Source organism: Sander vitreus, chromosome 7 (assembly GCF_031162955.1).
Source record: "Sander vitreus isolate 19-12246 chromosome 7, sanVit1, whole genome shotgun sequence".
NCBI classification, from domain to species: domain Eukaryota; kingdom Metazoa; phylum Chordata; class Actinopteri; order Perciformes; family Percidae; genus Sander; species Sander vitreus.
In genome coordinates this window covers 28,614,422-28,758,600 of record NC_135861.1, presented here as the reverse complement: position 1 = coordinate 28,758,600, position 144,179 = coordinate 28,614,422, and the positions used below count along the sequence as shown (strand labels likewise).

Genomic DNA, 144,179 nt, shown 5'->3' with positions numbered 1-144,179 from the left:
TGTCTCAATTTATCATTAGCATTTAAAGGTTTTTTTCAGTTACAAGGCTGTTGTTTAGTAAATCTATCACTGACAACGCTGTACTGTTATTGTTTATGTACACTTTTTCTACCGAAAATGATTAGCGCTGGTCAGGGGGTACTTGGCTTAAAGAAACAATTCAAAAGGGGTACATTATTGAAACAAGTTTGAGAACCACTGGTGTATAGTATAGTGATGAGGTAGGGTTTGTAGGATAAAGGCAACAAGTCCTCCAAACCATACGACAATATAGGTTGTTTATTCCTACCATCTAATACGACCCACAGGAGCGTTTCATAAATTAGTGCCCCTACAGGAACTACGACCCAAAGTTCAGTAAAAAAACAACAACTCATAAATCACCTTTTATAATCATTTTCAAACGTTTGTTTTAACTCATCCACCAACCCAACCAGCCTCCTTACGCGGCGCTCTTTATACTTTGTCACCTTACTTTCTGCTTTGCTCCCGTCAAATAAGTATGGCCAGTAGAGGGCGCCACCATTAGAAACATGAATATAAGTCGTAAATGCTGCTTGAAAAAAACAACTTAGTGTACGTGGCCGTTTTCTGGGGAGGACAGTCTCGATGAACCTGAAGTAATTGTTTAAGTTAGGCTATCTGATATCTGATTGACACTGGGTAGATATTTGGGTTGTCCATAATAGCATTGGGATAGTTTTTTGTGAGTCAATATAGTGAATATATGATAAATATAGAGTTATATGTTTCAGTTACGGAGAAGGGGTATGACCATGTGTCTATAGCCTACTTAAGAGATAAAATATTTGTTTTTTTATTTGTTACATGTTTGAAACCAAAAAATAAAAATCAAAAAATAAAAATTAAAAGTGAAATTATCTTTAAAGAGAAAAGCACTACTACACAATTGTCCACTGATTAATTCGTATTGTACTCAACAAGCTGCGATGAGAGCATTACAGCACAGGTCTTGGTCTTTTTTGTGAGTGTTTCTGCCAAGCAGGATGGGAGTTGGGCTGTCATTCAGAGTGGATGGCAGAGTACAACCTGCTCATGCTGCAGATGGCAGCTTGATTGTGTTCTGGCACATTACCTGCCACCTTCTATATAAAACGTATAGGCTATTTTGACTGCCACTAAAAAGGTGAACAAATTACAAATGGTAAATAAGAGAGCCTGAGTTGTGAAGCGAGGAAGTTGTCAAAAGTGTGGTGAAAATGTCATTCCTGTTAGAGCACTTCACTTTTAGTGAACATTACATGTTTTATCCAACTCTCTACATTTGCTTTTCCTATTGTTCTATACTAATTTTTAATATATAGTTTTAATTTGGGCCTTTTCTTTTCATAATATGACATTTGACTGCCATCATGAGAGTCTATCAGGAGATGATATAATCTGATGTTTCAGACCATAGCTTTGTTAGTTAGGAAAAGTCTTTGATTTAGATTTTTTTCTTTGTAATGGTTTTGGAAGGCACAGACAACCTGCTGACCAGATCAGATCAGAAAATGATATGTCGTTCTGGAAGGCAGTTATGCATTGGGAGGACTTGTCAAACAAATACAAATACAAATACTTCAGAACAACATATTTGAACACATTCACCTTGAATGCGGTCTCAAAATGGGCAAATTATGTTTGCAGTTAAAAAAACAGGTAAATGAAAAAAAAAAAAATATATATATACTTTTCTGCCCTCCAGTGATTTAAAGTCTTTGGTTGCTGTAGTAATGTAGAGGTCAAGTCAGGGTGTTAAATAAGGCTTTTCATACTGGTCTAAAGTTACTGTAGTCTGTCATCAACAAATGAGCATATTCATACTGTATATTGCAGAAGAAGAACAGTGAGTTCTTACAAAAAAAAAAGAAATTTCCTCTGGAGCCGAAACTGCTAAACCACTTAACATTCAGCAAGAACAGAACTAAAGCGTGAGTTTGGAAATAATTAGTTTCAGAGTTTAAAGGTGTCCTGCCACACATATTTCATTACTTTGTGGTAATGTCTGACGTTCTACCATGGACATATATATAATGGATCAACAGATCCCGTTGCTCTGCACGGAGACCAGTGAAGGATATTAGAAACACTTTTCCGGTGAGCGCCGAGCGTTACTGCGCAGCCTCCAACTGAGAGAGACGACATAAATGTGACGTGAGCAAACTGTCTGAAAGTTGTAAATCTTCTGGTAGCTGTGCCAAGAGAAATCTCAATTATTCCCAATCTTGCAGAGACGGAGAACATAGGTATATGTAAGGAGATAACATAGGCACAGGCTAATTATTGCTAACTAAAATGCTAGTTAACATTAGTAATTAAACTTAAACAGCTAATGTAAGTCGAAACTGCCTGCAAGCTTCTCCTGACTATACGGTAATTCCTCTACTATGCGACAGTAAGTCACGTGGTTATGACACAATCGTTAGCCTATTTTTACAAAAACCTCTGCTACGGGGCCATAACGTGAGATACAAGGTAATGGAACCTTTTATACATTGTTGTGTTTCTTTAGAAATAAACAATGGACAAATAGAGTCTTTAAACGCTTCAGATGTAAGGTTATTCGCTGTCAAAGTGGCGCCAAAATGAATGGCAGTCAATGGGATGCTAAAGGGAGGTGATGGCTTGGTAGCATCAAAATGGTGCCATAGGAGCTACGCGGTCCGAGGAGAAGCTTACCTCCTTGCCATGGACTAACATTTTTTGTGGAAAAAATGCCTTGGTTACCTTGTTTCAAGCCATTCTAGCATGGTATAGAAAGCCTGCAGGAAGACTCAGCTTGATTTGTGCCAGTTCTCATTAATATTCAACAGGCTAAGCTGCTTGACTCTGATTGGCTAACAGCTAGCCAATGAGAGCCTGGCTATCAGCATCCTTTACCCAGCGCAATTGGGTGAGCTAATGAATAGTAATGAGCTCAGGCACCACCACGTCAGACTGACCAGCTTTTATAATTGGCCTGATTTCTCCGCTTATTTATTTTCAGTGGCTAGAGCTGACAGAGGAGGTAGCAGTTCATTTTCACATTCACGACATAACACAAACACATATGGACCTAACATATTTCAAAAAATGCATGGAAAAACGGTTTTGTGTGGTAGGGCACCTTTGGCTGACATGACACAGTGAGAATATGAATAAATGTCTTGCAGCGCTCCGACGGTTGCTGACAGAACATAATAATATCAATGCTTCACATAAAACAAAGTAGACAACACAGTTGGCATGGTAATCACATCCACATATCTTCCGCTTTAGTATGGACTTCACATGGCTTGAAACCAAAAATAGCACACGGTCTTGGTCTAGCTTAGTGTTTTAGTCAAGATGATGATGCTGCAGCTGAATAATAATGCTTTCTGTGTTATGTTGTTGCCATGCACAAAATATCTCCTTTGCTCCCTGCCTCCTCTCCAGAGACTGTGTATCCAGACTGACCTGCATGACTTCACCCTTAATTCCCTTAGCAGGCTAATCTTAGCACTTAGATTGCTGTTAAAGCACACAATGCCATTAGCAGGCTGATACACAGACTGAGATTTCAGATCTGCTTCTACTGTTTATGTCAATATTGTTTCCCAGAGTTTAATGATTGTCTCATGAGTGATTAGAGGGTAGGAAAAAACAACCTATATCGCCGTATGGAGTGGAGGACTTATTGTGTAGGCCTAGTGTATTACATGTCATTTAGCTGACGCTTTTATCCAAAGCGACATACAATTGCTATATATGTCAGAGGTTGCACGCCACTGGAGCAACTAGGGGTTAATGTCTTGTTCAGAGACACATTGGTTGATGTATCGCAGTGGGAATCAAACCCAGGTCTCCCACACCGAAGGTGTGTCATATCCACTGCGCCATCACCACCCACTGTAATAGACATTTTGACTTATCTTACAGTAGCAGGGAAAGCACAGGTGGTACGATTACATTAACGATGGCTCTGTTCCATTATGTGCCCCTGGAGGCCTCTCCGGTGAGCCAGCATGTGCAATACCAAAACCTGGAACTGGCTCAGCCAAATGAAACACAGCCAGCATGTTGTTAACTACAACTGTGCTTAACCTGCTTTGACATGTCAAAATATTTGCAGTGAAAACTCTCTAGTAGAAATAGTGACTAGCAAGTCAAACTTGAATTAGTTCTTTAGACGGTATAATATATAATGATACATCTAAAATTGAATCGGGTGAAAACGATGAATTCAAAGGTTCAAAAAGCTTTGTCTATCGCATAATGATAGGAAATTGTCTTCAGTTAGGGGCTCACTGAAGTGTATGTTTTTTTAAAACATACACCCATGAAACATGATGACTCACATGCAATTATATTCAAAGCAAATAACTACACCAATTCCATAAATAAATAAGAGCAGGTGTGCAGACTGCATTAAAAACTGTTGACGGTCTATTTCGTCTTGTTTAAAATGGATATCGCAGTGGGAATGAAGGAGTTCTTGTTAGGTCTCTATTTGGCCAGAAGTGCTCTGAAGTGTCTTTTTGTCGGCCATGGAGGTTGGTTTGGGAGATTAAAGAAGTCCAGGTTGTCGCTTTTTTTGGCGTTTGGCACTTTTTCCGACATTCTGGGCCTTTTTTTCCAACGCTTTTGTTCGACCTTTGTGACACTTTTTACGACGTTTTTGACGCTTTTTACTAACCGAGCAGGTTTGAATGAGAGAATTTTATACAGTTCTAACAGAAAATGTTCTGTATTTTAACTGTTGGTACCAGGGACTGAAGTTAACTTTTTGGCCACCAGCCACTGTGGCAGGTGGATTTTAAAATCCACTAGCCATACAGGCTTTTTACCAGCCATTTTTTTTGCCTTATAAAAAGGTGAAATACAGGAAATGCACAAGCATCGTTCTTGAACTTGTTAAGAATACACATTTAAGTGCTGTCAAGTTATTAACGAAGTCAATATAATTAATGACTCTTATCAAACATATTTTTAATCTTTTTATTTAATGATTTCCCCTGTCAGAGATAGTTATCATATACCGACTGCTACTCTGAGTCCACAAAAAAGGAGCAGACACACTCCTCTTCCTCCACCTCTTTCTCTGAGAAACGACCGTCACAGCAGTATATTTGTTCTGTACTGCTGTTGTAAATCAGCACCTCATGAACCTTGCCGTTGTCGCCAACTTGGTAATAAAACGTCTTCTTTTACTTTTCTTTGAATCATCCTCATCTTTCTGTTGGTTGCTTGTTTCAGCCGGCCTCTTCACCCCAGTAATGCACCATCACATTTAAGCTCAAATCCAAGCAAATGGCGGACTTGGTTGAAATGTGAAAGAACAATGGCAAAAAAACCAAAAACAAAAAACCCTGAATCACTCAATTCTCATTGGCTGCCAAGGTGGCAGGTAGATTGACAGTTTTACCTGCCAATGGCAAAATTCACCCGCATTTGGCGCGTGGTCGGGTGTTAATTTCAGGCCCTGGTAGGTACACTCAAAATTGCCGTTTTGTAATTACGGGGAAAAGTCCGGTTAATGAGCTGCCAGACCCTTTTCTGAAATTTTTCAGATTTCAGAAAAGGAGAGTGCAGGAGTTACTCTTAATCCTTACGGTCGATCGGGACAGCACTGTCAATTTGTCATATGCATCCACTAAAAATGAGGGCTAAACCTTTCTTCACTTACCCATTTTAAACCTCCGATTCAACGCTGCACACATTTATCGTCATGTTCAGGTACTTTTTGCTGCCACCTAAGCGCAACAAGTTCTTGCTACATCATTTTCCAGTCTCCCGAACAACTGTCTGCTCTCACAAGCCTATCCAGCTGACACACGGGTGGATGGCATCTGACTAATTATCCTTCTCCTCAGGAAAGTGTATGCAGGTACAAATCACATGTTATGGGTGAGTGGTTAGCTTGACTTGTTCCTTCACAGCAAAACAGTTCCTGATGTGATTGTCCTTTGGGGCTGGGCACTGTATTTTGACGCAGGGGCTCTTGCCATCCCCCCCTTGCCTGCCTGATGCAGCGGTCACACCATAAAGTGACATTGGCTCACACGTGAAATAGGTGGGGGTTAGAAGCTTGGTGACATTGGCTACTCCAAACAATTGATCTTTTTGTGGAACAGTTTTTACTCTGACAAAGGGGGTTAAATGAAAGTAAATGACCAGCGACACAACACACCTAATAGGCCTAAACTAGGTAGCTTCCAATGTTCTGGACTCTCTGGTGCAACGTTTGCCCAGGATAATATTGCTTCCTCGAACGGATCCCCTGATTGTGTCACTATATATTTGTGTCCAGGCCTTCACAATTGAAGCCATCTTTCAATCTCACCATCTTTCACCATAACTGAGCAGATTTTTTTTTGTGTGGAGCATGTTTATGCCTTTATTTTGGACAGGAAAGCTTAGACATGAAAGGGGGAATGACATGCAGCAAAGGGCCGCAGGTCAGAACCGAACCCCCGGCCGCTGCGTCGAGGACTGAGCCTCTGTCTCAGGGGGCACGCTCTACCAGGTGAAATACCCAGGCTGTGACTGCTAGAGACAGTCGCAGTACAGTATAATTATGCTCTCTGACACTTGGGATACATTCACCTAACATTTTTTTGAGCAAGCTAAACGCAGAAATAAAAAATGGAGATTAAAGAGCTCACATCCAGTGGAAAATGAAAAGCACAAAAATCTTCACTGTGTCTGCTGTCAGCATGAATAACTGTACCAGTTATTCTGTTTAACTGGACATAAGTAATTTAATGTTCTCTACTACACATTGACTATTTGTGAAATGAGAAGTTTACACTGATAATACATCTTTAAATCCTTATTTATGCTTTATCACTATCATGTAAACAATGAAGTAAAGTAATTCATCTTAAGAAATCTTGGTAACACTTTACTTGAAGGGATCTACATAAGAATGACATAACACAGTCATTACACATGAACTCTAACCATAACTTATGACAAAAACTGAATGACACTTACTGACAGAAGCGTTATGTCATAAATGTTTATGACTTGTTTATAATCTTTATGACACGTTCATGACAATGTCATGTCACTCTTATGTAGATACCTTCAAGTAAAGTGTAACTGAAATCTTAGAGCTTAATCTGCCTGTCAAACGTTGGCCGTTCTTCATTCATTATTTCTCAAGAAAAAATTGCTTTAGCCTAAGAAAGTGAGGATTCCAACTGTGCAGCCAGCTCCTAAGGCTCTCGCCGTGTTGCCGGTGAGCAGCTGATGGCCTTTGGCTTCGCAGAGAGCAGCAGGACTCATCCCCGTGGAAACGGTGTCATTTGATCACTGGGGGAGTTGTGAAAATGAGTAACATACACTGTACATTCTCTTGAAAATGGCATGATGGGTCACTCTGGTGCCAAGGTCAGTGTAAAAAATTATCTGAGAAGTTCTTTTGAAGATCCAGCAAAGACACACTTGACACTTGGCTTGGACCCAAAATGCAGAGACGAGGCAGCAAGAAGGTTTTGAAGGTTTATTAAAATGGCTTACAACAAAAAGTGTCCTTATGAAGTGTCCAGGTGAAAACTTGCAACGGAGATCCAAACAAAAACCAATACACTGGAAACACTGAAAACTAAGTAAAGCAATAAAACACAAGGAAGCAACTAGACAGAGAGAGACGCAGGGAATGACAACGATGGAACAACACACAAAGAAAGCACAAGTCTAAACACACCAGGTAATGAGGGTTCTGTACCGTTCCCTATCACAGAAATAGTCTACTATATAGTGTGTTCGCCATTTTGTAGTGGTGTTCAAATTCTCCGCAGATAATTTCATTCACTATATAGTCCACTATAAAATACCCACAATGCACTGCTAATTCAAGTGAACATACGATGTACCCTACACACATACATACATATATATATATATATATATATATATACATACATATATATATACACACATATATATACACACACACATATATATATATATATATATGTGTGTATATATATATGTGTGTGTATATGTATATGTGTGTGTATATATATACATATATATATATACACACACATATACATGTGTACACACACACACACACACACACACACACATATTAGGGCTGTCAAAATAACGCGTTAATTTCGATTAATTAATCTGAGAAAAAAGAACGCGTTAAAAAAAAATTAACGCAGATTAATCCATTCCATATTGACATTTGCATACAGACGAAAAATCTGGTGCCACTGATATGTCTCTGCTGCTCTGAAACAGACGTTACAGGAAACACAAACCCCGCTGCACGTGACGCTAGTTAACACTATACTCAACAGCAGCTAACGTTAGCCTACCGCTAGCTAGTAGCTGGATTAAACACGGTTAAAATGCTGACAGCTAACGCTAAACGGTGTAAAGTTTGACTGTTTTACTGTAGAGGATTCAACACCGGGATGTAACAATCTGCAGCTGCTGTTGGAGAAACAACACAGACGGTGCGTTCAATGAAACTGGTAAACTAAAGCCTCGTGGTGCATTTGAAGTTATTGTAAATGTCCTATTCCTATCTGGTTGTTGTTTTTGTCGTTCAACAGCAATTTACTAGTGAAATAAGTTATTGTTATACATTATTATTAAATCATTTAATTTTGACCATATGGCCTTAGCAATAAACAAGCCGTTCTTTAATGTCACCAACTGTTGTTTAGTACCCTTCTTTTTTTTTTTTTTTACTTTCTTAAAAAGTATCGGTTCAGGCACCGTTAATTATGTATGCGATTAATTAATCACAGAGTATGTAATTAATTAGATGAATTTTTTTAATTGATTGACAGCCCAAATTATTTTTTATAATATATATATATATATATATATATATATATATATATATATATATATATATATATATATATATATATATATATATATATATATATATATACACACACACACACACACACACACAGACCTTTTGCTCTCCTCCTGAGTGCTGGGTTTGTTTCAGGGACGTATTAGAAGTACTTTTGTTTCGGTTTGTTTACATGAGGCTGGGCGCGCCCGCCTCCGTCATACAAATAACTGGCGCATCTACTGACGCAATGATATTTTCAGTGTAGTGTCAGAAAACTCGTTTGGTCGTTCCCTATATAGTTCCCTATTTAATATACACTACATTGGGAATAGTGAGTGAGTGCATAAGGGAACAGTTTCGAACACAGCTAATCACAAAGGCGGGAAAATACACAAGGCAGGAAGTAAAATAAGACATGACACAGGAGAAACAGAGACTACAAAATAAAACAGGAAACCAATTGACATGACAGGGCCAAGACAACGAGGACTGATAACACAAGACAAGCTGACAGGAGTAGACAAACAGGTGTACAAAGAAAGGCATGCAGGGCAGGGCAACAGGGACACATGAGGTACACACAAGCACAAATAACTCAAAAACAACAACAACAAAAAACGTGAGGATTTATTTGATGTAATTATGTAAATATTACTTCATTTGCGTGATACATGGAGGGCCATAGCAATTTGTGACTGTATTAGAGCACTGATTTCCAGGGCTCTGAGCCCCCGCTGACCTTTATCCAAGCCATCTAATCACGGAGCATTTTACACCCAGGATGCAAGGCGGATATAATTAAGGCGTAGGAGAGAAAAAAACAACTGCATGCTGAATCCCGAGGATCAGAGCCGAAGACCACGGGGTTAAAAGGAGTTTGATTTGTTCAGGCTCTTGAGATTTAATGTGTCTCTGTGCAGGAATGATTGCAAGCAACAACAATCAGGTGCATAGCGCAGCCCTGTGTCAATCTACCTCATTATTGTGAATTTCTTTTCAAGAATGAACTTTCAATCCCAGTCCAAATCCTTAAACAGGCCAGCCAACTACGCTGTGGTGACAAACCGCTGGCTGGGTTATGTTCAGAGGCAACCATGTTGTGCGTACAAAGCACACAACTTTGACACCAGGGCCCAGGGTTATCCTGACTCACATGTGTGCTTAGGTTTAGGCAACAAAAGCACTTTGGGAAAGATTGTGGCTTTGGTTAAATGTAAAAAAAAACAATGTCTAAAGTCAACGCTACAGCGGCATAGGGCCGTTGTAGGTATAAAGAAATAAAAAATAAAAATGTTACGAGAAAAATGGCTTTTGGTCATGGAACCACATAGCTTCACTTTGCGATATCCATTGCATTATAGTTCCTGAAGCACAAAAGCTATCACCTCATCCATGTTGTTTTCTTCTGTATAGGCCCAATTCACAGGAATGTCTCTTCAAAGTCCAGATGCTTATAATAATATTGTGATTCTGAGCTAAAATCAAGAGTGTTTCCTTATTGCTGAATACAATTGCAGTATTGAGTATAATTTGATAAGGTCATCCACTGCCATATATGGTAAGCAGCGGCATCTGTGGTGTGATGACAAACGTTTCTCGTACATTTGTGAGTTTTATCTCGTAAATTTACCACTTTAATGTGTGAAAGTCAGATTTCTTTCTCTAAATATTACCTCTCTCTCCCATGGCTCTGTAATTGTTAAGGCTGCCCCCTCTCAGTCAACTAATCAGTCGTTTTGGTCTTGGTCAAATAAAATTTCTTTAGTCAATTAGTCATTTTGTTATGCTGAATAACTTATTTAAAAAAAAAAAAATAACGTATGTGCACATCTCTGGTAAAACAAGATTTAAAGTGGTGCTTTTGCATGATTCTTTGTTTTAGAGATCTGTCGATTAAATCAACTAATCCATTAGTCGACAAAATAATATGAGTGTTAGTCGTCTAAGAATTTCTTTAGTCGAGGACAGCCCTAGTCATTTAGACTAGTCACCTAGACAGCCGTTTCTTTTTGCCTATAATGGCCCTAATACGGTCCTGTATTATTGTTCTTTTTTTAATGGTGCAAAACAAAACAGTAGTGAATTTATAGATATAACAATGATAGATTTACAGAAACAGATAAAGTACACAAGGGCAGTCAAAGAAACAGGCTGACCTATGAAAACTTAACATAATAGGCACACAAAACCTACAAGGATGAAAGTATAGTCGTAATAATTATGACATCGTACAGTTATCGTGATTTAAATTAAGTGTAATAGCAGATTGTTTTGAGAAAAATCTGTTAAATATGAACACACTTTAATTTAGCAATTAAGGAGCCTGATATTTCTCTCAGGAGTTGGTGGAGACCAAAAACAGGACTAGTATAATTACTGGATGTACGTTCGTCAAAATGGATGCTAATGTTGCTCTGTAACTGCTGCATGCTAGCGAGTTTCCTATATCGACTAAATATGTGACAATATGTCAGTGTTGTTTTCACAACTTGGTCCTCACATCTGAGCAGTGGTGAAAGAAGTATTCAGATCCTTTAACTATGTTAAAGTACTAATACCACAGTGTACTCTGTTACAAGTAAAAGTCCTGCATTGAAAATGTTTCATAAGTAAAAGCATCAACAGGAAAATGTATTTAAAGTATTAAAAGTAAAAGTACTCAATGCAGAAAAATCCTCACATTTTAGAAAGTGGAAAGGATCCAAACAGTTGTGTGTTTAATGGTCTAATCATTTCAGCTGGACTTGATATTGTTGTGTACTTTAATTCATAATAAAACATCAGATTTGATAAACTACATGTGTTTTGTGTGCAAAAATCTTAATTTGTAAAGTAACTAAAGCTGTCAGGTGAATGTAGGGGAGTAAAAATGTACAATATTTCTCTCTGAAATGTAGCGGAGTAGAAGTAGAAAGTGGCTCAAGTAATGTACAAGTACCTCAACAGTACTTGAGTAAATGTACTTCGTTACATTCCACCACTGCAACCGAGGAAGACTGAGGGCGATACGAACAAAAGCTCCACAACAGCTACCTTGTGGTGAGATTATTCTGTTTCCAAGGTTCAGAATGAACTTGGCAACGTGTCACAGAAGCACACGTGTCAAGAAAAACCCTCAGTTGGAAATCCTTTTAATATGATGGCGATACAATTAGAACAGAACATCATGAGGCAGCTCCTCAAAAAGGCAAACACAGAATTACCCATTCCTTTTTAAAGGTTTCTTTTTTTTCCCCCCACCAAAGATATAAATATCCTTTGTTTTAAGTTTGATTCCGTTACTATGGATACCACTTTGTTGCCATGTGACGGAGTTGAAACGTGAGCTGGAGACTGTATGTGGCATGTGTAGGTATGTGATGCATGTACATTTTGTATGTATTCATGACAGAAGAAAAAGATATTTCAGACGTTTCAGTATTTGTCATTGCTAACAAGTAATTTTAGTAATATGTTAGAGACTAAATGCAAATCCTTCTGCTCCTTTCTGCAAATACTCACCTCAATCTGATTTAATTATACTGAGGTCAATTAAGTAGTAAGAGGATTAACCATACCTTTTAGGCTGAACACTGAATATGGCTGGTTTTATCAAAGGCCTTGGATTAACCCAATACCCAATTAGTCAGGGCTCATTATTTCAGTAGAGCTAGTTTCTGCTTCCCTCTTGTTTTTCATTCCTACTTGGAGCCTCTTTGTTTTTGATATTAGGCTCCACAGAAACACAAAGTGATATAAGTGAGTCATATAAATATGCCAAAAAGTGTTTTTCCTCACTCTTTTTGCTTTCTTTCCTTCTGTTCCGCCTCTCTGTAGTCTGTAAAGTTTATTTTCGAGTGTGAGAAGTCAACGTCTGCTGTCAGTGTTAAGGAGATGTCAGTTCATAACTCCGCGGGTCTGTTGATCACTATGGTTTTGATTATAGCTGTGCAAAATAACAGCTCCCCTCTCCTTGCAATCTGTGCAGGCCTTCCTCTCCGCTGCATGCCATTTAATGGGCTCCTTTTGTTTCCTTGATGTGTTTCTGTGATAATAGTTATCATCAGCAATGTATTACTCATATAACAATGTTCTTTCTTCATGTTGGCTGGTTGGTAATTATACCTCAAAGATTTATTAATAAAAATGTATGCTTTCTCTATCAGTGTTCAAACTAATTCTTCAATCCATGCTTTCATTGTGGAAATATGGGACCTAGCACCTGGTGATAGATGATCACCATTTCAAAAAACAAGACCATGCTCCCTGAAATACAAGGTTACGGGGGCCATATGTCATTATTAAGGCTGCGTTTTTATCAGTGTTTCAACATGCCCTCGTTCACTTCCCCTAAGCACTTGCCCTCGGGGGAATCCCCGCTTCCATCTTATGTGTCGTTCCATTTGTCTGAAAAACTGAAGTGAACTTGGGGAGATCAACCCTCGGAAAGCTGAGGGAGCGAGTGAACAACAATGGGCACTCCAGAGGTGAATATCACCCACAATGAATTGCAGTAATGCATTTGGGTCAAGAAAATACATCCATGGTTAGGTGGCGGTGATGTACAACCTCTAAAACTCCTGTTGCTGACCACCAAAGAAGGAGAAGATGAATACATTGAATTAATCCATTTCCATTTTTTTGTTTCATCATTGTTAGCTTGATATTTGACTAAAACATGTAGGCTAATATAACTAATGACAGTATTTACTTTATATGTTTTCTTTACTAGATATTGAATGTATGATTAATTTATTTCCAACATAAGAAGAAATTCTATTTTTGCGAGATATAGCCTAAGCATTAATATAATGAACCATGGTACAGATCACAAACTTTCCAAATGCAGCTGATTACCAAGCCTCATTGAAATGAGTCTGCAGGTATTTATGATGTGTAAAAAGCAGTAATAATGTGATGTATGCTCTTACGTCATACCAAGGGCTGAGGGGAAGTGAAGGAGGGCATGTTGAAACACTAATGAAACGCAGCTTTAGTCATTTAAATTGATTCTAAATTTGAACGCTAAACTACATGTTGTGCATCAGTTCTGCTTTGGTGCTTGTTATCTGTCCAGCCAAGGTCTCTCATGGGACGTTGGCACAAGCTATTTGATTTCTTTCCAAACTCTGAGCTTCTGCCGTCTTTAAAATGTGTTACTTCTTCATGTACAACTACAAGGTTACTCACACTATTTGGACTCAGATTCATGCTATCAGATGCAGTCTCTGCTGGATGTAAATTCGGTCTTGGACTCAATGTATAAGTTAAATGAAGGAACAGGAGGCCTTTGGTGTCTTTTCGCAACTCGGCAGATGGATTCCCCCACCCACATCCCCCTTTCTTAGTCCTTGACAATATGGACAGCTAACATGGGCAGTTGCATTCATTATAAGAAAAAGGCCAAAAAATGACTAACTCAAGATTACTAAAATGATACACAAATACTGAAAGTCTATTTCAGGACTGTACTGTTCAAAAGTTATGTCACAGACTGTTACAGCAGCACCAGTTTGAAGGTCAGTCAAAATATTTTGTTATCGTCAATTAGACTTTTTCATCTCTGCCAAGTTTAGTTAGTAGTTTAGTTGAAGGTTTCCTATTTTATGAGATTCAGATAACTTTAGCGCAGGAGAAGAAGACTAAAAAAAGACTAATGGCCCTATCTTGCACCCAGCGCAACGCGGCGCAAAGCCCGACGCAAAGCCCGACGCAAATGTCTTTGCTATTTTAAGACCGTCCAGCGCCCACGTGGTTTAAGTAGCAAATGCACCTGCACCCATCTTTGCGCCCATGGGTGTGCTGGTCTTACAGTGAGGTGTGTCCAGGTGAATTCTTGGCGTATTGCTATCTTGAGGCAGCGGGAAGTGATTGCGCCATGGACTAACAAAAACCTGGTCTAAAGTCAATAGTGCAGCATTTCATTGTTATTTTAACAGCCCAGTAGTGAAATGCGCCTCTAGGCTCGTGCACAGCACGCGGTAGTCGCGGTAGGCTATTTAAACAGACACGTCAGGTTGAAGGTGTCTCTGAACAGACAAAGGTTAACATAACAGACAAAGATGGAAATACTCAATCATGTAAGTTGGACAAAACATCACTAGTTGAATGCCGTCAGTTAAATGTCTGTGCATTTGATCATTTATTCCTGATTCACACAGCTACATGGAATACCTCTTGGGACAGAGGATTGTGAGAAGACGGAGGCAAAGAATACACCGGCCTAGGACAACATACATGAGCCTCAGTGAAGAGGAGTGCTGCCTGAAGTTGTGCCTAACCCACCAGGCTGCCAGGCAGATCTGCCATCTCCTGGCAGAAGACCTGGAGACAATGCACCCAGCCCATATACACTCCCTATTGCTGTCAAAGTTACTGCTGCGCTACATTTTTTTGCGAGTGAGTCATTTCAGCATCCAGAGTTCTATTGGAGGGATATCCCAATCTGCTGTAAGTTCGGCCATACGGCTTAGGCCGACATACACATGTTTACATTAAATTCCCCTTGACATCTGCCCGTCAAGAGCGGGTTAAACAGTTCTTGACGAGGTTTGGGTTTCCTGGGGTCTTGGGTGCGATAGATTGCACACATGTGCAACTACGTGCCCCATCAGAGAACGTTCTGGTGTATGTGAACCGTAAGGGAACCCATTCAATCAATATCCAGGTGATTTGCGATGCAACGTGTAAGGTTATGCATGTATTCGCCAATTATCCTGGATCAAGCCATGACTCAACTCTGACTCAACTCTGTTATTCCTGCAGTCTTATAGGGGGACCCACCCCTGGAGGGGTGGCTATTAGGAGACAATGGCTCTCCATTGAAGACATGGCTGACAGCTAGCTAGACTATCTGTCCAATCTGAGTTTTCTGTTGCACGACTAAAACTACTTTTGAACGTACACGTACGTTCCACCAAAAGAAGTTCCTTCCCGAGGCTATTTTGCAGCGGCAACGTTGCTCCATCTGGCGCTTAGCGCCGCCCAAGACGGTTGTGATAGGTTTAAAGAAATGCCAATAAACCAGAGCATGTTTTTCTCCCATCCTGAAGTGCTGTGTGGACCAGCTAGACCCTCCTCCGCAGCGCTGCAGAGGAAGGTCTGGCAATGTGAGACTACCGTCAGGTGATGCTCGTGACAGTTAAGTTTAGGCACCAAAACGACTAGTTAAGATTAGAAAAGAAGTTTGTAGTGATTACAATTTATCCTAAGGGGAACATGAATGTCTGCACCAAATTCAGCAATCCACGCAATAGCTGTGAAGACATCTCACTCAAAAATACAAATGTCAACCTCATGGTGGCGCTAGAGGAAAAGTCGGGGATCACCAAAATCAGTGGGATTCATCCCCTGGGGACCATGAATGTCTGGATCAAAGTGGACCATCGACTGACCACCAGCCATCCCTAGAGCCATGGCACTAGCATGGTAAAAAAAAAAAACAACTTTATTTTCAACATGATTTTTGTCTGTTTGAAGGAAACTGAAAACCCAAAAGAATTTATAAGGATGATGGATAGGAATATGGCAGATTTTCATTGTGTGTGTGTGTGTGTGTGTGTGTGTGTGTGTGTGTGTGTGTGTGTGTGTGTGTGTGTGCGCAGAGGGAGATAAGGAACATTGTTTGTCTGCGGATCAGAGGAAAGTACTTGGTAAATTATTGGATTTCTGAGATGAAACCACTGATGCCACTTTCATGCTCCTCTGAGACATCCCTACAGCTGAGTGCTCGTGAAATGTGAGAGGCAGACAGAGAGCCATGTCATTCGACTTACAAGCAGCACTTCATACTGGACCACCAAAAAACTCTCCCTCAATGGCAACAATTAAGATGTGACATGAGATTTAAACATATTGTGAGCAAACGCCTTCACACCATCAATATGATACTGCTTCTACTTAGACAAATAATGCATCATACTAGCAAAATATGATTGAATCAACAGTGAGATATTCTCAGGCAGAAGATTTGAATCTACATAAATGCCTGGCATTGAAACCAAACTTTGATTAATATTGTATAAAAAACGTCAAATTTAACCACCACTGATTCACAAAAGATGGAATTATTTTTTTGTTTGTTTTGACATATTGAAACAATGTTACATTGATTAAGTACAAACGATGTTTCATGACATTTTCTGCATTTATACAACATAATATTGTTCTTAACATGGAGAGGGAGAGAGAAAGAGAAATAGCCTGAGACTTTCCCAATGATAGACAGAGATCAACTAGGCTTTAACAAGGTTAGCTAGCGCGCGAGAGAGAGAGAGAGAGAGAGAGAGAGAGAGAGAGAATTATGTAATGTACTCAGATTGGAGTTGTTTTGGATTGACATTAAATGTACAATGTGTGCTTGTGGACAAAATAACTTTTAAAAGTACCAACAACCATGGCCTCAAAAATGACCATAGAGCCAATTTTAACCTATTAACTAACTACTTGCCAAAATATCTCCTGAGTGCAGCCAGGTCGAAAATAGGTGACTTGAGTATGGGGCCAAGTCACGCCCATTATGTGATATGTAATTGGCAAAGGAATTTTAAGCAGCACCCAATAATATTTTGTATCTAAAATTAAGTCAGTCAGGAGCAAGTTGTGTTGTTGGCTCCCACCAGTCTCAAAGAAGGTGTCAGCACACAGTGACATTACTCCTGAAAAAGGAACCCACAGAAAGTTTACCTTTAACAGAAAGACTAAAATGTTTTGAAGAATTTCGTTTTTCTTAAAGGACTTGAAGTCAATATAAATCGTGAATGGGTAAAGACTGGGCAGGTTGGTGTTAAAATTCAGCGGATTAAAGCTAGTGCCTAGTTTCTGCCTCCCCCATGAGAAATTCTAAGTAATGACATCAAAACTGTCGGCGCGTCCACGTGATACAGCCTTCCGTGATCGCGCACGCGCCCCCACCCCCACACGCAGTTGCTAGTAGCCAAGGAGGACATGGAAGATTAAAAAAAACATGACTCATGGACATGGACTCTTCAGAAGAGGTAATTATCTTCACTCGAGCTTCTGCGTGGGAAAGTCACCGGACGACACAATCTTCTAAACATAGTCATACTGAGACAATTGCACGGGAACGGGGGTGCTGTGGGTGCTGCAGCAAGTGACGTGACTCGCTGAGAAGCAAGCAGGCTGAGGCTAGTTGACTGGAATGTCAGTTGTAGAGAAGAATATGTCGCAGAAAAGGATACAAGATTTTTTATTCCGGCATAGTAATGTGGCTAAAATTCCGTTCCCTGTGAGGGCAATGCCTGTAAGTACGATTGTTTTCATTGCATACATGTTTTGTGTAACAGAAACCGCTGTGACGTAGTTAGGATACATTTGCTGTGGAGAAGGCACAAGTTAGGGTATTCAGAAATTGTTGGCAAGGTCATTGCAGCCTGATTATTAGCATATATTTTCAAGCCAAACATCTCTGGTGTGGTTTTGTCGATCAGAAAAGTAATTTAGCTTAGCTATATACTGAAACAGGCTAATGATGTCAAGTGAGCTTCTGCAGGGTTAGGGTGCGCGCAGTGGAGTCGGAGTGGCGAGAGCTGTCGCATAATTGTGTAACAGTGGAATTTGTGGCTGCCCAGGACTTTTCTAGAACTTCTCACTCTCACCCATACACTGCGCTAAAATGACGTATTTAGCTGTCAAAATCCGAAACATTTCCTGGGGGGAAGAGAATGTAAATAATATCAAAAAGGTACGCACTAAAGCACCCATATTATGCTCATTTTCAGGTTCATAATTGTATTTTAAGGTTGTACCAGAATAGGTTTACATGGTTTAATTTTCAGAAAACACCCTATTTTTGTTGTACTTCACTGCTCTCTCTCACTGCTGCAGATGCTCTTTTCACCTGGTCTCTGTTTTAGCTACAGAGTGAGACCTCTTTTCTTCTTCTGTACTATCTTTGATTACACTCGCACATGCAGCAGCTCAGATGTAGATCATGTCAGCTAGCTAGCTCCATAGACAGTAAAAGAAAGGCCGTTTCTACAACTTCGGTCAGTTACAAGGCAGGATTAGCTGGGAGACTTCTAAATGAGGGCGCACATGGAAGTAGTTCTTTTGTAGCTTATGGTGAACTTGTGTGTGTTGTAGCAGTGCTTTGCTATTGAGAATGAGGTAGCATGCTAGCGTTAGCATGCTAACTCTACGAGCTAATGGTTGCGGTTAGCCAGCTCGTTTCGGCTTGTGACGTCACAAGCCGTGCCGATTTTGAACAGCTCACCCGGAGACTGAAGGCAGGACACATTCAGAAACCGTATCTCACTCAAAACAGCATGGATGTGTTTTTTTCAAAGTTTGTATGCGTGTGGAAGCACCAGAGACACAAAAGAACACCCCAAATCCCGGAAAAAGTGCTTTTTTCATAATATGGGCACTTTAAAAAAAATGTGGGCCGATACCCAGGTTTTTTTGTAGTGAGGCCTAGGACCTCTTTAAAATTAAAATGGGATAAAGCATTAAAAGCCAGGTTCTTTTTATTGGTTTTGACTCCCATTCCTTTTAAACTTCACTGGTTTTTAGGATGCTGGGCAGAGGAGGCCAGCCAAGACGCACAAACCCCTTGTTTTAGCTTTGTCGTTTTTACTTTATTGCCGCATTGTTTTAATAGATATAGATTTGTTTTAGCCGTGTTTCGACTGTCTGGACTTGAGTATTGGTACTGCTGCTGCTGCTGTCTCTGCTGCTTGTGTCTCTCTGCTTTGTGTTCCTCGTGTTCCCTCTGTCCAGTCACATACACACCGGATGACAGGCCGCTGGCCTGAGAGGGGAACGTTCTGCTGGCAGCCTGCGGTCTCCAGGGTGTGGTCCAAACCGAGCCTCACTCTCCCCATTCCCTGTGGGATCTGTCACGGTTCACCCCAAGGTACACCCTGTAGTAAGGCTGTGCCGAGGCTTCGAAGCGTGTGTCGAGGAATCCCGGAAGTTTTCTGTGAAGCACGTATCGAGGCTTGTATCGTTTTAGACAAATTATGTCATTGATGACATCCGATCCTCGTTGCCCGTCCGTACTACGTGACTGGTTTATGAAATGGTTCGAATCCACACGGTTTTACTATACATTCATGATCTACACAAGCACATTAACTGCCCTCTGCCCAGTTATTCTGCCACTTTCCAGTTTTAGAATACTAATATTGCCCCTCCTGCTATTATTTTATGACCAAAATGATTAATTTGCACACGTTTGATAGCCATTCCTCTCAAGGAAATCCGTTTATTATACAGTTATGTTGATTATATTATACTAAATGAAAACGCACACTATATTGATATAAATGGATTATGTGGAAATTGTTTTTTTTCCCCATCGATATTTCAAAGTCTTTACTGGTGCAAAATACAGTCAAAAACCATCTGATAGGCCTACAGTGTATCACAGATCACATAGATCGTCTGTAATATATCTGCTTGTTTTACACACTCTGACCAACAGGTGGTATTGTGAGCAAATGAAGCCTCGAGAAATTAACCCTTTTGCGAACGAATTTGCTGAAAAGCTTCAATGCTCCATGATTCTTCTACAGTGGCCGTGACAGTTCAACACAAAAACAATAGCTACAACACAAATGCAAAAGCTAAAACACAAATGCAAAAGCTACACCACAAAAGCTACAACACAAACGCAAAAGATACAAGTCAACAACACGCTCACTTTCATTGTCACTCACTTCCGTTTTTCGCTTATGTATTTGTTTTGTAGCTTTTGCGTTTGTGTTGTAGCTTTTGTATTTGTGTTGAACCGTCTCGGCCACCGTAGGCTTCATCTCGCCATCACTAACGCCCTGGGAGGTAGGCTCACACTCACCTACACAGCAGGCGGCATCTCTTTGCTCCCCAGTCCCATCGTCCCCTCACGCCACCGTCTCGGTTTGCCGTCCTCTCGTATTCCTCTGTTCAGTCACACATTCTTTCCTTGTTCTCTCTGATTGCCACCTAAATTGTCTTTTCACGCCGCCACAGGTGGCTCACATTAGTCTTAAATAGGCACAGGGGCAAAACAGGGTCAAGTTAAGGTCAACTACACAAATCAAACACTACAAAATAAAAGCATGCAAATCAAACTTATAAAAAGGACAGGCTCTGAAAGGTCTCCCATGGAAATTCTACGTGAAGATTAATCAAGAGTTTTTATGTTTATTCAAATAGCCTACACGACAATACGTTTCGCATTTGGAATGTGTCCTAATTAAGCAAGCCTAATTCACCTGTTGCTCAGTGACCATGAGTCGCTCCCCTTGAAGAGATGCAGTCCCTGTAATTGGTGGTTTATCATTTTCCAACAGCCTGTAGCACTGCTCTGGCACGACTCTAGAGAAGATAACAAAACCAGCAACCACCATCTGTCTTCATTTTCCAGCCCCGACAAAGAAGAAAAGCTCCCTAATGTTGTCTTCTTAAAGGTCCCATATTATGCTCTTTTTATGTTTCTCATTTTTGTATTTTGGATTTCAACTACAACATGTTTACATGCTTTAATGTAAAAAAAAACAACATTTTTCTCATACTCTCTGTCTGAATATACCTATATTCACCATCTGTCTAAAACGCTCCGTTTTAGCACATGTCTCTTTAAGCCCCCCCTCTCCCTTAAAACCCATTCTACTCTGAATCGTCAACATTTCCTGGTCTTCCATATCTGCACTCTTGGAGTCTGTGCACCGTCATTGCAGCCGGGGAATGACTGTAACAGCACTGTAGTGACACTTTTTACCTATATGCTGTATAGTATAGTCACAACTGTACAGATGTCCCGGCTCGTTTAAATGCACAGTTTCTAAATAAGTGCATTTCTCTGTGGATTGAGCGTTTTGATACTTTCACAGTATTTAGATACTGTAGCACCTCGACCTGCTTAATGATAAAAAAAAAAAGACATGAACATCTCACTTTTTACAATATGGGACCTTTGATAACCACTGCTTGCTCCAGATTTTCTTCCGATATTTCTTGTGTTTGAAGATGTCTTGCCACTTTCAAACACAATAGTACAAGGAGTGTCTCTAAATTACAGTGGATGTCCTCCTCACTCTCCATTTAAAGGTGATTTGTGAACTGTTCGACCTGTTTTGTAAGGATTTGTTTGATCAGCGTACCATTGGCAGTTAGTTAGTTTCAGTTCGTTTTAAATACATTCTAAGACAACTGCCAACATAATAATATTCCCTGTTGTTGGATGTTTGATTGGTGTGCCATGGTGCTTTAAACAGAGAAATCTATCATAGAACAAGCAGAGACACTCATTTCTCCATCAACAATGCAATGTGACTGTAAGATACGGTATGTTTTGTGTGAGGGGTGAGGCTGTCATGATACGCATGGCACAATGTTCACAGACTAGTCGACTACCTTGCTTGCACCCACGCATACACCCACCTTTGATTAAAGGCAACAAGCGCACACCCGCTGGTAATGTAGCTACTGAAAGTCTTTGTGGGAAACAGGAAATTACAGAAGGTACAAAGTGAAGTAGCATTATGAGGTATGTTTAGGGGAACTGTGTGCGGCAGAAGAGAAACTAAATAACTCCTATAGAGTTATCTACTCTAGTAGATGTATATATCTGATCACATCAGCATCACACTGGGCTCTATTTGCAAAAATCTGCTAATGCAGCATCTTTACAAATTTCGTATTCACCTTTATTGACAAACCGATGAGGTCTATTTGAAATGATGCCTTTATATAAATCCAGAGATTTTCTGTGAATATCGTCCCAATTACTACCATGCCAAGACTGGACTGCTGTGAAAGGGAACCATTATATAAACGCAGGAACTCTGACACTAAAGAAATGATCTATGGAGCAGCGTGCTGCTTGTGTTGTTGGTGGTGGGCGGCAGCTGTATTTACCACCGAAGCCTGTTGTTTCCTGACTTAATGAGCATCAGGGCCACTTCAGAGCTGATGGCACCGTTCAATTCAGAGCAAGAGTGGGATTTCACCAACTGGTTATAATAATAATAATAATAATAACAATAATAATAAACCATTAGAACAGTTTGCACGGCTCTCTGCACTCTCTCTGGTTTTGTTATGTCACTGTGAAATGTAAATGTGCTCTGAATGAGGACATTTTATCATTTGAGTCTGGAATACTAATACAGAATTGAAGCTGCAATTGTGACATGTTGTGCGTTGATATGGGAATGTCAATTCAATTATTATTATGTTTCTAAACGACTGTATTATTGCTGTATTTTCAATTACTATTTATATTATTGGTTCTGTCTTGTGTGTTATCTGTATCCTAATGTGGCATTCCTCCAGAAAAAGGGAAAGGCTACAGAAATTGACTAACCAATATATATGTATGTGTATCTATATATATTATGTATATATGTAAGGGTTAATGCCCGACGACGGGTCCATTTTCAAGAATTAATGGACAACGGAGGAGGCCAGAACCGTCTGACGCACAGCAAATAGATTTTCTTTTTCCTTTATGTAGCGCATTCATTTAGAACGGTAAACAGTTACCGGTTTCACCAGAACTCTGTTAATGGACTGAGGATGGGAGTAGAATTTGGTATTCGGTTTCGGATTCGGCAGAATCTTAACCAGTGGATTTGGTATTCGGCCGAACCCCAAAAATCTGAATCCCTAGAACCAACATGATTCATAGGGGGAGTGCAGAACTTAAAGGGGCCATATGTAACTTTCAGTTTGGGTTGATTCTAGCAGCCAAACTACTGCTTTTGGACAAAAGTGGTAGTGTTTTTACCACACCTGCTGTCGTGAAGGTCTTTTCTTTACGGTGCTGTATTGCCCACTGTAGATTACTGAGTTAGCGTTACCGAGAGGTCATATAGTCGCGATGAATCAGAAAATCATTCATTTACAAATCCATGGACTGAAATAAAACTTCCCTCTAGCCGAGAAAAGCGATTGAAAAACATGTGACGTCCCCGCAATGTAAAGTCTATATAATTCAACCAGGGCACTACCAGCTGGAGATGAAGAGGCTTTACAATGTTTGCCAAATCTGTTTTTGGGCCTTTGTCTGCTCCTTTATATGTATAATCCCCATGCTTCTTCCTAATCCAAAAGAAACTCTGCCATAATTCAGGCTTTTCTTTTTAATGTCCTCATAAATCGCACTGAATGTGTCTGCCTTTACGTGCAGAATGTCATTATAAAATGTTAAATACGCTACCGTTGTTGATATGCTAAAATGCCTTCGGAAAAGCTAAATAAAGCACACAGCTGTTTTGTCAAAGACTCTTTTGTAAGCTGCTGACATGGGCTTCATTACATTCAATTTGCAATTCTAAAGTGACTGAATTTTCCAGTTCCGTGGTAAAAATACACAGTGTATTCCCGTTACTCCACAGAAGAAGCCCTTCTGTATAATGCACCTCAGTTAGTGTTGTCTCTTGATTCCAGTGTACTGCTGCTAAACAGCTTCTGCTGCTTCTGAATCCCATTTACAAGTTCTTGTCTCCCCCTGCAGGGCGTTAGCAAAGCTCACCTCTTATTTTTAGTTTCCTCTTGTAACACTAGCTGTCACTGTAACACAGGGTATGAACATACAGTCATATTGTACATAGAGAAAAAAATAAAAAATAAAAATAAGATTAAGAAACAGGTTGCATATTATTTTTTTTACGTGGAAAGGAACACAGCAGAATAACAATAACACCATTCATCCCAAAGATTGACATTTGGATGCAAATTCTCTCCATCTGTGCTCCATAAATTCAAAAACATACTTTGGCATTCAGAAGGGAATTTACACACCTGAAGCCTAGGAAACTGACTCATGTCTCTGAGAAAAGGATGTGGAGTTTGTGTCATCTTTATTCCACACAAACAACCCTTCGATACTGTTGCTCTGCAGGTCACCCTGTCACTTTTTCATTTTGTATTCCTGTTCTCACGCCATATCAAGACACATGAGTGGAGGAATTAAAGGTCGCTATAATGAGTAATACAGGACATGATTATTTCAAATCTGAACTAACGTGCAGGACAAAAAGGTTACGTTGTTAATGTTGTGGCCGGCTTTGTGTCGGAATGAGCTCAGACTTTTTTTTTTTTTTTTTTTTTTCTCACAGAAGCGAGTTGAATGAAATGCCAAGCTCATCATGTATTTCATTCTTGTTCGATTTCAAACTCATCACACCATCCGGGGGTAAAGGGCGCGCGTGAGTCATGGTGGCATTCGGTATCTGTACGAGTGGGCTGTGAGAAACGGCTCATGCACTGAGGCCCACGTGCTGCTTTTTCGCCCGTGGTGATGTCATCACCAGAGACTTCCTAAACACAAGGTTCATTCACAGAGCCCTCCTCCCTGACAAGGGGACCAAGCACCAAACAAGCTGTCTCCATAGCAACTGCAGCCTCCAGGCATTGCGAGTCCCCTTGTCGTTGTTATTTGTTATTTAAGGGAGGACTGATGGGGTTTGAAACTGTGTTTGTACTGTGAACGGACACGTGCGCCTGTGTAAATAGCACATCCTTCTAACTGGGTTAAACTTAAAAGTCTGACTTTTTTTTTTTTGGTAAATGCTATAAATGATAAACAAACATGTCGAGTCTCCTGTGAGTCTGTCTGCTCAGGACAGGAGGGGAGCATTTGATGAGTCACTGTCTACTGTGGGTCTACTCATTTTCAATTTCCCTCTCATAATAGGAAGCATAGAGAGTAAAGAGACACCTTTGAGCTGTCTTTGGGGGAGACAGGGGCAATTGTAACATCTTGAATTGCACCAATCAGAAACGAGACAGAACCATGGAACTATGCACGTGCTCTGTGGTGATCCCTCTCTGCCTGCGAATGGACAAACCGATGTCTCACACACGTCCAAATGTTTCTGCCAAGACTTGTAAATTATACAACTAATTATACAGTTTTAAATAAACTCGAGTAAAATTCTTCAAAGGATATTTGATTGTTTTAACTGTCTATAATATTCTTGTAGTTGCTCAAATCCAGCAATCTAATTGGTTCATAACCGTGATATAATAACCATAATACAACGGCTATGATTCAAATTCCATCGCACAATAAGTGTTACTCTGCACACACACTGCCATGACACAGAGCTGGTTTAAAATCAGCAAATATCCCATTAAGTGTACGCTGCATTCAGAAAATGTTCAACGCTTTACCTTGCTGTCAGACAACTGAAGCTGTTATCTATGCTCTCTTCATAGATGCCAGACAGCAATTTTACCACACAGAAAACGGGAGTTGCTGTTCTACCGCTGTCTCGATCGGTTAGTTAGTTATTGTGTTATCGTGTGCCTCCGCTTTGCGTCGAGCCGAACAACGCCCCTTAGCTGTGAGTTAATCACAACATACCGGCCTGTCGTGAGCTTTTGCTTATTACCTGTGATGTTACAATCGCCCTAGTCTATATCGACAACGTTCCACTTCTGGGATTGTTCAGGTGCTGCCAGAAATTTTGCCGGATCTCCCTCTCTTTAGGCCAGATGTCCCACACCTATCCCCTTCTTTTGTGTTGGCATTCTAAACTCCGGTGGATTTCTGAGGACTATGTTTAACTGCTCCTCAGATCTCTGCAGGGTAAATCCAGACAGCTAGCTAGACTATCTGTCCAATCTGAGTTTTCTGTTGCACGACTAAAACAATCTTTGAACGTACACACGTTCCATCAAAACAAGTTCCTTCCCGAGTCTATTTTGCAGCGGCACCGTCATTGTGTCCGGGGCTTAGCGCCGCCCAAGATGATTTTGATTGGTAGAAAAGCCAATAAACCAGAGCATGTTTTTCTCCCATCCTGTAATGCTGTGTGGACTAGCCAGACCCTCCTTCGCAGCACAGTGGATGAAGGTCTGGCAATGCGAGACTGTAGTTGCTGTTCTAACGCTGTCTCGATCGGTTAGTTTGCTTGTGTCATGGGTGCCTCCGCTTTGGTCGGGCTGAACAACGCCCCTTAGCAAGTATTACGTGTGTTGTTACAATCACCCCTGCACGTGGGGGCTGATGTAACGTTTGACTTCTAGCGTTTAAATCAATATTGTTGCTTGTAAAAACATTTGATGACTGTTGACAAGTAGAACCAACAACCATACCATATCGTTCGTTTATTCCTACCCTCTCTTACGACCCATAGGAGCATTTTATAAATCAGCACCCCCTAGTGGTGGCAGGTAATGCGACTCACAGGGGCGTTTTATACTCATTGTACATAGGACTTATAAAGTTGTTTTTCGGGGAGGACTTTCTCAGTAGAACACAGATATAAGTTACCCAGATAAAAATGTAATCCAAATAGTTCAAGAGGTTTTTGAGTAATGACATTAAAACCAAAAATTGTTATAACTTCCCCCCGGTCTTCCCTTACTGCACACACTACTATCGGACAACCTAAAGTCCCTGACACACCAATCCGATAATCGGCCGTCGGACAGTCTGGCGAGGTCGGTAACTCGAGTCTGTTTAGTGTGTTCCGTGCCGCCATCCGTCAGAGGAGCCATCGGCCTTCATTTTGGCCGACCTGACTTGCTGGGTCAGAGGGTGGGCAGTCGGACTCAATGACCAATCTGATTCGCTAACCCGAAAATGACGAGCAGGATGAGCGACGGACGCCTCTCAAAATCTGACGAAAATCTTTTTAACTGACCTTTGTCGGTCTGAAATGAAGACACATTCAGCAACTGCATGGCCTATTTATCACATAAAATGTTTTCAGAAAACGTTTCAGTGAACTATTTTCGTAAAATACGAGATCGTATTTCGAACAAGTCGAAAATTACCATTGTATTGCATACTACAATTACTATTTTCTGCCAACGGTCGGCTGTCGGGTTGGTGTGTCAGGACCTTTAAATGTTCTGGGATCAGGACCTTCAATGCATGAGAAATATTCATTAATTCATTCATGAGAGAAACTGGAGAGGAATGATACATTAAAACAAGAACAACAATGATGTATATGGTTATTATTTATTACTTTTAAGGATACAAAAAATAGCACGAGACAGAGACTTTTTAGGGAGGCACAAAGTCTAGTAGACTCAAAATGAAACAAATACATGACAACTATCCACACAGAAAATAAAATAAGAAAGCATTAATGACATTTTCATTACCAATGATTTCTTTAAGGATTGTAAAATAATAACAAATGCATAAACAAAAATTGAACATATTAAAAGGGAGACTTAAAAGTTTTAGGCAATGTGTCATAATTCACTATAGAAAAAAAACCCAAAGTTTTACATTGTAGTAAAACAGATACAAGATATGATGATAAGTATAACATTGCGTATATTATAAACACATGTAAAAGATACTTGACAGAGAACAGATTGTTTCCATTTTAGTCTACTCAAACCTTATCGTAGCACATGGACAATAACACTTTGTATCTAATATTTACAGAAAAGGGGAACATGATTTTATGTAGATTACATTCAAGAAATGTCAAATGCATTGGCTCAATGAGAAATATCATCAATACATCAATATTAGCTTTGCTCATTTACAAAATCACCATTTCTATGAAATAGGTCCATATCAAATATTAAAAAAAGATTTAAGAGTCTTACATTTTAACTTCTATTGTGTTTTTACAACTTTACTTCATTTGCAACATGTTTTCCTCTTTGCAATCATACAAATGGCACTTTTAATGTACTCCAATTCACTCAGTGAAATATTTTTTTAAAAGTATTGTTTTAATAACTACAGCTTTTTCTTCATCAAAGCAAACTGTTTTAGCACATATACACACTGTGTTTCCCTACTGTGCTTACAGTGTGTATACATTACAATGACAATTACAGGAAATAAAATGTATGCTCTTTACATCAGCAAGCATTAAGCTTCTGCATGGGCAGGCATGGAGCTCTGAGTATACTGATTGTCATTCTGGATAAATTCAACTATACACATCACAATACGCACAGTATAAGCTTTGGAATATTTGGTTGGAGACTATGAAAGCAGTCCCCGATGTTATTACAATCATCTTGAAGAGAAATACAAATAAAATAGACAAACATATTTGATTAAAAAAAGAGAAAACCATTTTAAAAATCTGAGAGTACAAAATCTCTTACTTCAGCTTGCACGAGCCAGACTTAAGATACATTTCTAAATCATTTTCAATGCAAGATTGAAAGAAAAAAAACTTGGGCATAGGGGGCATTTTAAAAATGTAGCATGACAGGCCCCTGTGAAGCCACTTCGGCATTATAACCTGAATATAATGCAATATTTTTTTTTAAAATAGAAAATGGTACATTATTCACATGACTCAAATATTATATATATATATATATATATATAAAAAAAAAAGTAATAACATTGACCCCCCTGTTATTGAAAACAGTGCATATTAGGAGGCATCACAATAGTTCATTTGTGTACGGTTAAGGCAGGGTGCACTTCACTTCCATTAGAAAACTGCACTTAAAATGAGATGATCAGCATTAAAGCTTAGGGCAATCTTTTCATGTAGAACAGAGAGTGTACTTACACACAGAGTGTAGTACACACTTTATGCAAGAAGAATGAAACAAAAAGATGGCAAGCTGTTGGCCACAAGACACATGTGATGTATTGTAATTGAGCTGAATCTTTGGTAGGAAATAGAAGCTGTTGACCAACCAGTTTACTTCAAAATGATGCTACATAACGGTCATTCACCGGTATTAGGCACATGTGGGAGGCAAACAGGTGTGAGCTTTATTGCCTGACAGAATGGCTAATGCTTTATTTTGTTTCATCTTTGTAAAATTAAAATCTAAAACTTAAGGCACATTTACCTGTTGTTTCTCATTGGTTGGTTGGAAACCTGCTGCTGGGTGTTGGTGACAGACGTTATGGGTCAAATGAATTCTTCTGTTTGTCAAATGAGACGGTTTATTGCAGGAAAGCATCCAAAGCAAACACAGCAGCCAGGAGTTGATATTTCTATTTCTGTGGCTAAAGAAAACGAGGAAGAGAAGGTCTGATTTTTGGTGGATTTGCGTCACCAGTGGAAGGTTGAAGACTGTCTGTGTGTGTATCATGTGTGTGTGTGTGTGTGTGTGTGTGTGTGTGTGTGTGTCGGGAGGGGGGTGGCGGTGGGGGTGTTGTCGGCATTTTCCTGCTCTATGTCTGCCCTCTGGCCTGAACGCCCGTCAGATCCTTTCTTATGATCTCATTCACTGAAAAACAAAGAAAGAGAGGGATGTTAAGACAGCAACACAATCAATTGATGATAATAATAATAATAATAATAATAATAATAATAATAATAATAATAATAATAATAATAATAGGGTTAAAACAGCCAACATTAAAACGTGAAATTGATTATATTCCTAAAATACTGTTGACAGAGAGGGTCTGATTTTTTTGACATCTGTGTGCAGGGCGTGGATGGAAGTCAGACAAAGGCTGCATTAATGTTGAGTAACGACTAGAAGCAGAGCAATGCAAGAGCTCGTGAGCAATGACTCCCTGTTGCTCGCATGATTGAAAATGTGTGTGTACACATCAACAGAAGAGGATGGGGGTTGTAATGGAAACTGTCTGTGTCATTGTTTTAAAAATATAACCACGATGTGCTTGGGGGGGGGCATGAAACCTGTGTAAAGCATTCAAAATAAATTTTTAATTAAATATTGAGATTCTTTACATTTTGCCAACATGTACTGTAAGTATTTCAAGCTTTGTTGTGTATGTGCTGATAAAATAACCACTGACATCCAAGAGGTAACGTGAAGAGGAAGTGTAACTACCTCTAACGGCTCACCTCTGTTGAAACACAGACATAACGTCACATTTATAGTAACAGGTAGTTTTAAAAGAAGTATTCAGTTCCTCCGAATGCGAATGAACGGACTCCATAGAAGGAAATGTCACTTATATGAGGCTCCTTTTTCAACTACAAGTTCAATATTGTTTTTCACTAACGACAAAACAACGAATTATCCGTGCATTTATAAAACTAAACTAAAAACTAAACTAAGCTTTAGGAGCTTTCCACCTTTACTCTCCTCCCTGTTACACTGCATTCGGAGATCGACACTTTTTGACTGGCGAGTGGAAAAAACTGCTAAAGTGAGTCATTCAAAACCTTTTTTAGTAAACTCTGGGTACACAAACAATGTTCTCAATGCTGTTCATGTGTAGAGCCCCTGGTCATACTTGGAGCAAAGTCTCATGTTGTGTCGAGCCTTCTTAGTGTTTTAAAAATAGTGATTTTGATGCGATCATAGTAGTGCCCCTAGCACTCCCATTCAAAAGGCCATTTGACCGAAAACGAAAATACGGTAAATCTAAAACGTGGCACTTCCGTCCTAATTATGCTTTTAAACGAAAGTTTGACTGGGGTGCATTCACAAAAAGACCCTTGGTTGCATTTTGGCGAGAGTTACGCTTTAAGTGAAAGTATGTAAGTATCATCAGGAAAATAAACATAACGTATTAAAAGTAAAAGTACTCAATGCAGGAAGGAATAACGAGTATGTGTGACTGACATGGCATTTCTGCAGATATGCCACAGCGTCTGTGTGGAGCTCTGGTGTTTATCTGGGAGTCCAGGCCTGGAAGCCTGCTGCGCGGCTGGCTGTACACTGAAAGTAGGAGACATTGTAGGCCGGTGCCACTACTTCCACTGTGCATCGGGGAACCCATTAGGGTCGATGAGTAATATAAGTATTTCACACTGGGCCAAAAAAGCTTTTTGCCTGTAACCAAGCCACTACAGAGCATATCGTGTCTGTGATTTTGTAACCATGGCAACAGGCTACACTATGGTAAATTGAAATATCAGCATTGATCAGCATTTAGCAGTTTGTCAAAAAGTTATTGGCATACAAGCTACTATGGCTTTAAACTAAGCTGAGCTAATTGGCTGCTGGCTGTAGCCTCATAATCAACAAACTTAGGATAATAAACTATTCCTTTAAACTCAACAGGAACTTTTAAAACATGTAAAATGAAACCAGACACCATCTTACCCACAGCCCACATATTTAAGCAGATGAGAGATTGTGAAGGACAGAACAGATCGCCCCAAAACTAGCTCAAAAAGTTGCAAGATGATGGCAAATTCTTATTTAGGACTAGCAGTTAGGAGGTGTAAATAAAAACACAAGGACCAATGGATAGAAAATTATTATTTCTAATTGAAATGACGAAGTAGCACCAACAACTGCAGCGAAGTGCTATGCAATCTAATTAAGCAATGGGACAGACATCCTCTTCTATCCAATGAGCCGATCTTTGTCCGTCTCTCTTTTCTACTTTGTCCGTCTCTCTTTTCTATCTGATCATTTGCAGATGTGAGAGAGAAACTGCCCGTTACAGCAGCTCAACACTGAGCACATTTTATTGCCAGAGCAGCATCTGAGGGTTGCAAAAACTGCAGGAGCAGCCAAACCGGGTGCTCTGCTGTCGTCACAACATCAGCATCCCTGTTTATTTTAGTCTGTAGTGGAATTCCCTCTGACACCTAATGCCTTAAAGAAACTTTCATCTCCCCAACGGTGCCACAGGATTTTTTCCTGAGCATAAAACAAGCTTAGAGAAGCAGCAGGAGCGCCGCAGTGGGGCAACATACAGTGGGGCTTTACTGAATCTAATGAAGGGTTGGCACGGATCGGCTGTTTGAGGCTGGCCTGGGGAACACTCAGGCTAGTCTCTTCAATAGGTGAGTGTCTGGCTCCTGAGTTCTGCACCAATGAGCTGCACTGTTTACCAAGTGACTGGGAGAGGAGAGAGAGAGAGAGAGAGAGAGAGAGAGAGAGAGAGAGAGAGAGAGAGAGAGAGAGACCCTGTACAGTAGCTAACTCAGTCGCTGCACACTGCCTGCTGCGACCTGGAATATGTGTGTGCGTTTGTGTCTGCAAGTATTTGCATGTTAATACAGTATACGCGTTTGTGTGCAGAAGAGTGTGTAGTATGCTCATGGCTGACGAGGGATTGTAATGACAGCATGAAGCTGAAAAGCGAAGAGAAAAAAAGAGAAAGTAGAGAGAGTGGACTCACAACTAACCACCAATCTCACCACAGATCTGGTGTGTAAGTGCTCCGGTTTGTCTTCAGATAATGCGCACATGCAAAGTGAAAGAGTCACTATTCACAGTTATTGTTCCTTCTCTCTACACTGGCTGTGAAGAGCTTTCTTTCTTGTATGATTCTAAAGGAAGATTCCTTTGTCACTCTGCATACATGTATTCCAACGTGCAAATGAAGCTGCTATGAGGAGTCACAGTTAGTTGAAACAAATGTTACTGTCTTTTTTAGTACAACGTTCCCTCTTTGTTTTATTATCCCTCCAACAAAGTTCAGCAACACTGTCTATGGAAACAGAGAGAAGGGATTTCACACTAAGAAAACTAACTTTGGAAGATACCCACTTCGTTTGATTAACCCAGATGAGCTGACGAATACATTTTACCCATTCTAGTGGCATAACTCCAGGGATGGCAAAATCTTGTTTGGTTGGTTGGTTGGTTGGTTAATTCACCACTTTGGACTAAAAATATCTCAACAATTACTTGATGGATTGCCATGAAATGTGTACAGACATTCATGGTGCCCAGAAGATAAATTCAAATAACTTTGGTGATCCTGTAACTTTTCCATTCCATTTGTTGTTTTGAGGAAAATGTCTCAACAACTCTTTAATGGATTGTTGTAATATTTGGTACACACATTGATGTTACCCTCAGGATGAATTGTAATAACAATGGTGATAACCTCACTTTTTTGCTAGCGCCACCAACAGGTCAGAGTTTCAATCTGTCCAATACTTTGGTCTATGACCAAATACCTGCAAATCTAATGGCATTCCCATCAGCTGTACTTTCTGTTTGGAGCTTATTAGCTAATGTTAGATAGTGAATATGGTACGGTGAATATTACACCAGCTTATTATCAGCATGTTAGCGTCTTGCTGTAAAGAAACTATGGACTTTTGCCTCCCTGTCTTACAGTGTAAATGCATTTGGAATAAAGTATGGACTGAGGGAACTTTTACAGCAACTGATGAATCTTGAACTGTACATATGGACATGTGAGTTTTGCTTTATAGAATATCTTTAAGAGGCTGACAAAACCAAAATCTACACCCATGAACAAACTAACTGTACACTGTAAATGTATCAATATAAGTGTCTAAGGCAGGATATCAAACATACGGCCAATTAGTCCCACTGGATGACTTTGCAAAGTGTGAACATTGCAGAGAAGTAATTCCAAATTTACCACTTTAATGCCAGAGAATATCTGAATATCAAGTTTTTTTCCTGTAAATGTTACGACTTTAATCTCAGAAATTGGGAGTTTTTTTCCCCTGGGATTATTAGCCCACTCCGTATCTTTTCCTACAATGGCCCTAATACCAACATTGCCAACATCAGCCTGACAGGATAGGGTTGGCAGATAGGGTTTCTGAAGTGGTTTTACTGGTCCGGCCCACTTGAGATCAAATCGGGCTGTAAATTGCCCCCTGAACTAAAAAGAAATGACACCCCTGGTCTAAAGCAGTTGTCATGCGCTCCTCAATACAGCTGTAGCCCCGTGTGGATACAGCTAGGTTGTGTATTTGATCAAGCCTTTCAAATGGGATGGAAGTGAGCTGAGACTAATGCGTGTCCACCCGGCTGTTGCTGTGTGCTTTATCTCTCCTGCCCCTGATCTCTACCTGCTGGAACAATTCCACCTGCTCCACTGCCTCTGGGCTTTATTCCACACCCACTAAATCTGTCACTCTCAGCATTCGGAGACTATGCCAGAGGCTCTTTTGCTATTTTCACAAACTGTGTGGTAGATGTTCTGGACCTTTGCGGTCCAAAGGCAAGACAGGTAGGGCCGTGCAACTCATTGAATTCTAATTGCGATTTCAGCTCGTAACAATAATAAAAACAATGTAATCGAGAAAAACGATTGTTTTGCACATTACATTTTGCAAGTAAACTCTTATTTTGTCTTGTGTTCTGAAGGGGAATTCAAACGGGAAAAGTATTAAGGGAAATTTCACAGTTCAAGGTGTTTTCACTGTTGATTTGTTTCACTGTTTGTTTTTTTTTTAAACTTCAATAAATGCAACATCGTTCCAAAAGTCAATGAGTAATCGTGTTAAATAATCGTGATTTCAATATTGACCAAAATAATAATCGAGCAGCCCTACCCACAGGTATCTTTTTTTTTAGTTGAACAGATTGATTTTATATTATATTTATCAACAGACACTGTCTTGTTTGAGCACCAAATGGAGGCATGGGAACTTGTGTGAGGGTTGCAGAAAAAGCCCTCTGCGTGGGAGATGATGTGCCATGTTTTGGCACAAAATGAAATACCTGACTTTCATTTAACACTCTTCACTAAAGTTGACACAGTTCATGCATGTTCAGATGTGACAGTTATCGACCACAACACTGGAGCGATACCAGGATGTGGCATCACCTTCTTTTCACAAATGACTACAGACTGAAACACACATGTCTCGATAAGTAATGTTGACAATCTCACTTTGGTGAAAATGTGTTTGATGGTCCCAACTTAAATGATTGTTCTGTGGTCCAGATCAACACCTTTGCTGTCAAACACAGAGGGGATTTTTGACCTCACTTATCTTCTCAGCCTTCGTCTGAAAAAAATGTTTTCAATATCGGGAAGTCCCCCCTTTTTTTTCCCCTCAGTGAAGTGTCGAAAAGTACAATGATGTGGGGGGTAGGGGGGAGTCACCCTTTTTACAAGATTTCCAGAAAGAAGGTAAAGTGCTATTGAACAAAGATGCAGAGGCACTTTGGGACGCACCGTCTGATGATGGGTAGGGCTTGGTTTAAATTATCTTTGTTTGAGTGATCTGATATCACCTAACCTAACCTAATTGACGTTGAATTGAAAATAACCGTATAGGGACCTTGTGAATTGGAATCTAATCGATTCTGGAAATCCTTGGCGATACCCATCCCTATTAATGGGAGGATCAAACAGGGGTCCCAGTTTGACTGTTCCTCTGACTCCGTGTTAATTCACAACCCCACAGCCCTGTTGCTGTTTACTGTGGAGGGAAACCCTGCAAGTTCCATCCAAGAAACACAAATTCCATTGCTGGCCCTTTTTCTTTGTTTCATTTTTTCCATTAAAACACAAACACACAGACACACACACACACACACTTTGTTTCACTATCTTTGTGGGGACCCGTCATTGACATAATGCATTCCCTAGCCCCTTACCATCACAACTAAATGCCTAACCTTAACCCTTACCCTAACCCTAACTATAACCTAATTCTAACCCTAATCCTAAAACCAAGTCTTAACCCTCAAACAGCCCTTTAACCTTGTGTGGTCCAGCATTTTGGGCCTCACAAGGCTGTGCAGACCCCACAAGTATACTGTATTCCCCGGTTTTTGGACCCCACGAATATAGTAAAACAAACACACACACACACACACACACACACACAAAACCCCCCCCCTTCCCTTCCCTTTTCCTGCGAACTACACTCCACCCTCCCGCTATCTTACAGGGATCAGGCTGGATTTCTAGAGGAGAGCAGCTGCAAATAGGACTTTCTTGTGCCAGATTGGCAGAATCCCGCAGTCAAAAAAAAATAAAATAATCCTCTGGTGGGTTCCCCCACAGAATCGAGGGGCATAAGGCCAAGGAGAAGCCCCTGCCAACTATAACAAACAAAGAGGCTTTCCCCAGCTCTCCCAGGCAGCCCGTTCCACTGTTTGACAATGGTTGCCATGGAAGTTGTTTTTCACTTCATAACAGTGTCAACATGTCCAGGCGATCAGGAGAGTGACAATTTTTTTCTCCCTCCCTCACTGTCCTTAATGCGAGAGAGAGAGAGAGAGAGAGAGAGAGAGAGAGAGAGAAGCTGATTTCCTGATGTGTGGCGTGCAGAATGAACATTGTTGAATGCAGCGACGTGATGACAACCTCAAACTGCCTTTAAAACTCACCTTGCTGACACAGACTAAAGATTAGAAAAAAATACAGTACCACTTTCAGAGGCATTTTCTTGAAAAAACACAATACAGTTTAGAGAACCTTTAACCAAAGTAAGGAAGAGGTTTAACCTCCCGCCTGCTGCTGGATGTGGCCTGACATTCATTCTGTCAGAGGGTAATGGGGTTGACAAGAGTAAGTATAAACACATGACTCATAATCCCTGTTATTTCCACGTTGAGTGGAACATAACTCCAGCTCCTGTCGAGGATTGTTTTAACAGTGTGAGCCTTTTCTGTTGGCTTTGTTCAGAGGGATACTACATCACGTAGATCATACTGTAAATATCCTTGAATTGTTCTTAGGAAAAGTCAAATCTCTGTCAGCGGGTCTTATCATCGATCTCTTTCATTAAAAGGGAATTGCACATATTCATCACTTGTCTGCCTGCTTTTTTTTTTTTTACGCGATTACACCGATACGATGTTATCCCACTCACACAGAGTATAAAAGCATGAACTTACACTCACCATCATCTAGGTAGGCCTGGTCCAAGTTCTCCTCCTTGACCGTCACCCTCCTCTGTCCGTCTCCTGGAGCCTCCATTTGCCCCGTGCCAGGCGGAGCCCGACCTTTCTGCTGCGTCTTCTGCGCGTATGGCTGCTGCTGGATCACGGTGGGATAGTGCTGAGCAGGGTGGTTCACTGCCTGGGCCTGGGCCTGAGCCTGGGGGGGTGTGGGTGAGTGGGCGGCGGCTGCCTGTGGGGAGTAGCCATCGCAGTAGATGATCTGCTGGCTGTCAGGCTGCGGAGCAGAGAGAGGTTGAGGCTCTTCTCCCCGGAGCAGGTGGTGGTTTATGGGGGAGAACTGGATGATGGAAGGGTGCTGGCCTGCACCGATGGGACCTACAGACTGAGCCGGGGAGCCCGTGTGGACCAGCACCGACCGGTGGGGGTCAGACATCATCCCTCCAGTCTGCTGATAAAGGCCAGGGCTGCCGCTCAGACTCTTGCCCCCGCGGGAGTAGACGATGGCTGGGCTCTGCTGATGGAAACGCGCGTCTTGGCTGGGAAGGCTGGAGCTGAGACGCTGGCAGGCCATGCCAGAGACCAGGCCGTTGTCTGGGTGGAGGACGCTGCGTGGGTTATGGTAGTAGGAATGAGGGGATAAGCCCAAGATCTGAGGCATGGCAAAACCCATGTGGTCCGCTTCATACTCATCTAGGGGCTCTGTCTTGATGGATGGAGCTGAAAAAAATATCAAAGAGATGAGTGTAAACATTGTTTTTTGTGATCAATTGTTATTGGTATTTACATAAAATGATATAAGGTGAGGTTACAACTTAATGGATCGCCAACTGTATGCACAAATGTACATGCATTGATCAATATAAAACCAGCTATCAACTACATGAGAAAACAATAAAACAAAACAAAGAAAATACATTTGAACAAAAAAAAAAAAATGGATAAATGATAATCATTTCAGCCTCACCCTTCCCCCATCCCTAAAACCCCTCCCTTTGGACTGGATTTGGATGTTAGCCTGGTTCTATTTGTTCCATATTTACTATGTGTATGAAGTTGAGAAGCCACCTTTGGGTTACACTTTACTTAAAAGGTATCTACATAAGAGTGACATGACATGGTCATAAACGTTTAACGAGCCATTAATTGTTTAGCAGCTATGATTGCAAACATTCTGAGAGGAAGTAGTGTGTACTTTAAAAAGCCTTACCTACTGAGATTTCCAGTGAACTCATAACAATAATACTCTTACTTTATATACTTTACAGTCAAATCCCACACTGTGATAACCATAGCACAAAGAGGCTGAGCAGCATTCTTACATGCCAGCGGTGTGTAGGTGAAATGTTGAGGCTGGCTGCGCTTCCTCTTGCCGTTAATGACATAGAAGTTGACTTTGACAGAATGGCAGACAGACGAGTCTCGGTAGGACGGCACCTCCACAAACAGCATACTCTGCAAGACAATGCTCTATGTTTGTAAACAGACCTCATGGTTTGAATTGTGAATCATGACAGCTGACCCGTTCGGTGTGTTTTACAGGTATTTAACAAACAGTCGTATTATAATACATACAGGCTGGCTCTTGTCTTTGTCCACTGTTGCTTCCATTTCCCAGATTTGCTGCCCATCTAGAAAAGAAGAAAACAAGAGAAAGTGAAAACCGAGTCTTAAACAATGTCGCAATTAACTCAGCAATAAATCAGTAAGGTTGATTGTTTCAAGATGTACTAGACTGTGGTATAACTCTGCGAGTCTTTAGCCTGTAAATTTGGAAATTGCGGAATCGAAAACAATCAAGAATCACCTTATTCAGAGTTGTTTGTATTTTCAAAACAAATTCATTTCATTTTGATAGAATTCAAATACATTAGCCATTATAACGTCTGTCTGGCAGCATCTGATTTCAAATCCATGAAAAGGCCTCTTGATGCATGTCACTTTTAAAACCACCTCCTCTTACGCCACCGAGCACAGATGATCTGCAGGTTCACCCCGCACACGTAGTCATCCATTATTAATCGGAGAGACACATGGCTGTGTGTGGCTCCTGTGTGCTCTCCAATGCAGCGCTGACAGAAACACCAACATTAGCAGGGATGTAATGAGAACCTGCAGGCTTTGCTTCCCGTCTATAACGATTCTGGTTTATGTAATGTTTCATCGCACTTCTTCAGATTACATATAATCTGTCGCTTAGGTGAAAAAGTAGAAAACTAAATGTGCTGGTAAATGTAAACTCCACATGCCCTAACACATGATAGCAGGGAGTTCTGTTTGAATGTTGCTGTAGGTGGGAAAGCCTTTGTCAAATTAAAAACACATGGCTTAAATGAGTCAGCAGGAGAAAGGGGGATTCCACACATCTCGCCAACTTTTCTTCTTTTTTTTTTCCCCCAAAATGTATTTTTAATGATCAACTCTCTCCACATCTTACGAAACGTAATGACTACTACTTTCTTGGTGTTTATGTTTGTTTGCAATTCTACTCTCAGGGATACCCCTCTGGGGGTAACTGTGTCTGGAGGTGGAAAGGGGGAGCGAGAGAGCTGGAGAGAAAGCCCAAGCAGGGGGCGCCTGGGTAGCTCACCTGGTAGAATGGCGCCCCGTGTACAGAGGCTCAGTCCTCGCTGCAGCGGCTGCAGGTTCAATTCCGACCTGCGACCCTTTGCTCCATGTCATTCCCCCTCTCTAGGGCTGGGTACCGAATTCAACAATTTTTAGGCAACGAGCGAATTGCCTCCTTAGTATCGAGTATCGAAAAATGCCTCGTCATTCAATACCCAATTTCAACACCTTAAGAGTAAATCTCATTATAGTCAGTGAGCCAATCAGCACGCAGCATGCTTCTACCAAGATCTAATAATGTTTGTGATTGGCTGTCTGACGTTACACGTCGTAGAGACACGCAGGAAAAACTCTACGTTACACAGAGACGGGGCTCACGTAGTAGGAGCTGAAACATAAATGAAAAGAGTTGTGCCGTAATGGTGTCATTTTTTTTTTGTTTTAGAAAATTGGTATCAATTAGGAAGTCACGGTATTGGACATTTTTAAAGGATCCCCCTTGGCCGGGGGAAGCTTTTCATTCCCTTCGTAAAACCCTCCCTGTCCGAGCACAGGAGCCAGGGGAGCTCCAGCCAGAGGCAGCTGTCTCTCATTCAGAGGGATTTCACAACTGCACTGGTCCAGAACTTTGTGTCATACAGAAACTCTCCAAAACAATGGCAATCCCTCCTTGTCGGATTTCTTTTTCCGACTCGGTCTTACTATCCATTACTGTTGTGTGTCGTAACACAGCAGCAGGGAAACCCAGAGAGAGAGAGAGAGAGAGAGAGAGAGAGAGAGAGAGAGAGAGATGAAAGCAGACAGGGCATGCGGGTCCAAGTTTGAGTTGAGCTAGCCTGAGGAGTGCCTGCATTTAAAAAGCCAAGCTCTCAGACAGCAGTGGAATCAGTGAGTCACAATATCAGAGAGTATTTTAACATAACTGTCTTGTCGATCTTTGACAGAACCTAATGTTACATAACAAAAGGAAAAAAAAGCTGCATTTCTCTGCCACAAACACACAAAAAATCTTTCCTTACATCGAGAGGCCCTTAAGCGTCAACCAGAGCTGTCATGTCACGTGACACACAGAACTAATAATCACACAACAGGCCCATCTGAGTAGTAATAAGACATCATGGAGGTCAGTGAGGAAAGGGCAAAAGGAAGTGAGGCTGCAGCGTTATCATTTGGATCATGCAAATAGCTCATGTGGCTCCATCTATACAATGATGGGGGGTATGAACGTGTTACACAGACACAGATGCTTACGAGTCATTGTTATCACTGGTGTTGTGGTGTTAGTGTGACACTGTGTAATAGCAGAACTAACAGATGCACAGACCATAAAGGTTTCATAGCTTTAGTCATAAGTTAGGTTCCCGGGCACCAACAACCTATAGTTTAGTTTAGCTTCATTTCATCTTTGTGTCATGCCAAATATTCAGCCTATCCCATATGGGATTACAAGACACCACTATTTAACATACATCTCCCGGTCTCGCATATACAAATCATGTGGAGAAATACTCAAATAACAGAAGGAGAGAAACAGGAGAAAAAACCAACCACAGTACATACAAACAAACTGTTTGTTCTCTTCTCCCAGGCTTTCTCAAGATACCTGGCTAATTGAATTGAATGTGAACAGCCATCTCATAAAAAAAAAAAAATCAACTCTCTCCCACAGGTTGTTAGTGATGCTGGGGGGATGATGTGATGCAATGTTAGGGCTGGGCAATACATCCATATTACTGTATATCAATGTCGATATATGAGGCTAGATATCGTCTTAGATTTTTGATACTGCGATATGACACAAGTGTGGTCTTTTCCTGGTTTTAAAGGCTGCTTTACGGTTAAAGTGATGTAATGTTCTGAACTTACCAGACTGTTCTAGTTTTATTATTTGCCTTTACCCACTTAGTCATTACATATATCCACAGTATTGGTGATTATGTATCAAAACTCTCATTGTGTTAATATTTTGTGAAAGCATCAATAGTCAACTCTACAATATCACCCCAACATCGACATCAATGCATTTCATCAGAAAATATAGATTTTCTCCATATCGCCCAGCTCTAATAGAGCTGGCGATGCCACTCACCCTGGGTTTTCTCCAGAAAAATGACTTTGGAATCGGAGCTGAAGTTCTGCCCAGTCAGGATCATCTGCTGGCCTCCCAGAACAGAGCAGCTGTCCATGTCCTGCTTCTCTACCATGGGAAGCTCGTGTGCTGAACGCTGGGCTGCCGGGACACACAGAGGGGCGCAGTGTTACATTTACTGTCTGTCATTTTTCAAGCACACATAGTGAAAGAATTGCCCAAAATCCTGTTACTTTCTCCAATGTGACTTTTCTCTATTTTATATCTTTGTAAACTGAATATTGTTGGGCTTTAGAGTGTTGGTCAGACAAAACAAGACATTTGAAGACATCACCTGCATGCAGCTGTGAATGTTTTGACTTTTTGTAGATTCATTAATCAATCAAAAAGGTAATCAGCACTCAATCAGTCAATGATGAAAATATTTCGCTAGTTGCAGCCCTCAACTACAGGGGCAAAACATGCAACACTTCATTTGAAAGCTCTGGATTGATTTCTCACAAGAGCACAAACAATGCGTAACCAAGAAGTGACTGCATTTAACAAAGAAGAGGTGATGCTGATGTCATTCCACAATCAGCTTTCAGTTTTAATAAGCAGAGGTAATAATGGAGGTTGCCTTGGTCTACATACAGTAAAGTGCTGTACGGGAAGAGGACATAGTAAGAGGAACAACTAACAGTCTGATGCAATCTGATACCACAGCCCTGCAATAAATAACTATCTAGTGTATGTGACGCTCAAAATGGTGAATCTTTGTTAAATAACAATACAAACTCATGCTGTGCATTGAAACATTGTACAATCTCACAGGACTTTATTTCAAACTCTTGTGGAGATCTCAAAGTGTCCAAAGATGCCAAACATATCAGGTAGAATATTTGTGAAGTGTGCATAAAATGATGCACAAGGCATCACAACAAATATTTCCACTTGATGGGATAGAGTATAGAGCTCAACAGTGTGGTTTGGGAAGTAAAATCCCATTCATTTTCTCCATAAGGATTTTGTTTATCAGCCATAATGTCTAAACCATCTAAGATAGAGTGACCACGAGCTACGAGGTTGTAAACAGAAAGTTTCTGCTCCTGTAGAAGCTAGAAGTCCATATGAAGTCAACCTTGTTTTAAGAAAAACATGTTTTTATTCACAATCTTATAGAGTAAAACTACACTCCCTACCAGCGATGTCTCTGATTGGTGGAACTAGCTGTTACCATGGAAAGGTTTACTGCACCAGCGGACCTGCCAACGGCTAGAGCGAGCTTCTACCATCGAACTCTATGGGCCCTATCTTGCACCCAGGCTCGTGCACAGCGTGCGCACACTATGCTTGTTACACACACAGGGACGCGCAGCCAGCACACAAACATGCAGAAGATTAAAAATAAAAATATTACGGTGCAAATCCGCCATCATAATAGCAATGTGCCAAGGTACAAACGCGCCTGGCTTTTAAAGGGAATGGGAGATGACCCTCTGATTGGTTTATTGCATGTTACGCCCAAAACACACCTATGAATTAATGAAGACACTAAGTACAACCCTTTTGAACCATGCGCCCGGTGACCGACCCTTTTTACCGCCGTCAAACTAGCAAAAGTGGATTTGGACACGCCCTAAACGCACCTGCGCCAATGCGCTTAGAACGTTAAAATAGGGCCCTCTGATCATTTCTGTACACTTTGCGTTTCTGTACACAATTTGCCGTTTTAAAAATTTTATTTTTTTATTTTGCGTAGTTTCATGGTCACGATTCATCTCGTAGCTGGTTGGCTTGGGTCCAGGCTTAAAAGTCTTTATATAAGCATTTAATGAAACGTCAATGGAGATATGAAACGGGGCAAAAACATTTCCGGAACCTGAGACGTTAAAAAAAGTCAGTGATCACTGTTGAGCTCTATAGGGTTTGAATATAGGGGTCTAGGGTATGTTGAGGAGTTAATGTCCGTGTTGCTTTCTCATGTTGTACCCTTGTTGAAACTCCACACTCACTGAGGCGAGCTGAACCTTTGAACAGGTTTGTCCGCCCTACTGCACCACAAGCGGATAAAACAAAGAGGTTGACACCAGCAGGGACCCTGCCTGCTCAAACACACCATCAGTGACACAGTGGGGCTTATCACCTGGCCTGACAGATGTGTCACAGATGGCATTGTAAGCAACTTTACGCTCGTTTGGTTTTCACTGATGCCAATTGTTCTGAAGTTCGTCTTGCGACAGACGGGTTAATAACTGTTGTTCTGCCCACTCTGTGATCGGAAAACAGACAGGGAAACGACGATTATAAATGATATCGTATTCGGCGTAATGATTTTTCACAATGACAGGAGCATATTGCATGCAGCCCGTGTCACTGATATGCTGAATGCTATGTCTTAACCAGGGTGTTAATCTAAGCCATATAAAGGGCCTTCTTGTTTGGGTTTTGATAACACCAGGTGTTTTAATAACACTGTGTACACATGCACTGATGTACCTCAAACACAGGCTTTACTACTGCGCACATACAAACAGATACACAGGCACTGACACATGCAGCGCCCACCTACTGGATGGAAGCCCTGGTTGCATAAAGACATCTTTGTGCACAGGACTCTGGACTATCAGCCCAGCTCCAAACTGAATGTGGGTTTCTTTCTTTCTGACGATGTTTATTTAGTATGGAAGCGTAATGCATTAAATTGAGAAAAAAAAAAGCCCTGTTTTTTTTACAAGATAACCATCTTGTTAATTCAGAAACGAGATAGTAAACTCGTAGAAACAGGGCTTTGTTTTCAAGTGAATCATTACGCTTTTGTAATGTAGTATAAAGCATATTAGCATTTTAACCTCAACAGGAAGCACACCCTTTCACTGTATCAACCCGATTTCAAAGATGAGGTGACAAATAGCACAAAAGGCATATCATAAAAGTGTTTAAGGTGTACAGCTTACAGCACTCGATAGGATGGGAGGCCACTTGGAGAGAGACGTGCTGTCCTCCAGGCTGAGGTATGTGCACACGGAACACAAGACGAACGCGCGTGTTTTTCCGCCCGACGTCGGTCTCGCCCTTCCTCAGCTCGATGTCGGCGTTCCTGAGCTTCAGGATCCCAGCACAGTCGATTCTGTCAGAAGGGATAAATATGTAAGCAAAACTGACAATGGAAATGTACATTTAAAAAAAAAAAAAAAGGCGTTTGAGTGGGAACATGTTCAATGATTCAGAAATGCACGTTCTTAAAATGCTCACATTGCTTTCATGTTGTTCTTTGGCTCCAGGGGGATCTCCAGGACTTTGGTGCCGTGGATGACCTTCTCATAGCTGGTGGTCGTAACGGTCTTACCGGTGATGCGGTGGACTTGGTAAAAGGCGTGGGGCTTGAGGATGCGCTCATCTGCTGTACCAATGAAGATTTGCAGACCAAGTGGCTCCTTGCCTCTGTAGCCATGTAACTGCAGACAAAGAAAGTCAGAATCACTTAAAAGCATCGGCTGAATACAGTACACTATGAAGAAAATGTTTAAGTCACTTTATACTGATTGTTTCTCCATAGCTGCTTGTTCTAACGCTGCATTTCCACATGTTGCTTCCCCCCCCAGAGGTGGCTAATCAGTGTCAGACCCACATCACATGTAAAAACATGAGTCTTCCGTCTGTAGCCTTGAACAGAAAGCAGCAGAGAGCTCCCATCCTACGGCCTTGCCCTGTTCGCTCTTTCAGAACCGGATGAAGGAATTTAGCAGGGGTCCTGACTGAAACGCTTATGAACATCCAGCCCGACTAACACATTTGGCATGAAAGTAATCAGATAGATGAAGCTGTGAACTGGAGATAGCTTTATAGAGAGGCAGAGAGAAAGAGAGAGAGATGATACTTTTAACCTGTGAGTGCCTCCTGAGGAAACCTGCAAAAACCACAAAGCATCAACTTGCATATAATTGCTGTTTTTGTGTGTACAGTGTTGTGCATAACCTTTGTCAAAGAAATTAACAACCAAGTGGTTGCAGAGGGGGGCGGCACAAACACTACAGGCAACTTTGGTTTTTTTAAAGGCTTTCTACAGAAAATGTCACTGTAGTAAGTCCTATTGCCTTTCCACACCAATTCCAAGTAATGCTTATAGAGCTGGAGAATGTATTTTTTCATATTAAGACCGTTTGTTTTAAGATTGGTCAAGAAAAACTACATAATGCATCAATCACATTTTAGAAATGATTATCTGAGTGAATGCAAGTGACAGACTTCCCAGCAGCCAGCCGCTGAATGTGAGCAGAAACTATGGTAACGTGAGCGAGCACGCTGGCTCCACATCCAGGTAGCTGACACACGGAGGGAAACAGAGGAAGTGGACTGCAAACACTCAAACAGGCCATGTGAGCAGTCAGCCCGTTGTCATGGTAGTGGCAGGAGCAGTGAGTCATGACAGAAAGCAGTGTAGGAAAAGTAAAGTGGAGGGTGAGAGGCTCAGAGAGAGAGAGAGAGAGAGGGAAGGAGGGAGGGAGGAAGAAGGAAAAACAGGGCGCGAAGAAGGAGAAGAGGAAGGGAAAGACGGGGTGAAGGAGTGCAGCCGTGGCAAGCCAGGCCTGACCATCTGATTGGCCTGGCAAACCAGGCAGAACTGACCTCAGGGTGAGGCCTTTGGGGATGGGCAGAAAATGGAAAAGAAGTGAGGGAAGCTTTATTTCCAACAAGTCCCTACTATCAGCAACACAAACAGCTGTGAAATGTTGCCCCGGTAACCCAAAGAAAGGGAAGTTGAACCTTTTCTTAGACGATACAGCGAGCCAAAACTGTGTCTCACGGCTAATTTCGAAATTCAAGTCTATTTACCATACAACTCAGGGTTTCCTCCAGAAAGGTTGTTTAGCCAGGTGGCAAGTGTCTTTTTTTCTGACGAGGGCCCAGCTGGGGCCAGTCACAGCCTGATGGCAGCATTAAGGTAGAGCCCAATAGTTTCTGTGATAACAGAATCATGGACGCATGCGTAAAAAAAAGCTATGAGACAGATTCCATAGGGCTCTACATTAAGTCAGTGCTAAACGCTAACTGGAGATTTGAAAATATGACTGCAGCTGCCCCGCTGTTACTGTAGTTTTAAAAAAAAATGTCTTCCCAGTGGCTTAGACCCAGTGGGCCACCAGGCTTGCAATACACTGGGGGAAACCCTGTAACTATGGACCTTTTATTACAGCAGACATTTTGACTTGTCATGGTAGGAAAAGCACAGCTGAAACTGATAACCTTAACGGTGGCTCAGTTCCCAGTGTGTCCCAGTAAGCTAGTTCAGTGAGTCAGCATGAACAACACCAGGGCCTCTCCTAAGTGGAATGCAGCCATCATTAATGGTTTTGAATACACCTGTGCTTTTCCTACTATGACATGTCAACATGTCTGCCGTGAAAAAGGTCTATTTATTCTCTTTATATCTCTAGTCTTTTATACTTTTTTTCCCTCTCTCCCCTAGTGCAACAGTGTAAATCAGAATTTTGAATCTGTGTTTTAATTCCATGTTGTGACTGACCCCAATTTACAATGTTTTTCAACAATCATCGACCACATGCACTATTCATTTTCTTTTACACACGTCTAGAGAGTGATGCAACACTTTAAGTTAGCTTCCTAATACGGGACCCACAAAGTCAACAAACCAGTGTGTAAGAGGAAGTCCGTTACAACGTGAACACAGGCCTGTTTGTGTGGGTTTTTAACCGCACCGTGGGGGCGAGGGCGAGGGCGCACAACAGCAAACTACTTTAAGCTGGAAGGCAAATCAGAGAGCTTGTGTTGCTCACTGACCTGAGTTCTGTTCTGAAGGTTTTCATAAGGCTATGGGGTGGTTACAGTGTGCCATACTGTATGTCTGGGGTTAGGGCATTTGTTTCAGAGAGTGAAAAACAGCAAACGTGCTATGAGAGTATCCAGAGTAACTCACATAAAGTCATTTTCATACAGCTGGACCTGGGCAATAACACCATCACCACTGAGTGCATAATGAGTAGGAAATACCATTACACACAAGCCCTCCTATAAATGCAGTGTTAAAATAATAATTTGGTACTAGTTACTACTTAATGGCATCAAGGACTTTTGTTTATTTTATTCTGTTTTGGCCGTACCTGCACAATAGGATGTCCTCCTGTGGGGGCTTTGACTGCACCCCTGCTTCCCTCTGTCTCATAGTGAGCTCTGTGGTGTGGCTTGGGCTGCACGTCAATGTGGAGCTCATACTGGTCTGTGCGTCTGGGGATCGGCCATTCCAGCGGGGGAAGAGAAGCCACAGGGATGCTACAGAACAGGAAGGATACAGAAAAGGATAGAAATCATGGAAATGATTAAAGTTATGTTGCTTAGAAGATGGAAATGTTTCTTTTGTGATAGGTGTGTTAGCCATAAGCAATAGGTCCTGGCCTTTCTGCTGATTTACCTGCAGATGCTGGAAACCAGCGGCTTGGACCAGATTGGGGGGATAACAAAGAAAGGCTCTGCCGCAGGTTTGGCTTTTATGTCCTGGTCACAGGACACCAAGTAGTTCCCTTCTGCGTGGTTCTCTGGGTACAGAGTGTAAACCTGGTTGGACGTCTTGACTATTTTAGTGGGCACCAGGCCTGGCTGACCATTGCCGAAACCATTCATGGCATCGGCAAGGCTGCTGTGTGTATAGTGGGCGCCTATGTTGTGATCTTCATGGCCGCTGATCGGGGAGGGACTGCGGGAGCGGTGCCCAAGCACTAAGCTTGGATTTCTGTACATGTCGTAGGTGCGTTTGCACTGTGGGGAGGTGGAGCGGGAGCCAGGTCTGGAAGAGGGCGAGCGGGGTCCCAGGCAGCCGTCCTCAGCTAAGCTGGTGCGAGGAGAGGTGCCCGGAGAGGTGCGCGGGGAGCCAGTGTGGATGTTCTGTAATCTAGGGCACAGATCTCCAGGGTTCTGGCCGTTGCTTGGGGAAACACAAGGAGACGCCCAGGGGGAATAACTCTCCGAGTGCCAGCTGGTGGAGGAGTTGCTGCTGGCGGGACTCAGGCACTGAGGCTCACGGTAGGCAAGGTTTTCATGGCCAGGCACAGTGAGGGTGGGTCTGGGGCTAATGTTCAGGTGGTGGTTCTGCAGGGAGTCCCGGCCATGGTTGTAGTGCTCACGGGAGGGGGTGATTTCGATCCGCGGGCTCAGGGCCTGGCCTGCAGGCCGGGTATTGTCCAGGTAGTGTCGGGCCTCCTGGTTCTCATACCCAGAGAGAACCTCTGTGCTGTAGGAGGGACTGCAGGACTTGATGCCGTACGGGGAGGCCTCCTCCAGGGGGAATCCCTGCTCAGACTCAGGGCTGAGGACTTTGTGAGGTGCAAGGTTGGGGTCATCTGCACGGGAGGAAAGATGAAAAATCATCACAAAACAGACATTTGTAAAATATCAGTGTTGGAACCGAAGACATTTCCCATCATTCCAAAAACAAGCGCATCTCTAAAAGGACACAAGTAACCCCACCTGTAGACATACATCTTGTTGTGTTATGTCAAATTGTTAACTTTTTAAAAAATAAACAGCTTTTAGCTAAAAATGGCCTCTTCATGTTGACATTTACTCTCACGTGGCTACATGTCAGAACCCTCATCAAGAAGACACATGTCACATTTCCTTCCTGTTTTTCTTTTTTTCCCCCCCATTCACATGAATAAGTCTCACAGGCCAGACAGTGCTTTAAATCTCAGTCACAAATAACCAAGACAGGGAGAGGAGTCAACTCGGGTTTCCAAAGAGACAGACCTTGATCTCCCGCAGCAAAGTCGCAGCAAGGTGGTTCATATTCAAACAAGTACTCAAACTCCAAATCCTCATCAGGGCAGTTGACTCGGCTGAGCTCTTCCTCCAGGTCTTTCTCGTCGTAAAAAGAGGTCATCTGTCTTAATTTGTTTCCCTAACGACTCCCTCCGAGTTCAGGCGAGAGCGACAGAGACGCGGCAGAGCTGGATATGGGGAACCTGTGCAAGTGCCAAATGATGCATCGGCGAGCCGTGCAAAGAGATGAAGCCGCACACAAGTTTCCTGTTTCAGCTCGCCGCAGTTATTTTCAGATGAAGGCGGGTCTATATATTTTTTTTTTTTTTTTTTTTTTAACACTGAATGCAAACAGAGTTTCGAGTTCATCTCTGTGTGTGATCACGCCTCCCCTCCTCTTTGATGCGTCAAAGAAAGAAAGAAAAAAAGCAGAGATGTACAGCTTGGAAGTGATGAATTGACTGCCCCATTCAGACAGATTAGCGTCAGTGTTTTGACAGACTATGTGTGTGTGTGTGTGTGTGTGTGTGTGTGTGTGTGTGTGTGTGTGTGTGTGTGTGTGTGTGTGTGTGTGTGTGTGTGTGTGTGCGCACACAGGCTGGTGCTGCCCCCGGGTGTCTGACACGGGACAGTGACACAGCAGCAGGGTGCTGACTGCTAAACCGTTAAAACAGGGTTGGGACGCATCATTCCAGGTTTGTGTGTGGCCTACATATAGGAGGTAGATGGATGGATGAATTCATCTTGTTCCCTCGGTGGATTGGATCGTATGAAATCAATTAGCCAACGACGACGTGTAGATGCGCTCTTTTACAGCTCATAAAAACGCTCTCCTGAGGGAATCCCCAGATTGACGCACGGCGCGACGCAGCGCAACCTATATGCTCAGTCAGCAAAACAAACACTACGTACACTATGTACCCCATACATAGCAAACTTTACATTTCCTGATCTTTTTGTAGTATGAAAATCCTGACTTGACTTGATTATGGGTTCATTTGGGCGTGCAATTCACATGAACCAGAACCAGTGGCAAAGCAAAAGTACCATATCAGTCAGGATATTAGAAAGTAGCCTATTAGGGCACTTATATCTAAATATATGAATTATAGCCACACCCAATGTCAGTTGAGTAGTCAGGCAGGCTTAGGGGATTTAAAAAATGTAATGCAAAATGTGCACTTTTTGTTCTCATAACACACACTGATGTCATCTAATGTATCTCTGTCATATTAACTTTATTTTCCATTAACATCTAAAGTGTCCCTCCTATTTTTGCGCCGATGAAGTAAAGTTGTAACATGACATACAATAATATGCGGCTCCATGTTTCTCCCCGAATATCTTGGCGTTTCCCGGCGATGCCAAGGCACGCGCTGCTGTGCGCGGATCACCTAAAAGCTGCAGCAGCGTGTCCCTTCCCAAACATCAACATCCGATCTATCTTTGGAACTGTTAGACAGACAACTGACACATGACATCACAGCTCACGTACATCGTCACAGAGTTAACAAAAACACTCCGGGGCTCACACTACTCTATCAATTAAAAATCAAATGGTTTGATTACCAGATAATCACAACACTTCAGCAGTACCTTGATCCATCGACCTCATGGTGTGGTACTGCGCCAGCATCCAAGTCTCTCTAAACATCTGGAGAGAGAGAAAAAAAAAGCAGAAAAAAAAAGAAATAAAAATAAAATAAAAAATTACTTTCCGCTAATAACCATAGCAGAAGAAACTCTCTTCGGTTAAAAAAAAATGTCGAAAGGAGACAAAACTTCAAGCTGCGACACAGCAGCTATGCGCGCAAACTCCCTTTCTTTTCTAAAAAAGCATGCAGCCGCAGCAGCTCCAGCAATGGATCTGGTATGAAGTCCCCCTTCCTCGAGCTCTATAAGGATTACTTGTGTATCAAGAGCGGCTTCCTTCCCCGCTCTGGGTGTTTATAATGCTCCCATGCTGTAAAATAACGGGATTCCCTCAGTGTTTCCTCCTGTTTGTGCGCCTTTGCCATGGAAACCTGGAGCCGGTCCATGTCGGAGACTCAGGGCTTTCCTGCAAAGCCCCACACTCAGGAATCCATGACGTCTCCAGATCCTGCGCCAAGGCATTTCTGCGGCTTCTCTCAGACAGTAGCACACAAGAACTTCATTGTAGGGATGAAGAAATGACTGTAGGACACTGTAGGGGGGACAGGGGAGAGAGAGAGAGAGAGAGAGAGAGAGAGAGAGAGAGAGAGAGAGAGACAGAGAGAGAGAGAGAGAGAGAGAGAGAGAGAGAGAGAGAGAGAGAGAGAGAGAGAGAGAAAGAAATAGCTCGGAAGTTTCATTATAGGTTACATGAAATTTACTTAACACAGTTTACTAGACTTTCCTGTCCAGCAGTTCACTCTTTCTTCAGATTTGTGAAGGATTGCAGACCCAGACAGCTTTAAAATGTTTCTGTGGTCATGGTTAAGTTGACGTTTTAAACATGGAACATAGAGAATTCCATTGTTCCCCCTTTTCCATTTCCTCATGGAAATCTGCAGCATCTTCTGATGCTTGACTGAAAAGAAAAAATAGGCTGAATGAACAAGACCACTACATAGACTGACCCCAGTAGTCATGAGGACACATCGCATTCCATTGCAATAAAAGTTACATAAGGTAGCATCCGAGGAAAAAAGAGAATTCTGATATTTTGGATTTCTGTCGCACACGAAAATACAGATTCACTTTTTCATTTCCACACGGAACTTCATTAGTTACTTGTGTTGTGGAGGATGTCAACAAACACACACATAAGCACCTCAGGTCACTGAAACATACTGAAACATGGAACCATAAAGCCGCACACTGGAACTCTTAATCTCTGAATAAACCACATGTGTATAACAGTGCTGGTGACATGTCTTGCAGTTGCCTACGGCGTTTCACCTTCAACTGTCCACGCCATGCTACTTTAAATACCACAGCGACCTTACTCTAGTGTTGGCAAACAATCCGTGAGTAAATCTAATATACATGTCTGAGTCATGTGTGCTGTCAAGTGTATTAATAGTTTTGTCAGTTCAACAATGACTGGGTGGGAAAAGGCCCAGCCATGTCTGGTCTGTTGAGGTTCCCTTTTACTTTCTGTACAGATAATGAACGAAAACTTTGGGGAGGACTGAGTTTAAAGTTCAAACACCTTCAATCATCCAGCAACATAAACTTGCCCTGGTAGATGTTTGAACCTTTAGTAGCACCAACAGATCTGTATGTGCTTCATCTGGAGCAGGAATGCTACATTTTATACAGTAGATCATTGCTTTTGGTAATCTGCCCAATTACGTGGTGGTGTTTTCAGGTAGTCGAGAACACAGAAAAGCTCAAATCTATCCTGAATACATTTGCTTAAGTCAAGAAACAGGTAGTTGAAGCTGTTTTAACATGAACAAGTCCACATATTCCCCCAGGAGAGGAAGCATAAGCCAGCCAGAGGAGCCAAGTTAAACTAACATTACTGTTTCAGTGCCATGGATTGATGCCTGCTCTGGTGCTTCGAGTGTAGTGCTGTGCTTATAATATAGCTTCCAAAATATAGAATAAAAGAAACATATGATTGGATTTAGCAAAAACATTTCCCCTTTTGGACTTACCCAAACAGAGACTCAACTTTTCAGATTCCCAGCTATCTTAATATGTTAGCTGGTAGGCAGATCTTTCTGACCTTCAGACAGAGCTAGGCTAGCTGTTCCCCCCTGCTTCCTGTCTTTATGCTAAGCTAAGCTAACCTGCAGCTGGTTGTAGCTTCATTTTTGCCATACAGATAAAGAGTGGTATTAATCTTCTCATGTAACTCTCCGGCAAAAAAGCTAATTAAGTGTATTTCCCAAAATGTCTAACTTTGATATAACATATACCATATACTTCACACATAACACATGTGCACAGGAAGTAGGGGTGATTCGGGGCGGCTGCCGTTCTATAATTGTGGTTTATAACTGTTAAAAATCATTTCAGCCATTGAATTTTATACAAGAAACACCAATGTCGCCCAGTATTTAGTATGACATCATTATATACTGTAGACCCCCCCAGCTCTGACAGACTTCCTCCGTCCCTGACATAGAACTGATACCATCCAGTGAACATCATTTATTTTGTCTCAACCTAGAGTAAAACATCTTCACTATATTTCATGTGCTGAGTCTTCTGCATAGCCTCAGTGAATGCTCCCATGCTTACATCAGTCATGTCTGATCCAAGGCCATTCATAGGAAAATGTGTGTACTTGAGAGAGGGGAGGGGGGGGTAATCAGAGGGTCTGTTTGGGATTGAGACATGGATTAGTCTGAGTGAGGGAGCCTGTGCTAGACCGTTGGGGGAACAAGGTGACTGCAATGAGTATGTAAACCACAGCGGCCATAGCCTTCGTTTTGGGGGTAACCCAGATGTAAATTCCTCCACTGTTATGGAACTCTTATGCAACTCAAATTATGAATGAGTAAATGAATATGGCACATGCTTCAGAAAGGAAAAACGCCTGTGTCCAGACGGCCGAGTTTGCACTTCCGTCTTTTTTTTTTTCTTCAGAGAGTCCAATTTTTCCAAGTTCATGCAGTATTTTCCATCACTGTAAACACAGCTCATTGAGGTAGAGTTGTCTGGGTTAGAGTACTGCCCTGTTGCAGTTTTCCAAGTGTAACATGTGTGATTGAGCTTTTAAATCCAAGCAGTGGAACTTTGATATGGAAATGGTACATCGTATCGTGTCTCATGGAAATCTTTCCAAGGAAATTCAGGGGGCAAAGGGAAGCATGGACTTTTGCCTCCGTTTGGGTCTTTTGATCTGCTCTCTTACATGCCCAGGGACATTACCTCTGATTTAACTTTTAAAGTCGTGATAATATTTGGAGTTAAGCATTCATTCATTTTATATACTTCTTATCCCATTCAGAGTTGCCAGGGGGGCTGGTAACAGTCAGTTACAGAATCTTGATTAATTTTGATCAGCAGTGCCTAGTTTGACAGTTTGATCTTGCGGATTTGTCTCGTTTCCAGGCTAGTCTCTTACTTCATTGAAGCTTAAATATCTAAGTGAAGTAACAATAAGCAAAACACATTTTTGAGTGGAGGGAGACTTTAATATAAGCTGTGAGGTTGCAGATTACAGCCAACTGAATACCCCTCCCTGCCACCCCTCCCTTTCCAAGAGTGTAGGAGAAGTTACAATGGCCTTCAGGTAACGTAAAAACGTGAAAGGCTCTCTCTATAACCGGTGTTTAGTTTGGCCATTGTGGCCTACGGTAGAAACATGGCCGTGCAACATGGCGGACTCTGAGGAAGAGGACCGTAGGTGATTCTCCCTTGTGTCCCCGGCTCCTCCACTTGCATCCATTCCTCGTGTCTTAGTCCGTCCCACCAAGGAAGCATGCGAGAGAAGCGAGAAAATAATGGGAGGAGAGAGGAAACAAGGAAATGTGTTTTTAGAGGGATGAAATATCCTCTCCACTGAAACGTCACGTGAATTCGTCAGCTGTATGGGCGGCGTTATCAATCCTTTTAGCTGCACGGCTTCCAGGAACACTGCTCTTGTGTATCCTCGCTCATAGCTCCTCAGAGATCCCTCCTCGCTCATAGCTCCTCAGAGATCCCTCCTCGCTCATAGCTCCTCAGAGATCCCTCCTCGCTCATAGCTCCTCAGAGATCCCTCCTCCATCCTCAGGGCAGGAATACGAGCTTTGAGACGGCCTTCACGAAGGGGGACCAGAACAACTTCCGGTTCAAGCGAGGACCGAGGAGATATCAAATAAGGGAAGTGAGATGCACCTCCTGTTGTGCCTGATCTGCTCCAGAAACCCAATTTTATTTACGCATGTGCGTAGATGGTTGAGGTTAGGCATTGGCCTTGAATGGTTAAAGTCAAGATAGCCCATTGGTCTGGGAATAGTACCTATACAATTCAGGTTTCCGGTACGGATCGGGTAGTGACAGACCCGCTCCCTATGTACACATGAAGGGCTCATTCAAAGCTAACGAAAACACCATTCTTAGTTTCACGTGATTATACACTAATGAAAACATAATCATGAATATTATATTCAATTTTTGGCAATAGATCCCTCTAAAACCTACACACTTGTCCCTTGAAGGAGGCGTGGTACATAAAGCGGCATAATGAAATGTTGGTTGTGTTTCATAATTATCAATAGATGTTTAGGAAAGAAGCACTGTAGCTGAAGAGAGCGCTGCTGACAGGTTTTCAGTCGGGGCAGTGCTGGCATGTCATTGTGCAATAAGGAATGGTTTTTCCTTCCTGCCACAACTTGAGATCCCTGGAAAACATTTTCCTTCCTTCTCTGAATTGTATGAATGAACTAATATGTTCCATCAACATGGAAACTGCATACATCCACAAAACCGCCTTGTTAGGTAACAGGATTCTGATCGATACTTGAATGTTTGTAGAAATAATTCCAGTGGAAAAAGTGGGGGACCAGGTTTCCAAATCCGTCCTACAGTATTTCATAATTTCAACTGATACTCTCTGTATCTATTATCAGCACAATATGAATGCACAAAAGTCAATCGTAGGAAGTCAAAACAAAGTGGAACAAACGTATTCAGCTGAAAGAAAAGCTCAATCTCTTTCCATTGCCACTTCATTCATGACAACTGACTGTATGTCAGCCTCAATGATCGCAATTAATCACTTGTTGCACCATTTAAAAATGTTTTTAATCCAGTCTGTCTGAAAGGGATTTGGGCGGTTTTGTTCAGTGTCATTAGCGATCACAGGGAGAGGCAGGGAAACACATCTGCAGCCCTTCTTTAACAGTCATGGGTGCTAAGACTAATCAAAGCATTCCGGGCCCACACAGCTATAAATAGTGCCAGAGGAGGGTGTGTGTTCATGCTTTGCAATGGTTCTGTGATGGGCCTGTCATTGCCAAAAATCCAATGTTTACACAGAGCCATAACAGGGTGTAGTAAACACTTCATCTGCAAGATGTTCAATATTTGATGTAATCCATTGTGGGGTTTCTGTTATTCCAAAACAGCTCACTGCATCTAAGCACACAAGTTGTAATGTGGCATATAATCCTAGGAGCATTATGCAAATTACACTTATTGTGAGTTAGTTCATTAGGCCTTTTATCCAATCACATGTGACACGGGAAGCTCAGCTGACTTCGGGCCCAAACTGTGCAGCAGGAGTTCAGCGTTCTCTTCAGGAAACGGTCCAGCGCCGCCGTTGGTGTGGCCACTTTAGCCTAAAGGTTGGATATGGATCCCACGTGGTTCCATGCAGTGGTGGAATGTAACTAAGTACATTCATTGAAGTACTGTACTTAAGTACGAATGTTGATGTACTTGTACTTTACTTGAGATTTTTCTTTTCGTGCCACTTTCTCGTCCTACTCCGCTACATTTCAGAGAGAAATATTGTACATTTTACTCCTCTACATGAATCTGACAGCTTTAGTTACTTTACACATTAAGATTTTTGCACACAAAACACATGTAGTTTATAAAATACAATGTTTTATTATAATTTAAAGTACCCAAGTCCAGCTGAAATGATGAGACCATTAAACACACAACCGTTTGGATCGTTTCCAGTTTCTAAATGGGAGGATTTTTCTGCATCGAGTACTTTTACTTTTAATACTTTAGGTACATTTCCCTGATGATACTTACATACTTTTACTTAAGTAACACTTTCAATGCAGGACTTTTACTTGTAACAAATTCTTTTTTACAGTGTGGTATTAGTACTTTTACCTAAGTAAAGGATCTGAATACTTCTTCCACCACATGGTTCCACGCTATCATGAGTATTAAGTGCTGGAGTGAGGACCCTGGGACAGTTTGTGGTATACTCTGTAGCATTCATGCTAGTCTCTGCCTCTCTCGCTCTTGCACTGTTCCACTGGCAGCAGCGTGTAAGATGTTTCCAAGCTGGAAACAAATTCCTGTCTTGAAGTGCCAAAGATAAAATGCACCGACCTTGTGATAATTAGCCTGGATATATGTTACGCAACAGCTGTAAGCTACTTCTTTTTTGGGCTGAAAATCCCAACCTTGTGAAATGCAAAGTCAATTTGAAAACTTACTTTGACTGTGCAGGCAGCTATGTTGACTCTGGAGTGGAATTTCAGTTTTCATAGGCCTGATTAAGTTAAATGGTTTCTTTTAATGGTATAACTTACGCATTTAGGCAATGGAACAAGAAAAGAAGTTGGACATGCGCTGTAGCTTTAATCTGAACATGCAGTACTGAGGTGCTTGGCTGCATGTTGAAAAAAGGAAAATATTTTACGACTGAGATTTTAGTCCAACTAAAACCATCTCTGGGGTGAAACGCCATGTACACTTGGACACTTTTAGAACTTGTAACCTCCGTGGATAATTAACAAAGTTCCTTCAAAAGAAAAACTCAAATTAAGCATGGACATTGACTGCAAAGAGTGGAGTTATAACTTTTAGTGATTTAATAACCAGTTATTTCCTTTCTAATGAAGTCACATACTATTTTGTGTTACTCTGATTTTTTTTAAATTCCTGATTATGTTTAATGTCAAAGTTTGAGATTGTGGATTACCTGAGACATTTAGGATGTGACCGAGAGTGGAGAGTGAAAACCCAACAGCATGTCCAGGCTTCAGGGACTCCCTCCTCTGGTGAGAGAGTGCCAAACACCCAGGATCCTCCATCTGCCTGCACACTATGTTCTGCGTAACTCACACCTCATCATCACAAACTGCACTGAAGCCGAACACAACCATAATAACTAGAATTGCTTTTGCATACCAACGTAGATGATAGTTTCATTCCAATTCATTTCAATTTCCATGTATGGGGAATGTTCTGGAAAAAGAGAACTATTCTTATGGCAGCAGTACTACGCCCACATTACTTGGGCACCTTTTCATTTCATTGGGATTTAGTTTGAGGCCACAAAGCCATGTTAGGCCACAATAAGCTCAACTGGTTCCACTTTTATAATTCATTAAAAAGTTATTAAGTCACATTAAGTTCCATTATTACATTTTGTGGTCGTTTCACCAAATTATGTCAAAATCCTCAAAAATCCCATAATACAAATGACATGGTTATATAAATGAATCCCATGAAAAGGCCCAAACCAACAACGTATTGAAAAAAGTATTGCATTCATATCCAAAGCCTGATACATCTTATTCCTCTGTCCTAAAACAGATTTTTTTCCCCCCACAAACTCAAACACAATGAGCCCCTCTGTTGCACTGCGTGACATGTTCCTTCTTTACACACACTGTACTTTACTTACTTAAGCCAACGTACACCGTCCTGCTGGCCCAAACACTCCCTAGAGCACCAAATGTGGATAACTCCGCAGGTGAAAAAAGTCCACAACAAATGTACTATTTGCTCCTGTTTGAGTAATGCTTTTAATAAATAAAAGTATATGTGTTTAACCTGCTCTTAAAGAGTTTCCTCTTCAATGAATGGGCTTGGCGCCGGTCGCTACAGACAGGGTATGGAAAATCGGAAAGTATTGAGACAGAATAACACATTTTGGTGGTGATTTGTTGAAAAATATTTTTAAAAAGTGCCTTTTTCCAAGCGTTGTCTGAGGGGAGGCCCACAGTCTCAGGCTTTGAGCTGTTTGGATATGAAACCCTGTTAAAATGTTATGTATGGAAAATGAAAAATGGCACAAGAATAGAAAACATGAGATTTATTAATCATCATCACAACACTGACATCAACACAATTCTCCCTTTTTGTTTTGCTCATTTCAGTGCAATCAACACCATAAAATAACACATGTTAATAAATAATAATAATAAAAAAACAAGCAACTAAATCATTTTAGCCTAATGTTTTGCGATTCTATTACGACATAAAAAATAGACTTGATCGGTTGTACAAAACAAAATTCTGTGCAAACAGCGTACTGAATTCAGTAGGGATTAACAATGGAGTTGAACATATGAGAGAAATTATTACTTAGGACACCTGGTTTGACACATTAAGATGAATCAAGTCATATAAGAAAAGTTAATTCAAGTTTTACAACTAAATTGAAATCCTTTTTCAAAGTCATTTGAAATAAGTGAGAGAAAGAGTGTAGCCATGTTATTCTGTTAGTTGGTGATTATTTACAGTATCTCCACCAGTGAATTGAAATATGAGCTGTGGTATCATATCTGTTCTTTCTCTCAATGTGCAGTGCTGCTTATCGACAATGTTCGCGTTGGATTTTCACTGAAGGGGAGATTTGATCCCTTTTTTCTTGGATTAGACCACATGAAAGGGGGGCAGCTGAACTCGGGTCGCAGGGGTATTTTCACTTATGGCTTTAGGTCACTGTTACAGTGAGTCATCATGCAATGCTGGATGAAAAGCGTGGTCTGGTGCTGGCCTGCCGAGCAGCCACATGAGGGGCTGCCGGGAGCCCCGGCGGAAGGTTTCGGCTCCAAATAAACCAACGGTCCTTTTGTGGCTGTTTCGACCGCGCTCCACAAACACTAACAACCTCGACGTCCGTACCAAGAAAACAAAGACGGATTTAATACCAGACACCACGGGGTCATGCTAAAATAAACCACCACACCACCTCCGCCGCGTCGGGCTGGACCATTGCCGTGACGCACAAACAAATACACAAACTTGCAGACGTGTGTTTTATGCAAAGTCTACTCTAGCCAGTAGACTTTTTTTTTGTTGTTGTCTTTTTTTTGCCCTATACTGTAATTCTTAAACTCCAATTTTCAAAATCGGTTTGAGGAGAGTGTGAATCAAGTCCTGAGTGAGAATGCTACGGCTATTTCAGTGTCTAACAATGTTAACGCTTTGACTAATTTCAGATGGAACTGGAAACTGGAGAACATGTATTTCCAGCCCAAATGACACATCCACAGAGCCGAGTGAGAGACATCCAACTTTTCCAGTTACTGCCCTTGATATGATTTTTTGATATATTTTTTTTTTTTTGACATTATAAAACAAACCGGATCTGCATAATTTACTGAACTGATTCTGTTCCTTAATTGATCACATACTAGGCTAAATAGCAGCGTGTTTATACATGACATATTTACATTTCTGTTCAGGACGCTTTTTTTTATGCTCGGTTTAACTAACTACCAACCTACAATTCACTGCAGGTGTTTCTCCGCATAGAGAAATCATCAGTTAGTCTTTGCATCAAAACACGAGTAGCAAGCAACGCTGCTTTTAAACACAAACTCTCTCTTCTCAGTAAAGCAACCTGTCCCTGACAAAGTTGTCCGTCTTTCGCATTTCCGCGCGTTACTTTTCAGAACAAATTAAAGGGGATGAATCCATGTTTGACTCCTCTGGTCGAAGCGCAGGCTCTGCTGGATGAAGACAGGGGCGCCTTTCTGTTTCCCCAACAGTCTCCTTCTCAGTCTTTTAAGTGGTCAGCTTGGAGTAGCTGGGCGGGGAGAAGCGTCTGCGGAGGTACTTGAGGATGTAAAGAGGCAGACAGCTCACCAGCGTGATGACAGTCACCTTCCACAGGAACGATACCGTGGTGATGAAGTATACGTCTGGCGTGGACGAAGAGGCAAAGATCAGAATGGGGTTGTAGGATACAGACATATACATCACCTAGCATCACTTAACAGTTCTTAGTGGAAAAAGGCCTGGGGTTTTTTTTGGGACAATTCTCGTGTTTTAGTTTTATCATGTATCTGTAGCGCAACTCAATAGCAGTCCTTCCAGAAAAATGCGGAGTTGTTTTTTGTGATTGTTGCGGGCAAAACTCCTTGATTATGCGGCACGTTTTCTTAAAAAAAAATGCGATGGAATAATGCGGGATATTTATGCAATTTTATGCGACGAAATTGCGGGAACTTGCAAAAACCGCGGTTTCACCGTGGCTTCATCGCGGGGTTTGCAGCTTTGCGATGATGTTCACGTTGCGTAATTACGTCACTTCATAACGTTCCCATGGCAACAGGGGAAAATGGCTGCTCTTGTGTGAAGTAAACGCAACATTTTTCAACTTTCTGCTAAGATATATGGGACTTTTTTTGCAACAAAAATGCGGGGATTATGAAATCATGCAAGTCCCGCATATTTTGCGCGGAAATTGGCAATTTATGCAGCGAAGGTGTGGCGTATTTGAAAAAATGCGGCCCTCGCATAAATATATATGCGGACTTTGGCTGATTATGCATTGAATTGTATGATCACATAATCGCGTTTTTCTGGAGGGACTGCAATATCTTGTTAAATATAACAAGTCATGTAAAGGTTTGTTATGACACTGTGGACACCCCTCAAACAATATAGAGACAACTGCCCAACCTGTCGCTTTTGGGGGCTGTAAACAAGGAACCTTTAAAAGATAGGTTCCTTGGCTGTAACAGGAAGTATAATGTTGCCATGGAGAGGTCTTGTATTGCCAGACCTTTCTTCCACAGCGCTGCGGAGGAAGGTCTGGCTAGTCCACACATCATTCCGGGATGGGAGAGAAACGTGCTCTGGTTGATTGGCATTTCTTTTAAACCAATTACAATCGTCTTGGCCGGTGCTAAGCGCCGGATGGAGCCTCTGTGCCGCTGCAAAATAGCCATCGGGAAGGAACTTGTTTTGGTGGAACATGTGTACGTTCAAAAGTTGTTTTAGTCGTAACGGAAAAAACTCCGATTGGGCAGATAGTCTAGCTAGCTGTCTGGATTTACATCCAAACAATCCCGGAAATTAAACATCGTCGATATAGACTACTGAGACTGAGTTGAATTAGCTGTACGGTTTTTTTTGTGGCACCATTGAAAGTATGCCAAAGTAGTTATTAGCAGTTCCTGTTTGCAGTGTACCAATGGTGTCTACTGGATCACTTTGATACTGAAAAAAACCATGATTCTCCTCAGCAAGGTTCTGGGGCTATAATGAGTCTTTTTTTCTATGAAGCAGATTTATGGATGTTTATACAGACATTGGAAAGTAAAAATATGTGTCTGTGTGTTCAGATTTTACTGAGTTATGACTCAGAAAAGGAGTAAGAATGTTGACACACGAATTGCTGTGTCAGAGCTCCAACTGTTGATCGTCCAAACTGCAATAACTAACTTTTCGTCGTTTTTAGAACATTGGCATACACCTCTCTCAGAAAAATAAACCTTTACAGGGCCTTTCCCATTCCCCAGTTTGTGCATCCCCGAGTCCTCTCCTCCTCGTGTCTTAGTCCCGCCCACAGGAGATCTGACCTGAGGAGTTGAGGAAGAGCCCCGAGTTGAGTCGAGGAGGTACAAATTTGGGAATTGGGAAAAGCCCACAGTTTCAAACAAACGATGACAAATAAACAAAAACGTTGTTAAATGTCCAATTAACTGTGTGATCTGCACATGCAACAGAAGAATAGACTTCAAAATCTATTCCAGTCCGACGTCAAGAGGGAGGAAAAGTGTCCAAAAAAAGGGTACACTCGACCACATGCCAGTCATGATCCTCAGTGGTCGAGGTTGTAGGCTGAAAATACAACTCCACACCCCACATAAAGCTGAAAATAAAGGCTTGAAAAGCTCTTGGTCAGGGTATTGTATATGTCAGAAGTCTTAATATGGCACAACTAAAACTGGCTTATTTTTGTTTGTCCAATAGCCTGTCTGTAACATGCAGGCTGTAATAGAGCAATACAAGCACCAACCATCTTCTATGAAAGTTGTTTATTGGCGTACTCACACTTAGGCCCAGTTAAACCGTGCCCGAGCACGTTTGACCCCAAAGTCTGATTTGTTTGACTAGTGTGATCACTCCATACCATGCCCAATACCGTGGGCCAGGGCACAGTTCGGTTGGTCTCGGGAACGGTATGCATCAGTGTGAACGCTTAAAACGTGCCCGGGTCTGGTTCTTACTTTACAGATGAACGGGCATTGTAGTCGGCGAGTCCCGCTATGTAATGACGTGAGCGTGCTCTGGCCCTGAATGTTTTATTGCAGTGGGAGTGCAGGCCAGCGGGGAGGCGGGGGGACAATCATGCTCGGGCACGGTTGAAGGCAACTGGGCCAAGTGTGAGTATGCCCTATGTTTCAGTCTTCTAATGGCCATGAGTCTTTCTATCAAACACTAGGGTGAGTATTCATTTTGTGGCCACTGTTTCTACCACACACACCCTTTACGGAGACAAACACATGAAGCTTATCAGTCCACAGGAAACTAACAGGACTGTTGGCATTTCCCCTTTGATACTACGGCATGCATGAGCTGCGTCCACACTTTGCAAATGCACTCACCTTTAGCCTTCCTCATATCCAGCATACCGCAGCTAATTGCACCCCAGAGGCATAATATGAATAAGCAGGTCCACAGCACTGCTGACGCACTATTTCAAGGTCGGCAAAAGCACAATAACATCAATCAGGCTGCAGTGAAATGAATGCAGACTGCGTTTGTTTTCTTGTCTCAATGAAATAGCACTGCTACAGGCTCAGAGTCACCTTCTGTGTGGGTGAAAGATGAGTTTATGTGCGTGTGTTTGTGCTCGCTCACCAATGAACTCGTGCAGGAAGACGAGCGAGGCGACGTAGCAGGCCAGGCTCAGGAGCTCGCCCACTATCATGAGCCAGTGCCACGTCTGGATGGTGAGGGCCACCATCAGCAGCTCTGTCAGGATCAGAGAGGTGAAGGAAATGGCAACGATATGGACGAACTCGGACTCGAAGAGCAGCAACGCCCCGTACATGATGATGCTCCCTGTGGAGTTAAAAAAGGGCACAATCTGAGAACGAGACCAACGCTTCACAATAATTGAAGGCAACATTTAAGCATGTAATCCATGAACAACGTTTGGTCTGAAAAAGAGTGAGCGCCAAAAGTGATTGAAAATGCTATCCTGCAGGATCAGAATTATGGAGGAATAAAACGACGAAAGGCAGGAAACGGTCACCATAAGAGTCAAAAATATAAGAAACTTTTAAACGTTTCCTCCAATCAGTTAATGACATGAATTCAAACTTAATATTTTTCCATATTTTAGCTCCTTTTTTTCCTCGAGCAACATTTCCCATGGTCCTCATGCTATATGATAATGGCATGGGCGTGTCCAGAGCAGAGATTGGTCCGGGGTGTGTACCTGAAAAACAAGCTGCTAAACACACTGAGCAGTGAGCACCAGCTTTTCAACTAGCTACTTAGCTGCAGCTAACGTTCATCAGCTTCGTTTGTTGTTGTGTTATTTTCCCAGCAAAAAAGCTTAAGCTGCTGCTAGAGTTTATATTGTAGTACAAGGTCTGGATGATTAACATCACATCCACTAGCTGTGTAGTTTGATGAAAGTTAGCTGCAGCTAAGTAGCTAGCTGAAAAGGCTGGTGCTCAGTGTGTTTAGCTACAAATGTTTTTAACTGTTGTGAAACAGACCCAAATGCCCCGGACCAATCCCTGGACATAGGCTATCCTATTATCATATGAGCATGAGGAAATGGGAAATGTTGCATGGGGGGAAATAGGGAATAGATAAATAATGAATTTTGTGCCAAGTAGGGTTGGGCATCGTTTCGATTTGAACAATTCTGATTCCAAATCCGATTCTTCCTTTCGATTCCGGTTCTTATCTATTCTCGATTCTTTGAGTTGAAACGGGTCACATGCTTATTTCACAGATAAGAGGACAATTTTATTTTGTTCAATAGTGATGGACAGTTTTTACAGTTACCGGGCTTTTTCATCGTAAAATAAAGCCACACTTTAGAGCGCCGCTTCCTGTGCAACACAACAAGCGCCTGGAAGAACGGCAGCCGCTACGGAAACCAAAACTTGCGCGTGTTAAATTTGGAACCGATGATCAGATTCGAAATGATTCCAATAAAGACACAATTCCGTAAATTTTGTAATTTTTGAAACGATTCCAAGTTTGAACCGGTTCTAGTGCCCAGACAAAAAAATTACAAAAAGGCGCTGAAAAACACAGAGGATTAAAACGAATGAAGTTTCAATTTATTTTATCATGATTGGCGGTAAAGTACAAAAATCGTAAAAAAAATGTTTACCTCCATTTCAATAACTTGCAAACATATTTACTGATGTATTCAGTTATTGACTACCTTTAACTGAATGGGTTGCATGGAAGAAGTCTTGTATCTGAAAGTATTTAATCTCCTTGAACAAATAGGCGATACCAAGGTACAGAGCAGTCGTTTTGGAAACCAGGCCCCATTACATAAAAATATACAGTATCTAAACACCAGCCAATTCAATTCAACATTTATGTTTTTACAAGAATAGACAAAGGGTTTTGGAACATGGCTTAGTATGCCTCTAGATAAGATATGATTCATTTATTGTCTTTGCCCAGCACTCACATACAGTGAAACAAAGTGTTTCCTCTGCATTTAACCCTTCCTATACACTATCCACGAACCCGAGGAGAACATGCAAACCCCACACAGAAACCCAGGGATCGGACACAGTACCTTCTTACTGTGAGAAGACTCACACTGTACCACCGTGCCGCCACTTTTTCACTGCAAATGGCCCATGTTGGAAAGTGACGTAACCCACACTTACATAAACTCCTCTAGAAATTAAGAAGAACGTGTGTGGGCTGTTAAAGAGTAATGTGTCACTTGGAGCTGGGTATCGTTTCGGTACCGGTACCTGGAATTCGATACCAGTTTCTGAAACGATCATTTTTTCACTTTATAAAATTAATTTTAAGAAAAAGAAATTACATTTTGCATTACGCTCCTTTACAACTATGTGAAGCACACTGTAGTCAAGCCTCTCAAAATACAACACCTGTGTCGCCGGGTTAGCTCAGTTGGTAGAGCAGGCGCACATACATAGAGCTTTACTCCTCGACGCAGCGGCCGCAGGTTCGACTCTGACCTGCGGCCCTTTGCTGCGTGTCATTCCCCTTCTCTCTCCCCTTTCATGTCTTCATCTGTCCTGTGGAAGTAAAGGCCTAAAATGCCCAAAAGAATAATCTTAAAAAAAATACAATACCTGTGAGCCTCGTTTCTGTGATTAACGTAGAGTTTTTCCTGCATGCCTCCTCAACGTGTAACGCTAGACAGCCAATCACCAGCATGATTAGACCTTGGTAGAAGCATTCTGCATGCTTATTGGCTCACTGACGCTGATGAGATTTAGTCCTTAGGTATTAAAATATGGTATTGAATGTCAAGGCATTCTTCAATACTTTGAAGGCAATTCGGTCAGTGCCTAAAGAGTACAGATGTTCGGTACCCAGCCCTATGTGTCAGTGTCACGAAGCAGAGTAAGATACCTTCCTTGTTTGTCAGGGTTTGATTTGTCTGTCTGTCCAATCTTTACACTGGTGCCTGATCCGATGCCTTGACCGCCAGGTGGTCTGAAATACTGTTTGAATGCTCCAATATCATGACTGCTGACATGTATATATGTACTGTACAGTTAAGGGATGCCTCTATGATTCAGTATGTTAGCACTGTGTGCGCAACACCGTGTACTGTGATTTATTTTGGTTACGAGTGTATCTCTCTCCAACGGCTGCAGTTATTGACTGTGATTATCAGCAGTTTGTGAAAACTCTTCCTCACCTTGATAGATACTTATTAGGACCCATATTAGAAATGTCTTGAAAGATAGCGGTCGGCCCTGTGGAAAGAAAGACAACACATTATATTTACCATTTTCCATTTATGTTTCTGTGTGTTATATGTGGCTGCACTGTGGCAGTTAGTGTGTTATCGTTCATGAAATACCTTCAAGAGGTCTTTGTATAATTCTGGGTATAACATGGCAACCTCTGACTTAACATCTTTGTCCAACACCAGGGAGAAGACAGGGAACATGGTGTAAATAGTGGAGTAGCTGAAACAGACAAATGCATGTGCCCTCAGTGTGAGGAATATTATATTATTATATCTAGATAAAATGGCATATTTCATGGTTAGACTCAGCAGTGAATTGCATCAGTCCGGTCAAGACTTTCACATTTTCCCCTTCTCACATTTCAACAGAGCTTTAACACAGAGGAAATGCCAGGGAGACAAGGCAGCCAAATGCTCACTTGATAAGTCATAGCCATACAAAGTGTGTATCTCACCCAATAATTAGGAATCCTTGGTAGAGTGGGACTGAAGCAAAGTAGAAAACAGAGGAAAAGACCGCCTAGGGAAACACAAAAACGAAGAAAAGACAAAGTCAGTCAGTCTTCTTTTCATCTTCAAATGAAATCTTCTCAATGCTCAAATGGCATAACAGGAGCATCACTTTCAAAAGTCAATTTACATCAGAGAAATGACAGGAAATGAAGGAGACAGCATGAATCTGGCCACACAAATCACAGCGTAACCATATTTTGACTAATCAATGGGCTTAATCCCACACATAAAATGCAACATCTCAATAATAATTCTATTGCAGTGCTACTGCCGAAGAAAATGAAACCTCACTGACTAATTCTAGCACGTGTCTTGAACGTATGGATGTTACCCATATTAACCTGTCAACTAGTCCGCCTGCCATCCTGGCGGGCCCAAACCAGACAGGTCACAGCTGCGGCTGTGGTTGGTGTTAATGCGAGACATGTGGAGGACGGCCTCCCTAAAACCCCAAAGTCCATGATGAAGTGAGTCATGGGATGTCCCTGCATGGCGGGGGCTGAGGTTGGACTGGGACATGGGAACTGGACTGGGGACAATGTCGGGTGTGTGTGTGGGGGCCAGCTCAGAAGGGCACCACAAGCCGACTCCTCTGAGTCAACGTGCACCCCGCCCTTCCATGACCACCCCTGAACCTTCTCACTGCCTCCAAACCCAATCATTCACATTTAGATGTTAGGTGTTGTGGATAAACAACACCCATATCTCCCTGCCTGAACTTTAAAGGGATAGTTCAGATTCTTTTGAAGTGGGGTTGTATGAGGTACTTAGCCATAGTCAGAGTTAAACATAACATGCTGACTTTACATACAAGGAGCAAAACATTAAGTCACATGCTCAGTCTTCAGTATACAGCCATCTCATATTAGCACACTGTTAACTAAATGTACTGTACAGCTCACTAAATCAATGCAACATCACTGACATCAATGTGTTTACAACATAGACTGTAAATATTAATGGACAGAGCATGTGTGACATCACCCATTGGTTTGTGGAGATCTGCTATGAGTCGTGGAGTTTGCCGTTACTGGCGCAGCCATCTTGGTTGCGGATGTGACGATTTTAGACGTGAGGGAGGAGCCATAGACTGTTGGGCGGTATCTGACTGTGACGTTAGCTGAGAGTTGGCAACGCTGCTTACACTCTACGTTACGTTACACACTTTCATTGGCAATCTGGATGCAACTGCTGCTGAAAGCTAGCCTACATAATTCGAGGTAAGATTTAGCTTCGCTACGTTTTAAATATATCTTTGTCCCATAGTTATATTACATATAAGACAGGCCGTGAATAGTCAATCACATCATAGCCACACCCCACCGCTTTATCGTCGATTTTAAAATCAACGAGACCATAATTCAAAAAATGAACATCATTCTGTGTTGCAGAAGACTTCAAACTAGCGATTGAGACCATAAACTCATTATGAAAATGTTTACTGAGGTAATAAATCAAGTGAGAAGTGGGTCACTTTCTCATAGACTTCTACAGAAACAGAACTCCTTTTGCAACCGCACGTGTCGCCCCCTGCTGGAATTCAGATAGAATGCAGGTTTAAGGCACTTCCGCATTTGCAGCACTTCGCTGAACCGGATGCTTTGTCCATTAATATGATACAGTCTATGGTTTGCAAGCATTTCACGTCATTTTAAGATTATTTCCCAGGTGAGCAGCATCGCTAAGTAGTGGGAAAGGGGAAAAAATGTTACACTGCATTGAGTGTCTGTTAGAGTAGTTTAGATTCAAACTACAAGTGATTGAAGCATCTAAGGTTTGATATCTTAGAAACAAACATAGTTTATACAGAACAGAAAAAGTGAATTGGTGATTGAATGAAATCAAATCTCAATCCTCATTTTGTGCTCATATGAATGGAGGATTTACTGTTAATTCAGACACTGGACTATATTATCTAGATTTATAGTAATGCATCCTATTCAGTGAATAGAACAACCGTTTTGTTTACTCTACATCAATTTAAAAACGGACCTGCAAAATTAGAATTATTTTCTTATTGCTATTTGTATACTTTTATGTAAATGACCGTTGCAGACTCAGTTTTTAGTTATCGTTTAATGATATTTCCATTTTAAAATGATAAAAAAAAAAATCATGGGTAAACATGATTTTTGTGATGCTCAGATACACTTCGTATGTGATGTATTATCTAATTCTATTCCGAGGTTTCTGCCTGTAAAAAGGACGTTTTTCCTCGCCACTGTCGCCCCAAATGCTTGCTCTTGGGGGGAAATTGGGGGAAATGGTTGGGTCTTTGTAAAGAGTGTGGTCTAGACCTACTCTATATCTGTAAAGTACAGTATCCTGAGATAACTCCTGTTGTGATTTGACACTAGAAATACATTTGAATTAAATTGAATGATGAACCTAAACCTAAATACCATGTTTCAGTTGCACTCTACCTGCATGGTGCTGATGCACAGGCTCCTGTGGATGACGAACTGGCTGAGGGCTGCAGACCTTTTGTAGCTGTTCCGCCCGTGGACCATGAGGAGACGACCTAAATGTTTGAACTGAGTCACGGAGAAGTCAGCGGCCAGCGAGGCCTGCTTTCCTTCCTGTCAAAACACACAGCAAACAGGGCAGTGAAGACGAGCTACGACATGTCTGGGCTGACCTGAAAGTAGGCTTTTGGGTTCTTATTATGACCACACAATGACAGATAAACAGCTTGGTTATATGGAAACACAAAAATCAGACAGATGGTGGACAAATACTCCATGCAGACATGGCACTCATGAAAATACAAAAACTTTGAATATGCCATTTGAAATTCTGCTGTTGTTGTTGTCACCTTGTGAGTGTGTGTGTGCCATCATGGCAGAATATGGTCGTCAACATACTGTAGCGGCGACTACCACAGAGGCGGTTATAAATACTTTGCTTGGTATTTAACGGTCTGTGGCCAGCTTTTGTCACCACGATAGCGTCACAACTGTGCAAGAAGCCTTACAGGTGTGTAGTTGAGATCAAAATGAAGGCTGATTTAGAAGATAGGTGTGGTCTGAGCAAGAGCGCCAGAAGTAGAAGGTAGGGAAGGGGGGGGGCGACTTTACGCCCCTGGCTCTATTTGGTGTCGCGGCTTATGTGATACCATCGCAAGATGGTCTCTAGTTATATTCCGCTATTAGTTGAATAGCCCAAGTCGATATATTCAAACTGCTTGTTTTGTCCAACAATCAAAAACCCAAAGAAATTCAGTTTACTGTCATATAAACTTACAAAACTCTGTAGTGTATACGTAGTTCTGCACAAAAACCCCTGGTAAAACCAAAAATGTACTCGACAAACTGATTGGCAAGGCCAGTGTTGTTGTTGGGGAGGAGCTGGACTCCTTAAGGAGGATGCTGTCCAAAATACATTCCATCCTGGACAACTCCTCCCACCCACTCCAAAACACACTGGTCAGTCTGAGGAGCACCTTCAGTGAGAGACTCAGACACCCACGATGCACCACAGAAGGTTTTTCCTAGCCTTGCTCCGCCCTCCTACATACTTCCGCTCAATTTTCATTTTCCTACAGTACTCCGTCTGGGTTTGCGGTATATTCTTGGGTTTTCGCCGGTCAAATTTTTACCGGTCCAATCAGCGAAAAGAGGGAGTGGCTGAGAATGATGATGTTGAGGTTCGGTAACCTTCGGCGAGTTCTGTAATGGCGGCGGAGAAAGATGCGAGTGAAGCCATTTCGGGCAGTTGTGGCAACGCTGCGGAATATCTACAAGTTAAAGCCCGAGAGAGAGAACAATCTCTGTTGGTGGCCATGATGTTGTGGCCCTCCTCCCCACGGGGTTCGGGAAAAGTTTGATTTTCCAGCTCGCTCCGTCAGTGGTGAAGGAGTTAGATTAGGCGAACGCTAGCGATGCTAAGCCGACGTCACGGCCAAACGTTAGCGATTGGTTATGGCAGATCCAGAGTGGCTCTGGGCAGATCCAATAGTTTTAAACTTCAACAGAGTACCCGCCTTGAAGGAAGTTAACACTTGTCAATGGAGAGTGGCCAGACTCTCTGTACAAATGAAATGTACCAGAGTCTGGTAGGACCAGGCTAGGTTGTTCCTGCCTGTGGCCATCAAACTATACAACTTAGAGCAGTGGTTTTCAACCTTTTTGAGTCGTGACCCCCCCAGAATAATATGGTTGGTGTTCGCGACCCCCCCTCCTCGATGACGAGAGAAAAAGCTGCTGTTTCCAAGCGCCTCCCCCTGCTGATTTTGAGTGATTTGTGTGAATGCTCTGATTAATACAAGTAAACAAATAATGTTTTGCTTTAATGACATTTTACTTTTAGCAGCTATCACCTAGCCTTGTCCAATGTGCTCCAGGCTCTGTGGATTTTTTATGTGTTTGTGACTTTTTCTCTCCCCGTCACCCGCCTTCAGACCCCTTACTGTGTTCCAGGACCTTCTGATTTACACATGAAGCTGTGAATATAACACATGAAACTTCCAAACTACCAAACGTCACATTAATGTAAAAACTAGGGCTGGGCGATAGGGAGAAAATCAGATATCACGGTATTCTTGACCAAATACCTCAATATCGATATTGCGGCGATATTTTAGGGTTGACAATTGGTGCTTTAACAAAATATCTTCACACTTTTATCCCAATTTTAGATAAATAATCATCAGTAATGTGGACATAATGTCTAAGTGGGAAAAAGGCAAATAATAGAACATCTAGAACAGTCTGGTAAGTTCAGAAAAGTACATCACTTTACTGTAATGCAGCCTTTAAAACCAGTAACTTATGTTATATCACGATATTACGATATCCAAAATCTAAGACGATATCTAGTCTCATATCACGATATCGATATACTGCCCAGCCCTAGTAAAACCCATTCCACAGTCTAAAATACACAACCATCTGGCGACCCCAAGAAATGATCACTGCGACCCCCTTGGGGGTCCCGACCCACAGGTTTAGAACCACTAAATTAGAGTGTCAAAACCGGACTCACAGCACGTATCTCCACATCTCAAAATTCTTGGACAATTATGTACTGTACAATAATTACTCGGTGCAATAATGTATCAGTTACATGTGCAATATCTGTTATTTATTCACTGCTGCTACTTATGATCACACTGTACTTTATTTATGTTGACACTGCACTACTATAGCATTTGTACAATCCAATATTTTAGCAACATCATCTTTTTAACCTAATCTCACTTTACTTCTCCTTAACTTTTTCAAATGTCTTGCACTGTGGCTATGTTACTTTTAAAGACTTATTGACTCGTTCTTTTCTTACTCTTATTTTTAACTTTAATCTGACTGCGAGCAACTGCAAGTGAACACTTTCCCTGAGGGGATCAATAAAGTATTCTGATTCTGAAACTGTTTTTACACTTCAGCGTTTTTGTACAGAATTACACAAAGTTATAACATTGAGATTGTAGGGTGCTGGTAGGCACACTGTGTTACCCTTGCATAGACCCAAGCGATCGTTATGCTAAGCTACGATAACTGGCTGCTATCTTCGACCAATAACTAACTCTTAGCAAGAAAGGGAATAAGTGAATTTCCCAAAAAAGGCGAACAAAAATTCAATTCAAATTTACTCCAAAAACCATTGCTGACACATGTATGGGGTCCATGTCTGAGCAAACTAGCCATCTGGGCGGAGAATTTACAGACAGAACCATGAGAAGAAGAGATGGGCTGACCAGCAACTCTTACTTTTACTTAAGCACAAAAGCATCCTGTCATCTTTGTTTCCTCCACTCAGACAATGGATCCTCATAAAAGAGGAATCATCTGTCGTGCATGTCGCTGAATGTGAGAGAGATCTTGACAGGAAACGCAAAGTAAAAATCTGTGAGAGCGGCACGTCAATGTGAGAGGCGATGAGAAGGAGAGAGTCTTACTTTTCCCTCCACTCCCACGCCACAGTCGGCTTCCTGGATCATGCTGACATCGTTTCCTCCATCCCCTAAGAGAAAACAAAAGCCACGGAGGTGTCAGGATTCACATCAGTGACTCACCAATACAGACTATGTCAGTGAGAGTATTGTGTGTATGTATTTCACAAGATACTCCCTTAATTTGGCTCGATTAAGAGATCAAAGCTGCAGACAGACAGGAAAATAAAATGTCTGGGAGTTTGGAATTCGCCAGATAATGAGAGAGGTAAAGGGGCTGGGTGTGAAAAACACGATATTGATTAAAAAAAAAAATAATAATAATAATATATCCATCCATCCATCCATCTTCATCCGCTTATCCGGGGTCGGGTCGCGGGGGTAGCAGCTCCAGCAGGGGACCCCAAACTTCCCTTTCCCGGGCCACATTAACCAGCTCCGACTGGGGGATCCCGAGGCGTTCCCAGGCCAGGTTAGAGATATAATCCCTCCACCTAGTCCTGGGTCTCCCCGAGGCCTCCTCCCAGCTGCACGTGCCTGGAACACCTCCCTAGGGAGGCGCCCAGGGGGCATCCTTACCAGATGCCCTGAACCACCTCAACTGGCTCCTTTCGACGCAGCGGAGCAGCGGCTCTACTCCGAGCTCCTCACGGATAACTGAGCTTCTCACCCCTATCTCTAAGGGAGACGCCAGCTACCCTCCTGAGGAAACCCATTTCGGCCGCTTGTACCCTGGATCTTGTTCTTTCGGTCATGACCCAGCCTTCATGACCATAGGTGAGGGTAGGAACAAAAACTGGCCGGTAGATTGAGAGCTTTGCCTTCTGGCTCAGCTCTCTTTTCGTCACAACGGTGCGATAAATTGAATGTAATACCGCACCTGCTGTGCCGATTCTCCGACCAATCTCCCGCTCCATTGTCCCCTCACTCGCGAACAAGACCCCCAAGGTACTTGAACTCCTTCACTTGGGGTAAGGACTCATTCCCTACCTGGAGAAGGCACTCCATCGGTTTCCTGCTGAGAACCATGGCCTCCGATTTTGTGGTGCTGATCCTCATCCCAACCGATCCAGTGAGTGCTGAAGGTCACAGGCCGATGATGCCATCAGGACCACATCATCTGCAAAAAGCAGCGATGAGATCCCCAGCCCACCGAACTGCAACCCCTCTCCACCCCGACTACGCCGATATCCTGTCCATAAATACTACAAACAGGATTGGTGACAAAGCGCAGCTCTGGCGGAGGCCAACTCACCTGTAACGAGTCCGACTTACTGCCGAGAACCCGGACACAGCTCTCGCTTTGGTCGTACAGAGATTGGATGGCCCTGAGAAGGGACCCCTCACCCCGTACTCCCGCAGCACCTCCCACAGTATCTCCCGGGGCACCCGGTCATACGCCTTCTCCAGATCCACAAAACACATGTAGACTGGTTGAGCATACTCCCAGGCTCCCTCCAGGATCCTTGCGAGAGTAAAGATCTGGTCCGTTGTTCCACGACCAAGACGGAATCCGCATTGTTCCTCTTCAACCTGAGATTCGACTCATCGACCGAACCCTCCTTTCCAGCACCTTGGAGTAGACTTTACCGGGAGGCTGAGAAGTGTGATACCCTGTAATTGGCACACACTCTCTGGTCCCCCTTTTTAAAAAAGGGGAACCACCACCCCCGGTCTGCCACTCCTTAGGCACCGTCCCAGACTTCCACGCAATGTTGAAGAGGCGTGTCAACCAAGACAACCCCTCCACACCCAGAGCTTTAAGCATTTCTGGACGGATCTCATCAATTCCTGGGGCTTTGCCACTGTGGAGTTGTTTAACTACCTCAGCAACCTCCACCAGGGAAATTGATGCCAATCCCCCTCATCCTCCAGCTCTGCCTCTACCATAGAGGGCGATTAGTCGGATTTAGGAGTTCCTCAAAGTGCTCCTTCCACCGCCTCTATTACCTCCTCAGTTGAGGTCAACAGCGTCCCATCCTTACTGTACACAGCTTGGATGGTTCCCCGCTTCCCCTCCTGAGGTGGCGAACGGTTTTCCAGAAGTACCTTGGTGCCGACCGAAAGTCCTTCTCCATGTCTTCTCCGAACTTCTCCCACACACGCTGCTTTGCCTCTTTCACGGCAGAGGCTGCAGCCCTTCGGGCCCTTCGGTACCTTGCAACTGCCTCCGGAGTCGTCTGGGATAACACATCCCGGAAAGACTCTTCTTCAGTCGGACGGCTTCCCTGACCACCGGTGTCCACCACGGTGTTCGTGGGTTACCGCCCCTTGAGGCACCTAAGACCCTAAGACCACAGCTCCTCACCGCAGCTTCAGCAATGGAAACTTTGAACATTGTCCACTCGGGTTCAATGCCCCCCAGCCTCCACAGGGATGCACGAAAAGCTCCGCCGGAGGTGTGAGTTGAAAGTCTGTCGGACAGGGGCCTCCTCCAGACGTTCCCAATTTACCCGCACTACCCGCTTTGGGCTCACCAGGTCTGTCCAGAGTCTTCCCCCACCCCTGACCCAACTCACCACCAGATGGTGATCGGTTGACAGCTCCGCCCCTCTCTTCACCCGAGTGTCCAAAACATATGGCCTCAGATCAGATGAAACGATTATAAAATCGATCATTGACCTTTTGGCCTAGGGTGCTCTGGTACCAAGTACACTTATGAGCATCCCTATGTTCGAACATGGTGTTCAAGTTATAGACAATCCATGACTAGCACAGAAGTCCAACAACAAACAACCACTCTGGTTTAGATCAGGGAGGCCGTTCCTCCCAATCACGCCTCCATGTGTCTCCATCATTACCCACGTGCGCGTTGAAGTCCCCCAGCAGAACTATGGAGTCCCCGACTGGAGCCCCATGCAGGACTCCACTCAAGGTCTCCAAGAAGGCCGAATACTCCGAACTCTTGTTTGGTGCATATGCACAAACAACAGTCAGAGTTTTCCCCCACAACCCGCAGGCGTAGGGAGGCGACCCTCTCGTCCACCGGGTTAAACTCCAACGTAGCGGCGCTCAGCCGGGGGCTTGTGAGTATCCCCACACCCGCCCGGCGCCTCACACCCTGGGCAACTCCGGAGAAGAAAAGAGTCCAACCCCTATCCAGGAGTATGGTTCCAGAACCAAGACTGTGCGTAGAGGTAAGCCCCACCAGATCTAACCGGTAGCGCTCCACCTCCCGCACAAGTTCCGGCTCCTTCCCCCCACAGAGAGGTGACATTCCACGTCCCCCAGAGCCAGCCTCTGCTGCCCGGGTCTGGTCCGTCGAGGCCCCTGACCTTCACTGCCACCCATGTGGCAGCGCACCCGACCCCCAGCGGTTCCTCCCACAGGTGGTGGGCCCATGGGATGGAGGGATGTCCGCCACGTAGCTTTTTCGGGCTGTGCCCGACCGGGCTCCGTGGCAAACCCGGCCACCAGACGCTCGCTGACGAGCCCTCCATCTGGGCCTGGCTCCAGACGGGGGCCTCGGGCTTCCTCCGGGCAGGGTCACTTCATCCCTTCCTCGATTTTTTCATAGGATTTTTTTGAACCATTCTTTGTCTGGCCCCTCACCTGAGACCACCTTGCCTTGGGAGACCCTACCAGGAGCACAAAGCTCCAGACAACACAGCCCTCAGGTTCATAGGGACACACAAACCTCTCCACCACGATAAGGTGATGGTTCCCGGAGAATAATATATATATATATATATATATATATCTTTCCAATGAAACAATACAATCACATTATTAATTCTTGTTTTTAATCAATGCTCATACTGTGAGTGCTGGTAAAATGAGTAGAAGTGAGTGGCTGCAACAGATAAATATATTTTGAGGAGGATGTGGAGAAGGGAAAGAAGTTTGTTAAATGTTAAAAAACCCACATTTAAAAATTGTTTCTATTTTTGACTCACCTACAGCGCATGTGAGTTTTCCTGTGCGCTCTTGCAGCAGACGGACTATCTGAGCCTTCTGAGTGGGGGTACAACGGCAGCAAACCACAGCGGGACACTGGCATGCAAGCTCCATGAACTCGTACTCGTAGTATTTCAGACAGACCTGCAAGAGAGCGACCAGAACGGACGGGTGAGCAACCTAGGCCACCGCATATAACTGATCTCAGCTGGGGATCTCAAAAACTTCAACTTACAGTTTAACGCTTTTTTAGAAAGGGTATCAAACCACAGATACCACTTCCAGAGAGGCTTCCGTGGCAGCAATATTATCATGCATCACACAGCAAACATACAGTTTCACAGCGTTTCATAAGGAGAGAGGAGTCAGCGGGAGGGGGAGGAGGGGGTGGGGTGGGGTGGGTTGGGGTAGACGCACACAGATGCATTCCGAGTTTACCTCAAGCGAGTCCCCTGATATCACGAGCGCGCAGTCGTGTTTTCTCCTGAAAGCGTTGAGCTCCAGGTGGGCTTCCCCTCGTGTTGTCACCTATGGCAATGGTAAACCGCATTTATAAAGCACGCACAAACACACAACAAAAACTTATCAAGGATGACAACCTGTCAGCCTTTGCATCCTGATTGTTATCAGACCGGTAGCTTTTAAGAATGGCGGCCTGTTCCCCTCCAGCTGCAATGACGGGCACACGTTAGAGCAAACCAAATACCTGCCAAACATCCAACCAACTAAATAAATAACTGACAAGGCTGGATGATACGACTGAAATAAACATCACAATATTAAACTGAGTCATTTTTTTTCTATATCAATTGGGGGATGCAGCGATCAGACCTTTTCTGATCTGCGCACCGTGACTCAATGCATGGAACTCGTTGAGTTGAGACACATGAGACTGGGACTTTAACTGAAAGACAATTCATCTTAAAGTAACTATATGTAACTTTAAATGTTTCTCTATTTTTATTTAGATTTTACTAATGCCTTTGCCTCGGTTCGTTTCCCCCCCCCCCCCGCAAAGTCACAAAATGATTCACGGCAGGTATGGAGATGTTCATACATGAAGTATGTGCATATTTCAATTATATTGTCATTATATACTACATAATTATACTAACGTTGTTACATTGCATCAACCTCAGTTAAATGTTTGGCTCAACAGAACAGAAAATGGAAGTAATTATAATTAATTAGAGTGTAATAACGGTTAACGTCTTTCCGTTATCTAAGTCAGTGAATCCTTATTATCAATATATGGATAAATGTAGGCGAAATCACAAATAAAATGATGGAATTGATATTCAATATAATGAGCTACGGTCCGTTTCTATGCATTACATCGGAAAAAGTGTGGAGTGGGAGTGGGAGTGTATGATTAGCGTTTGCCTGGAAAGTTCAAATAACAGAATTTTGTAAATCTATAACATGATATAATCATCAGTTGTAAGCAAATATTAGTGTTTATTAATTTAATTTATCAACAACTATAACGCCTGTAAGTTGGGCACCTGGAAGTGGAGGCTGCTGCATAAACAGATATGGACGACTAAATAGTAACACCGAGTCGTAATAATATCAAATATGTCTTCATAGGAAAAGTTATATATGTTTAAAGCATGTGTATTTCAGTTTGTGGAGTGACCTTATGGAATGGAACAATGAAATCAAACAACATCATATCATCATAATATTATACAGTTCAAAAGTAGATTCAAGAAAACAATCCTTGACCAATATAGAAAGGAAGAGACCTAAACACAGGAATAAATGGTAAGTGTATTGTTGTATGTTGTGTGAGTTATTGTATGACCTAAAATTACTTTTTGGTTTTGTAATAATATGATATTGTGAAGAAGGGGAAGGATTTCATGAGCATTATGCGCCCGCCTGCTTCTTCTCAAATGTATGCTTTTTTAAATTCTGATTGGGTTGTCTACGTTTGTGTTTATTTTTTGTTTTTACAACATGCTGTTGATGGTTCGAAATAAAAAATATAGTTACAGTATATACATGTTGAAATCTTATTTTTTTTACAGTCTGTGGTTTAAATACATTCATTAACACTTAAAATGTCCTTAGATCTGTGTATAACTAGAGTGTATTATAAACCATTTATGAAATGTTTATTTAGTGCTGTTTACATATGTGGAAGTGGGGGAAATACTGTATACTGTACTATAAAAGCAAGGGTTCCTAACAAATTGTGTCAGGTTCAAATATAGACTTAAAAAGTCTCCAGAAATGCAGCCCTGACAAGGCACGGTGTTAATCTGTCAACAGGAGTTCTGCTCTGGTATGAATATCCTTCAGCTGCTGACCATTCATACGTCAATCCAGATCAGGCCATTGGTGGCCACCAGGAAACTAATCCAGATGTATGTGTTACAGGCCCAGTCAGCACTCCACCCCCCCTCCTCCTCCTCCTCCCTCCCCCCCCCTCCACTGGGACAGAGGTTTTCAAGCCGTGCCAACCATTGTTATTCTCTTCCAGTAACCGCGGTTGTGCGCAAGTTGTAACCTTCCTATATGGCAGGCGCTCCTCCTGCTCTGGCGTGCTTCCACAGGCGAAGGCTAAAGGGGGACTATCAAAGCCAGAGAAAAAGAGCCCGAAACCTGCAAAACAAATTAGGAAGTGAGCCCTCCGCATGATCCCTCCGGGACTGGTTCAGCTGGATTCTCAGCTCTGTGTTTGAGCGAAGGCCTGTTTGTTCTCATTGACAGCGGCTTGGATGCTTTGGCTGGTGGGAGCTGATTTATTCAGCTGTGTATGCTGGCTCGGCCTGCATGGGTAGCTGTGCGGGGCTCTGTGACCACAAAGCTAATGGGCCTTGGTCGCGCAGAGGATGGATGCCCGCGGGTCGAGGGAGTCAGGAAACTGTCAATGCTGCCAGATGAACTGGGATGAACCCCGCGGTGCTAAAAAAACAACAATTACCCACTTCATATCCATGTAAGAGGAAGAGGAATCCCTGTCCTGCACTTACGGGTCTGAAGATATGGATGTCCTGGTTGCGGGTGATCAGATGGGCGTTCTTAGCGGTGCATGTGGCCGTTTCAAGCTTGTCTCCTGTCAGCATCCAAACCTACACGGAAACCAGAGAGTACAGTGTTACATTTGGCAGCTGTTTTAGATTTAGTTCTTACTCACATTTTAGTCATTTTTACCCTCAAACTCAACACAATTCACAGCGCTTTAGTCCAATTTTAGTCAACGGGAAGTCCTTACATTTTAGTCAACCTTTAGTCAAAATTTGTTCTCGCTTCATTTCGTCAGCCGTTTTCATTTTTGCCTTAGTCCTGTGTCAAAAAGACACATTTCAGGTTTTTTGTAATTTTAGTCAAACACATAAGATTTGATCTCGTCACAATTAGCGTTTAGTAACATCAGCGCCGTCTCATCATTGTCTCATCTTAGTCGTGGTAAAAAAAGGATGTCAAAATTCCTAGGATGCACGGACGTTTGAAGAGAAATTCCACTGAAATGTGTCACTACATGAAACAAAATGTCCATAATCTCTCTGTTATATATAAATTCTAGGGCTCAAAGAGTCTAATCACTGACTTCAAGAGACCTGGAGCTAAAGTGAACTTGTGAACTTATCTTACGATCAAACATGGTTTACTTAATTGTAGTTCTTGTGCTTCAAACGGACGACAAACAAACAAAAAAGTCATCACATAGATTGGTATCACAGTATCCAAATTCGTTCTCAGACTTCTCCTTCAACAGAGGGTTTTGGATGTTGCTTATAGAAGATTATAGCAGAGAGTTGAAATGTTTGATTCACCCAAATTACAAAAGAAAGATTTCCTAACTGTTGTCGATTGGGGTTTTATTTGTCGTGAGATATTTATCTCAGAGAGTTCTGCCTCCACTCAGATGAACATGATGTATTTCTGCTGCTCACGGCATTTTAAAAACAGTTTTTAAAGCAGTTTTCAATGGAACTACTTTCTACGGAAGAAATAGTCCCTATGAAGATGGTTGGCAGCATGTTCTGTGGTTTATCAAGAGTTACAGGAACACATTTTTTGTGAGGATACAGCTATTGAATTTTTTTGAATAATATATTGTTTTAAATGCTGTGAGCAGCTGAAATAAATTTTCATTCACTGTGCTGTGGGACAGATAACTCAAACCAACCCTTATTAAGAATGTGACTATCAGCCAAACTTTTACCACAGTGACTGCTTTCTGGTTCCCTTGCACAAAACCAAATGCTCATTTCCATTTAAATGTGGTGAAATATTTCATATCAACCAACGGAAGTGTGCCAACCAAAACCACTTAAAAATGTCCTTATAATTCAATCAAATTCACTATAACCTTGGTATTTATACTTAAGGGAAGCCCTTGGATGAGGCTTGTTCATGTTGGCAGATATGAAAAACATATGTACTTGTCTTGTCTTGTCTCTTTGTTTTGTTTTCTTAGTTTGTTGCTACTGTGAGCTATAAATTCCACACACACACACACACACACACACCCCCCCCAGACCTTGATGCCTGCGTTGCGGAGGATCTCCAGGGTTGGCCTCACATCCGTCTGGAGCTGGTCTTCCACCCCAGTCAGACACAGCAGCTCCATCTCCATCTCCAGACTCTCAATCACTGTGGCCACCTTCAGAGAGCGGTCATGGACGCTGAGCTTGGCCTGGACGTACCGGGCCTGGGGAGCAGGACAGGGACGGGGAATATTTTGAGTGGGAGAAGATACAAAAATTAGACTACATAAAGCAGAACCACTGCAAGAGTAAAGAAGCAAAACAGCCAGGGATAGAAGGAGAAAAATGGAAGTCATGACAAACACTGGAAACAGGGATGGTGTACACAGGGTGCATACATGAAGATTCCTTTTTGCGACCTAGATTAAACTGTTTGCAGCACGAATACATGCCATTCAACATGCACAGCAAACTTCCATATTAGATATCAAAGTTTAAATATAAACTTTCAGGTGCAAGCAGCCCTTCAAGCTCCTAATGTTTCAGAAAGCTATACAAATACAGAGCAGACATGATCAATTGGTTAACGCCCATCTCCAGCGTTCCAGCTCCAGGGCAATGTGTGAGTGAGATAAAGCAAAAACTATTTGAGCGTGACTCATACAGGAAGACAAACTCTGTGTGTGACTCAGTCGGTGACTCACTGCTGCCCACCAGCTCTGCTCACACACACAATTATGCACTTCAGTTATGGGCCTGGGGCTGAAGACTGCAGGGGACACAGCCCTGCCCTGCTCAGACAATGAGTGGGGTGTGTGCGTGGGAGGGTGGGGTGCATGGACTGGAGGGATGGGGGGGTCAGAGTTTAGTCTGATTACCCAGCAACGCACTTTGACATTTAGAAATACCAAACATGTCTGCATAAAACTGCATTTGTGTGTATTTTGAGTGTAATCTGAGCATAAGCGATATCTAGTTTATTTTATTTTATTCATACAGCACTTATCACAGACAAGAGTCACAGGCCAAATAAATGAATACATTAAAACCTACCGATACCCAATAAAAAAAATCACAAAGGCAAGGAACATAAAAATACATAGTTATACAGTCAACAATGTGGCTAATCGAGCTCCTGAATGAAAACATGGGTCTTTGGCTGCTTTTAAAAAACATCAACACGGGGCGACCGCTAGCTCACCCAGTAAGAGCGTGCGCCCCATGTAGGCTCAGTCCTTTGCAGCGGCCCAGGTTCGAATCTGACCGGCGGCCCTTTGCTGCGTGTCATGCCCCATCTCTCTCTTCCACCTTTCCTGTCTATCCACTGTCACTATCAAATATAGGGAAATGCCCCAAAAAATAATCTTCAAAGAAAAAACATCAACAAAGGCCGCCGCTCTTAAATCATGAGGCAAAGCGTTCCACAGTCTAGGAAAGACTGGTTCAAAGGCTCTAAGGCAGAGGACCTCAAAGATCTGCTGACAACATACGGGTTAGAGATGGTCCGATACCAGTTTTTTGCTTCCCGATACCGATTCCGATACCTGAACTTGCGGTATCTGAGGCTTTTCCGATACTGGTATCGGCATCGGAACGTCTCCAACAAGGCTGCAGCAGATCACAAACAGTTGATATTGCTGCGATACCAGCTATAACGGCTTTATTAAACAAAACCCACACAGACTATAAGTGTCTAAGTATTGTCTTGTTCTAGGATGAATCCGAGACCCAGTCCCTTAGTGAAGCCTCAGGTCACTGTGCTTTCATTTCATGAGATGCCGCTTACCTCAAAATCCTGATACTGCTCCTCTGTCAGGGACTTCTTTGAAACCACGAGGACCCTCAGGCCTTCCCTCGCCATGTTCCCGCACTAAAAAACAGAGCCAGCAACATCTGGATTCAGCAGGTTACAAATTCTACTAGTCTGCCAGGTATTTATAACAGGAATTAAATCACTGTTGTTAGGTCTCTTCATCACGTCTTGTGAAAAAGAAGGAAACCCACCTCCTCTTCCAGCCAGTCGTTGTACTGGACGATAGCTGCCATCACCACGTCAGCACCCTTCATGTAGAATGTGATTTCTCCTGTAGACTCATCCTGGAAAACAATGTATCCCCAGTTTATTAATTGAGACAAAAAGAAGACAGAAAAATCTGATGCATCTTACAAAAATACCCCAGTATGTTTCACTCGGACAGGATTTCCAGTCCAAACACACGTAAGCCAAGGTGCACATGCACTATTTGGTGATTTTGCGTTGCCTAGAAATATTAAAAAAAAAAAATGGGGTATTCACAAGGGGTTTTAGAAAAGCGTTTGCAAATATTATCGTGGGGAAGTTTAACGATCCCAGGCTTCCTGAGTTCTAGCCATGCCAACAACAATACAGTTAGTCATCAGACTTAGTCAGAGGTTAGAAGGTGAGGTTTTTCACAGATTTAAAATTAATCTGTTTTTCTTTTGATTGTCTTGTTGAAGAAAGTGTCAAGTCCAAATTCGCTCTCTTAGCAACAAGCACAGGAAATATCTAACCAATTTGTCAAACTAGGAAATCAATTCAATTTCTTTGAGGCACAGTGAGGTTGATAGGTTGTTTCAATGTAGTGGAGTCCCCGGGGCCCACAGTGTACAGTATATATACATATTGTACACATTATATATATATATATATATATATATATATATATATATATATATATATATATATATATATATATATATTTATATATATATATATAATAAGGTCACATGAGACACAGCCATATTCTAACCGTATACATACTGGGAACTATATTCTCAGAAAGTGGAAGCACTGCTACTTGGGCGGAGTTATTAGCGCAACACCGAAAAGCACAGTTACTTCCGTCAACAAAACCAATGTGAATAGCTAGTTAGTAGCGAACGTGACTGGTGATCACGGCATTATTTGTACACCCTGTGACTATACAAATCACAACATGTAAATAGGAACATGTTTGCGTTATTTTGTCACTTATTCGGAGCAGTCGGCTAGTTGGAACCAGTTACCTGCATGATCTGTGCTAGGCTAAGCTAATGCTGGGGGCGTCAGACAGCGTTACAGCACGCACGGAGATGAGAAGGGTATGTATCGATTTGTCTGACTCTGGGGGTTACGGTGAATAAGCTCAAGTCCCAATAAGTCGGTGTGTTCCTTTAACAACAACTTAGCGAAAACACTTATATTGTTGGCAGATAACAGCACTTTCCTCAAAACTAATGTCAGTGATTGTGATGGCCAAATGACTCGCGTGACCTATCACCAATGATGTTTCATTGTGAAGAAGACTTTTTGAAACTCCCGTTTATGGGAAATTGTGTGTGTGTGTGTGTGTGTGTGTGTGTGTGTGCGCACACACACACACACACACACACACACAATAGACACATAACAATAGACCTTTATTATCACCATAGCTGTGTCTAGAACGTTGGAAAAGCTAGAGTAGATAATAGATAACTCTCAAAAAACTTAAAGACAAAACTTTCAGTGTTCATCCAAACACCTTCATCAGTTGTTTAGTGTGCACAGGAAGTAACTCTGGCCTTAATACAGAAGGCTGTAACATGATTCACATAAATGAAATTATATATATATAACAAATATAAATACAATTTAAGCCCTCCTATAATGAATGTGGACCGTCCCAAATTTTACAATCTTTGTTTTTATATATTAGTTAAGATCATTCTAAGTGATCTTTAACATACATAAAACATCAAGTTTTACAACAGCTCGTGCATTTCAACTGACAGAAAGAGAACAACAATCAACACAATGATCTGGCACTTACTCGCACTATGATGCCCATCCTCTTGCTCTCATAGGTGAAGGGGAATATCTGCAGGATGGTGAAGTTCAGGATTTGTCCAGTAGGGGTCCGCAGCTGCATGGAGGACTGGTCTCTTCCTACCAGTGTCAGACCGACACTCTCCGTCCACTGCACCAGCGACACCTATCAACACATTTACATTTGCATTGTAAAGGCCTTTAGTGGGCGCTCATTCAAATTCAACCTAATCATTGTTGAGGTAAACACAGCAAGAGAGAGCCATACAGCTCCCTGAACAAGATACGTCCTTCATTCTATAATCAACTCTATTCTTTTTGTTACAAACTTCATAACATGCCACTCGAAAATAACTACAAAGTCAGGCCTGCTATCGGTCAAACATCTCAAGTTCAATTTGGTTTAAATTACAGAGGTTCAGTGATATGGAACACGTTGCCATCAGATTGGTTTTAAAGCTAATACCTGTACAATTTAAGAAAGCTGTTAACGGTTTGCTTTGTGCAATGTTTTGTTGTGCAATGTTATCCCTATGGAATGTCTTTGTAACGACCCATGTAATAATAACTAACTAATATTTGACTTTTTGCATTTGTACTGGGTTGATCTGATTTTGGTTAGAATATTGGTTTTTGGCTTTTTCTTTAATTCTTTCTCTTATTTTCAGTATTTTAGTTGATTGTTTAGATTAAGTCCCACTGAGGGCTGCATTTCTCCATCACATCTTGTATTGATGTGTATATTAATCTGTATTATTTGTATATGTGTAAACCAATAAAAAAGTAAAAAAAGTGAGCACTGCCTAGGGTTTTTATTGTTCTCATGGTAAAGCCTTTATGTCAATTTGATTGTTCCATTACTTGAATTACCAAACAAACAGCGAAGGGCACTTTGGAGTGAGAAGGATGCCTGAGAGCACAGTAACCATTTAGTCTTAATCAATAGCTCAAACATTTTTAGCACTCAAGACTATTGATTGATAAACTGGAGGAAATGTCCATTTCAGATTTTTTTGCTCGATCCTTTCTGAAGGACACAAACAGACGACATCCATGAATACAATGTCAGCGTGTGGGAGTCTGTGCGGGGAAGAAAAAGAGGGGAGTCGACATTACCCAATAACTTCCAGACAAGAAATCAAGATTACGATTCATCATTCATCTTCTGACTAATTCTATTCTGTCTAATAGCAGAGTGGCCAAATGGACACAGATGAGAGAGAAACAACAAAGATTGCCACATTACAACTCTTGATTTTAAAACCACAGGTTTTGTGGTTTGCGAAATTTCTTATTTTGGAAATACATGAGCATGTAGTCTGCCCGGCCAGGAGCACTTTAACGTCAGAAAAGCTCTGACTACCGTAATGTTTGTCATCTAGGTAGGGAAATATGAAGCTTGTGCTTAGTCATAGTCTAGAAATATTGGCTGTGGGGGCATTCTTGGATCTGGTGTCTGCCACAACAGCACCTTGTAATAGCAGCATCTGGCTTGGCTGCACATTTCTAACTGGACTGAATAACGGTGTATCCAGTTGGCTTGACTCAGACCCACCACACGGCTGACACATTTTTTTTAAGGAGCTGCTGAAAAGGAAAGTGATTCAGATTCACATTCTTCGGTGAATTACACATAACAAAAGTCCTCATTTTGATTTTAATTACAAAAAAAACCCTATCATCATTGGCATGCATACCTATTTAAAAAATGACCAGTAAGATGTCAGTTTTGCCCTGCATTGGTAAAAACCATAAATTCAACTGACATTGTGTCTATAGCGCTCACAGCCAAAACCAGATCTATATTAAGACTTCCTGAAAGCTGTAGGAAAGCAAACTGAATCTTGCTCTTGATTGCATCAAACTGATACAATGCACCTTCCAGGGCACAGCAGCTCAAAGAAAAGGCTTTTACATTTGTATCCAGTGTGACCTAAAACAACACAAACGGCTCAATTTCCTTCCCACAATATAAACCACAGTTCTGTAATCACGACAGATGTGCTGGGCTCTATAAAAATGTGCTATCAAGGAGGAAATTCAAAAGGGGATAAGTGCAATGGGCTGGGGAGCACATTAAGGAAATCCGTATTTACACCGCAGGAAATGGATCCGCGTCGAAGTCTGCAGCCCTCTTCCTGATATTCAAAGAATTCCTACTGATCAAGGACATACACGTGGAATGCAATTTGGCTTGTGCATGTTCTTCAAGTAAGAACGTAGGGAAGACACTTGAGATAATGGCCTCGACTGACAAAAACAGAGAGCTCTCCATCTCGAGATGGGAAGTCTGTTCTCCTGTCAGGCCTCCCGCGGTTGGCCTTGAGAAAATGATGTTTAAGTAGATGAAGTGTTCACTTCCCAACATGTCAAGTTGACATATATCAACATGTAGGTATTTTCCTGTGTGCATTTTTTAATCTGATGGACATACTGCAGCTGTTTCTATAATAAATGTGGGAAACGTGCAACATGTGTGTACATGTATGCTTCCACAGACGACACACCAAGCAGAGCAATACATTCATTATTAAAATTCTTTCTAATGAATGAATCCAGTGTGCTTCTTTTAAATTTCATTTTATTTAATTTCCCTCTGTTTGTGACAGTTGTTTATTTTACTTCCCTTCCTATTCCTTAAATGTATTTTAAATTGTTCTTTCCGTTTTCGTTAATGCTATGTGAGTAGCATACTGTGTGATCTGCACTTTTTTTTACAATTAAATGGTGAGTTTATCACAAAGTCGCGTACATTTTTCTGTCACATTTAGTAAGAACAGAGAGCGCCGAGAACGTTTTCTCAGCACGATAAATAATGTTGTTTTTATTTTATTTTTTTAAACATCTAGAAGAAAAGGATTCTCTGAAATTAGATGTTATCAGATGATTAGATAAAGATGAAATGTTAAAGCTTCCCTCCAGACACGTTTTCAGACGTGTAAAAATACTCTGCTATGAATAATAATTAGTGTTCGGCTGTTCAACAATCATTATTGACAAATCTAGAATCTATGAATATGCAAATATCCCATACATAGATACTACTTGTGCGCCCCGCCCAGGTAGATTGAGACCCGCCCATATACACATATACACACACATATACATATACATGATATGCAGCAATGGGCCACAGGTCAGAGTCGAACCCGCGGCCGCTGCGTCGAGGAGTAAACCTCTATATATGTGCACCTGCTCTACCAACTGAGCTAACCCGGCCACGAGACCCCCCCATATATAACTTGACACAAGATGTCTCCTACCTAACTGAGAGCTGCATTCCTAGTGGATGTGCACTGGAGGCTTCCAGTTTCCAGAAGCTTCCACATCACACTTGTGTTAAGTTGCACATTGGAACCCCCGACTGGCTTCCAAACTAATCATGCTCTTGTGTAAACTCAGAGAATCTTTCTGACCCTAAACCCTCAGCAGATGAATGTAAAAACAACCTTTTAGTATCCGCATTCATGATTCCATATGATTCTGCACAGTGACACTCAAACATCCAAGAGAAACTTTCTATTTTATTTTAGTTTCTTGGTCTTTTCTCTCTCTCTCTTTTTTTTTTTTGTCTTTTTCATCCAGCTTCCTTTCTGATCATCGATATGTAATATTATATAACAAATCATTTATGGTTGGGTTATAAAATGTGTCTGTTTCCATGAGCGGAATACAAAAAGTGAAGTGTGAATTGAAATTAACAATAAGATGAACCTATTTTGGACTCGAAGGGGACTTTTCAATTCCTGAAGTTCTTTATGGATTTATGGAACACCATTTTGTGAGAATTCAAGCCAAGATAATTGGTACTACGTTTTCATATCAGCACATGCCCTGTGGGTTTTTGAAAAACAGAATGTTCTCAGTCTACCCTCCTGCCGATGGAAATAACATGAGTGTCACAGAAAGTGGAGGAACATGTGTACGGTTCTGTGGATGGCCATGGTACCTCGTCTGGGCTGGAGGCCTGGTAAACTCTGCATGTGTCTTCATAGTGCTGCTCCGCCTCGGCCTGGTCCGTCACACCGTTGGCCTCGTACACGGGAGTCACGTTGTGCACCAGGGCGATGGCCTTCACGGCCTCGTGAACTCTGCTGCTGATGGTCTTGCGGACCTTGGTGGCTGCTGGAGCCCTGGAGGCTGGAAGGTCATGGCTGGGCTGAACACAATTACAGAAAGTACTGTGATCAAAAGAAGGGCACGCAGGAATCTAAAAAGACTTACAACCTTTTTCAAACGGGAGTCGTTCATTGTGGACAAGGTTTTCCTGAGAGAGGGCAGCCAGTAGAATCTGTACTGTCAAAATAAACAAGCTGTATGAACGCATGAACTCTGATATACAGCAATACACACAGACATTGGGGCTGCCACAATTTTTTATTTAGTTCTGTCAATAAGATGTCCAAAAATAGTGAAGACTATGTCCCGTGTATGTTCCCAGAGGCCGAGGCGACGTCTTCAAATTGTAGGTTTTATTCGATCAACATTCCAAAACAACCAAAGCTATTCAGTTTATTATCATTTATGACAAAGAAAGGCATCAAATTCTCACATTTTGACTTTTTTTTGCTTTAAAAAATTGACTAAAGCGATTACTCAATGATCAAAATAGTTGCCAATTCATTTTCTGTCGATCGACTAATCGTTGCAGCTCTAAAAGACGCGCATTCAAAATGCTCATTTCAAAATGGAGATTACTGGCTAGAAATGTTTAGGTTTTAGTCTGGGAAAGTAGCTGCTTTGCTAACGGCAGTTCCAACGATTGCTGTGATAGTGGCCTGTAAACAGAACCAGATGTGTAAAGTAAATATGAACAATTTGCTTTGGCATTGTGGCCTTGCTATTTTTAGAAGCCTGTGTGTTCCAGGGGTTAATGACAGCGTCATTTAAGAAGTCCGGTCAGTGCTTTGCTTGTGGGCTAATCCTGTTTCCTGCTTCACTAACCTCTGGTGTCAAGGGGGACAAAGAGTGTCATCTGAGGTCAGGAAGCATTCAACCAAACAATAATCACAAACTCGTACGTTTCTTAAAGCAGTGCTCACGTCCGTTTGTTTCACCCTTTCCCCAAGATTCTGTTTGTTTTCCAAATGGTGGTGAATTTGTTCATTTTTACAGCACTGCAGAGAAACGTGCATGTTTTTGGTTATTACCTGTGTGTAGGCGCTGAACACGTGGCTCTGTACTTCATCCATCGAGTCCATCCCATATGCCACAGTTCCAAGATGGAGGCGCCTGAACACCATTTCGTTCAGAGTAAGAGTTCCTGGTAACGATTATATCACATAATATCACATAATAATTACAATTGAAAAAGTTCATTTCAAGATGAATCCCAGCATCCTGATTGACAGCACAGAATAGGAATGTTGGTTTGCTAAATGAATATCATTTTGGAAACATCACATGCGTCTAGGGCTGTCCTCAATTTAAGAAATTCTTAGTCGACTAACACACTATGATTTTGTCGACTAATCAATTAGTTGACTTAATTGACAGATCTGTAAAACTGAGTTTCTCCACAAAGAGTCATGCAAAAGCATCACTTTAAATCTTGTTTTTTCCAAGAAATGTGTAATGTGTGTATAAGTTTCTTCAAATAAATCATTCAGCATGAAAAAGCGTTAAAACTATGACTAATCGACTAAAGAAATCTTAGTTGACGAAGACCAAAACGACCGAAGGGTTGAGTAATCCACCAGAACGGGGCAGCTCTTCATGCATCAATATCTGTAAAAGTATTTCTACAACTCCAACCGGTTTGGATTTACAAACAATAATCACTTCCTTAAAACAAGAGTTTGTATGTCACCCATGGTGACTGGAAGAAAAGAAAAAAATGGCAAGGACGCCAGAAGCCTTCCCTTCAACACTACACACAACCTCTGTATCCTCACACTCAGTTTAAAAGGATTTTCCGCCAGTATATCAAAAAGACCTCAGGGGCCTCACGCATACATTAGCCTGACCTGCAGACCCCAGCGGCCTTATCGTGCTCTGGATGGGGAAATGGCTGATCACTTTATTGGGCATTAGGGCTATAAATCTGACGTGTAACACCTCGCGCCTGAGGAAGTGCACTAGTGGAGGTGTTGTGCTCGGTGTGTGTATGGATGAGAGACTTTGGGCTTTTTTTTTTTATGATTTAAGGGTCCAATAAGTAGCAGGTCTACAGGAGCAGAAACCCCACCACAGAGCAACCCCCCCCCACCAGGGAAGGAAACGACTTAACTCTGTCCTACTGGATACTTCCTTGGCAAATCCTCAGCACTATAACTCCTCATTTTAGCACTCGTCATGCTGGCCTCAGTCATTCTTTGGGCCACACCACCATGGCTGTTTTAGTTTGGGTTCGAAATCGCATACTACAGAATGCACTACATACTCAATATGTATACTATCAACACACTTTTGTGTAAATAAACAGTAGTGTGTATCTTTTCGGAGTCGTTTTTTTCAATGTCACTTCCTGAGAGCCTCCTTGCCGTTGGAGACACATAACCATGGTAACCCCTGCCAACCTCAGCTCTAGCGGCATCGCCAGATAAGCCTGATAAGCCCTAGACCAACAATCGCAGGCGACAAAATCACAGATTTTTTTATATATATATATATATATATATATATAAATAAATGTAGAAATGTAAATGAAAGCGTTTTTGACGTTACAGAACTCCTTGGTTTCTGTCCGTTTGTCTGTTTGGAACGTTGTCGTTACTACCGTATTGCATTGTGGGATACTTAATGCCGGCGTAGTGTCCAGTGTTTGCATACTTTAATATTTGACCGGAAATAGTATGCAATTCACGTACTATTGGTTTCATACTGTATTTTGGACATACTTAAAAAACTTGCATACTGTTTTAGCCTACTAACTAGCATGTTAGCATATTGCTTTTCACTGCCATTTCCTGCAGTCTAACCTGTTTTGTCAGTCAGCAGGTAGGAGATGCGTCCAAGCTGTTCAGGTATGGTGCTCGCCCTCACCATCGTCCCAGGGATCTTAGAGTCTTTCTTAATCATCCAACTGAAAACCATCTTTCCCATATCCAGGTTGACACGCAAACTGCATCAAATAAAAAAACAGTAAATGAGTGATTTTGTAAAAATTGTAAAAAAAAAAAAAAAAAACAACAACAACAATGCAACACTGCAGATGACTTTGAAGAAGAGAATCTTAAGCGGCACCTGATCGGCACAATGTTAGAGAAGAGCAGCAGGAAGCGAACGATCTGGAGGTACCAACGGCCGGCAAAGTGCTGCAGGGCCACCATGACCAGCGACACCACCACAAGAGCCCCAAACAGGATCTTGGTCAAACAGTTCACTTCCAAGTCAAACAAACCCACCTATTATGAGCAATAGAGGCAAACATTAGGAGTCAAAAACAAATGGTCTGTGTATGTGCAATATGTACAGTAGGTCTTAGTTAGTGGTGGAATCTAACTAAGTACATTTACTCAAGTACTGAAGGTAAGTACAAATGTTGAGGTACTTGTGCTTTACATGAGTCTTTTCACACCACTTTTTACTTCTCCTCCGCTACATTTCTGAGAGAAATATTGTACTTTTTACTCCACTGCATTCATCTGACAGCTTTAGTTACTAGTTACTTTACAGATTAAGACTGTTGTACATAAAACACATATAGTTTATAAAATACAATGTTTCATTATAAATGAAACTAGCCAACAATATAACAGCCTACAAGTCCAGCTGAAATGATTAGACCATTAAACACACAACTGTTTGGATTTTTCTGCGAGTGCTTTTACTTTTAATACTTTAACTACACTTTCCTGATGATACTTTTACTAAAGTACATGTTGTATTAGTACTTTTACTTAAGTAAAGGATCTGAATACTTCTTCCACCACTGGCCTTAGTAAATCAAATAATCTATTAAAAGTTAAACAATTAATTTATTAAGGTTAGATTATATTTTAAAGAAAAGCTCCATCTTCATTCAAACTAACTGATGGGATGTCGGTCCTCGGGCTCTGGTTCAGACTACTGTACCTTGTGCCTTGGGTTGGAGGTGTTCATGACACTGCGCAGCTCCTTGCCTGTGTAAATCACAACCCCCACCACTGTGCCTGGAGGGAGGGAGAGAAAAAGAGCTAAGAAACACTGTCTCAAGGAACAAAAACACAATATGTCAAGACGATGTTCCCCAGGCTTATAATCTTGACATTAATAAGACACTTTTTTTCAAATGACGAATGTCATTTGTATTATAGGATGCAGATTTCCAATTGCTTAATGAATAACATGTGTTATTGTATGTTGAGTCTGTGTGTGACTGTGTTCCTGTGGGTCAATGTCTCTGTATGTTTATCCATGTCTGTATAAGCGCATGTGGCTGTATACATGCCAGGGATGCATCATTTTGTTGTTTGTAATGGCTGAGTGCTTGTAACCAATAACAAATCTACCTAGCTGTCCTCATTCTGCTTTCTTTTTTCCTACCCTTTTTTGTACATGTTTGTATTTGACACTTTGCTTTCCCAAGCATGCATAGTGCACTTTTCTGTATATTGTCATCTAACAAATATGTTGCACTTTTGCCTGTTTATTTGCATTGTTGAGTTTACTTTGGAAGAAGCATACTCTCTTTACCATTGTGAGTGGCTGCCATAAATGGGCAAAATGTCTCACTGCCTCATTATTTTTTTTTTTTTCTGAGTGTGTTTGGTTAGACAAGTCATCAGATCAACAGTGGTGATTGAAGCGATGCTTCAGTGCACATCTGTGCGCTAAGGGCAAAGGCTGGTCCGGGTTACTTCCTGGGTATTAGCTGCCTTATCGACAGAGCTGCACCGCCACGCAGTTATTTACCGGAGGCAACAACGGTGCTGGCCCACAGGGTGTTCTCAATGCTGAGACTTTCGTTGACGGGGGGGTCTCCATCTTCCTGTAACAGTTTAGATGACAAGTAAAAAAACATGATGAGCAAAGACAAACAAAAACGGTCAAATAATTGCTTTTTGTTAAAGAAGTTTTGTAAACATTGCTGGCTTATCTCCCCAGATATTCATTTGGTCATTCAAAAAACTGTCTAATTTGCAAAAAAGATATAAAGTTTAATAGTAGGCAACGTTTTGGTAATAGACAATGGTCAGACAGTGTGCGGCAGTTTTTTGGCAACTTTTGACCTCCTTGCCCCCCTCCGACGCACCTGTCTCATGTTCTAGGTGTGAAAAGTATTTTTCTGTACTTCATTCATGAAGTTGAAATTAATAAATGAAAATAAACGGAGAGACTGCTGTTCAAATTATTACCATGGATGTACAAGGTATTTTTAAATCTCCGACCAAGAAAGACAGGCGTCATGCTTTTTACGTAGAAGTGACTCAGGCGCCATCAGATTAACATAAAGGGGCTTAGTGCTCAATGGATGTAGTACTGTAAGCACTCACCCTGGTGAAAGTTCCAATAAAGTTATGGATATCGATGTTTGGTTCTTCTGCGTAGACGTATGATCTGATTTGTAGAAGGTCCTGTGCGACATCAAAAACATGGTTTAGGATCACTTACAGGAAAAAGAATTGAATAATGACAAACGATGCAAAGCTTCGCCTTACTTGCTCATCAAACATTATGTAACTATCTCCAATAATATATTACTGACATGGACACCACATGATTCTATATTATCCTTTAAGTTCATGCAGCAACAGTGTTTGCTCTATGATTTAGCATTTTACATTGACAACCTTTGCTCAAGGCTATAATTAGTAGACAACCTGCTTTGACACGTTTAAAAAAAAAAAAACATTCCCAGACCCAGACTTGTGTGACAAATACACCAGTTGTTTTACTTTCACTATTTCGTCTATCCTGAGGCACATATTGTTTGTTTTTTTCAAAAGATATCCTGTCACCAGGGGCTCAGAGAAGCAGCCCATGTGGGGAAGATGGCAGCTCAGGGTTTGAGTTAGACCCAGGGCTGCAGCTAACAATCCTTTTTATCATCGATTAATCTGCTGATATTATTATCTCAATTAATCCTTTGGTAATGGTACACAACATCCTCAATGTGTCTTGTTTCGTCTGACCAATAGTCGGAATCAGAATGTTTTGTTTTTTTTGTTGGCACTTTGACTTAAAAACATACTACAACAAATAATCGATTGTCAAAATAGTTATTTTCTCGTCGATGGATTAACTGATTAATCGGCTCAAGACCAATTTATCGGTTTGCCAATGGCAGCCATCAAATAACAGCAATGCTGTCCACCTGTGATAAGAAGGAGGTTTCTTCTTGACACCAGTTTGGTAACAATAGTTTTATTGACTTATTAGTCAGGATTATTAGAAATTAAGGCCCACCAATTGCAGACTGAAGCCAAACGTAAAATTTAAGTCAAATATAAATCACTACTAAGAAGTTTGGGAGACATCTACTGTAGCGGGAGCTACCACAGAGGCGGTTTTAAGTACGTTTATTGAACATAACTGCATCACACTGAAAATGTATGGACTTACTGACAATTTGAAAATCAAAAAAGTATCATCATGAATATTTGCCTTTTAAAAACCCAAACTGGTCGAACACTGAGGAACTTAAGGTGCGAAAAGAACAGGCCTGAGGTTAACCTCTGACCTTTTTAGACGTTCCCTGATGACTAGGCCACCCGGCTCTCTAGTTAAAAGACTACTCTGTCCTAATGAAAGACTTGCTTCTCCCAGAACACAGTCAGCATGTGCAATTACATGTATTCATCAGTTAGTTCACAAAAATACAAGGCGCGGCGATGGCATAATCACAGCGTTCTATTTGATGACTTACAGCAGCGGTTGGCAGTCTCTGTGTGCAGGCCACTGGGAGGCGTAGTTTCCAGTCCGTCTCTCCATCCAGCTGGTCAGTCCGCAGGAAACAGGATCCTGGGAAAGAGAGGACAAGAGCTGCCAATGATGCCAGATAGAAACACATTCACCCCTAGGGGGAAACAACAGATAGGCTTTTAGTTAAAGGGGGGCATCACAATCTCTATTTCTGACGGTGGTACGGATTGTACAAATCACTACATTGGATCTGCGAAACGTTGTGGGACTGAAATCATAACAATCACATAAAATGACATGTTTGGATGTGGTGTGTGTGTGTGTGTGTGTGTGAACGATGGAAGAACAATTTCAGTGTGAACAGACAATAAAGTTTCATCTCATCTTATTTATATTTCGACAGAAGCTGAAGGCTAAACTGTCAATTCTTGCTGGTTCCTGGTTTTCTCTCCTGATGTCCCAAATACATATCAAGTTCCCCAGTTTGAATAAATACATGAAAAAGGGCAATCAAACAATTTGGCATGGAATCGCAAATGAGTAGCAGCAACTTCTGTGAATGGGACGTAAGCTGCATATATCACTGTTGGGATGGAAGTAAAGGCATCCAACAAAGCCCATCCCCCCACTGGCTTTGCATGCGTCATCCTGCCCAAAACTCCCAATCCTGGCCTAGGGTCTTCATAATTGACCTAATGGCCTCCACATGGAAGAGAGATAACCAAGCACCATTTTCAGTAAAACAAAGCTGCTGTTTTTCTTCCCCCTGACAGGAAGACGCAGCAACAACAACAACAACAACATGCATCTAGCTTTACGGAGTCACATTTGGGTTTCTGGAAGCGCAAAATAAAACATGTCCCTGTGATGGCATTTTGATGAGGTTGTTATTTTGAATGGATGTGTGTGTACTTTGTATATGTGCAAATAAACAAGTGCAATGCAATTTGCCAAGTTTGTGCTATCACTGACAAATCATGCCCTAATCCATATTTGATTATTCAGATGAGGCATCCTCCTCTCATGTCTCCGGTTTTATCTTTGCATTGGATTTCTGTGTCCCTCGAGTTTCCTTTTCATTATCTTCCCATTTGAAAGACAAAATGAGTCATCAAAGATGAAGAGAGAACAGTGTTTTGTCTACGGTGCCCAATCGCGGCGTTACAATGAAACAAGAAACTCTCCACCACACTGCACTTTGAGTGATAGTTTAGTACTGGACCCAATTACAATTTAGACATTGTAGGACTTCCTGTCCTGGCTCAGGGCTAATCCATGCACCTCAGCGCCTTTCTTAAACAAGTCATGTCCCCAGCCAGCCAGCCAGCCAGCCTGTTGTGGAGATCTGGATGAATGACCAGCAGATGTTTACCATTTCTTTCAGAGGTCCTTAAAAAGATCATGTCAGCAGGAACACGCTGGTTCTACAAAGAAAGGCAGAAAAGAAAAACATCACTTCAACATCACTTCTTGATCCTGCACTTTTCCTCCTCCCTCCTCCGCTCTTTAACCGTAGAAAAGTAAGACTTTTAGCTTTTCATGGGCCACATTACCAACAGCCAGTCAGTCAAAAAGAATAAGCCCTCCAGCAAATCACCCTGTCGTGTGGCCTAAACAGGACCCTGGCCAGGTTTTACACTCTGCCTGACCTGGTCCCTCCACGACACCAGACAAATTCTCCGTTCAATTCATCTGGACAGCTTCCCAAAAAAAAAAGAAAAAATTTGAACCGTGCTAAGTGGTCGAGAGTCTAATAAAGATGCATTATGACTCTTGAAATGCAGGTTCATTTAGAAATTCCAAAGCTTGCTTTTTGTCAGCTACTGGTTTAACCTCTGCTGATTTAGCTTACGTTTCTGAATTGTAACTCACATAACTCTAGGGCTGGGTATCGATCCAAAAATTCCGGTACCAATTCAGATACCGTGACTTCAACACTGGTTCCCGAACAATACTTTTTTCGATACCAATTTTATGAAATCCTTTTTTTAAAAGAAATTACAACATTGCACATTACGGCACAAATCTTTTTATTCAAGTTTCAGCTCCTATTACGCGAGCCCCGTCTCTGTGCGCAACGTAGAGTTTTTTCCTGCGTGTAACTATGACGTTTACTGTAAAGCGAGCGGTATACTCGCCATTCCCGACCTGTCACACGACAGTGTGACGTCATGGGAGCGCCCTAACTATTTATACTCGCGCGTGGTGGTCGCGACACTGGTTGCAGCCTTCTCCTGAACAGAGGTGTCGCAACTGAGGAAAGGCTACAGACTATTTCTACGGACTAGAAAAAGAAGAAAACGGTAAACAATCGCAGAACTGGCAGCAGCATTGCCGTCAATGTTTCGATTTGATGACCTACTTGGTCGGATCAAGCCTTTCATTCACCATAAAAGAACCCATCTTAACCCAGTAAGTTTACAAGAGAGACTTGCAGTCACTCTGACAGTCCTGGCATCCGTCCATGCTTCCTGTTTCCGCTCTGGTCGCGCACTTTAAATCCTGGCGCGCCAGCGAGATCTACGTCATTTTGATGTCACGTTGTCGCGCGACAGGTCGAGAACGGCGACTGTAAAGAGGCCTTTAGACAGCCAATCAGCAGCATTATTAGATCTCGGTAGAAGCATGCTGCATGCTTGTTGGCTTACTCATGCTGCTTTACTCCTTAGGTATTAAAACTTGATATTGAATGACGAGGCATTTTGCGATACTCGATACTAAGGAGGCAATTTGGTCGGTGCCTAAAAAAGTATCAAATTTGGTAGCGAAGCCCTACATAACTCTGAATCACTCAGTCATCTTAGTGAAACGTGTAGGACAGCATGTGTGACCTTTCCTTCAGCTGCTCTGAAATGAGTGATTCAGAAAAGAAGTCCTCAGTTGGAAACTGAAGACAGGTCTCATTTCTCATGTTTCATGCACAAAGACTTCAGAAAAAAATCCACTCTGTCTGCGAGAAGAGCAACACAACAGATTCTCCAGGAGACTTAAATTAGATATCTTAAAACAACTACAAACTACAAATGGGATTTCAAGATGAAAAAAAAAAAAAAAAATGAAAAAAAGTACATCAATAAATAGCACTTAATTGAATTTGTGTTTAAGATCTAATTAAAGGCATTTTAGGTTCCCATCTGTTGTGTATGCATTGAGTTTGACAGGCTGAGGCTCAGCATTGATCACAAGATTACAAAATCTTTACTAACTCCTTTCACCTCAGTCACCAGTGGAGCACAGAAGATTAACAACCCCCTCATTATTCGCTGTCATATAAATGGGAACTTGACAGTCCTGAAAAGCAAAACCACTCACAGATGTGGCCGAAACACTCTTTAACAAACCTTTTCCACGATTATAAGATCTCCGACTTGAATGCCGCTGCTTTTCACCTTTACTGTGCCTGAAACGCACAATAAACAAAGTTTAAAGTTAATCGAGTGATTGGCAACGGTGTATTTTACTTCATGGGTTGCATATGCTAAACATTATGTGAGCGTTTTCACTTAAAATGTGGGCCGTCTATTCTAATTCCTTTTACATCGTTTTTTTTTTTCTTCAAAGATCATATCTGAAAAACATAAGGTTCTCCTGTGTATTTTGAATAAAGTGTGACTTCAAAAAGCACGCGTCTTTGGGTGAACTGTTGTCCCGCATGCCTCACCAGTCACCCCAGTGAATTTGGGGAAGTCATTTTCCCTCGCAGGTTTGAAAGAATGCTGGGGGAGTTGAGCCTTTTTCCTCTCATTCCGTTTGGAATGAACAGGCAAAATTGTTTGGGAGAGATCACTGACCCTTGACCCGTGTCGTGACCCCGGGGCTTTGCATATGTAAGGCATTAAAGCACATTAATATTGCTATGCAAAAGGCTGCAAGGGACTTCACATTAGTGCTCTGCTCCACTAGCGCAAAAAAAACATTTTACAGATTAGACAGCAGCATCATGTAACACCATTCAGATACAAAATGTGGCAAAATATACTTCATCGGATAAGAGATGAAGCTTTGATTACTATAAGGAAGTGCTTTTACCTCATGCCCATTTGTTGTTTAACATCACAGCTGCGATGATTCATTTATTTAACTGATTAGTCGGGGCATAAGGAAATTAGCCTGCAATTTATAGGGATCATCAATTAATCGCTTTTAATTTTTCAAGCGAAAAATGCCAAACATTCACTGGTTCCAGCTTTTAAAATATGACGATTTGCTGCTTTTCTTTGTCATATATGACAGTTAACTGAGTTTCTTTGCTTCTTGGACTGTTGGTCGAATAAAAAATGTGGGTCATATTGGGTGGGTCTATTTCATAGACAAAATGATTAATAAATAATCAACAAAACATAGAACAGCTTTAACCAATTTCTTCCTACGCGAGAAAACAACACACAAAATTGTGACACCATAAAGTTTCTACAAACCACAAGATATGCACGGGGGCCGCTATCATGGGGGCAACCAGTCATTGTGTTTATGGGTAAAACAAGCTGCCACATCAAAGGGCCAAAGTGATGGAAACCACAAGAGGTCCCCTGCTTTTTATTGCTGGTAGCACTTTATACCAAGGCCTCTTATGTACACTTTTACATTTCTGCTTTCAATTACCCACCATTTCCCCTAGCCCCAATAAGTTTTAATAGGACAAACCTCCTACAGTTAATAGACGCTGATGCCAAGAAATAAGCAACACAGTTCAGATATCAACACAACCGAAAAGCATAACCAATGTTGTCGTCTATGCCTCCGATCCTCACCTCTTGTCGAAAGCTTGCTGTAAATCTGAGAGTTCATTTCTTTGTCTCGAAGGTAGCATCTTATTTCTTCAACTGCCTCTCTAATGATGGTAATAGCCAACACAAGACCCTGGAGAGTGCAATGTCAGAATTAAAAAGTTATTTCTCCAGAAGTAGAGAGAGAACAACATACCAACTTTATATGAGTGTGGGAAACTTTGTCTTTATGGGAAATACCTTATCAAATACCTCCTCAAAAAACTAACCGTAAGATGCAATGAACACAAAAGCACATGAAATTCGGTTGAATGACCATAACAATTAACAGTTAGTGAAATGCCACATACCAGAGGGACCCAGTAGGTGTAGAGCGCACCCAAGCGTAGCTCATTGATAAACTGAGAGCACGCTAAAAGCAAAAAGTACAAGTTGTAGAAGTACTTGAACTGATGGAACAGCACCTGTCAACATAAAACAAAGAAGCACAGAGTGAATTATTTGCTGTGTGGAAAGTTATTGTGCATGTGACAGTATCTGAATATGTACTGCTAGGCCATGACTGATTTTTGATAAAAGAAATTCTACGACACCATCGGCCTCCCTTTGCCTCGTTACAACACTATTAGTGACCTGTAGATGAAAACTCATCTAAAAACATTGATGTTAAAATGACTTCAGGTGTACATTAACCATTTGTTTCACACAATGTCAATATTGAATGTGTGACAATGTTTCCTTTACAGGGCTCCAGACTAACGTTTTTTTTACTAGGAGCACTGTAGCCCTTACCTGAAAATGTTAGGGGCACAGGCAGAACATTTAGGGGCGCACACCTTAAATCGACCTGCAACGCAATTTTTGACATTTTCAACAATTTTAACTCGGCATATTTTATGTTTTAAGCTGCGGTTGTGCTTCATTAAAGTGCTCATATTATGCTTTTTGGCTTTTCCCCTTTCCTTTATTGTGTTACATATCTTTTGTGTGCACGTTATAGGTTTACAAAGTGAAAAAGCCCAAAGTCCCCCCCAAAGGGCCTTACCATCTCCAACAGAAAACACTGTTCACAAACTGCTCCAAACAGCTCTATTGTAGTCCAGCCTTTACTTCTGTGACGAACGTGGTCACTTTGTAACACGTTATAATGCTCGCCTAGCTGCTAGCATGGCACGCCCTCATACTCTGCAACTGACTAGCTAGCAGTACTTACTGCGCATGTGCGACTCCCAACAAAGACGGAACGGAAGTGAGATGTCTCACTCTGTAGCTAAAACAGAGGGCTCAACACACAGGGTGAAAAGAGGAGCTGCAGCAATGTGGAGTACAACAAAAATGTGGTATTTTCTGAAAATGAAACCATGTAAACCTATTCTGGTACAACCTCTAAATACAATTATGAACCTGAAAATGAGCATAATATGAGCACTTTAAGGTGTTAAACTGGGCGGTGTCAGTTGCCTCTGCAAACTTTGTTTTTCCCCGCATGTTGTGGACCACATCTGGTGCAGAAGATACAGTTTATGGTGTTTTTGCTAAATCTAAGCCACGTAAACTCCCCTCAGCCATTCCTGTCGGAAACCGCCTGTTCTTGCCTCTTTCACCACGGCCTCCTCTGACTCTAGTTTATATCCTTGACGTTCCACCTCCGGTTATTGCTCTGGTGCCGCATGAAATTCCGCCGGATGCATGTATTTTCGCTTTCTTTGTGTTGGAATTCTAAACTCCGGTGGATTTCTGAGGACTATGGTTAACTGCTCCTCAGATCTCTGCAGGGTAAATCCAGACAGCTAGCTAGACTATCTGTCCAATCTGAGTTTACTCTCGCACTACTATTTTACAGTGGCTCGGTGCGGAGCTTAGCGCCGCCCATGACGATTGAGATTGGTTTAAAGAAATACCAATAAACCAGAGCACGTTTTTCTCCCATCCCGGAATGCTGTGTGGAGGAGCCAGACGCTCCTCCGCTCCGCAGCGTGTGGATGGTCTGGCAAAGCGAGACTACTCTAACTCGTCTACCTCTTTGCTGCTGTGAAGGGCCTGGCTCTGGTACAGCAGGAGCCGTCGATGGAGAAAGCGTCAATGGTTCCTTTTGCCATGGTTTACTTTTTACGGACGGACGGTGAGTGTGACGCCACGAAAGCGACTAATCACTCACGGAGCCTCCCCCTCTCACACACATTGGCCATCTCTGGCAGACTCGCTCCCTTACAGATTTTTAACATGAAATTAAAATCGCAGCCCTGCTTCAAAATAAAACTGCCCTTTTAGAGAATCCAATTTGGTTGACAAAACCAGTATCCAAGCTAATGTATTTTGATAATTCATTTTAGTCTTCTTTGAAAGAAGAGTGACGATTTTATCCTGGTTGTTGCACAATGTGAACACCCTGGGCTTCAAGAAATTGCAATGACTGACACTTTGCAAACCAAACAATTGATTTATTAAGAAAATGATCTCCAAATGAATCAATAATGAAAGTAATCTTTAGTTGCAGCCCTAATCATGAATCATTTTCTGGAAAAAAAAAAATAAAAACAAGAAAGCTTTTCTGGTTAAAAGTCATTGAATTAAAAACTTGACAAATTAAAAAACGTCCTCATATCCTCAAAATATGAATAAAATCCAATATTGTCCACATTGATCGTCCTTGTTGGCCTTATAAACAACCTAAGAGATGTGAAACAATATGCAAACATGGTATAGTAGTTTTTCTTCACTAGTATCATTCTTAAAATTAACACTCATGCTTCAACTTTGCCAAATTTCATTACCACCAGTGTGCAAGATGACTACCGGGGGGAAACGTGTGTCAACTTTGTTGATTTCCAAAATGGTTGCCAAGTAGAGAGCCGAGAACATGAAACCACGCACAGAAACATAAGGACTACAACATGTTCTAGTGAGAAGAACTTCTTGACAATGTAAATAAAAAACATCACAATTTGCAATGCAAAAAGGCTCTGCTCTTGTCTTTGGCTTTCCAAACAAATGTGAGCTACTTTCAATGTCTGACTTCATATACAAAAAAAAAAAGAAGATCTTAAGACAACTGAATGTCTGGAAAACAAATGCATATGTAAATCAGCCCGGGGAAAAGGCAAGGGTCAAAAACGCACAGCTTAACTGCCGCCAAATCGCCAACCAACGACACATCTGTCTCTGACATATTCTTCTAAGAATGGAAATGGGATTTGGTGCTATGAGACCATGTTGCTGTTAGTCCAAATGGGACTGAAACTATCTGAGATCTTCACCTTAACATGAGAAATTCCACTATTTTATGAATGACTAATGATCTCCTTACACTTTCGGCATGTGAAGTGAAGCGTCGCCAACATATCACACTGGTACATTCCTATGACAGTGCAAACTGTGCCATAAGTCATACAGAAAACATGTGATCAGCATCTGTGCCTGAGCATCCGGAGGCTAATGCTAATATATAGTCGTTTGGCATTTGGCTGACAGCAAACAAGGCTACAGTATTCTGCGATTAAACTAAAGTAAGCCTAAAAACACTCGTCATTTTTCAAATTTCAGGCACATATCTGATCTAGAGCTGAACCAATTAGGCGATCGAAACAAGTTAATCAAATTTTTGGATAATTGATTCATTGTTGGAGTCACTTTTCAAGCCAAAATAATAAACAATTGAGGTACCAGCTTCTTCAATGTGAGTGTTTTCCGCTATTCTCTGTTTTATATGGTTGTAAACTGAATATCTTGGTTTTGAACTGTTGGTCAGGCAAAATTGGTGATTTATAGACACCAGCTTGGACTCTGGGATGTTCTAATGGGCATCTTTCATTATTTCCTGACAATGTATACACTAAATGATGAATATGGTTGGGTTTTGTTTGGATTTTTACGATTCCGATGAACGAACCGGTACTTTTAAAACGATTCCGATTCCTAAACCGATTCATGAAAAATGACATCAAAGAAAGGTTAAAAGTAGCCTACATTTACGGTAGCTAGCTAATGGTAGACTACAGAGAGGGTGTGATATTTTTACGTCCGTTTCGGAGCGACAGAGGGAAAATATTTCAGTCGACACATTAAGTGGAACCGAAATGAGGAGCCGAAATTTGCGTTCTAATCCGGTCCGATTCCTACCGGTTGCGTAGGAACCGGTTCCATAGTGGAACCGGGTTTCAGTACCCAACCCTAATTATTAATCGAGTAATCTGGAAAATAACCGTCAGATCAGCCCTAACGTGATCCTCTGATCAACAGCGATTTAACATGAGTCAAACACTACAATTCCCACCCACTGTGGCTAGTAAAGTGGGCGGTACAAGATGACAGGTGAGAATGATGATACTTAGCGTTATGATTGTCTTAATGGGAAAATGTGTCCGACAAGTGACACTGAATCAGATCCAGGCTGAGAGAGGTGGGTGGTTGATTTGAGGGTTGGAGGGAGGGAAGGTGGAGGGGTGACCTTTGACTGACACTAACCGCAGGCAGGAAGGTGAAGAAGTTGTACTTCTGGTTGTTAATGACATTCCTTGGGTACCTCTGCTCCCTCTTTTCTGGGTGGCCGAGCCACACGGTGCGGGGACGGAAGTCCCCCATGCCACAGCATCTCGACCACGGGCAGCACCTGAGCGGAACACACCATTTAGTTCAATAGCAGACATGCTGAGAAACAGACAGTTATGTACATGACAAATTAACTAAATATTTAGGATTTAGTTGATTCATTTAAGCTATTTTACTTTGAAATGCAGACTCTGTAGATTGACTCATAACCCTTGTATTGTTGTTGCATTTTGTGAAGCTGTCGAGGTAACGGCTCCATTTTTAATGAATTTCCATGTCACATCTCTTAGTTAATGTGTTGCTTATTGCTGCTACAAACCCACAGAACCGACTAAGCTGAGCTAAAGGGCCGTGATCATGGAATTTGGAGAGATTTTGCCTTACAAGACAAATATTAACTTCATCTGGAAAGGGGTTGCCACTCCTTTCACTCTACCCAAACAAAGCTTTCCATATCAAGGAACTAAGAGCCCAGTGACTTTGTGATTAATAATTGAGCTACTCTCTAAGTTGTAAAACACTTCCTATAGACAAAATATAGGTGTGACAATTATAAAGACTCTATTTGATGGTTGCTTTTTAGAGAAAGGCCATTGAGCAACCAAAAGTTCCATGGCAGATGACTCAGTAATTAAACTTCAAAAGCTATCTTCCAGATGGCCGGGTTGGCTCAGCGGTGGAGCAGGCGCACATATACTGAGAGGTTTATGCCTCCACGCAGAGGTCCAGAGTTCGAATCCGACCTGTGACAATTTCCTGCATGTCTACCCCCTCTCTCGCTCCTTTCTCACCTAGCTGTCCTATCGAATAAAGGCGGAAAAAGCCCAAAGGAAATAATCTTAAAAGCTGTCTTTCAGGCCTGGAAGACAGCTTTAACTTCATTTTTTAAGTTAGTATGCTGTGTGATAACCCCGCAGCAGATGGGACACCAAACACAAGGTTCCTCTCCAACTAATATGCTAGAGCTGGGGTTTCTGAATTGCTTGTACCCAGGGAGAAACTAAACATATGATTATATCAGGCCTAAATATGAAGAGATATTCCTGTTGCTGTATTTAAGGATACCACTCTTGTATATGTTGGAGAATAACAACATCAAGAATGGGCTCTGTCATTGCCAAGTGATTAAGTAGAATAATCATGTTCCTCTTTTTAGACCTCAGAAGTCTCTCACAGAGACAGCTAACCTCCAGTGCATCCTACTGTAGATTAGGGCTTCAACTAATGATATGATACAGAGATATGGCCTTTTACACGGAAGACATGTTGGCATGTCGCAGCAGGAAAAGACACAGGTGTAAATAATAAAATGAATGATGGCTGAATCGTATTTAGCTGCTTCCGTTTCAGGTTCCTGATATCGTGCATGCTGAGTCACACACTGTAACAGTTCAATAGAATAAAGTAATTGTTAGTGTTAGTAATACCTGTGCATTTCCTACTATGATGAGTCAAAATATTTTCTGTGAAAGAGGCCCTTTATTTTTGTTATCGATTATACTACAAAATAGTTCCTCATTTGGTGGTTCAGAGTGTAAAATATCCGCCCAACATACCACGGTAAATCTAAAAAAGTCAGATTTTCCAGAACCCAAGTTGACTTATTTAAATGTCTTGTTTTGTTCAACAAACTGTTCCAAATCTGCAAATCCTCATTGTTAACTCAACATTAGAGTCATTTTTTAGGATGTAATTTCTGGTGCATTACACAGAGATGTGTTTCTATCATTTAGCGTACCCTCATTGACACAAAACTGAACATTATACCCTTCGTGAAGTTAGGATTTATTGCAGTGCATTATACTTTTGTAATAGACTGCATTAGTTCTAGCTACCTAATAAACTGGCAACTGAGAGTTTAACTACCATATTAGAGGGAGGGCAGAACATACTGTAATACATAAAGCAGATAGCTACAGGCCAATATTTCTGCATTATAACGCTCATGTTCACATCTTTTGTCTTTGTGATTATTACAGGAGGTGACATCACATCACCATGATAGCCTGATCAGACTATTGGCTGCATTTCAGAACTGTTTGTGCCCTGTCTGTGTTTCGCCATCATCATTTATGAGGCCTGCCCCTTTATATGCCTATGCTGGGATTTAACCAGCATGTGAATTTACCACACTGCATCTTTTTTTTTTAAGTCAGGGCCTAACGTACATTTCTGCATAACGTTTATGTCTGCTCTTTGACAGACTGAGCTCCTGTCTACCGAGCAAATATTGACATGGGCGTCTCATACACTTGCTCCAATTGCACCCCGGAACAAGGATATCTTCTGGAGCTATTTGCTAGCTTTAAAACAGCTACATAAAATCGCCACATTGTTTTTAACAACATATATCTGTCTTCTAGCCGTTGTTTTTTCGTGCAACTGCTTTTTTTAATCCCCTAAAACACGCCGCCGCAAAGCTAGTAGTTCTTGATACAATGTCGACGCGCTCCTGTAAACAGTGCAATGGCTACACTGACATTAGCAGAAGCCGACCAGCGAAACACGTCAACAAATGGCTTCGTATTCGTATTTCTGTGCTGAATAACTCCCTTACCCATTTCTGTGTTTACCGTCGTGTCTTTTCGGCCGTCTCACGGGTTGTAGGGGGATATTATCGGTCATTCCTGCAGCTCCTGGTAGCGGGTGGAGGCTGGAGGCAGCCTGGCTTGTAGCGCGGTTCTGGGCGGAGGCTTCCCAGCCGTCACTCACACAGTCAGCAGGTTAGCACTGCTGCTGGGACCTACGGTGCCAGACCAAGCACACCTATCTCAGCATGAGCCACTCACCCATTCCATACCATTATATTTTAGATTTTAGATTTCTGTTGTCAATAGACTGAACAACTATGTAGATAGATAGATAGATAGATAGATAGATAGATAGATAGATAGATAGATAGATAGATAGATAGGTAGGTAGTAGGTAGGTAGTAGGTAGGTAGGTAGGTAGATAGATAGATAGATAGATAGATAGATAGATAGATAGATAGATAGATAGATAGATAGATAGATAGATAGATAGATAGGAGATAGGTAGGTAGTAGGTAGGTAGTAGGTAGGTAGGTAGGTAGATAGATAGATAGATAGATAGATAGATAGATAGATAGATAGATAGATAGATAGATAGATAGATAGATAGATAGATACTTTATTGAGCCCCAAGGGGAAATTCAAGGTCCCACTAGCTTAAAGACATCACACACAACATACACATACATCATAAACAGCATGATAAAACAACATGATTGTACTAAGGGATGTATAAGCATGAGACGCTTGCAGTGACAGGGCAGGGACTGACCCTGTGATTCAGCATGCATGGTAAGGTGCTCTATGAGAGTGTGCGTCATGGTGGTAGTGCAAATAAGTCCAATAGTGCACGGATAAAGTCTAGAGACCAGCATTAAATATGGACAATATAAGAGAATAATGTAGACCCAGTAATATAAAAACTATAGCAGTGTAAGGATAAAGGTTTTTAAAAAAGATGACATTAAATATGGGCATTATAAGGGAATAAAGTAGATGGTAGGATAGACACAAATCAACAGTCAATATTAGATGTATGTTGCTTGAGTGATCATTTTTAGCAGGGAGTTAGCCTGCATTTCTTATCAGTTACTCTTTGTGTCATTATATGAAATTAACATCAATCAGAATCAGAATAAGGTGTATTACCAAGTAGGTTTTCACTTACAAGGAAGTTACTTTGGTGTTTGGTGCATACAATACACATAGTAAGAGGAATTAGAAATAAAGGCATAGTAGGGTAACAGTCAAGAACATTAATATAGAATAGAAAATTACAATATAGGCTTTATCAAAAAAAAGATACTATGAAAATACTATGACAAATATGTTTTTGAATGAGAATGCTGTACAGTTTAGTGCAGGGTGTGCAAAATATTGATCAGGGGATGTGCTACCTATATTAAAATACCTGTCCATCTACCTCTAGGCCTATATGGTGCTGTTTTTGGGAAAGTCCTGAGCAGTGGTGGAAAATAACAAGTACATTTTTTAGGTCAGCCTACTTTTACTTTACTTTAGTATTTCCACTTTATGCTACTTTATAAACAACCTTTACTCCACTACATTGGTATAACACTAGTTACTAGTTTTTCATTTTACAATGAAAAGACGTATGATCAACGTATAGAATATGAAGCATTATTATAGATTAAATACAGGTGAGAGATGATGTCAGTCAAGCCCAGACTGTGCATGTTAAAACACTCCTGAGAAAAGGTAGAATCAGGCAAAAATAAGTAAAGATACTTGAGGGGGTGGACCATGGGTAGTGTGTGTGTATATATATATATATATATATATATATATACATACATATACACTACCGGTCAAAAGTTTGGGGTCACTTAGAAATTTCCATTCCACTCCATTATTGACAGAATACCAGCTGAGATCAGTTTTTTAACCAGGGAAGCAGTTTTCAGATTACATTATGTGTTTACATAATTGCAAAAGGGTTCTCCAATGTTTTCTCAGTTAGCCTTTTAAAATAATATCAGATCAGTAAACAGAATGAGCCTTTGGAACATTAGATGAATGGTTGCAGATAATGGGCTATGTAGATATTACATTAAAGATCAGCCACTTCTTTCTACAACAGTCAAGAACCCTTTTGCAACTATGTAAGAACATAATGTAATCTGAAAACTGCTGCCCTGATTAAAAAAACAATGCAACTGATCTCAGCTGGTATTCGGTCTGTAATGGACTTTTGTAATGTAATGTAACTTTTGACCGGTAGTGTGTATATATATATATACACATTAATGTATATACCTCTACCTCAACAAGCCACATTAAATAAAATACATGCAACACTCTGAATAACAAATACTTTTATTTCTGTTACTTTTAGTACATTTTGCTGGTAATACTTAAGTACTTTCACTCTAGGGTTTTTTAATGGGAGACTTTTATTTGTAGCAGAGTATTAGATTATCGTAGCCTATTTCTACTTAAGTCAAGTATCTCAATATTTCCTCCAACACTGCCAGAAGTGTGATTTGTGTTGGTAAATTGTAAGGCTGAAGTTTATGGTGTTGGTTGGATACAGGGGTTTGAGCAAAAACCAGCGTAGGCACAGTATAATACTCTGCAATGTAATTAGCATTCACAGATATGTCTCTTTTAGATCTAAATCCTTGTAGGGGCCAACATTTGGAACATATTACATTAGCTTATAAAAACGGGTACAACTTTTTTTTATAAAATAAAATAGAAAGACCAGAGATGGGTGAAGGTACACTACTGTGGCAAAATGTACTATTTGTACCATGCATTCCCCCAAACTTTAAATTCAGGCTGTAATGTAGAAGAGGCACTGCAGTATTTGTTATCATGATTTTGGGCCGCCAACACTCGTTTTAGTGTTTCTATCCTGCACCATGCTTTTGCCTTTGCATGTCCATGTCTTTTGTATGTTATGCTGTGAAGGGTTTGGACATGCGTGTTGTTTTGTCCATGCCAGAATCTAATCCAACCAAATGGTCTGACACATAACAAAAATTGAATTTGAACATTATGATCATTGTATTTATTGTAGTCACTTGCACCCACTACTGCAGTAGCTTGAGTGCACTGCAATGACATTTAAGTGGAGTTTTGTTTCAAAAGGTCACTGTACAGTTGACCTAAAAATGGATTGTGGATACACGATTGAAGAGTGTGCTTCTGTTGTAGATGCAAATAGTTGTTTGTTGAGGATGCAAAATGGCAAGGGATTAATGGCTACTGGTGGGTCATGACAATAGAAAAAAATAAAATACGAGTTGTCTGAAGGTGAACAGATGTAAATTAGGGATTTTAAGTGCATTTAAACTTGCCTGTGCTGGTGTAGAAATTAGCATAGGGGCTACATTTCAGTAGCTGGTGTTACACCATCAAATAAGTTCCCATCCTATTGTATGCAGTCAGACATATTTCATCCTCGGGTATCAGCTCAAGTAAGTTTGGCAACAGTGTCTTTAGTTGTGAAGTAATGACAGGAAAAATACTGAAAAAGTCACCCTGATTTTATTTTTCAAAATCAGAAAATATTTAGGTGTAGGAAACATTTGAAAAACAAAACATTTACATTGTAAACAGGCCAAATTGGCTCAACATCACTTGAATTGTAGTGAACTTGAAAGCAGTTTTACATGGTTTGCTAAATAAAAAAAAAAAAAAAAGGCACAACTTGGCAAATGCATATCGATAAGGAATGTACAGCAGGGGCCTACAAAGTACTCTGACCATTCTGAGTTGCGTAAAGTGTCCAGTGATACAGTCATTACTGTTCAACTCAGCAGGTTGAGAAAGAAAATCTTTTATCGTATACTCAAATAATGCAACGGAAAATGTACAGAACATTGTGTTGAGATTTTGGGGGGGGAGTGAAGGACAACTAAAATCTAAACGAGGTAGAACTTACCCCCTAACCTCAAGCATTTGGTGAATTATAAATAAATTAATCATGCTACAAGTTGATACGATAACCAAGAAAAGTCTGACAATTACTCTAAATGGTTGCGTCACACAAAAATCGGACAGGAACGAAAAGTTACAAAATTGTTGATTTGCCCTTTCCCGCCCCCCCCCCCCCTGTTCAGCCATCACAATAAAAGCAGTGAAATATTATAAAAATGTAAATGTAACTAAAACCTGAAATAAAGTGCAGGCATGAGAACATCAAGCGTAGCATAGCTTTCAGAGCTCAGCCAACTAAATTTGACAATGCAGATTGACAAGTGGAATATGTTGGGGGGAGGGGGGGGGGAAATAGATTTTTGTCAACTGATGAAAAATATGAAATACAACGCTACAACACACTAATTTAACAATCTAACAGAGCCTTCATAACAACCTTATGGTGCAGTGAAAGACAACAGCAACATTGTACAATTCAGGTCAGGCACTTGGCAAATGGTTTCAAATTCATTACCTACTGTATCTTAGCACCGATGCAACCACGATAAAAGCCCGTTTTGTAAACTACATTATCCAAAACCGACGACTGGACTGTTGTACTATGATGTAACGGACAAGACACTGGAATAATCTGCCAGTCTGATCAAAGACCCCTTCAAAATGAGATATGCTAATGACATTTACCACTACAAAAATGTACAATGTCATAAAACCTATGGCGCGTGCGCACACACACACACACGCGAGAGGGAAAGTAGTCATTCTAGATACATGCAGTTAACTACACCATTTCTGAACACAGACATGGTGTCCTTAAAAAGTCACGCCCTGAAACTTCCTAGTAAAGTCACAATCCTTCAAAAGTATCAAGGAGACAGTCTTGAGTTAAAGCGGTTTTCAAGTAAGTTATACATTCAAACTTCTGGATAGACAGCAAAACAAGTCACAGGAAAAAAATACCCGCATATATATATATATATATATATATATATATATATATATATATATATATATATATATATATATATATATATATATATATATATATATATATATATATATAAGAAATAAAACTACAGTAGTTATATCAAGTTCAACTAAAAATAACACTTGAGAATCATTCAGATCTGGAGGGGAGAGAGCTGCAGTGAAGTAACTGGAAAAGTCTACAAACCTAAGCAGATTCAACAAGGGTTTCCCCCCCCCTCTTCTGAATATTGATTGTACCTCGTTCAAAAAAAGGAGACATTCAAAAACTGGAGTTCAGGTGGTGAATTGACTGTAGGCTAAAAAGCAGAGTTAACTGCAATTTTACCCTCTTCCATGAAATGTGGGAACTGCGATTTTGGTACGCTGTCGGAGCCGTTCTTTTCCATTTCGGCTATGGCGGCAGGCAAGCCAGAGTGGGATTCATCCATCTTCACGAGGCCTCCGGTGGATCCGATCAGAGGCCCACCGGCAGGACTCCCAGGGAGTGGGACGCCACCACCCTGGATGACAGAAATTTCATTGGTCTTCATGGTCAGGCCCCCACTGAAGGCAGCAGCATACTGGTTCCATACGGACTGGTCAAAGTTCATCGGGGGGACGCCCAGTTCTTTGGGGGCCTGCATATATTCTGGCAACACCTTGGCCTCGGAGCCCATTGCCATCAGAGCCATGGGATTATCCAGAGACAGACGCTGGCCACGCCGGGACGTGTTGTTCCACATGTGAGTGCCGATATGCACCTAAAACAAAAAAAACACAAGACACAGTTGATTACAATCCCATCACGACGCTTGATATTACATCATTCCCAAGCACACGATTAAAAAAGGCCTACTCGGCAACAATGTCGTACCTTTAGATTGCCTTTGGTGGTGAAAGCCCTGCCGCAGATGTTGCAGCCAAATGGCTTCTCCCCGGTGTGAGTGCGCTCATGGATCTGCAAGGCGCTGGCTGATGAGAAGTTCTTGCCACATGTATAACACACGTGCTGTTTGGTTGATCGTCGCGGTGCAGTGGAGATGGAGGAGGTCATGGCTGTTCCCTGAGGCATATGGGAGCTAAACAAACCATGAGCGCCCAAAGGATTCTCTGGAGGAAGCTTCATCTCCAGGCTTGCCAGACTTGATGGTATCCTCATGAAAGACATGTTACCAGGAACTGTTTGAGAGAGAGAGAAAAAAAAAAAAAAAAAAGGGGGGAGGTGGAAATTTAGATTTAAGCATCCAACATATCAGCCTCTAAAATATATTTCTGATTTAAGTAAATACTTTTCTAATAAACTCACCATATTCTGGCACGCCAGGCTCTTCTTTGATCGTTTTGGGGATGAAGCTGCTGGAAGCTGTGAGGTCAAGGGCTCCACTTGACTCGGTGCCACCTTGAGCGGCGCCATCACACGCTGGTTGAGGCACACTGTGGGCAAATTCATTCACAGCAGACTCTGGAGACTTGCTACCACTCCTGTTGTTGTTGTTGTTGTTGAGTGGGGAAGATGAGTGAAACGACATGGCTGAGTCCGAAACTGCAGGACTGCGGCCAGTCTGATACTCCTGCTCTCTGGGAGCCGATTCTTTGGACGTTGCCTCACTTTCCGAAGCGGTGCTACTCTGTCGTTTCAGTGCAAGAGCAGAGGTGAGATTCTTCAAAACGTCAAGGCTGGAAAACACGGCGGGGGCAGCGTGCTTCGGTGGTTGTTCCTCAGAGGCAGGCAGGAGGGAATCTGAGGCGTCGTTTGGCATCTGGGAGTTTAGCTCCGGCTCAAGATCCTCCATGCTTGCTTCAAAACCATTGATATCCATAGACTTCTCCTCGGATAGAGAGGACTCCATTGCTTCTGCTGCTTCAAACTGGTTTTCTGGCATCGGGGTGTTGGGGATCTGTCCACCCATGTGCATACGAATGTGCTGCTGCAGAACCACAGCGTTGGTGAACTTCTTCTGGCAGATGGGACACGAGTGCTGCATTTTAAGAGGAGTGTTAGCCCTGTGCACTCCGTAATGGGCCTTGAGGTTACCCTTGGTGGAGAAGGCGCGGCCACAGATTTTGCACTTGTAGGGCCTCTCGCCGGTGTGTGTGCGGTAATGCATTTTGAGTGAGCTCTGGCAACTGAGCACCCTATGGCAGATAACGCACTCGTTTGGGTCACTGGTCCTCTTTTCCAGGCCATCCACCATCTGCTGAAGTTTTGCCGTTCCAGAGCTTTGTTCTCCTACGAGGGAAGTACCGTTCATATGATGCAGTGCTCCAAGCAGTTCTTTAGTATCCTTCTGATTCTGATCCGCTCCGGTCTCTTGGCCAAACACATTAGAGGAAACGGATGGGGAGCCATCACTTGTCGACGGCAAGGATCTGTGGGAAAATTGGTCCCCTGCAAAGCTGTCAAATGTCTTGAATCCTGGCGAGGGTGACGGGTGGAAGCTAACAGCAGGCGGACCTGGCATAGGCGCAACGTCGGTCATATTTGACTCGTCCATGGGCACGGACATGCCAAAGGGAATGCCGCTGCTGGTGGGGATGTTGTCAAGGTGCTCTGGCACAGGATGTGGGTTCATGCCGATGTAAGGATACTTGTCCCTGTGCCTCTGGAAATGCACTTTGAGGTTTCCTTTGGTTGTGAAGCGGTTTCCGCAAATGTTACACTTGAAGGGCCTCTCGCCGGTGTGAGAACGCAAGTGAATCTGGAGAGCGCTGTCATTGCCGAAGCTCTTTCCGCAGTACTTACACTTGTGCTTGTATAACGATTCACCGTTCTTTATTTCTGGTGGGGGGTTCAGCATCTTCGCCTTGACTTTTTTGGAGGACTCAATCCCTGCTTGGATGCTGTTGAAGGTGCTCGTGAAACCCATGACACCCGATGACTGTGGCAGTTGTGCTGGTAAACGGCTAGCCAGATCTGGAATACCCTTCAAAATGTCCGTTTTAGAGGCCATAGCTCCCAGTCCTCCAGGTAGAGAGGTTGGGATGCTCGTGGGCAGAGGTAGTTTACCTTGCTTCATCGTCTCCATAGAAAGGCTCTGACTGCCGGTCCTTTTTCCTATCAGAGCTGCTGCAGCAGACAGCTGTTGCGAGAGATGTGCACCGAGGGCTTTCAGAGGGTCCATTACTGCCCCTACTGATGACTGGAAACCTTGTGGAGTCATCATGGCTACTTGGATTCGTATCTGTTCTGTGAGCTGGATTTGCTGTAGCTGCTGTTGCTGGAGGCACACCAACTGTTCCAAGATCATCGGGATGGTCTGTATCGCATCCTGCGATGAGGTCAGAGACCTATTGTTTGAATAGTTTTGGGAGACGGCCACTTTAGTGTCTGCAATGGTTTCAAGAGTGACATTTGAATCTTGCATTTTCTGTGAGGAATGGAAAGTCATCTCGGGGCTCACAGGAATCTCTGTCTGATCCTGCTGTCCCGAGTCCTCTGCATTCATGCTGGACCCTTCCTCTGTTCTTTCCAGGTTGTCCGTATTGCCATTTGATAGGGAATGACTGCTGGACTGGCTATCATCCTGGTCACTCAAAAGCCCATCAGGAGAGCCTTGTGAATAATCCTCAGGCACTTCATTGCCATCTCCATCTTTCATGATGACCACTTGCTGACTTTTAGTGCACTTTTTCTCATGCTCGAGAAATTCGGCTTCATCAAAGAACTCGGCACAACACTTGTTGCAGACCTTGGTCTCGTCCATTCTGAGCTTCTTCACATCATTTCCAGTCTCCTTGGCTTGATCGTCTTGAAGAATCCCTAAAAACAAGAGAATACAACATTTTAATTAAAGCTGTTCATACAGTTATGACAATATCTGACCAATACGAGTAATCAAAAATTAGAATAAAAACAGATTTTAACAATGTACTGTACAAAATACTATTAACGTGTCAAAATAAGACAAAAATTACATTAATAAAAGAACAAGATCCCCCATGCAATATTTTGAAATGCAGCACAACAGCCTTGCAAGATATTTTGTGGAGCTTATGTTAAATGTTCTTTTGATTTTATCCACTCCTTGTAGGTCACTGTACTGGCCTGTTAAGGACTTTGAATGTGCCTTCAGGGCCAGTAGAGGGCAATCATCTACCTTTGACATTACCCAGAACAATGTCCAGAAGACAAAGAGCCATGGGCATTAAATTACTGTGTTTCTGAAATAATCCACCAATCACTTGCTAAAAATCTAACTGGAATCTAGGTTTCACAATAAGAAATATCTATAAGCAGATATCAATGTCCCACTTGGTATTAAATAGAGTAGACATGAAAAACCAGATTAGGTTTACTATGCAAACATGGGCTAAAAAAAAAAAGAAAAAAAAAAAGGTGCAATCTAATGTAGATTACCGTCAAGCATTTTCACAGCCTGTGAAAGCCTGATGAGTGCTCCAAGTGAGCATTTTAATTTGTCTGCTAACCATGAGGGCATTTCACAACTGGGTGTATTGTTAAATGCTAATACCTCAGAGAAAGGGGGTAGACCACCTGTTTGCATTTGCCTAAGGAAACTGTTGGGACTTGTTAATTGCTCACCAGGAGGCATTGAAGAGTCACAAAAAAAAAAGTTGCAAACTGAATTACATTCTGATCTGAGGACACAGTATGCAGGTCTCACATCCAAACGCATTTGTGTAGGCTACTATAGTACAGCCACTTATCATAATTATATTAACTCCGATGTGTAACTGAAGAACATTTCATTAACTACTATTTCCAATCAAATGTTGTCGATGATGATATAAAAGTAAAGAGCCAACGCTCTAGGTCACCACTTGACGGCGCATGGCCTGTATGTGATCACCTTTGGTGGGGTACATGACACGAGGTCAGACTAAATATTCAATACATGGGCCAGTGTGGTTCACTAAATGTTTAATGTCTTAAAACAACAACTGATACAAATCAGAATGCACCGCGGCTTTCCAAACTTTCCTAATTATAAAAAAGGTGAGGTCTACCAGCAGCTACGGGAGTTTGCATATGGCAACACCAAAACGCACCCCCACCCAGTCTCCACAAAAAGGCCACTGCTCCATCCCCCACCTCTCCACATATGTACGAAAGGAAACAGTCATGCATTAAACTGGGGGGATTTATTGCCTTTAGGTCAGCTTACTCCAGAGTCACATTTCATACAGTTGTTGTTAGGTAGGTAGCATACATTTGTTTAAAAACCTCAATATTGGCGCACACTTGCCAAACAAATCCTACCCAAAAACAGTCATTTCCAAATAGGCTATGTATGTTACATTATATACAGCAACATTCTCAGCAAAAGGAAAAATTGGAATCAGTAGGCCTACATTCACAACACAAGTAATGGCAACTGTAACAACAGCCATCTAAATTCAGTCAAAAAGCTTAAAAAAAAAAAAAAAAATACCTACGCACTAATATTTGCCACCAATCAAAAGTGACGTGTCATGATAAATGAGACCAGTTGGAGATATCTGAATGATATAGAAAAGGATACACATAAAAGACATCATGGCCAGCCTATGCAGCCATTCTTTGCCACACAACTTCCTAAATGAATCTAAAATTTATCAAAAAAAACAAAACAAAAAAAAAACTCAACAGGTAGTAACACACGCTTCAATGTAGCCAAAAACAAAAGTTCAAACGGATTCGCCGACTTCAATTTTGCCAACGAAACTACTACTGGACAAGTAGCCTAATCGATTTAGGATGAAAATGGTCAATTAGTTAGACATTAAAACCACATAAAAAGTTCGAAATGTATGCCTTTATGTGAACAAAGTAAAAGCGTACAGTGTTGAAATTTTAAAACGCTCCTCGCGGAACACCTGTATTGTGTTTAAAATCATTTCTGAATGTGTCGCTTTCCCATGCATGGGGCTAAGTTTTACTCCTGGTCAATTCAAACGGACAGCAGCAGGTCGAAGTGCGAGGGGAACGATGTAAAAGGTAGCCCCCCCCCCCCCCTCCCCCCCAAACTTCGAGATAAAATGTCGATAGTTTGCAACATGGCATAGCGTAGCTAGACTTTTAAGTAACCAACTCTCTCATATATCTTGTGTGTAAACTTACCATTTTGTAACGCACCGGGATCGTCGGAGTTGATGTGCTGCGGTTTGGCTTGCTTGCGCCTCGACATGGTGCAACCATCAGGAGCAAAGAGTTGCCAACAATTTCCCTCTGCTTCTTCGACAACTTCTTTGGCTTTGAAAATTAGCCCCTCAAGTAGAAATGCGCATGTCAACGTAATTATTATTATCAATAATGCATTGCGATTTATCACGGTCCTCTGACAGCTGATTGGCTCCAGTCCAAGTGCTCACACATTATTCAAATGTACTCCCTATTGATGAGCGGAGCGGAGTGCCAGGAGGGGGCGGGAGGAGCCATGCTAGTGGCCGGACTGCGGGATGGAGGCAGGGTTAATAACACCCAACTCATCGCTCTCTCCCTTGTTCCTGAAAAGATATATATTGTCACCGACAGACATGAGCGACCAAAAGATCAGTCAAACAACATAATCTTGAATTGGTTGTCTGTGTACAACCTGTGGCACTTTCAACTCAAAACACCGGAATATTATATTTATGTGTCCGAATGCGATTAAATAGTAACTTTATGTACTTTGTGGTATTTATTTGATTTCCCATTGTATCCCTATCAAATGCATATATACAGTTTGGATCTTGTGTGGTCTTTTTCTGCAGAGACTCATGCCAACACTTACTGAAATCAGAAAGAATCAGAAACACGTTTGATTACCAAGTAGGTTTGCACATATTATAGTTATGATGTTGCTGTAAGCAAATGTGTTGCATCTGTGTGTAAGGAAATGTCAGTTGATGGTAATGTATCATTCTTCTATACACTCGCACACTGCGCGCACACACACACACACACATATATATATATATATATATATATATATATGGTATCACTATATGTTCTCATATTCCTTGGGGCATTCATTTGTTTGGATTATTCCCCAAAATATGGGATCACTGTTTATTAGTAGTAAGGGTAAAATATTCATCTAAACTCTTCCAAATACATTCAAAAGTTAGAGCAGGAATGTGCAGTCATGGAGGGTACACTCACATCAACTCCGTTTGCACATCTTTTTTTAGGCTGACATAAGTATTTATGATGTAGGTTTACAGAAGACGTTACAAAAATAGTACCAAGCATAACATGAATATGACATAAGGTAACATACATGCTTTTTTTTGTTTGTTTATTGTTAATGAAAGTTGTTGTTTCCCCACTTTTAAATGTACGGCTATGCCCAGAAACTTGTGTCGCTACTCCAAAATGCTATTCTTAAGTATGACAGACAGAGGTCACGTAATAACTGTGCATATTAAGTTTAATGCAAACAATAAAAAGCACAGTAGCATTACACTGGTGGTTTTTGCATTTCTTTTCCCCATTTGCAGCGATGCAGTATTTATTAATGAGGCTGAATTTGTCCCATAGTTTGTCCTGTGTTTCCTACATTTCAAAGTGCTGAGCTCTAATGCCCCAAAATATACTCGTAAATATCAGACAAAATGTCAAATGTCACCGCTAATCTTCAAATGTTTTATAATACTGGCTTAAGTGTTGCACTGTCAAAAATCAAGAGTTGTGTTGTGAAAGAAGGAGGATTCTGCTCCATATTAACATTCACCTTTTGGGCATTGTTGGTGTACGCAAAACATTCCAGGAAGTTCACTACACATTACTGAAGGCCATTAACACGAGGGGTGGGGGTGTGGGGGGGGGGGGGGGGGTCGGGGGGAGGAACCTTTATTAGTGCTGTGACAACCTTCTTCCTATTTATTGTAACCCCTATAAAAAAAAAGTGGTTTAAACAGGTATAATAGAACAACTGAATGGATGATCAGCTAATCAATAACACAACATTACTTCATCTTCTGATACCACTACAATCTCACAGTGATTTCTCTTCAAATGTGTGAGGGTAAAGCTCCTGACATGTTTAGTGATAACGCTGCATGTATGTTGATTTGGCTTTACAAAAGAATCCAGACCACACCTCTAATCTTCTAGATGATCAGAGCGTGAAGATATGAAGTATGTAGACAGGATATAGAACCTGCCTTGCTTGTATTTCATTCTCAGATTACCTTATGCAAGCAGGGAATTTTGTTTTTGGAATGTGACACACCGAGGACATACCAAGCTGCGTAGGCTACTAATGCTGCTGTACAGTGACACGAGGGGTCAGTTGAGATCAGTGGACTGTGAGAAGATGTATTTTGGATACAAATTGATTATACATGAGATGTAAAAGAAGAGAGAAATGGGGAAAAATCCTCTTGGTATACTGAGATATAAATAGAATGATATCATGTATGAAAGGGAATAAAGAGTAGCAAGCCACATTTATATATAGGAGAAGATGGGGGCAACATGTGAAAAGTAAGGTTGACTTTAATCTCAGAGTTCTGAGAAAAAAAGTCAGACTTCTGAGAAAAAAGTCAGAATTCTGAGAAAAAACTTCAAATTCAGACTCTTTAAAAAAAAAAATATATATATATATATATTTTTTTAGACTTTAAAAAAAGGTCATAATTCTGAGAAAAAGGTCATCATTCTGACTTTATTCTCAGAGCACAAATACATTTTTTCACATGTGGCCCTAATCCTCTTCTGTTTTTATATATAAACCACAATTCAGTGTGAATATTTATACACATTTGGGGGCAATTCTGATATAAATGAGAATAAAATCATAAAAAAAAATTAAAAAAAATAAAAGCAATGAACACAACAATAGAAGACTATTGTTGATGAACCAACAAGTTTGATCAACTTGTGATGAGCATTTGTTCTTATTTTGACACTTTGACACGTTATTCAAAGACAATAAATTGACTATATACACAAAAAAGTAATTCATACATGAGCTGAGAGGGATGATTGTCATTAGTAAGCTTAGTTCATGTTTACACCTATCATTTAAATGAGCTGATATACATGATAGCTATTTTGTATATATCTTTGTTTCTGTATTTATTGTTCATTTCTTATTAATGTTTACGTTTGTTTGTGTATGTATGCACCTATCACCAAGGCAAATTTAACTTAGGGTAACTACTGTAGCAATAAACTCCTTTCTGCTCCTGATTCTGATTCTGATTCTGACATTGGCCTTTTACCATTCTATATTCAGTCTAAAAGGCGTCCTAATGTGTTACATAATGCCATAGCTGATAAGTGCGAGAGAAAGACAGACCAATATATTCAGATAATCAAATGCCCTTTAAGGGACTCGGTGAAGGTGAAAAAGAGGGGAGTTCTGTCTAGACGCTTTATTGCCCCAATAAGAAACTATGCTTGAATACGCTGTTTCCTCCACGTTCAATCTAAACAGCCCAAAATGTGTGCAGTTGTAAAAAACTTGTAAACGTTGTGGGAACCAGAGTGATATATAATCTAAATGGCATACCAAAAAAAAAAATAATGAAATTGTTTTAAAACAATGTAAATAACAATAATAAGAGATAGATTCTTTGAAAAATAAAAATCAACTATCACCTTGACACACACAATCAATGGAGACAGTGATTATGTGAAAGAATAGAAATCCATCTTGCTGCTGTAAAAAGCAATAAACCATATAGACGGATAGATCCTTGGCCTTTCCTCTGCCTTTTGTTAAAGGGATACTTGTTTCCTAGCTGCTTGAGTCCATGGTGATCCTTTTGTGCTGGCAAATGTCAGTCAATTCCATTTTTTAGAGAGAAGAGATGTATACATGGTGTGTTTTGCGGTGAGCACAGAAACCATAACACATACTGCGGCCTGTCATGCATCTGGCAATAGTATGTATATATATATATTGGTATCTGATGGTTATTCAGTATTTTCTATACCCTGACCTTGCACTCATTCCCTTTGGAGTTTACGCAAGAGACCACTGCGAGATGGAGAGACGTTAAGTTTCTCACGTGTCATGTGCAGAGCTTTACGATGGCCTTGCAGTGGACAAACAATTACACCCTCAACACTTGCTCAGGAATTGTGGATTGAACATGTGTTTTTTTAGGACTCAGTAAAAGATGAAAGGCACAGGCCAACTTGGGAAGGATTTCACATCAGTGTGACAATCAGTACTGTTGCCAAAAACAAGCCCAATTTTTATGAAAAGAGGCATAGGACCTGTCTGATGAGCTAACCCTAACTGTCTATATACTGATTTGAACTGTTCTAATCTGATCTCTCATAATCACTCACACTAGTGTTTTTTTTTGGCAGTTTGCAGATTATCTGTATCGGCGTTTTATTTGCCTGACAGTAATTACAGTAAATAATTAAAAAGTGCTCTACTTTGTCTCCGCTCCAGCTCAGTGTCTGTCCCTCTGCTTCAGTTTCTCTCACCACTGAGTCTGACTTAATGTCCCGCCCACAACACTATCTGGCTCTCTGTTACTGGGTTGTATGTTGAAAGTTTTCTAATTAAATAATTGCTTTAAACAGCTCAGGAGTTTGTAACATTCCAAAATCTTAATTTTGACTTAAAGCGTAACTCTTGCCAAAATGCAACCATGTTGTGTCGAGCCTTCTTAGTGTTTTAAAAATAGCTATTTTGAGGCTAGCATAACAGCGCCCCTAGCAAATCTTAAAAGTGGCGATTCCGTCCTGAATGTGCTTTTAAACCAAAGTTTGACTCGGGTACATTCACAAAAAGACCCTAGGTTGGATTTTGGCGAGAGTTACGCTTTAAAAATTTTAATTTTCCCTGTAAATGCATATCGGTTCTAAATATCAGTTATCGGTTTCATTGACTAATAATCTGTATCGACCTTAAAAAAACTGTATAAGTCGATCCCTAAGTCCACACATCCTCATTTTATCTATACTTTTTGTAATTTATGTGCCTTTGTTGTTTCATGTAGCCAACCTTATTTTTAAATTCCATTTTTTCCTGAAAGCCTTCCACTCAGTAACGTTCTGCGTATTGTTACTTCATTTGGATGTTTGACCCTCACTGTGCAGATTTCTTAGTTTGACACTAGAAGGCTGTTTTCACATTCATCTGAAGAAGGAATACCTCTGCCTTAAATCCGACGTGTATGTACGAGCATGCTTTGTGATGTCATTACTATCTTATTTTTTGACAATGACAGTGGATAGACAGGAAAGGTGGGAGAGAGATGTCGGATGACACGCGGCAAAGGGTCGCAGGTTGGATTCGAACCCCGGGCCGCTGCAAAGGACTCAGCCTACATAGGGTGCACGCTCTTCCTGGGTGAGCTGGAGGTCGCCCCGTGATATCATTACTATCTTGTAAGCCAATAATGGTCCAGTATGCAAAAGTGTTTGTGTCCAGCAGTTCAACTTGTGAAACATAACATATTTGCATATTCTAGACTCAATGAGAGAGAAGGAATAGATTCTGAACTATGTTTAATGACTTTGTTTTGGGTGTCTTAAAAGCTGGGTATCTATAGTTGTCTTTTTTTTTTTCTTTTTCTGGAGGGAAAACACAAACCGTGTTTGGGAGTTGTAGTTACATGTAACGGCGTTATGTAATTAAATACAGACAAAATGAAATGTATTTGTAATCCGTTACAGTTACTGAGAAAGAAAACATTTACTAATCAAAATATTGGTAATCACAAAGGGGTAACATCTGAATATATATCTTTTCGGTCGTTATGTAGAATATAACCTTCATTCTGTTGCTTTGCATCTTGTTGGCCATGCAGGAATGCTTTCTTTTGACATATTTCTGAACAACACGGGTCAGGGGGGTTGTTGTTTGTTGGGACAAACTTGAGTGCAACACCATCAAGGATCAGCTGTCTCTACGTCCAGACAGGCTCCGAATGACACGGGGCGGCCTTCAGCTCACCCAGTAAGAGCGTGCGCCCCATGTGGGCTGAGTCCTTTGCAGCGGCGCGGGTTCGAATCCGACCTGCTGCCCTTTGCTGCCTGTCATCCCCCATCTCTCTCCCGCCTTTCCTGTCTATCCACTGTCACTATGAAATAAAGGGAAAAAAATAATCTTTAAAAAAAACCTAATGACAATTACTAAAAGAAGCGTTATGTCATAAACGTTCATGACTTGTTTAGAATGTTTATGACACGTTCACGACAATGTCACGTCGCTCTTATGTAGATACCTTCAAGTAAAGTGTAACCGAAAGTTTGACAGTAACCAGTGTTCAGTACTGTTGTGAGGCCTGGTTTACATTTAGGTGTTTAGGACTTTTAAGCTTTATTGTAAAAAAAACATCTGTTAGGAAGGTCATCAAATGTAAGAAGTTACATTACTTTGATGAAGTAATCAAAATAGTTACATTACGCATTACATTTCAACAGGTTAACTACTAAAATATAAAATAATAATAATAAATAAATATAAAATAATGAAAAACAAAAGTAACTTCCCCAACACTGAACACAACTACTTGGATTTAAGTAGTTTATGGTGGGAAATAACCAGGAAACACTTCTCAATTTGTCATAACCTTTCAACATGCATGATGACATTTCAGTATGAGCCTGTGCTCCCTGCATTGGATCACACACTTGACAAGCGCTAGATTGCAAATAATGAACTGCCTTGTGGAGAAACACAATGAAAACACCACATTTTTTTCCTACAAAAGGACCTGAAAACACAGCCAGGCGCTTCATTTCTCACCATTTCAGATACGCTCTCTTCCACAGTGGGGGACACCACAAATAGTCTTTTAATGGTTGACCAGTTTCTCGCTCACTGACACCAGGATTTCTGTTTATTTCCTATATCCTGTTTTATTATTTTATCCTCTGTTGGTTTTTCTTCAGGTGCCCCTTAAAACATTTCCTCCCTTGTAGTCATAAATAACGTCATTAAACTCACACAAAGGACAAGGGGAAAAGTTTGTTTTTTCATGCAACACTTGATTCCCATTGAAAGGGTAAGTAATGCCGGGGATAGGCAAGCATAAAATGAAAACAGTCCCGGTGACCTTTTTGTCGTTACCTAGGTACTGTGCTGTTTTCCGCTCATATTAGTCACATCGCAACATGCTCTTTGCTTGTAGCCGATCAATGCACCTTTTTTCTATGATAGCGCTGTTAAGACCATGCAGTCATTTTCCCTGCCACCCTGTGTTTTTTCACTGTGCAATCATCTAAACATTATCTAGCAAATACAAGTATAGAGGCTCACGGAAATCACTATAGTGTCAGACTGTTTTCATTATTGATCAACAAACACCCTTTCAAATGTCCTCCTTTTCATGAACACATGTATTTAGTTCTTTTGTTGGGTAACCTCAGCCTAGAATACAGACTGAGGGCACTGAGGTGAAAGGTATTGGATGTTTTTCTACCAATATTGTTGTTTTCCGCCATTGAATGCAGCTCTTTTGAAAAGCATTACCCATATGAGTCATACTGCATGCCACATGTATCTACTGGTTAACTGGATATGTAGTAGTAGTAGTAGTAGTAGTACTATAATGGATTTTCTGTAATAAATTGAGTTTTTAAAGCTCCCCTTCCACTCTAAAATGTGTTAACTGTTTCTTCATTTGGATGTTTGAGCTTTACTGTGCAGAAGGATGTAAGTGCAGAGTTTGACACTGAAAAGCAGTTTTTCCGCATTTATCAATTTCAGGTGAGCGCTTTGAGTTGAAGATGTGAACGTGATTTTGTGACATCACAACCGGTTTGGAAGCCAAGATGCAACTTCCGTTAAGTGGGATGTGGAAACTTGAACTCCAGCGCGCGCGCACGCAGACACACACACACACACACACACACACACACACACACACACACACACACACACACACACACACACACACACACACACACACACACACACACACACACACACACACACACACACACACACACACACACACACACTGAGAATGGACTTTTCAGTAGAGAAACAAAAAAATATTTTCATATTCATAGATTGCAGATTTTCTGTGTTTTGTGTCTGTGTTTGGTGTTTTGAGCCCCCAACGTCGCCTTCCAGGCAACGCGGCAATGGTTATGTTTAGGGTTAAGGTTAGGGCTAGCTGCCTGGAAGGTGATGTTGGAGGCAAAAAACACCATTGAGCCAAAAAAAACCACTTACACCCACTAACATCTGGCTTTTGTCTGCAGTGGGAAAAGTTACAATCGGCATCCATTCCCAGGACAAATGACTCTTCAGTAGTCACAAGTATTTATCGCCTCCGGCTCCGATCGACAGTGATGGAAACATGACACCCGGGTGGCGAAATTACGAATCCCACTATTGCCACGCCAAGACCCGCCCTACAAAGCAGCTCGATTGGTTGGGGTTAGGCATTTGACCTTGAGTGGTTAAGGTTAGGATAGCCGATTGGTCAGGGGATAGGACCTGAACAAATGGGGTTACGTTACCTTGCGTATGCATGGACGCCTGGCCAATAAATGCTACTGCAGGGCGGGTCTTGGCGTGGCCATAGTGGGATTCGTAATATCACACCCGGGTAGACGGGCTAATTTCTGCCCCTTTTCTGGCGCGATGCTATGATGCGTGTCGCCTCCGTCGGTAACTTCTGTGACTTGTTGTCACCACAGACACACATTTCGTATTTTTCCGCCCTAGCAGCGCTTGAACATTGTTCCACTTTAGTTGGCGCCGAGTTTGAAAGAGAGACTGAATAAGTAACAGATATTAAATGCTGCTTTACTAACCCTGTTTTCTGGCGCATTGGTGACGTCTACAAGACACACCAGAAAAAAGCAGAAGGCATACTCGACTACTAGCAATGTGAAAGGAGTCTATTGCCTATTTTCAGCGGGTTTACGCAGATTTTGGTAGAAAAGGGTATCCGATTATTATTCAAAACAGTGTTTTTTATATGTCTTAAAACATGTCTGTAGGGGATCTTTGAATACAAAATGTGACTGCAACAATATACGACAAAAAGTCCAATTTAACCGATCCATTTGCACGTTAAGAGTTCAACCAAAAAGTGGTAACACCTGGGTGAAACAGGAAGCATAAAAGACTCTGTCTTTAAACCAGAGATAACAAGATGGCTGCTTATTTGTCTCACACTGTTGACTGGGAGGTTGGGTGTTGGGGGCTGGAGGAAATCATGAGCCACAGCATTCCACAAACAACTTCTGCTCTGGTCATAGATTCTTACGTAAAATTTTAGTTTTGGTCTAAGAATTCTTGTCAATATTTTTGTACCCACTGTTGATTTGCCTTTTTTTCCCTAACATTTCCTTACAGGTGGTGGTTTTGGTTTATAGTGATGGTATGAGTATGAGTGTGGGCTCTGAGTGTGTGTGTTTCGTGCGTGCATGTGAGTGAGTGTGTGTGAGTACGTGCATGCGTGTCTGGTGCAGGGGCGGGCGGGTGAGGGGAGAGATCAGTGGCCCACACATGGCTGTAATTTAATGGAGAATTGCCCAGTGGTTCCTGTGCAGAGGTAAACACACCAATAGTCAGGCTTTTGTTACTGCATGACTATGACAAGCTCCTCCATCAATAAACAATAGAGTGTTGGGGGTCAACAAGGACTCACTGTATGAAAAGAATCCCACTGGGTCACTTTCTCTCCCAATCAGCCTCCCAGCCAAGAAGAAGAAATGTATGATGAGTCTGTTCAATAATGAGCCTGCAGAGCTGAGATAGATATATAGATAGATAGATCGATCGATAGATCGATAGATAGATAGATCGATAGATCGCTAGATAGACAGATAGGTGGACTCTATTAATCCCAAACTGTGTTACAGCAGCAGGTATAATCCATACAGAATTACAAGAAATAACAATAAATGAAATAAAACCAATCAATGGCACTTTCAGGGAGGTTTTAAGATCAGAAAAATTCACATCCTGCTATTAATTTACACACACACACACACACACACACACACACATATATATATATATATAAAATTCTTGCTATATATATATAGCAAGATGAATTGTAGTTTTGGGGATGAAGAGGTCAAACTTGAAGAATTTGAGACACAATAAACAAAGAGATAGAGAGAGCTTGACAGTCACCATCAAGCTGTGAGTCAACAGGGGGTCAATCCTTCAAATCTCAGATGCAATCTGGGCTGGGGTCATAAACATTTACAGGGTGGGAAGTGCTGAGCAGAAGGCCTGCAGGATATCAGTCCTTTCTCACTTCTAATTAGCTTATGAGAATGCAGCAGTTATACAGCAACATACTGCCCACTCCTGCTTTTGTCATTTCAAAGTGTTCATTTCAGCTGAAATTCATTCAAAGCAAAAGTATAAAGTGAATCACACATCAACGTGAAACAAAGACTATGTATGCATGTTTCACTTTTGGGACAATCCTTTTTATTTTATTATTCTGTATTCATGTTCTTGACTGTAGCAATGCTTTGCTTTATTGTTTAGTCCTTTTTAATATTAGTCTTGTTTACTGTGTGCACCTCATACACCAAGGCAAATTCCTTGCAAGTGCAAACTTTCTTGGATATAAATCTGATTCTGATTCTGACTTTAGAGACTCACCTAAACATGAACTACAAATCCTTTCTTGTAAATGATATTGGCCAAATAATTCAACTTTGGAGATAGATAAATTGATTGTGTAATTGTTTGGTTGGTTCTTTAACTCCAGTGGAAGCCAGTTGTTTTATGGCGCAGGAGGACACATGCTATGCTAGTTCACTTTGATGGATACAGTTTTGTGGAAAGTGCAGCCAGATGGCGAAGTGACCAGCGTAAAGTATGGCCCAGATGAAACATTGATGATTGAAAAACGCCCATGATCTCATGCTGACACACCCACCGTCATACACACACAAGCACACGCAAACGCGCACAGCTTCTGTTCTTGCAATGAAGCGGAAAGTGTCGCCGGAATATTGATTGATCATATTGAGGTCACGTTGATTTACACGCACACAAAAGAAATGTCAAAATGGGCAAAAAAAAATAAAAAATAAATTAAAAAAAAAATGCACGTCAAAGTATTGCTTACGTAAACACATTGTCGTCTTTGTATTTCTGATTAAAACTTTTAGTTTAGTAACACTTGTCAGTGGCAGAAGTGGCAACAGATATTACAGACAAGGTACACCTAGGGATAAGGATTTAATGATTCAAATAATGCAAATTGTGAAGGGTTCATTTAGCATAAGCAAAAAGCTCTGAAAAGTGCCCTTGGGTGTTGAAGTGTAAAAACCTCCTTGAATACAAAAGAAACACGCAGCGTAAAGTACTTGGCAGTGAATGTGGTCGTTCCTCATGGGGCTCAGAGACTATACGGCACCTGGTGGGTTTTCAGCCTCTTCAATGTAGGTTTACAGCGGCCATGGACAAAGACAGCCGCCGACGTCAGAGGTAATGACTGCCTTCTGTGGCCGCTGAAAGAAAACTCTTAATCCCCACAGCCTCTGCCTACTGTAGTCAACAATACTCACTCGCAGGCACTTCAAACCTGCTCACATTCCCTATAAGATGAGCCAGATATCATGGTGTTCTTCAGTGGTGTAGTCTAATGTATTGTAGTGGGTATACTGCACTGTATGTAAATATATTGGCCTATATATATGTATATATATGGGCCAAAATCTGCCTTTGGGGGAAGGGGGCATATGAGGGTCTGGGTGTCCTCCCCCAGGGAAGTTTTGAGCATCAACGACTTCATTTCCTGCATTTGGATAACTTTTATTCACCAATTTACGGTAGAAATACCTTTATTTAGTCTATGCGAAGAAGAAAAACACAGATGACAATTCAAAATATATCAAAAATATAATGGAAAGTATGTTGTTGCGTGTCATTGGCCATTTTTAAGAGGTTATATGGAAATCCTGGAGCTTTCTTAGTGGGTATACGTAGACTACACCACTGGTGTTCTTGTTGAAAACATATCTGCTTCTTGGCTCTATAATGTCTGATGTCAAATCAGGTAAACATTTGGATTTTTTTCTTTAAATACAAAAAGGAATATAAAGCTTTTAAGAGCCTTTCTGTCCAAGACAAATCTCCCTTACGAAAAATAAAGACATCTTGCGTCTTGGTTATTCAAAAGACATGTTTGAGTTTGTTATTGCTTCCTGTTGTCAATAAAGTTCAAAGAGTCAGAGCTCAGGTATACTACCATGAGCGCAGGGACGTGGATAAGAGTGTATTATGGTTGTTATAGCAACCACATAAATAGCTTCTATGCTTAACAATAGTCAGATGGGCCTCAGTGGCAACCCCCCCACACCCCCCACCACAGCCTCCACACTCACATCTGCTGCCCCCACATTCAGACTTATGGGATGTTCTGCCGATTATTTTCTGTCCTGATTCCCCCTTTCAAAACCGACAGGCTGAGAGAAGGAGAATGAAAGAAGAAATTCTGCCAACATCTGTGCAGGAACTGGGATGCGGTAAGCTCTCCGGTAGCACTGTTCTAACGGGAAGTAGAAGAAGAAGAAAAGAGAAATACGAGGGGCCGTTAAAGTTATTCAACTCAATTGGGTTAAAAAAAAGAGAAGAAAAACGTGTGTGACAAAAGTTCTTATGTGCTGTGCACGGTTTATAATGGCAAACAATTCCAGAGGAAGAGCCAGAAACATCCAGCTGGAGAGGCTGTGAATAATAACAGCGCATAGCAGCCAGAGAGCTATGCAGAGGTCGAATATGTCTGCTTCCAGGACTTTCTTGTGCCTTTTATTTTTTGTGTTTTTAATGGTGACACATAATGAGACATAAACACAACAGGGGAACAACCAGAGGCAGCACCAACACAACACACAAACACACAGAGACACCTAAGACTTGAGATATTTCAACGAGTGAATGACAACAGAGAGCAGGGCTTGTGTGTGAGCTATGAAGATAAATGCGTTGGTGTGAGACTTAATAATAACAACAATAATAATAATAATAATAATAATAATACACTTTATTTGCATAGCACATTTCATTCAAGACATTTACAATAAGTAAAAATAGACATAAAAAACCTGGAAAATAAGATTTTATTTTTGAAAATAATAATAAATAAATATATATATATAATTTATTATTATATTATTATATTATATTTATTATTTATATATATATATATATATATATATATATATATATATATATATATAATCAGAATCAGAATCAGAAATACTTTAATAATCCCAGGGAAATATACAAACAACATATAATATACAGACAACATATATATTAGGAACATAATATAAATATATATAACTATATATATATATATATATATATATATAACTATATATATATATATATATATATATAGAAGAACAAATGTACAACAACAAATTTACAAATGTAAAAATTTTTACAGTTGTAATATATAAAAGATCAAATGTGCAATGTGTATTAATGTGCAAAGAGTGCAAAAAAAAAAGAGTGATTGTCTATGTTTCAGATGATTACTGAGAGGGGGTGTTTGACTCTCCGAGGGAGGCGCTGTAAAGTTTAATGACCACAGGCAGGATCGATTTCCTGTTTCTCTGTGGTGCATCTGGGTGAGAGGAGTCTTCATACATTGAATGCATAGCATAAGATGGAATATAAAACCCACGAAAAAAAATAAAAAGGTTAAAATATTAAAATCAGCACCCATATTTGCAGAATGCACATCAATAAACACCGCAACAGCATCACAAGGTCTCTGCCACTCTGTACTTCTCTTTTCTTTTTGACGTCAGTGGTGGAGATTTGGAATATTTAAGTTGAAAACTCAGAAAGTGACGAGTTGACGCTGACCTTTCTGTTTTTCTGGAAGTCACTGACATGAGGAAATCAACGGATGTGAAGAGAGCACACCTCCCTCTCCTCTCTGACCAGACAAAAATGAGCAAATGCTTGTGTGTGTGTGTGGAAGAGAGAGAGAGAGAGAGAGAGAGAGAGAGAGAGAGAGAGAGAGAGAGAGAGAGAGAGAGAGAGAGAGAGAGAGAGAGAGAGAGAGAGAGAGAGAGAGAGAGAGAGAGAGAGAGAGAGAAAGAGACAGAGACAGAGACAGAGAGAGAGAGGGGGGGTTTACTTTATGGGAACTGTAAATCACAAGCTATACAAAAAGAAGAAACCCCTCTAGTGCCTTTTGTCATTTGATTCCTCGTGGAATGGATTGAAGCCACCGTGCACACTGATGAAAAGAGAGAGCGCTGTTGCTTCCTCACGACGGAGGAAGGATTTAAGCTTTACAGTATATCGCCCTTCCTTTGACATCCCAAACAATGTCAATGAAAATCTCAAAATGACTTGACAATAGGGCTGGCTGTCGTCAATGATTTTTCCGAATCGATTCCGATTCACAAGGTCGGTCTTATTTTCGACTCGATATCAATAAGGTTAGGAACATTTCAGTTATAAAACCAAAGTTTGCTTTGGATATGAAAGATATTCTAACAAGTGTGATGTGGAGCCGGGCGCGGACACAGAGCAGCAGTGGTGTAGTCTAATGTATTGTAGAGGGTATACTGTACTGTATATTGGCCAGAATCTGCATTTGGGGGAGGGGGGGGGGCATATCATAGTGGGGGGGTCAGGGTGTCCTCCCCCAGGGAAGTTTTGAGCATCAACGACTTCATTTCCTGTGTGCGGATATACCTTTATGCACCAATTTACGGTGGAAATACCTTTATTTAGCCTATGTGAAGAAGAAAAACACAGATGACAATTCAAAATATGTCAAAAACATAATGGAAAGTATGTTGTTGCGTGTCATTGGCCATTTTTAAGTGGGTATATGGAAATCCTGGAGCTTTCTTAGTGGGTATACTGCGTATACCTGCGTATCAAGTAGACTACACCACTGCAAAGGCCTTGTTGTACTTTATTCACAAAACTCAGGGCAAGAGGAGGTGTGGGCTGATCACGGCAGCCCACACCTGAGCATGAGAGCAGGGGCAGGAAAATCAAAAACTCCAGGCAGCACCAAAACACAATGAAAACACACAAAACAACATAAGTTCAGGAAAACACAGAGAGAAAAAACACACACTAATAGTTAGGCTTGAGAGTAACTGGCCGCCTGGTACTCTAGCCCGTGAAGGCAGGGAATAATCTGGCGCTGACTGTGGGAAGCAAGGGGACTTTCAACAGGAGCCTGATGAGATGAATGACCCCAGGTGCGCCGCTTCGCCAGGTTATCCATACGAAAGCCCTGTCCAAAACACACCCATAAATAAAAAGGAAAAAAAAAATAATAATACACAAAGCCCTGGGTGCCGCAGCACTGGCTGTAACAGTATCAATGTTTACATTAAGAATTGACACCCTCTACCTTCTGATTCCCTGTGCCGTTTGGCGGATCCTCTCCCGATCACCAACTGTCCTCTTTAGATATGCGTCAGCTCACTTTTGTACTCATACAGACACAAACCAAAAGTTAAACTGTGAGTTTTCCTAACACAGTGACGACTGGTGCATTTACAGGCAAGAAGAAAAAAAGGGGGGAATTAAAGGCTTCTGTCCTAGGAGGGAACCCAAACCCCCACATCCATATTGATTAAACAAATTTGCCACAAATCATAGTACAAATGAACAGTGGGGGGCTATAGAGGTTAGTGGAAATAGCCCATTCATGCCCTGTCCTCCCCCGCAGGGCTGAGGCCTCGACTCTTGGCTCGTTTAAGCGTGCTGACAGCCTCTGATCCTCCGGCCATCTGCAGGGTGGGCTGGCTGACGCTCAGGGGTCTTTGTGTTCCAAACTTTAGGAGATTTAACAGTGACACAGAAAGAAAAAAAAAACAGGTGAGGGATCCCCCTCATAATTCTGGTTCTAGCTCATTTGCAAGACACACAAATCAAACTGTGAAGTCAAAATGGCACGGAGCAAAAGTACTCGTAAACCCACTGATGAGCATCTTTATGATAACCATTTTGTTTAGAGTATCGCTGATAGGTGACTTTCTCCGCAGCACACAGCAGATGCCAGCTGGGCTCTTTCAGTGACACATTTTGGGCGAGCTTTAAACCCCCCCCCCCCCCCCCACCCTCTCTCACCACGCTTCTCTTTGTGAATGAAAATGGGAGGAGACGTGTGGAGTGTATATACATGTGTGTGGCTTAGTATTTCTGAAAGCAGCCGGGTGTGTGCATGTGTGCGTAAATGTGCTGAGCCACGGCCCTGCAGGGGAACGTAAACAGGCAGTGTGTACAGACTTTATGAAATGTACACACCACAGCATGAATTAACAATTAAGATATTATTGATTTTTTTTTTCTGGTGCTGTCAGACATGAACAGACATAGTGTTGATTTTTAATGTTGGAAATCAACACCAAAGGAGAGAAAAACTCTCAAAACAATTCACAAAATCAGTCATGCTCCCACTGAACAACTACGATGAATCATGATATTCCTCATAGCTGATGTTTTATCATCATATTCTCCAGGTTGTAATAATGTTGAAGTAAAGGTTTCCACTGCGGCCTGGCTGTTTTGGCCCTGTGTAAAGGGGAGCAGTCCCTCCTCTTCTTATAACCTCAAACACATGGTCAGCTCCTATTATTTTAACTGCTTCCAGTGACTTCAGATCTCGCTCGACCTCTGAGTGCAATCAGGAGGAAGGAATGGCCACATTAAAACAACCAGGCCCGGCGACAGCTTAGGTTACCCTAGTTATGGAGGCTTAGATATTATTTTAAAAGCTGCAAATGTTCATAAATCATTGACTGGCTTTCTCTGGGAATCATTTTGGAAGCTTATGAATACCAAAAACACAATATCAGTATCGGTATCGGAACATCTCTAGTTCGTGTGCATGTGTGTGGCGAAGCATGTGTACAGAACATGCTTGTATGGGTATATGTTTCATACAGCTATTTGTGTGTATGCATATATTTCTACACATTTATGTTTACAAATGTGTTTCTATTGCCTTGCATTACAATTTCTATTCTATTGCTACATGCTGTTCTGTTTTAATCATTACTTTTAGTATTGCCTCGTTTATCTGTTGTTATTGTCTTGTAAAGCACTTTATAACATCTGTTATGAAAAGTGCCATAAGTACATGTAATATTATTATTAGAATTATCATTTTTGGTACCCTAATGTAAAAAGAAAAGAAGAGGTAGTATTCCTTTGAATCTTTGACATATATTAGCGGAGGGACTTTAAACCTCCGGTGTATCCCCTTTTCCTCTCAGGCGGAATACATGTCTGGAAATTATCTTGCTCCTGTTCATGCAGAGGTCAGAAGACGTATTATGTGTAGGCTCAGAGGGAGCAGCTGATTTGGTGTCTGCAGAAAACAACAAGCAGGTAATGCTTACAACAGCTGTGTGACTATTCATGTGTGTGTATAAGAAGGCACCCACTTGAGAGAGGGTTTTTTTTTTTTTTTTCCACCAGGGCACAAATATAGTGGCATTTCTATCATTCTATCAAGTCAGATTCATGCAAAATACACATACAGAAATGTGGACTGGATTATATGCATATCAAACGCCATATCTAACACTGAGCGGGATCTTGAATCCGGATCCTGTATTGCTCTGCAAATAGGCCGGCCCCTAAATGCTTCCCCAGAAACCTAATCCAACAAAACAGCCCATCGCTCATAAAGACGCCGCGTGAGTGATGTGAGCAGAGCAAATTATAGTAACCCTGGGACACACAACTCTTCCCTTTTTCTCAAACACGCAAATTCCACTGATTTGGCCCAACTGTCACATCAGTTTACAGGGTAGCATTTTGAAAATCTTTTCGTACACTGGTTTTACATTACCTGTAAAAAACGTCCGGGTTTTTTAATACAAGAGCAGCAATCTTAGTCAACAAACAGGCTGTTGGTTTAATTCTACTGTCTGGTTGACACTATTGACAAGCAGCTGCTTTGGAGTTGCAAAGACATAAAATCAATATCTTTTTTTCTTTGTTTGCTGCTGCTGTTAGCATTGGCTGGAGATACAGACACAAAGACAATTGTTTTGAGGATAGGCAATCCGAACCATTCTACAAAAAAAATCTCGCAATCATATCACTTGGTAAAAATGTTTGTGAGCACGAATGTGTTTGAATATGAAGAGGTAGACATTAGAAGATGGGAAATATGGAGGTCAAGACATCTATTTATAGGACCAAGCTGATATGATTTATGAAAAAGAGGCTAACTGACAACTCTTCAGATGTCTTGCAGTGGTGGCACACACACACACACACACACACACACACACACACACACACACACACACACACACACACACACACACACCTTCTGTGTAGCCAATTCTTTCTCAACCCACCTAGCTAGAAGTTACAATCGCTTCGCCCTCCACACAATGAGATAAATATACCACTCTGCTCCCGCCTGCAGATTTTTCTCATAAAAAACCCTTTGATATTTTAGCCATCTGGCCGGAGCCAAAAAAAGTCCTCATAAAAGAGGCCCAAATAAGGTCAGGGGTCACTCCCTCCCTAGGTCAGGGGCCCTGGAAGGTTGTTATAGTGGACTTTACTAAAGTTGTCAGCTCAGATCCCCTTGACAAATTAAAGCACATTCTTCTCTTTTTAACAAGTATTCCGTTACAGTCAGACCGATCCAAAGGAAATGTTACTGTGTGGGGAGAGAGGGGAGCTAGGTTGCACAGATATGGAATATGAACTCACCTTTGTGTCGATGTATGATGGGCGATGAATTCATTATAAATCAAAAAGACTTTTTTGTTTGTTGTTTTTTTCCCTTCACAAAACCATCTCAATCGTACAACCAATCGTGTATCTCCGGCCTGTAGGTTTTCATCAATATTTGATCGTCAAAATCCTTTCATTTATAAGATTTGACATTTTTTCACTTTCAAAACCATTATCCATAAACGGCCTTTACTCAACACATAGTACATTAAAGGTGCATTGACAGCCCGTCATTAACCCTGACCTGTCTGTGTCTCCGTCCTAACGTCCACAGGATGAAAGGCTCGGCTTGGACTTATCACACAGACACGTTTGGCTGGCTGCTGTCTGTGTGTCAGAGCAGAGAATCTGCCTGATAACATGATACAGACACTGGGAAGTTTGGAATCAGATACGGACAACAGGGATTTCTAACTAACGTCTTTTCTTTCGTTAACGTGGTGAATTCACGTTAAAGTGGTGAATATGTCTGCATTTTGGAGTTAAGTCTGACATTTTGGGAATAACGTTTATTGATTAAGTTAAGGCCCTGACACACCATGATCTTTTAACCCTTGTGTTGTCCTCCCGGGTCAAAACTGAAATTGAACACTTTTTTGACAGTTTTTAATCGCTTTTTGACGGGGTTTTTTCAACATTTTCTTCATTTCTTTTTACACTACCATCAGTATATTGTACACACCACTCACACCAATGTATTACCACTAGTTTTACACTAATTTGTTTTGGAATTCATGGTCAAGAAAAGTTTTGAAACCATTTTTTTGGAACAGAAAAAACACCCAAAATTCAAAAAGTAGTGAACTGATCCTTCATTTAACTTGCAAGGAGTGTTGTATGGAACCATCCATGTAATTATTGGACAATTTGGATGAAAGAATCCCAAATTTCTGATGTAGAAACTTTTAAAAACCTGTCAAATTTGACCCGAGGACAAACATATTGTTGTTGGAATAAATATACCTAATGCTGCACAAGTAGTTATGCATATCTTGTATGTTTGCCATCTTATGAAAATAATGTGAATGTCATTTTGACTTATGTGTACTGGATTGATCAGATGAGATGAAAAATGAAAGGAGCCTTGTGTGTGCCTCTCACATTGTTTTCCTCACTTTCTTTATTAAGCTGAACAGCCAGTCAGATGAAAGGCCGACGCTTGGCGACGGTGCCGGCCGGACACACCGCACAAACTAGGGCAACGGTTGCTCACTGTCGGCCCAACTTGGACCGACGGCCGACGGTCGCCTTGGTGTGTCAGGGCCTTTAGATGAGAAGATTGAACCACTCTAATGGGTCTGTGCTGCAAATATGAAGCTTAATCCAACAGATTAGTTTAGCACAAATACTGGAAAACAGGGGGGAAAACACCTAGCCTGACTGTCCAAAGGTACAACAGGATATATTCTGTTAATTATCATTCATTTAGAGCTGCTGGTAGGCAGGTTTTGTTACCTTTGAACAGAACCTAGTCTCGCTTTGCCAGACCATCAAAACGTGCTCTGGTTTCCCTAATAAATCTAAAGATTGATTTACAATATAAAGCAGGCCAGATTATAATGGGATGGATTCAAACGTAGCAGATTTGTCAGGTAAACATACATTCTGTGAACTATTTTTCCATTACATGGTACCTGCTCGACTCTACTCGCATTTTTTGGTTTTCCATTATGAAACAGGCACTTTTTTTAGTACCACCTCCGTCCAGGTTCCAAGCGAGCTGAGACGATACCAAAAGCTGACGTGAAAACCTGCAGACTACTGATTGGTCAGAGAAAATCGTCACTATTCACTGCGTCATCATTACTAGCGACAGACGGGGGTGTCCTGAACAAAACCGCCATTTTTAAATAGTGGTTTTTTTGCTGCCTCCAGCTGCTTTTGAAACTAAATTTGTCTTCTGGCTGCGGCAACAGCCACATGACCGAGAGTCAAACACAACACACCTTCGACGTTCTGTGTGTGTGTCGCGTTAGGTCACGGCAGTTTCCTGCGGCGTCGCTATGACTATGAGGTGGTACTAAATCTGCAATGGAAAATGGCGGACAGGGCACCGAGTCGAGTCGAGCCGAGTTAAATAGAGTCGAGCAGGTACCATGTAATGGAAAAAAGGCCATAAGTCTTGCATTGCCAGACCTTTCTCCACAGCGCTGTGGAGGAAGGTCTGTCTAGTCCACTCAGCAGTCCCGGATGGGAGAAAAACGTGCTCTGGTTAGCAAAATAGCAACATCAGACAATGTTTGCCTCTCTCTAGGTGGCAGTGAAAATAAGTCAGCCTCACAATTTGTTGTGTTCTGGTTTCAGAATGAAGACAGTTGGAGAACATAGGACGCAGGCTCTACAGGAGGATTTTCTTGCTTGGCAACTATCATGTTTTTCCCAAATGATGTACAGATTTTTAGGTATTCTCTTATCAAATGGCTTAAAAAGTAGTGCATACAGCTGCCATAAATGGCATAAAAACTCAGCATGACCCCGGACCCCACCTAGGTTTGGGCCTGAGCCCTGAATGTTTACATCATCTGGCTCCGTCCCTGGTCTGAGCATAAAGACTGGCTAAAGGCTGCTTATTTACTGTACAGACATGAAAATGGTATTGATTTTCTCATCAAACTTTCAGCAACAAAGCGAATAAACACATTGCACAAAATGTCAAATGATTGCTTCATTAACATAAACCTGTATGTGGGTAAGTTAACCATAGGCGATCACATGACAAAATCATCTGCAAAATGATTTTCAAATACCACAGCCCAGCTGATTCTGGCACAGTGAAGTCATATCACAGAGGAGGTGGGAGAACAGGAGTGGAGCAACGCTACATCTGTCTTTACACCCTGTGACTTTCACACACATAAGAATGTGTTTGGTTCCACCCCACGTGCATTCAAAAACCCCATCTGAAACAGTCAAACAAATGCTCAGCATATGACAGCCCCTATGCCACTGTGGGAAGGCTCGGACAAAGGCAAAGTGTTTTCCCCCGCACAGCTGCTCCGCTGGAAATTTGTCTTGCGCTCATTGTCTTAAACTCTTAAAAAAAAGAAAAAAAAGAAGAGTTAAAGCTCTCACTGCATGCTCCAGTCGCTTCCTAAGAAAGGTGCTGTTGGATGAAACATGGGCACAAGTGTCCAGTTTCAGAGGAAATGGTGAGAGAATTGGTAGGGGACGATGAGCTTCATTAAACACCACTGAAGACGTGGACCTTGCAGGAGCAATCAATACTGCACAGGCTACAGGTGGGGGGGAGTGCATGGGGGTGTGCAGCCGCAGGTTCTACTCCATTCCCCCTCTCTCTCCCCTTTCAAGTCTAAGCTGTCCTATACAAATAAAGGCCTAAAATGCCCACTAAAAAACATCGTAAAAAAAATAGGATATGATATACACATACAAGCTTTTGCTTCTTCCTTTTCCTTTTCGGTTTATGTTAAGATAATGTGGTCTTTTTTCTTTTTGTTGTATAAGCTTTTATTGTATTTTTTTTTTTTTTACGTTCGAAAATAAAGCATTTATTTATTCATTCATTCATTTATTTATTCAAAAAATGGCAATATGCATTGATATAACATGTAGAAAATACATCATGCAATGTCTTCACCATTTTGTTTTATAAAAACCAACATGCCCTCTTTTGTTCCATTTTTAATGAACTGATGATGAAAGGTGACGGGGGAAGGGGGGGTCGGGGGGGGGGGGGTGGACACTTCAAATTCCACGCAGACAAGAATGCAACGTCTCCAGTTTCTTATAATCAGCATGACTATGAAAGGGTGAAAATAAACAAACACTTTTTTTTCTTTTCCCTGGCAGAACTTTTTTGCCTGAGGGAGCCGGTGTGAGGAGGCACAACCTTATTAATCTCTGTTAATTGTAGGCTTCTCCATTCAAACGTCCCGCAGCTGTATTTTTCATCATTACGCCTGTGTTTGTAGGTGTTTATATAATTGCGGGAAAGTGACCTAAAACATAAGCAATAGATAATAAAATCTCAAGAACACCATTTGGTTCAGCTCCGGTGAAAATGTACAAAGTGTCGTAGCCTATACTGTATATAATGTGCATTAACCTGCATGATATACATCCAAACATCCCCAACAAAAATGTGTTAAATATGTTTTATCCGATTATTAAATTAACCCATGAAATAGATTTATGAATGCATTCAGCAGCAGCATTCAGTTTGGTAATGTTTTTTGAATTCCTGTGCATGTCAATTTGCAGATGATGACAACGTTTACATCCTTAAATACTGTCCATCCACTTGGCTGTTTGATAAATTAGCCTTTAGTGAGTGTCAAGTAAATTACCACACTCAGCATACTGTGGAAGCATTTACATATAAGCAGCCCCCCCAACACATATTTTGTTTCCCACTGTGCATGCAGCACTTAATGCCTTTGTGAGCACCTAAACATTCATTCTGTGAACTCCGCTCCAGCGTTGCATAACTAAAATAGGTTTCAACATTAGTAATGCTATTAACGTCAGATTATTTCCCATACCTATACTTGAAAATAGTAACATCGGCTAATTTTTTGGTCTCTTTTTATATGGCAAAAGTGAAATTTTGTTTTTTAATTTGCTATTCTGGTTTCAGAATAAGGAAGACAGTTGGAGAACAATTAGATAGAACTGAGGACGTAGGCTCTACAGGAGGATTTTCTTCCTTTGCAACCATCATGTTTTGGAAAATGTACAAAGTGTCATACCTGACCTACGTTAACCTACATGATGTACATCCACGTCGACACCAAAAATCCGTTTTCCGATTATAAATGAACAGATGAAATAGATATGTGAATGCACTCAGCAGAGTTTGGTGATGCTTTTTGAATTCCTGTGCATGTTCATTTGCAGATTAGACATTTTGTTGTAGAAACATTTGCATGTAAGCAAGCAGTGAGCACCTGTTTTTCTACTCCTGATGCACGGCTCTAGTTTTTTTTTTTTTTTTTTGCGTTAGCGGTTGGAGGATGTGACATTACACAGCTTGCATTCCATGTGTGGTATCCTCTTTTGAAAAAGGAATGCGTCATGGTGGAATAATTGCCCCCTTACTTCTGTCTGACCACTCATTTAGTTAAAAGGGATTCGGATGGTTTGGGATCTCTCTCTCCAGCACCCCTCCTCCCAGCGGGAGGAGAACTCGAGGGGGATGGGTGTGTTTGACTTGGGAGAGCTGAATTTGGAAGGGGGGTATTAGCATTTACATAAAAGGCCAAACTATGTTTCACCCATAGAGAGTTACTGTTTTGTTGTCTGACAGCCATTGCTCTAAATCAGTGATTCCCAACCAGGGGTACTTCTGCTACTGCCAGGGGGTACTTAGAAAGACTTTGGAGCAGTTCAACTAATTTGAAGAAATAGAAATTATGATTTAATGAAAAGAATATATCAGCTGTTACACCTGAACACAGTAATTGTAAACAGGTAGCTTAAAGGAATAAATACATCAATGGGAGAAATAAGTGGCTAAATAATGCATAATTGGCTGAAATGGTTAGCCAAAAGTACTGACTTAACGGTTCAAATAGTTAGCTGAAACTCCTGACTCAACAGGTCAAATTGTTCAAATTCAAATGTTTATACATTACTGTGTAATTTCATTTTATTCCAAACCTTTATTTAAAACTCCCGGCCTATTGAGGGAGACCTTCATTTTCAATGGCGCCGAATGCACAGCATGTATATTCAGCAAATTACATTTTAATAATATTCACAATAACATTTCAATGACAACAGATAACAAAAAAAAGTTTAAACAATCAGGTAAAGCAGACAATGGATGCACATTTGAGAACATTCAGCTTCACTCCCAAGTAGTAGTAGTAGTAGTAGTAGTATGATCTAAATATTGACAATATTGAAAAATCTGACCAAAAAGGTTGGGAGCCACTGCTTTAAATTACAGCTGCTCCTCCCCCGTATTCAAAACTGCTGCTAATGCTGCGGCTGGCATTCCACAGAGATTCCTTGTATGAACTCCCCAATAGAAGGTGACCCGCGCACCAGACATGGAAATTGGATTATAGTGGTGTTTTAAAAGGTCCCATGATCCTCTTGGATGATGTAAAAGACTTGGCTTCTTGTCCTTTGTTGTTGGTAGGGCTAGCTGGCTGGCTGGCTGGCTGGCTGGCTGGCTGGGACATCCCAGTGGTCCATGCTGATGGTGGGACAAGCGAGTGCATGTGGCTTATTATCTTACCTTACACGTGCATGTTCACACACAACAACCACCTACATAGCATTTGTGTGGTAAGCCATGGGCCAGCAAGCAGAACAGGTTTATCAGTTTTCCCAATAACACATTCGAGGAAAATGAGTTTCGTGGCTCATTGTCTTGTTGTGTGTTTTGCAGCAGGTTTTTCACTCAAGAAATATTCATTACATTCCATGTGGGATGTTCACACTGCAAGAG

The 144,179-nt window shown here is 41.5% G+C and overlaps 3 protein-coding genes across 5 annotated transcripts; all 3 read right to left on the bottom strand.

Annotated features, from left to right (window-relative positions):
* Nucleotides 1–29,031: 29,031 nt before the first annotated feature.
* Nucleotides 29,032–51,738, bottom strand: nfatc2a (nuclear factor of activated T cells 2a). Of its 3 annotated transcripts, none has more exons than XM_078255820.1 (10): nucleotides 51,195–51,738; nucleotides 48,256–49,180; nucleotides 47,948–48,116; nucleotides 45,081–45,283; nucleotides 44,783–44,955; nucleotides 41,847–41,987; nucleotides 38,765–38,820; nucleotides 38,512–38,644; nucleotides 37,187–37,909; nucleotides 29,032–29,908 (listed from the first exon to the last, which is right to left on the bottom strand). In XM_078255820.1, the coding sequence occupies exons 1-10, from the start codon at nucleotides 51,250–51,252 to the stop codon at nucleotides 29,853–29,855; spliced, it is 2,637 nt and encodes an 878-aa protein (XP_078111946.1). In that variant the 5' UTR covers nucleotides 51,253–51,738; the 3' UTR covers nucleotides 29,032–29,852. The 3 variants fall into 3 exon arrangements, with proteins under 3 accessions (XP_078111946.1, XP_078111944.1, XP_078111945.1); XM_078255818.1 differs by lacking the exon at nucleotides 51,195–51,738 and adding an exon at nucleotides 49,587–49,872; XM_078255819.1 differs by lacking the exon at nucleotides 51,195–51,738 and adding an exon at nucleotides 49,587–49,871 and having other exon boundaries at nucleotides 37,193–37,909.
* Nucleotides 51,739–59,277: 7,539 nt separating this feature from the next.
* Nucleotides 59,278–108,481, bottom strand: atp9a (ATPase phospholipid transporting 9A). Its single transcript, XM_078255817.1, has 28 exons — nucleotides 108,329–108,481; nucleotides 105,688–105,832; nucleotides 101,574–101,687; nucleotides 101,248–101,356; nucleotides 99,838–99,896; nucleotides 97,869–97,920; nucleotides 96,501–96,595; nucleotides 95,128–95,208; nucleotides 94,547–94,622; nucleotides 93,728–93,804; nucleotides 92,897–93,057; nucleotides 92,632–92,774; nucleotides 90,862–90,974; nucleotides 89,661–89,870; nucleotides 85,716–85,877; nucleotides 83,908–84,000; nucleotides 83,690–83,773; nucleotides 81,957–82,127; nucleotides 80,443–80,541; nucleotides 77,900–77,989; nucleotides 77,461–77,605; nucleotides 73,571–73,635; nucleotides 70,098–70,253; nucleotides 67,617–67,681; nucleotides 67,273–67,381; nucleotides 67,108–67,165; nucleotides 64,080–64,283; nucleotides 59,278–61,129 (listed from the first exon to the last, which is right to left on the bottom strand). Exons 1-28 carry the CDS (start codon nucleotides 108,394–108,396, stop codon nucleotides 60,993–60,995), a joined length of 3,141 nt encoding a protein of 1,046 aa, XP_078111943.1. The 5' UTR covers nucleotides 108,397–108,481; the 3' UTR covers nucleotides 59,278–60,992.
* A 4,780-nt stretch (nucleotides 108,482–113,261) lies between these two features.
* Nucleotides 113,262–119,514, bottom strand: sall4 (spalt-like transcription factor 4). The gene is made up of 4 exons (XM_078255816.1): nucleotides 119,239–119,514; nucleotides 114,484–116,937; nucleotides 114,052–114,356; nucleotides 113,262–113,938 (listed from the first exon to the last, which is right to left on the bottom strand). The coding sequence occupies exons 1-4, from the start codon at nucleotides 119,303–119,305 to the stop codon at nucleotides 113,495–113,497; spliced, it is 3,270 nt and encodes a 1,089-aa protein (XP_078111942.1). The 5' UTR covers nucleotides 119,306–119,514; the 3' UTR covers nucleotides 113,262–113,494.
* Between the last annotated feature and the right edge of the window lie 24,665 nt (nucleotides 119,515–144,179).

What these genes read in the sequence shown, in the direction of transcription:
- nfatc2a (XM_078255818.1), bottom strand. Translation starts at nt 49,719, where the DNA reads ATGACCTCTTTTTACGACGAGAAAGACCTGGAGGAAGAGCTCAGCCGA. An exon ending in AAGAACAACATGAAAGCAAT is followed by an intron (nt 44,956 to 45,080) that starts GTGAGCATTTTA and finishes CCCTTCTGACAG; the next exon opens with AATCGACTGTGCTGGGATCC. An exon ending in CACCTACACACCGCTGGCAT is followed by an intron (nt 37,910 to 38,511) that starts GTAAGAATGCTG and finishes TATTTTTTTCAG; the next exon opens with CTCCATCCATCAAGACAGAG.
- atp9a (XM_078255817.1), bottom strand. Translation starts at nt 108,396, where the DNA reads ATGACCGATAATATCCCCCTACAACCCGTGAGACGGCCGAAAAGACAC. An exon ending in ATCTTATAATCGTGGAAAAG is followed by an intron (nt 97,921 to 99,837) that starts GTTTGTTAAAGA and finishes CTTTCTTTGTAG; the next exon opens with AACCAGCGTGTTCCTGCTGA. An exon ending in AAAACTCACATGCGCTGTAG is followed by an intron (nt 73,636 to 77,460) that starts GTGAGTCAAAAA and finishes GTTTTCTCTTAG; the next exon opens with GGGATGGAGGAAACGATGTC.
- sall4 (XM_078255816.1), bottom strand. Translation starts at nt 119,305, where the DNA reads ATGTCGAGGCGCAAGCAAGCCAAACCGCAGCACATCAACTCCGACGAT. An exon ending in TCCCGGTGCGTTACAAAATG is followed by an intron (nt 116,938 to 119,238) that starts GTAAGTTTACAC and finishes TCTTGTTTTTAG; the next exon opens with GGATTCTTCAAGACGATCAA. An exon ending in CCACCAAAGGCAATCTAAAG is followed by an intron (nt 113,939 to 114,051) that starts GTACGACATTGT and finishes TTTTTGTTTTAG; the next exon opens with GTGCATATCGGCACTCACAT.